Source organism: Trichomycterus rosablanca, chromosome 2 (genome assembly GCF_030014385.1).
Source record: "Trichomycterus rosablanca isolate fTriRos1 chromosome 2, fTriRos1.hap1, whole genome shotgun sequence".
NCBI classification, from domain to species: domain Eukaryota; kingdom Metazoa; phylum Chordata; class Actinopteri; order Siluriformes; family Trichomycteridae; genus Trichomycterus; species Trichomycterus rosablanca.
In genome coordinates, this window is record NC_085989.1 from 43257301 (window position 1) to 43401479 (window position 144179).

The 144179-nt window shown below is 37.9% G+C and overlaps 6 protein-coding genes across 7 annotated transcripts in view; 3 read left to right on the forward strand and 3 right to left on the reverse strand.

Moving 5' to 3' along the window:
- Positions 1-486: 486 nt before the first annotated feature.
- Positions 487-83830, reverse strand: arhgap27l (Rho GTPase activating protein 27, like). Of its 2 annotated transcripts, XM_063016056.1 has the most exons (19): positions 83673-83830; positions 51115-51971; positions 22728-23135; positions 20855-21064; positions 19595-19675; positions 19152-19226; positions 16160-16246; positions 14568-14624; positions 13272-13336; positions 12729-12816; positions 12048-12149; positions 11659-11757; positions 10273-10357; positions 8541-8663; positions 7942-8040; positions 7135-7212; positions 6890-7024; positions 5873-5978; positions 487-3073 (listed from the first exon to the last, which is right to left on the reverse strand). In XM_063016056.1, the coding sequence occupies exons 2-19, from the start codon at positions 51940-51942 to the stop codon at positions 2896-2898; spliced, it is 2904 nt and encodes a 967-aa protein (XP_062872126.1). In that variant the 5' UTR covers positions 51943-51971; positions 83673-83830; the 3' UTR covers positions 487-2895. The 2 variants fall into 2 exon arrangements, with proteins under 2 accessions (XP_062872126.1, XP_062872129.1); XM_063016059.1 differs by lacking the exon at positions 14568-14624.
- A 16864-nt stretch (positions 83831-100694) lies between these two features.
- On the forward strand, positions 100695-102498 carry LOC134301647 (interferon kappa-like). Its single transcript, XM_062986457.1, has 5 exons — positions 100695-100814; positions 101027-101101; positions 101896-102045; positions 102195-102284; positions 102394-102498. Exons 1-5 carry the CDS (start codon positions 100695-100697, stop codon positions 102496-102498), a joined length of 540 nt encoding a protein of 179 aa, XP_062842527.1.
- A 6660-nt stretch (positions 102499-109158) lies between these two features.
- Positions 109159-112571, forward strand: LOC134309219 (interferon a3-like). Its single transcript, XM_062990857.1, has 5 exons — positions 109159-109299; positions 109630-109707; positions 111965-112114; positions 112219-112311; positions 112470-112571. The coding sequence occupies exons 1-5, from the start codon at positions 109177-109179 to the stop codon at positions 112569-112571; spliced, it is 546 nt and encodes a 181-aa protein (XP_062846927.1). The 5' UTR covers positions 109159-109176.
- Positions 112572-122189: 9618 nt separating this feature from the next.
- On the forward strand, positions 122190-126408 carry LOC134301662 (interferon a3-like). Its single transcript, XM_062986481.1, has 5 exons — positions 122190-122327; positions 124583-124651; positions 124777-124935; positions 125158-125250; positions 126307-126408. The coding sequence occupies exons 1-5, from the start codon at positions 122190-122192 to the stop codon at positions 126406-126408; spliced, it is 561 nt and encodes a 186-aa protein (XP_062842551.1).
- A 5971-nt stretch (positions 126409-132379) lies between these two features.
- On the reverse strand, positions 132380-135993 carry LOC134301672 (interferon alpha-17-like). Its single transcript, XM_062986491.1, has 5 exons — positions 135859-135993; positions 134366-134440; positions 132824-132973; positions 132584-132679; positions 132380-132469 (listed from the first exon to the last, which is right to left on the reverse strand). Exons 1-5 carry the CDS (start codon positions 135991-135993, stop codon positions 132380-132382), a joined length of 546 nt encoding a protein of 181 aa, XP_062842561.1.
- A 7929-nt stretch (positions 135994-143922) lies between these two features.
- Positions 143923-144179, reverse strand: part of LOC134301682 (interferon beta-like) — a 2288-nt gene continuing 2031 nt past the window's right edge. Inside the window, exons 4-5 of the mRNA XM_062986503.1 lie at positions 144118-144179; positions 143923-144024 (exon numbers count right to left, since the gene is read on the reverse strand). The exon at positions 144118-144179 is cut by the window's right edge and continues 37 nt beyond it. Coding sequence (XP_062842573.1) covers positions 143923-144024; positions 144118-144179 — 164 coding nt within the window. The remainder of the gene's footprint in view (positions 144025-144117) is intronic.

Sequence of the window (144179 nt, forward strand, 5' to 3'; positions counted from 1 at the left end):
CATACAATTTGCTGTTCAGAGTAACGTTTCTCAGAAAGAATGATGAGACAGGCCGGGCATAATCACAGATCCGGATTCCTTTTGATTTAAGTTCAATTTAGGGTTAAATCAATTAGATCTTTAGTCAACAGCTTCTGGTTAAGCTGGAAAACATTTCAAATTTTTCCTCTTTTAAAACAGCATGATTGAATAAAGCCCTGTTCATCTCTGTCACATAACGGATGTTTTACAGCCACGTTCCTTCCTTTTGGCCTAGGTCTTGTCTCCCATTGTTTAAAGTTTAAAGTCAGTCAACCCACATTTTATATACATTTATTGTCAGCCCACTTACCTTCTCCAATCTCCAGTTGTTGTGAAAGAACTGTTGCACTCTGCCTACCCTGCCACACACACACAAACACACTCTCTCTCTCTTTTGTTGAAATAATAAAGCAATTTCTGGTGCAGTCAAAAGAAAATACAACCTTGAACTGGTGGTAAAAGTGGTTTGGTACAGGTTCATAGAAATTTATTAAAAGTACAGGGGTTTTCTAAGTAACAAACATAAAACAATAAGAAAAGCATATATTAATATTACAGCATTTTGAGTTCAGGTATAAATATATTAGGGATTAAAATATCTCTTGCAGTATAAAACATGGTCTGTTTGGGGATTGAGTATTTATATAGACTACTTAACAAAAAAATGACAATGTAAAGGTCACATTAGGGGCTGTGGCTGCCTAGCGGTTAAGGTATTGGACTAGTAAGTAGAAGGTCGCTGCTTTAAATCCCACCACTGCCAGGTTGCCACTGTTGGGCCCTTGAGCAAGGCCCCTAACCATCAATTGCTTAGACTGTATATTGTAAGTTGCTTTGGATAAAAGTGTCTGCTAAATGCTGTAAATGTAAATGCATTACAGCAGAAACTTGCTGTTTGTGTCACTAATTGAAGTAGGTGTAGGTAGGCTGTGGCTGACAGAATGGTAGATTGTTGGCAGAAGTTAACCAAACAGCTCAGCTATGCCTAGACTTTCTTTCAGATTTCTACTCTCACAGTAGTCTGGAGAAGCTGTGGAAGGTTTTGGTTTTTGGATGGGTGGTAACAGACTTATTAGGGTGAGGATAAAGTCAATTGAAAGTTTATAAGCGAATCCCATCTCATAAAAGTGGAGCTCAAATGAATGACAATAGTTGAAATGGGCTGTGTCCCCAACTGCACACAACTATACTTGATTTTATGTCTAATCAGAACACTGCATATGGTTTTTAAGTAGCCCACAAAATGTGGGATGCAAACAAGTCTTATCTTTAAACGTTTATTTTGACTTGGATTGTTTATTCAAGTTTTCGAAAGCATTTTGCGTGTGCTGCGGATTAAACTCTTCCAGTGTTGGGGTAGGTTTTAAAAAAAGTGGGAGCATGACCGCACTCTATTTCATAGCAACCTTCATCAATGACCTTCCTTAGACACAATATCTTGTAAAGAAAGTGGCAACCTCTCCTTGTAGGACAAAGCAACACTTTACTTGCGTTTTGAGGGTTAATTCTGCTTTCACTAGCTTCATACACCGATCAGCCATAACATTATGACCACTTACTTGTTTCTACACTCACTGTCCATTTTATCAGCTCCACTTACCATATAGAAGCACTTTGTAGTTCTACAATTATTGACTGTAGTCCATCTGTTTCTCTGCATGCTTTGTTAGCCCCCTTTCATGCTGTTCTTTAATGGTCAGTGTAGAAACAAGGAGGTGGTCATAATGTTATTCCTTATCGGTGTATATACAATGAAATGACTTGAAATAACAAAATCAAGACCATCATGTACAAGCTTTATGTATTTGTAGTTTGTTGGTAATCAATTTTAAATTATTAATAGAAACAAGGCAGTTAACTGTAGGTGTAGAGTAGGTGTAGTAAGCTTTCCAAGCCAACAACTACTATTTATATTAAAAATGATGAATAATTTTATTAAATTATTTTGTTGGGTAATAATGTATTAATTTTAAAGCACTTTAATTAAGCATTTTGAATCAACTATCAGTGTGAAGCACCTTCAGTTCAGAGGTGCATATAGCAGAGCAGTAGTTCTATCAATCATAGATACAAATTTTTGGGGTCAAAGTTCAACAAATTTGCTCGGTTTCTCTGTTGATTTTAATTTGCACCAAAAATGTTGGGTTTCAAAATCATTTATCTTCCATTTACACATGAAAATTTGCATTCAAAAACCTGTCATGACTAACCTTCAGGGCAACAACCTGCACTCATATTTGGCATTTCAATACAAAATCTGGCACCCATACTGACAAACGATTTGGTAAATACATCAAGGCTTTTCTGTCCTTTAATAATAAATCAGTTAAATCTGTTTAACTGTAAATTCTAATGAAGTTTTGATATTTACAGCACATTGGCTTTACTAGAATTTAAAGCCCCATTTATGACATTAACTGCTTCCCTAATACAAAGTTTTACATCTGGTTGCAGATCTGCAGCTTCATACTGCTTCCCTTATTTATTTATTTATTTACTTATTTTGGCCAGTATATGATAATAGAATTTGATCAGTGTTCAACTGTCCAAAGGTTTTGGTACATATTTTTCAACACAGAACTCATGTTTTCATGAGCTTCACTGAGTCTTTTGATAATCCATCCAAGATCATAATTAAGTCCATACAAAATGTATCGTTCATCCAGGTTTTTTAATTCCACAGGATAGACCACACAAAGGGTTCATGAGCTTTGGATCGAGTGTGCACATCTGAAAAGGTTTCTCAAATCCACTGAAGCTTGGTGTATCATTTAAAGTTCAAATCCAGCGTTTTTAGCACATCAGTGGTGTTCAGTGGTCAGATCTTAAAATGAGTGGTGGGAAACAGATGACGCGACACTCAGGCTAAGCAGCTCATCTGGGACAGAACACCTCATTGAACCTGCTGAGGATGAGCTCCACGATCTGGTTTTGGCAGACCATGTGGACAGGCATGTTACCCGTCTCCCTCTCAGGACGAAGCAGAGTGGGACCAAACACTATGCCCATACTCTGATAGGTCATACGGTTTGAATCGGTGTGTTCGACCACCCTAAAGGAAAAATAATGTGGATTAGTAAAGCAGCTCAAAAATCATTTATAAAGAATGTGAGTCATTTTGATAACTTTTGAAGAAGATCGAAAAACATATGGGCAGTTGTAGCCTAGTGGTTAAGGTACTGGACTAGTAATCAAAAGGTTGCTGGTTCAAGCCCCACCACTGCCAGGCTGCCACTGTTGGGCCCTTGAGCAAGGCCCTTAACCGTTAATTGCTTGGACAAAATACTGTCACAATACATTTTTTTAAATGCATTTTCTTCCCTTTTCATCCCGACCTTAGTCATATCCAATTACCCAATTGCATTATGCTTTCTCTGATGCCGATTCTCGCCCTGATTGAGGAGAGCGAAACTGACACACGCCCCCTCTGACACGTGCATTAGCCGACTGCATCTTTATATATCATATACGGATCAGCTTTGTGTACGGAGAGCCACACCCTGATCAACGCATTATTATTATTCCCCGACTCTGTGCGGGCACCATCAATCAGCCAGCAGAGGTCGTAATTGCCTCAGTTATGAGGTCCCTATCCGGCTTCCACCGTGTATGAACAACAGCCAATCGTTGTTCATGTAGGCGCCCAGCCCAGCCGGATGGCAGAGCTGAGTTTCGAACCGACGAGTTCAAAATGCACAAATATGTTTTTCAGCTCACTCAGGTAAAAAGAAAAATTGATCTAATGAGAAAAACAAATTGTTATAAAAAACTGTCTTGGCAGTGAGCAATGGAATTTGATAGAGTTACATTTAGAATTAACAGCATTTAGTGTGGAACACAGTGGCAGTTCAGCCTTGTTAGCATTTCTTTTATAATTGAATAATTGAGTTATTTATTTTGTGTTAGGCTGTAAAATTGTTCTTTGTGTGTGTGTGTGTGGGGGGGGGGGGGGGTGTAAAGGAAAGAGATGCAAGGTAAAGCACACACTCTCACACACACACACAAAGACAAGCTTCTCCCTAGTACCTTCCCCACCCCAAGAAAAAGTGTAGCTGGTTTAGTGGACTGTGGGGTGGATGGGGATATAAAAAGTCTACACACCCTTTTTAAAATACCAAGTTTTTCTGATGTAAAAATGCAATCAAGACAAATACTTTAAAAACTTTTTCCACCGTTAATGAGAACTATAATTTGTAAAATTTGTACGAGTCTTTTTGGGTAGGAGTCTGTCAGCATGGCATAGCTTGATTTGGCAATCTCTCCCCAATCGTCCTTGCACAAGCGCTGCACATCTGTCAGATTGCAGAGGGGTCTCCTGTGCACAGCCCTGTCCAGGTCACCCCACAGATTTGTAAATAAATTTAAGTCTGGGTACAGTCTGGTACAGTCATTCTTTTGTTGATATGGGGGTATGCTTTGGGTCATTGTATGCTGAAAGGTAAAAATTTCTTTTCATTTTTAGCTTTTTAGCAGAGACCTGAGTGTTTCAACTGATATTTGGAACTGTCCATAATTCTCTCCACCATAATCCTCAATTCCATCTGAGAAAAAAACAGCTCCAATATTGCTACCACCACATAATCTGGTGATTATTTGGTGATGCGCATACCTTTAGGAATGATGGCAAAAGTTTAAACTTGGTCTCATCAGACAATAACACATTCCCTGCATGCTTTTGGCAGACCTGATGTAGATTTTTGCAAAATGTAGCCGAGTTTGGATGTTTTTCCTGACATACGAAGAATCCGAGAGATGGTTGTCACATGTATTACATAGCAGCTCCTTTAATGTTGCTGTAGGCCTCTTGGCAGCCCTCTGGACCAGTTTTCTTTTTATCTTTTCCTCAATTTTGAACAGACGTCCAGTTCTTGTTAATGTCATTGTTGTTCTATATTTTATCCACTTATTGATGACCGTCTTTACTGTGTTTCATGCTATATGTAATGCCTTGGAATTTTTTTGCACCCTTTCCCTGACTGATAGAATTCAATAATGAGACTCCTGCTGCTCAGGTGGCACAGCGGTAAAGACACACGCTGGAACCAGAGCTGGGATCTCGAATACATCGTATCGAATCTCAGCTCTGCCTGCCAGCTAGGCTGAGCGGCCACATGAACAACGATTGGCCTGTTGTTCAGATATGGGTGTGATTAAGCCAGACATGGTCTCTCTCTCATAACTAATGCAATTACGACCTCCGCTGGCTAATTGATGGCACCTACACAGAGATGAGAAAAAAGTGCTGTCAGGGTGTGTCTCTCCATACACAGTGCTGAGCTGCACTGCACTTGTCAAAGTGTAGGTGACAAAATGCATACAGCTGCTGCCCACGTGTCGGAGGGGGTGTGGGTTAGCTTCATTCCTCTCAATCAGAGCTTTATATAGAGTTAATCAGAGTCACCTGGCATTGTAACGGGTGTGTAGACTTTTTTTTTATTAACTCTACCTGTTAGTTATGGGTGTAACTAAAACCCCTAAGGGAAAGGAGTTCACATACTTTTAGCTACATAGTGTACCTCACTGAAACAAACACGACTGATGTGGATACAAACACGATTCTGAATTTTAAGACTGTCACTTGTGTACTTAAAGTATAATAGACTTAGAAACACTTGGCTGATTCACATTTTTTCTGTTATTGTACTAAAACTCACAACACACCCAAACCGGCTACTCAGCCTGCCAATGTTTTTTGGTTTAGGTCTGTTGCATGCATTGTTTTGACACAATAAGAGCACAGGCTGAGGAATACACCTAACCTTAGATCTTCTCCTAAAGTAATGTTAGGTTAACAGTTAAATACAACACTGAAAGGAAAATACAAAATTGAATGATAATCAAAACGGCTTACTTGCGTAGGTGTTTGAAAAGCACATCCATGGTGTTATAGTTGGGCATAGGCAGATTTCTCACCAAATCCCGCATATACAGCACCCTCTGGCTTTGGTCAGGAATTTCTGCAAAATTATAATGATGTAAGCAATCATTTGCAATTCAGTATAAATGTACACTGATCAGCCATAACAGTAAAACCACCTCCTTGTTTCTACACTTACTGTCCATTTTATCAGCTCCACTTACCAAATAGAAGCACTTTGTAGTTCTACAATTACTGACTGTAGTCCATCTGTTTCTCTACATACTGTTTTAGCCTGCTTTCACCCTGTTCTTCAATGGTCAGGACCCCCACAGGACCACCACAGAGCAGGTATTATTTACGTGGTGGGTCATTCTCAGCACTGCAGTGACACTGATATGGTGGTGGTGTTAGTGTGTGTTGTGCTGGTATGAGTTGAGTGGATAAGACACAGCAGCACTGATGGACCTCACTGTCACTGCTGGATGGAAAATAGTCCACCAACCAAAAATATATCCAGCCAACAGTGCCCTGTGGGCAGCGTCCTGTGACCACTGATGAAGATCTAGAAGATGACCAACTCAAACAGCAGCAATAGATGAGCGATCGTCTCTGACTTTACATCTACAAGGTGGAACAACTAGGTAGGAGTGTATAATAGAGTGGACAGTGATTGGACACGGTATTTAAGAACTCCAGCAACGCTGCTGTGTCTGATCCACTCATACCAGCACAACACACACTAACACACCACCACCATGTCAGTGTCACTGCAGTGCTGAGAATGATCCACCACCTAAATAATACCTGCTATGGTGGTCCTGTGGGGGTCCTGACCATTGAAGAACAGCATGAAAAAGGGCTAACAAAGCATGTAGAGAAACAGATGGACTACAGTAAGTCATTGTAGAACTACAAAGTGCTTCTGTATGGTAAGTGGAGCTGATAAAATGGACAGTGTGTGTGGAAATTACTACTGTCTGTTTTCTAAATAAAGCCAGGTTCACTCACGGATGGCAGCGATGAACTTCTCGAAGGAGCTGTATGTAAACAGTGGCTCAGGAAGTTCTCTAAGGAAGAGCTTTAATGCTCCAGTGATCACATGAATCTCCTCCCACTGCCCGTCATCCAGATCCAGATTCTCCTCTAATACAAGCACAGAGCCAGCATGATGAATTAAATGTTTAATAGCAATACACAGTTAAAGTCTTCATTTAAAACTGTGTTATAAAACATGAATATTTGTGCATGTGTACCATGATCGGCTTTGTACCGGAGCTTCTGTATGACTGCAAGGTTCCCACTAACTCGATAGATGCCGTCAACGTTTAAACCTGCCCAGGATACAATAAATATAGATTGATGGTGGGTTTGTGTGTGCAGCAGCAGATTCACAATTGTGTGGAGTTTACATGCTCTCTTTGTATCCATGTGAGTTTCCTCTGGGTGTGCTGGTTTGCTCCCACAGGTCCAAAAGCAAGCAGTCAGGCCAACTGGAGTTTTAAATTGTGTGTGAAATTGAGTGTGACTGTGTGTGTAGGTGTTTGTGCTTATGCCTGCCTGTTATGTCTACCTGTTTAGGGTGTTTCCTGTCTTTCGCCCAATCAATAATACCCACCGCCACCCTGACCTGGATAAGGCGGTGGTTAAACAGACAATGAATAAATAAATTCAATATTGGGAGCAGTCCACCAATGAAACTTGAAATACGGAGAAAACTATATGGCAGGTATCAGAACCTGGGACAATTGGGAGCAGAAATGACTAGATTGGGAGATAAAGGAGAAGGAGAAAATTCCAGGGGAAAAAGTTTCTAGTCGTGTAGCCCCTGCACTCCTCTAAAATTCTCTTCAATAACATAATATCCAAAGGTTTGATCTAAAAAATGTCAGACAGTTTATAACTGAAGAATTGTAATAGTTAAAGACATGATATGGGAGACTTAGAACTTTGGTGTTGTTAACAATATTCTATTTGGGTCTATAGCCGGCACTTTACTTACTTTTTTAGCTATTTATTATTCTATTTATGCACAGATGCTGTACGGCAGCCTTGTTTCCTACCTCTTCGCTCCACTGATCGTATGCATTTCTCCAGAAATCTGGGGACATCAGCGTTCTCCCGATGACACAAGGTGTCCAAGTGACAACCAAACACATTATCTAAAAAAAATAGAAAAAGAGGATAAAAGTGAGACAAACTAGGAAGAGTACAAAAATAGTACAACATAGTACAAAAAAACTATGTAACGTACTAGTACACTGTTAAGCAACTAATGTTTTAATCACCACATGGAATAAGGTAAGAAATGTAATGTAAGTAACAGCTTATCACATCACACTTGTTATTTGTTTGACCTGTTGCCCTCGGGTAACTTCCACACATAGTTTTTGTGCAATAACCGCTAGTGCAATATTACATCTGGGCTAGTGTGGAATTATCTAGAATGGTTTGTCATGTCTGTTTTTATGTTAATTTTATCTGTTTATTTAAACTAAATGTTGGTTTGGTGTCTGTTTGTGAGCCCCCGGGTGTTTAGCTTCTACAATTTCATTATATGAATAACATAATGACAGAAAAGCCCATTCTGATTCATGAGCTAGTTACAAGATCTATTCCTAGACAAGTAAACAGAAGACAGGCAGATAAATCCGATGCTTACCCTTGATATAGCCTTTCTCCTTGACCGACTGCAGTGTGGGTCTCCTCTGAAGGAACTTGCGCAGTTTGTTGCGGACACGACCCTGCTCTATATCTGCACTGCCCGTAGAGCTCTGCCTTATAGCTGTAAGACAAAACATACATTTTATCACATGGCTACATCTCACTATCCGACTCGATCTTAATCAGATTTTAGTTGGCCTATATTTGTTGAGTCTCTGCTCAAGACACATCTCAAAGCCGAATGTACGACCAATCTGAACACCAGTAGACAGTTCTCAATCACTCAAACCACCACCACAGACCCACTGGACCCATAGACTGTTTAACACCACACGACAGCGGGGACATTAAATCATGCACACACTGACACTTATACCGCCATATCAAACATATAATTCTTTGACACTTTCATTTTCATATATATAATTATAGGTATATATTGGTTATAATCTATAATACATGTAATATAGACCTTGATTATTATAATGTATATGGATATATTGGTATATCTGTTAATAAAAATATATATACTACTGCTGCTATTATTATTTTTAGTTGTATTACATGCCATAGTGTCAGACGTACAAATTGCACATCTTTTGCATTTATTTGCGTATCATATATTGTATATACGAACATTGTATTTTTTATTATTTATTTGATTTTTCCTCATTTGTCTTTCCAATCTAATTGTTGCCAAGTCCCCAATTACAAATTGCTTGCACCACTGTGCTGGCTAAGGACACTATCACATTCCCCATTCAGCATGTGTACAGTCTCTGGCCATGTCTTTTCATGTGCTGGTAGCTGAGTCTTACAGAGAGCTGCATGGCACTGGAGGAACGGCCCTCAGGTTATGCCCTCTGCAACAATCCATCACTAGTGCAGGTGCTCTGATCACACAGCAGAGGTCGCAATTGCACAAAAATGATTACAACTCTTTTTTTCAGGTTTAATCTGTAGGAGCATGGCTGGATTACTGACCGGGCCAGGTCAAGGGGAGCATTCATTCTCCAAACTGGCTCGTATTAAGAATGAACTCAGGATTAGGATGCGCCAAAACCGCCTGAACTCACTGTCACTTCTGGCCATTGAATCAGATTTGGTCAGACAGCTTAATTTTGATGAATTAGTGGATGACTTTGCAAGAAAGCAGAGTAGAAAGAAACTTATATAAAATAGATTCTTGTGTTAGGGTTAGTTATTGACAGGTTGTTTAATGTATTAATTTATGTATGTTTTTGGAGGGGGTGGGGGGGTGGGGTGAGGTGGGTGGGGTGAGGTGGGGGGGTGGGGTGAGGTGGGTGGGTCCCTCGGCAACTCTTAATCCGTCCTTGTGTAGGAGGGGTGGTTTGCATGTTCTCCTGGTATCTGTGTGGGTTTCCTCTGGGTATGCTGGTCCAAAAGCAAGCAGTCAGGCCAACTGGAGATTCTAAACTGTCCTAAGTGTGAATGTGTGTGTGAGAGAGTATTTGTGCATATGTCTGCCATGTGATGGACTGGCCTGCCCTGTGATGAATGAATGAACAAATGAATGAATGAATGAATTAAATATTTAGGAGCATTCTACCACTGAAACTTGAAATACAGAGAAAAATATATGGCAGGTATCAAAACTACTGTTAGATCTATATGTGATTAAGCCTTTGCCTGCACGATATTTGAGAATGAGTAAGTGAATGAGTGAGATTAGAAATGATACATTATTAATGCATTTGTGTGTAACTTACCAGTGCTTTTCCTCTCTCTTTCCACGGGCTGGGGGGATTTCTCTATCACCTCATCCTCCTCTTCCTCTGAACAATGATCGTGATCCTATAGCACATACACACACAAAATCATTTCAATAATTTTGAGAACAGCCTAGGCAGCTGTAGCCTAGTGGTTAAGGTACTAGATTAGTAATCATAAGGTTGCTGGTTCAAAGGTCGTCACTGTTGGGCACTTGAGCAAGGCCCTTAAACCTCAATTACTTAGATTGTATACTGTCACAGTACTGTAAGTCGCTTTGAATAAAAGCGTCCGCTAAATGTCGCCAATCAATTTAAAAGCTTTTTTTAAAATCTAAATATTAAAAGCTACAGTATATACAGTCAGTTCCACGAATATTTGAAAGCTAGGTAAAGATGAGTAAAATAAATCATGAGAAAATATTCATGTGGTTAATTATTCTAATTTATTAATATTTACTATATTAATAAATTTACTATATTTAAACTCATCCAAGTCAACAAACCATTTGAAGGAATGCTAGAGGAAACCACAAATGTAAGTGTTGGTCAAAAAATGTTTCATGCCTATTTTAAAACCCCTTGCAAGACATGTGAGAAGAGTCTACAGGAGAGGAACTAGAAGCCTGGAGGATCTTTGAAGAATCCAGAGCATGGAACCTGACAGTGCTTCTATGTATAAGCATTCGATTATATGAGAGCCAGAGGAGAATAGCCTTACTGGTTCGAGATGACAGGCAGGCTCACCAGGACCCCTGCTGTGAAATTATCCATTTAGCAGTCATGTGTCACATCATATACAGGAAACAAAACCCTGCCCATTATAATGCACAGTTTATCTACTGATTATCTACTAAAATGTGGCTTGTGCAAAAATTGGAGAATTAGACTAGGGCTGTTGTAGCCTAGTGGTTAAGGTACTGGACTAGTAATAAAAAAAATTGCTGGTTTAAGCCCCACCACTGCCAGGTTGCCACTGTTGAGCCCTCGAGCAAGGCCCTTAACCGTTCATTGCTCAGACAATGCACCGTCACAGTTTTTTTAAGTCGCTTTGGATAAAAAAAAATGAGGAATGAAGTCAGGGCCCTGTGCAGGCCACTGGAGCTCATACTAACCTTGTTAAACCCTATCTATATGAACCCTTCTTTGTTCTTTTGGGCCGTCACAGAGAAACAGACAAAGGGCCTTCCACAAAGATTTAATTTATTTTTTATCATTTAGTTTATAAGCTTCTCAGCAATGGATGTGACTAAACAAGGGTAATCACATAATTTACATTTGGCCATGTTACAGCTCCAATAATTTTAACACTGGCTGCATGTAAAACTCTACTCTACTCTAGTTGTGCCACTAAATTTAATCGCATGAGGGCGCTGTTTCACTCACCAGATGTTTAATTGTGTCCTGAATGATCTTGTGCCAGTCGTAGATGATAGCGTCAGTGTCATACTGTATCAAATACTCTGAGCCATGGCGAGTCTTGAGCTGAAAAGTGATACCAACACCAAACCTTACAAACTCAAAATAGTATTCAAGGAATACAACAGATGAAACCAACCATAATGTAAAATATCAACAATAACATATAGTATTTTACGTGTGTATTGGCTGTCTTAAAAGAATTAGGTTTTTTCACAGGGCATTTCTTTTATGCCTTCTACATTTAAATACATAACAATGTACTAATCGGAAAAGCCTAGACCAAACACAGTCTGGCTATATGTGCTAGAAACTCTGGCCTGAAGTGAAATGCAAATAAAACATTGTTTTTCTACCTCTAGTACGTTCTTCTTGCTGGATTTCTCTTTAGTTGCCCAGCACACGTTCGCCCCCTTCAGCTCCACTGTGAATTCTGCGACGATCTGATTAGTCTTTGTCTATAAAAGAAAAGCAATGATTTATGTTACTCAATAAACTGATTCATGGTTTCCAAATCCGTCATACACTGTATGAACAGAAGTATTAGGACACCCCTTCTATTTTTTTTTTTTCAATTCATGTGTTTCAGCCACAACAGTTGACAACAGGTGTAATAAATCAATTATATAAAGGGAATCCTATGCTTCTGACTTTGCAGTAACCCTTCCAGCATGACGGTGCCCCTGTGCACAAAGCAAGCTCTATAAAGACATGAAGAAAATCCTGATTTAAAGAACGTCCAGTGTCCTGCACAGAGCCCTGACCTCAGCCCCACTGAACACCTTTAAAACAAACAAAAACATCAACTTAGGCTTTCCCTTTTGCTCTTTTGACTATATGGGTACAAATTCCCACAGACATACTTGTGAGTGACTGTTATGGCTGAAAAGATCACACAGAGGTCAATTTTAATACCATTTGGTTTTGAAATGGCATGTCCAACAAACTCAAGGTCAGGTATCAAATTACTTTTGGCCATATACTGTAGCTTTCTGGTGATCTTACATACAGTGTGTGTTAAACAGGGTTGATCTTACCACATTCCCACCCGGATAAGATTTCGGGTCTTTGTAGAAAGTTAGGATGCCTCCATGAAGTACTGACCATGACTGGGCCCAGTTTTTCCTATACATAAACAAACACACACACGCAAACACACACACGTTTAAAGAATAAATTCTTCTTTATCTTTAAGACACACACATAGGTCATTTTATAAAGCTCATCTGTCCTGGCCATTCACCCAATTTCAGGCTATAAACTTAATAGTTTTTATAAGACCTAGCCTAATGCAGTAATGAATGATAACAATAAGATTTTTTGACATCCTGACTCTCTTAAAAAAAATACAAAATTAATAAACAAAAGACACAAAAAGATAAAAAAGCACTTATTTTCTAGATGCACATCTAGTACTTCTCACCAGCCCCTAATCTACAGTATTGCAAAAGCTGATATTGAAAGAATAACTTAAACCATGTATTTCTTTCCTCACACATCACATGTAGAATTATCAGCATAACAGATCCCCCACTACACCACCCAGCAAATCAAGTCAGTTTAGAAAAGGTTTACTATACCTTAGTTTTTTTCCATTGTCTGATATTTTGGTCTTGTTGAGAATTCCAGCTTTCTCCAGATGTGTCTTAAACAAGGAGAAAAAAAAAACTTTAGAAACAGTCTTAAACAGTCTTAAACAAGGAGAAAAAAAAAAACTTTAGAATACAATACCAGAATACATACAAAACAAACATGCATCAATCCACCACATTTCAAAGCTAGCCATAATTCTGAGACCAGAGAACAATCAGATAACATACTTTTACTTGCTATGGAGTTTATTACACTGATATTACAATATCACTACAATCTCAACATGCCTGACGGATAAAAAAAAAAATCAAGAAAAATGACGTTATCTAGTAACACAACCAGCTCAATCAGGTTTACATGCAATTAATTTTACTAGGCAATTAAACTCAATAATTAGAGGTTGCTAAAGTGTTTAAATCTCAAAAAAGAACTATTAGGGCAATTTTAAAACAAGATGCTGCAGAATCTATTAAAACATGCAATTCCACTTTTCCCCCACCAGGCAGGACCAGACCAGTTTGGCAGTAAAGCTTTGGTATTGCATGTACTTCATGAGCTTCAGCTTACAATCTCAAGTTCTTACACTGTACGAATGCCATTAAATTGCTCAAAACAGATTTACCAGCCTGAAAAAAAAATGACTGGCGAAACAAACTGCTTACAAATAAAACCTAATAGGATAGTTGGACTTTTATTTAGAGTTCTTTTTTTGTGCATAATTATTAGTGGTTATTTGTAATTGTGTCAGAAAGTCAAAAGAAGACAAGGTGTTAGACCTTTTAGTCCCAAACCAAGAAAAAAACACCACCACAAACATCCACAATATCCTGCATTTAAGTACTGTTTCAACATGACAACGCTGACATCCCTTATAAAGTGAAAGTGTAAATTAGCTACATGAAATAAGTAGCTAGGCGGTGGGATTTGTCTGAATACATGGTGGGAAATCGAAAAATCTTATCTTGGCTGTTTATTAAACCGTTTTTTGCAGTGAACCTGATTTACAATAATATTTCAAATAATAAAGATGAATCTCTCTGTTTATAGTCACAGACAGCTTTATAAACATCTGGATATATTCTGCTCTGAACTCTCACAGCCATGCTAACTGGAAAAGTAATAAAATAACGTATAAGATGGGGACAGCAGTTCAGTTTAGTACAAGGGTGAAGTCAGCCAAGATGAGCTAAAACAGTACTGGAATGCGGTTCTAGGCCTACAGAATTACAATATGATCAAGCATGTCATATTATTATTTTTTCAGGCTGCGGAGCTGCACCCACATGGTGGTGATGTCCATCTGTGCTAGACAGATTCCTCCTCAGTCGCAGGTTCTCATCCTTTGTGGGAAAGCAAAAAATTTTTAGGAGAAAAAAAAACCCAGAACAAGTTTTGTTTAAGTTTGTGCAGGTAGAAACACAGACATAAATACACTGCCAGTTAAAAGCTTTGAATATAGAGTTTTTCTTTTTTTTTTTTTTTTAAATGCATTTTTCTCCCAAATTTTCCTCCCGATTTAGCGCATCCAATTTGTTTTACATTTACATTTACGGCATTTAGCAGACGCTTTTATCCAAAGCGACTTACAGTTATGACAGTATACAGTCGAAGCAATTGCCTTGCTCAAGGGCCCAACAGTGGCAACCTGGCAGTGGTGAGGCTTGAACCAGCAACCTTGTAATTACTGGACCAGTATCTTAACCACTAAGCTACAACTGTTTTCTGCTGCTGACAGACTCCAGATTTGCATCCAAGGACGCCGCTGCCCACGCCTTCTTTACACATGTACAGCCCTCCTCCCCTGTCTCTTCTGCCAATCAGGGTCCTTACACACCTTGAGTTTTTCTTCTTTTGGTTAAGTCAGTGTATTCACTGTTAGGGCTGCAAGGTAATCATACAATAAATACGTAATTAAGAACCTGCTTTGTCCTTAGAATGTATACATTGTTTAGCCAAAAAGTGTCATGGCTAACCCTAAGAAATGTGCATGGCAATTTGGTAACATCTGTACGTCATAAAAATAATAATAATGATAATAATAATAATAAGTTATACTAAGATAGTAAGGGGTGAGGCTATGAAGGGCTTTAAAAGTAAGCAGAATTATTTTTGATTTGATACGAGCAGCTACAGGAAGCCAATGCAGCTGGTGGAGGATGGGAGTGATGTGGGCGAACCGTTTAGTAGATTTAAGAACTCTGGCTGCTGAGTTTTGAATGAGCTGAAGCTGGTTTATCAGCTCAGCACGAAGACCGTTAAGAAGTGAACTGCAATAATCCAGGAGAAAGAAAATTTAAGCATTTACCAGAATTTTTGCATCATCATCGCTGAGCCCATGGTAGTAGAACTTTTAGTGATGGACTTAATGTGGGCCTCAGATAAAATTGACAGTGTCCATGGATGATTTATTAAAAGGATCAGTACTAAATGTATTTACTGCATGGTATGTATTAATTGCTGGGCTGATGGTAGTGACCATAGTTCACGTGTTTAATGAAGCAGATTAGCATAAAAACCTGAGTCACTTGGATCCAAATCATTATGACCAGGGTAGAAGAAGCATCAATAACACAGTAGCATAGAGGTTGTGTTCATCTGGCAGTGTAAGAAGATAATTCTTTAAGGATTAAGGTAATTTGCCCAAAAGCATATCCAATAAAACAACAACTGAAACAGTAACAATGATGGTTTACTAGCAGTAAATCAAGGCAAGTTGTAATTCCAAAATATTTAGTAGGAAACAACATTTTTTTGTCGCCTTGATTTCCTCCTACTAGACCAAAAAATAACTTGAATGATAAAAAGCTATTACAAAAATGTACAATTTTGTGCATGTCATGATAAACAAAAAAATTAAAGCATCTGCTGTGCATACCGAAGCTACGTCTGATAAGTTTCCTGTGCTTGATGTGTCGCTGGAATAATCTGAAGCAATCCTCCTGTGGGTTGGGAAAAACTTTTGCTGTAGAAAGAAGAAATGCAAAAACATCAGACCCTAAAGAATTACAGTAACACCTCACCTTACATCATCAATTTGTTCCAAGACTCATGACTTCAGTTGAATAAACCCTTTAAAAATCAACCTATGAGCCCCTATAAGCAACCCAATAACACAGCTAATACAATAAATCGTTCATCTTTTAGATAAATGTATCATTTCTTTACAATGATGCTAAAGTAAAGAAAAAACACATTTTTACTTGTACATGATGGGTGACGACAAATAATAAAGTCACAAATTCAGTGCAAATGAGATACATAAAACATACACAAACACAAGTTTGAACAAACTGCAGTAATCCAGAGCTGGAACTATGAATACTGCAAGTCATGTAAAAAGGACATATATATATACACTGTGTTCCAAATTATTATGCAAAAAGTGTTTAGGAGTGATAAGGTAAGAATTTTTTTGTTTGTCAGTTAAACTCATTGATGGTGATGTGTGTCAGGGCTCTTTATATCACTGAAAGCAATTGCAGACACCTGTGCTAATTAGTTTGGCAGGTGTGTCCAATTAAAGGCAAGACTACTTAAGAAGGCTGTTCCACATTATTAAGCAGCCTACATTTTCAGCCAAAATGGGAAAGAAAAAGGATGTGTCGGCTGCTGAGAAGCAACAAATTGTGGAGTGTTTAGGTCAAGGCATGACTACAATCAACATTGCCAAGACACTTCATCGTGATCATCGCACAATCAAGAAGTATGTAGCTGATTCAGAGCACACACGTGTGCGTGCTGATAAGGAAAAATTGAGGACTCTTTCCAACAGGCAATTATGTCAGGTTAAAAGAGCAGCTGCAAAAATGCCTTGTCATAGCAGCAGACAAGTTTTTGAAACTGCTGGTGCCTCCAACGTCCCCCGAACAACAAGATGCAGGGTCCTTCAGAGGTTTACAGCTGTGCGTAAGCCATCCTGTCGACCTCCTCTATCCACTGCACACAAGCAGAAACGGCTCCAGTGGGCCAAACAATACATGAAGACTGACTTCAAAACTGTTTTGTTCACCGATGAGTGCCGTGCAACGCTCGATGGTCCAGATGGATGGAGTGGAGGATGGCTGGTTGATGGACACCCCATGCAAACAAGGCTACGGCGCCAACAAGGAGGAGGTGGAGTAATGTTTTGGGCTGGAATCATGGGGAGAGAGATTGTCGGCCCCTTTAGGATCCCTGAAGGGGTAAAGATGACCTCCATAATGTATGTGGAGTTTCTCAAACAGCACTTCCTGCCATGGTTCAAGAAGAAGAACCGTGCATTCCGCAGCAAGATCATTTTCATGCATGATAATGCACCGTCTCATGCTGCAAAGAACACATCTGCATCTCTGGCTGCTATGGGCATAAAAGGGGACAAACTTATGGTGTGGCCCCCATGCTCCCCTGACCTCAACCCCACTGAGAACCTCTGGAGCATCATCAAAAGGAGTGTCTATGATGGCGGGAGGCAGTTCACATCTAAGCAACAGCTCTGGGAGGGTATTCTGTCCTCATGCAAAACAATTGAAGCAGATACCATCCAAAACCTGACAAATTCAATGGACGAGAGAGTTCAGAAGCTCCTTTCGAGCAAGGGGTCCTATGTGCAAATGTAACATCACCTAGAATAAAGTTTTGACTTGAAAACTGTTTGATTTCAGTTTGTAATAACCTGCTAATGCTTATAATTTCACAAATGACCATTTTTTTGTTCTTTATAAAAATGAAAAGGTTGAAAACTCTGCTGTGCATAATAATTTGGAACATGCATTTTGAGTGCATTTTGAGTGTTTTATTTTTTTTTAAATATACTGTTATCATTGGCAGTTTGTTCAAAAACCTTTCAATTGTACTCTAATAGTTGATGACTGGAAAATTACAATGACTGCAATTCATATAGGTAATTTTGGAAAATCTGAGAAAATATTATTTGCATAATAATTTGGAACAGTGTATATGTGTGTGTGTGTGTGTGTGTATATATATATATATATATATATATATATATATACTGTATATACATATGTGTGTATATATATATATATATATATATATGTGTGTGTATATATATATATACAGTGTATCACAAAAGTGAGTACACCCCTCACATTTCTGCAGATATTTAAGTATATCTTTTCATGGGACAACACTGACAAAATGACACTTTGACACAATGAAAAGTAGTCTGTGTGCAGCTTATATAACAGTGTAAATTTATTCTTCCCTCAAAATAACTCAATATACAGCCATTAATGTCTAAACCACCGGCAACAAAAGTGAGTACACCCCTTAGTGAAAGTTCCTGAAGTGTCAATATTTTGTGTGGCCACCATTATTTCCCAGAACTGCCTTAACTCTCCTGGGCATGGACTTTTGTGATACACTGTATATGTGTGTATATATATATATACATATATAATATCCTTTGCTGACCGACAAAAAAATTGCATAAACTTATATTAGTTAAAATTTAAATTTTTCCATTAACAAAAAATGCTGTAAAGTTAAAAAATGATGGAAGTCAGAAGATTTTAAACTTTGATGTTGATTTTAATATAGGTGATTATATTAAGTGATTATATTTTTATGGGTCTTTAAGATTTTTTGCTGACTGATTTGAAATTGTATACAATTACATTAAATGTTATTTTTTTTCTAAATATTTAAATTAACAAAAATCACTGTGAAGTCGAAAATGATGGTAGTCAAAACAACATAAGTGGCAGCATATTTGTACTTTATATGCCCAAGATTTGTAGAGCCAAATGTCTAAAAGTAGAAACTTTGTCAACATACTGTAAACCTCCTCCCAGACACGACCATAAACAGGCAACAAACAAGTTAATGTATTCAGTGTAGATGATAAAGATCCAGTGAATCCTGATTACCATAGAGTCCTGCCTGATGCCCACTTCTGTCTCGACGCCGTTGCCCACCACAGGCTGACCCGCTACAGCTAGAGTCTGAACAGAGTACATCCAGAAATCACACATTGGATTACAGGAATCATATTGATAAATAAAATATAAAAAAAGAGTTTAAAATGTATTAACAGTGAGGTGTTAGAAAAATCCTAATAACACTGCTGTACCTGATGCACTTAGGCCTATACAACACCAGCGCTCAGAGTGCTGAGAATGGTGAGTGTGAGGGCCAGTTGTAGCCTAGCGGTTAAAATACTGGACTAATAAGCAGAAAGCTGCTGGTTCAAACCCCACCACTGCCCTTTAGCAAGGCCCTTAACCCTCAGTTGCTTAGACTGTGTACTTTAAGTCGCTTTGGATAAAAGCGTAAAAACGTAAATGTAATATATCCTCAATGTCCTACTCACCTCAGGAAGAGACCACTGAGACTTTGAGCCATCTTTGGAGTAGTAATACAGCTTGCCCTTCTCATCCTTTAACTGAACCCACTTAAAAAAAAACAGTTCATTAGTTCTACATAGAGATGCATGAGTACCGATACTGTGTGCCTAGTGCACGTTGCTGCGTTATGCCTAGTTCACACTACACGACTTTTGCCCTGATTTTCGCTCGGCGACTGGTCGGCGCTAGATTTGCCGGCTCGGGAGCAACTCGGCGTTCGCTCGGCGATCAAAACTCGGCTCTCGATCGCTAAGTGTGAACTATCCAACAACTCGATCCGACCAGCTCGCCGAGTTTTCTAGCACGTCAGATCAGAGCGGTAGAGAGAATCTACGGCTCTGCGTCAGATATCTGATCTGAGATGTGCGACTGGGAATGAGTGACATGTCGAACAGCCAATGAGAACGCAGTATACGGTGTGAGGGGAAACGCAAGAGAGGAGTGTAAACAGGTGGGAGAGGGGGATAATATAGTTTATATCAGAATACACCGGCACACACACACACGTTTTACAGTATTTCTGACCTGATCGTTCTCTACAAAACATAACAACAAAACACCAACATTGCAAAAATATTTATTAACCTCCAACTCACTACAGAACAATCCATGCTATTCGTGTTGCCAAATCCACTCAGATTCATTTATTTTTCGTCCTTGATTCATCACATCAGCGCACAAACACTTTGATCACTCGCTACTTGATGACGTGCATTTTTGGACGTGGTATCATTAAACTTCTCGTCACTTCTCACGTGTGTTTTTGTTTAAAAAAAAAAACAGTATTCTAAATAGGTATTGGTATCGGTAAGTACAAAAATACATGTACTTCATAAATGGTATCGATGCATCCCTAGTTCTACATATATGAATTCACATAAACAAGGGTTGGCTATATAATTTTAAAACAGTAGATCAGTTGTAATTAATCAAAATAGAGAGTATATGTCATAAAAAGGTATAACATTTCCTCCCACAATCCAAAGACATGTAAGTTAGGTGAATTTTAAATAGAGAATTGCTCGTGACAGTGTTCGAGTGTCAGGAATTCAGAAATCTCAGCCCAACCTTCAGGACACTTTTACCATGTTGCCCCAGGTGTAACAAGCCTAATTTGATGAGGTGCAGGGAATGCTTTAAAGTGTAGTTCTAAAAGGACTCACTTTGTCAACCTGCTAAGCCCACCTGTTACGGTGTGTGTGTTTATCGAGGAATAGTTCGTTTACCTGCTGCTGTGTATGGTCGTTTGTAAACACAGTTTGGCCTCCTGTCTCAGTGGAGCAGGTCCAGCCTGGCGGTATAGAGGTCCCTGGATCTAAAGTCACCCGAGGAAGGACAAAGGGTTTGATATGGGACAGGTTTGTGTCTCTGAAAGCGTGAGGGCTTACAGGAACATCATGCTCATCTGAGGGGTAATCCTCCTCTGGTAAGGGGGGCTATAGAAAGAAATAGAAAAGCTACACAGTAAAAAAAGAAGGTTGTAGTTGGTAAAAGGTGGGAGGCAATAGTGACTCCCTGATTATCATTTGAATGTATTACAAATGGTTTTAGATCCCCATACAAAATGTAATATAAGACAAGAAGGACATGAAAAACACAATACATAGTTTTATTAATTTACTTTTATTATTTATTTATTACATACTACGAAAGAGATAGAGACTTTATTGATCAATAGAAGATTAGTCTTTAGTACTGCGGAGGAATTTTGGGCCACTCTATTTTGCAGAACTGCTCCACACTGGAGGGAGTTTAAACATAAACTATTAATTTAAAACCCTGCCGCAGCATCTCAATCAGGTAAGTCAGGACTTTAACTGTGCCACTTGAACCTGTTTAACGTCTGTTGGTATTATGTTCCTTCTGTGGAATAGTGCTTTCCAAATAGTTTCATTTTCAGACTCCGCAAATTCCACAAAACGTTTTTTTCAAGGAGCTAAAGCAAAATCAAGGTGTTTTTAATAAATGTGAGATAAGTCTATATGTGTTATTTTTTTACCTTGCTATCTTATAAATAGGGCCCTAATAAATTCAAGGAAAAATGTGCTTAATTTAACAGACCTCACAGATTTTACAGTTATTTAAAGAGAAGTTCCACATTTCACGGCAGTTATCAAATTACACTCATAAATTAAATGATAGAATAAATAGAAAATACAATACACAGCACAGCTACCTTAATGGTTGAATGTAAACCTGGAATGACCAGTGACGGTGCGAGGCGGTGTTCTGCATCGATCAGGCATAACATTACGACCACTTCCTTGTGTCTACACTCACTGTCCATTTTATCAGCTCCACTTACCATATAGAAGCACTTTGTAGTTCTACAATTGCTGACTGTAGTCCACCTGTTTCCCTACATACTTTTTAACCTGCTTTCACCGTTTACTATAATGGTGGTGGATCATTCGCAGGACTGCTGTGACAATGACATGGTGGTGGTGTGTTAGTGTGTGTTATGCTGGTATGAGTGGATCAGGCACAGCGGCGCTGCTGGAGTTTTAAATACCACTCACTGTCCACTCTATTAGACACTCCTACATAGTTGGTCCACCTTGTAGGTGTAAAGTCAGAGACGATCGCTCATCTATTGCTGCTGTTTGAGTTGGTCATCTTCTAGACCTTCATCAGTGGTCACAGGATGCTGCCCACGGGGCGCTGTTGGCTGTATATTTTTGGTTGGTGGACTATTCTCAGTCCAGCAGTGACAGTAAGGTGTTTAAAAAATCCATCAGCGCTTCTGTGTCTAATCCACTCATACCAGCACAACACACACTAACACACCACCACCATGTTATTGTTACTGCAGTGCTGAGAATGATCCACCACCTAAATAATACCTGCTCTGTGGTTCCATTGAGGAACAGGGTGATAGCAGGCTAAAACAGTATGTAGAGAAACAGATGGACTACAGTCAGTAATTGTACTACAAAGTGCTTCTATATGGTAAGTGGAGCTGATGAAATGGACAGTGAGTGTAGAAACAAGGAGGTGGTTTTAATGTTATGCCTGATCGGTGTATATATAATTGTATAATATACTGTTACCCATTCACAACTGCATTTCCACACCAAACACCAAAAATCTGTTTCTTACCGGCACTTCTGTCTCTTTGTCCTCTGTGTTAGGGCTAACTGGCTCAGTCCAGGATGACCGATTCAGTGAGGCACTGTAGTAGAAGTGCCTCCCTGTGGCCTCGTCCAGATGCAGCTGCCAGTCTGAGCCCAACGATACGGTCGGAGGTAGAGACGAGGGAGCGGGCACGGATGGCGAGGGCATGGCTGGGAATGACAGGGCAGAGGCATCCATGCCAGTGGTGGGAGGAGGTTGTCTGCCGCTGTCCTGTTCAGTCCGTGGTTCCCATTCAGGAGAATCTGGAGCCGGGCTGAGGTTGAGGTCAGGGGACGAGCAGGTGGATGTGGTGGCAAAAGTTAATCTAGGTGTAAGCTTCTTCAGGTCAATGACATTAGCATACACTGCTGTGGTGGGGTTCTCAGGCTCTGGCTGGGGGAAAAACAGAAAGGAGCAAAGTTAGAATAGAAGTTAGATTAAGGTAAACAACACCATAGTAGTGGTTTTATTGCTTCAGCTAGGAAAAAAAATCAAGCTTAGCAAATTAATTGACAAGTAACTTTTATTTACTTCATACATATACTATGTGGCTGAGAGTATGTGGACACCTGACTATAAGCTTGCTAGACATTGTAAAGCATGAGCAATAATATGAATTGGCCCACTCCGATATACATTTGCAACATTTTATACCCGATAGCAAGAGGTGTGTTTTAAAATTAGGGGGGTGTCCACATACTTTGGATGATATAGTGTATGTTTGTTAATGAAGGACTGAATCTGATTAATCTACAGGTATAGAATAACTTGTAGTTATGCTTTACTAATATACTTATGTGGGTTTGATTGTTCCATCTAAATGAAACATGTTCTAATAAAGCTAAAAAACCTTTCCTACAGTGTCAAGTGGTATAAAGCACATCTGACTGCTTACCATAAAACCTGTAGAGGCACTAAAACCACCGTCAATGACAGTCAAGAAACACTGACGTTTTAGATGAATGAAAATAAACTTTGGTGGATGGTTTTCCAGAGTCAGCTAGGAGGGGTGTCCACATACTTTGGGCCATATAGCAGTTATTTAGGTGTTATTTATGCACCGTGTCAAACAAAACTATTCTAAAAAGAACGTCATGCTTGAACTTGTTTAGACTTCATGCCAAATCTACATTTACTATCCAGATTGCCAAAATGAATGTAACATTTTAGTAAAACATCAGCCCTTGTGGACTTAACACCATTTAAAGCCCAGAAATCAAGACGCACAGTGAGAACAAAACAAACAACCTTTACCACGACGCTTTTGTAATCCCAAACACTGCGCTGGATTCATGAGCTGTGTATGGGATTATTATACCAGTGCTAGCATTCCCATCATCAGCTCTAACAAAAGCCTTTGGAAAACGAGAAAGGGCAAAAAAAATAATAATAAAGTGTCCAGATCTAGGTTTGGGCCTTTCCCTTTATTCATCAACAACAAAAGAGGCAGAGAGAAAGAATCAGATATACCTCCTGGGTTCAGTCTCACACACAGACTTGTACACTGTTCAGCTCGATCTCCCAGATCGTTACATGCACACCCTTCACACACAGTCCCAACTGTACCGGGGGAGCCGGACCACGTTACAAAACTGTCTTTTCACTTCATAGATGGATTGATTTTAGAACTGGAAATGGATCAACATGTTTTATACAATGAACAAACTTGTGCCCAACATATTCTTGAAAAATACACTCAGCACTGTGTTCCAGTCAAGGCGCTGTGTTCCTCTCAAGTGTTGAAGCTCTCTGTAGGATTTTACCATTTCGGCCAGCATGGTGTAGTTCGCGACCCAGCAAAAATGGGTCACAGGAAAAAATATTAATCAATAAATACACACATTTTAACAGGCATATAAACACGAAATAACTTGTACACGAACGCCCCCATGTGGAGGTTTTACGTTACCAGAGTACACCACGGTCTAAACCAGAGCTTCCCAAACTTTTTTGCACCACGGACCGGTTTCATATAAAATATAATTCCATGGACTGGCGGGGATGGAGGGACTTAAAATAGAATAACTATACTGCTCACAAATGAGCTTTTTAACTGCAACGAGACGCTGCTTCCACCTGGGGGTGATATGAGACAATAAACACCCTTGTTTTGGAATTAAAAGCAGTGTTTTCATGGCTGATGTAGCGATCTCTAATTATTTATTCTTTTTGTGTGGCCCAGTAATAAATGACCCACAGACCAGTACCGGTCCGTGGCCCAGTGGATGGGGACCTCTGGTGTAAACCACAGAGGGACCAGATTGCCAGCATTTTTATTAATGAAGTATTTTTTCTTTTATGTTGTTTTTATATATTGTTTGTGTTAAATTATTATATGTTGTTTGTGGTAAAAATCATGGACAAAATGGAAAAAAATGCAAAGGAAACTGGACATTGAAAAAAGCAAATAAATAAATACATATAGAAAGCTGTGTGTGGGGAAAGTAGCAAATCTAATATTTTAGATTTATTTAAGGTTGTTTTTCCCCAAATAAATAGAATTCAGCAAATAAATAGAATTCAGCAAATAAATAGAATTCAGCAAATAAATAGAATTTTTTCGATCAAACAAGCAGAAAATTCATAGTTGCATTCCCTTTGCACAATCTGTTACCTTATTTTGAAATCAATAAAACAACATTTTGCTAAAGACTGTAGCTACAAGCAAGTACAATGAGCCTTTTTTTTTTTTTAAAGGACAACAGCTGTACAGATTAACAAATTAAAAACACATTTATTCAGGTTCTCAAGGAATATGGCAGATAGATAGAGCTCGAAAAAGGGTCTATCTGACTGCTGATTTAATTTTCACTGTATATTATCTGCTCCTCTCCAGGGAGAGGAAGTTCAGAGCCAAACAGTCCAGATTCAAAAAATGATCTTGGGTGGAACGCAGCCTTGCTGTCCAGAACGAAGCTTTTTTTGCACTTGTGTAGAGAAATCACATGAGACATGCATGTGATGTGAACATCATTCATCCTTTTATTTATCCTAAGTAACTGCTTTTATTCGATTCAGGTTTGTGTTTGGTCAGAAACAACCTAAACAGAATATCAGGGCTTCACACAATTAATTAATCATTTAAACTCCCCCACACCATAAGCCTATTAAAAGAAGCCAATCAACCTGCTGGTTTAGTGTAAATATTATTATTGCAGCATTTAGCAGACGCTTTTATCCAAAGCGACTTACAATTATGATTGAACACAGTTTGAGAAATTTAGGGTTAAGGGCCTTGCCCAGGGGCCCAACAGTGGATTGAACCTGCAACCTCCTGACTACTAGTCCAGTACCTTAACCACTGAGCCACCACTGTTATTATTATTAGTGCACAACCTAACTTTTACATTATTCCACCAAGGTGCTGGGGTGGCACTGCAGTAAATTACGCTAGCTCACTACTGCTGGGATGCAGAGTTAGAATCCCCAACTGTGTGCTATCTGTCAGTCAGGAGTCTACATACAGACTGGCTATGAGCATAGTGTGGCTCTCCGTATGCAATACGGCTCTGTCTAAGAACCCAACAGTGTGATAAGATGCAGCCGCAGACTGGACATCGAGCTGGTGATCCGGCTCTCCTTGATCACATCAAGGCTTGTGCAGGCGGGAACTGGAAAAATCCAGAAAAAACTCCCCGTTTTAAAAACGTACCTGTTCGCGTCATATGACTAAGGATCGGATAATATGGCTATTTTTTTAAATAGGTTTGGATTTAGTGCCCTGTATTGCCACTGCATACCAAGGTGAAGTCCCACACCTGCAAAAATGAAAAAGGAACCAAAGTGCAAATGCTTTAACCAAGGTAAAACCACACTGTGGCTAAAAAGGCACAAAATAAATTGGGACTCAATTTTAGAAAATGCTATTTTGTTTGCCTTTAGATGATGTGCTAACCTCCATTTATCAGCCATCTGAAAAAGTTATTGCCCCCTAAACCTAATAACTGCGTTAAAATTGTAATAAGTCTTTATATTTCTGTGGCATCATGTGCTGCCTTCTGAGACCAACTAGCCTACTCTACATTGCCAGACAGGTTCTATTTAGGTGATGTTTACATTGAACAGGTTTGGCAGTAATCATGCCTGGGTGTGGAAATAAACCCAACTGTCAATTGAATTTAGGTAACTGGTTGATTTAGTAGCTTAGGGGCAGACAGGCAGGGCTGAACAGTGTTTTTCCTGCAATAAATATTATAATATTAAATACAAATATTTTTAAAAGCATTTTGTGTTTACTTGGGTTATTTGTGTCAAATATTAAAAGCAGTTCATTAATCTGAATCATATAACTGACATCATTAATAGACCTTTAATGGTTTGTTTAACACTTATGCTAAAGGTTTACCCAGTTGCTGTGAAGACATTAGTGTCACGAGTATCAGATGTTGCCTAATACCAGTTTTTAAATGTATTTATTTATGTATTTATTTAATAACCCCACCCTAAACAGGGGTTTTTGAACATTTTTAATACTTGACCCCGATTTAAGGGCACAGAATTTTAAAACCATATTTCATGTTTTGTTGTTTTTGTGACTGTTATCACATCCATTACAGCAACAAATGTACCGTGTCCAAACATTTGCATAGAACTGTAAATAACTGGAGTATACACCTTAGATGGGTTTTAAACAGGGCTGCCGCGATTGGTCAACCTAGTCGATGATGTCGACGCATTTCAATATTTTAAGTCGATGCATCGTTTTTAAAACTATGTTTATAAATGATCCTTTTTAATTTCTACGTTTCCATTCATATAACCGTTCATATGATTTCCCTCAGCACTGCTTGCTGCGTGCGTGACCTAAGTCGTATTTGGTCCAGTCACTGGTTGGCGGCATTAAGCGCAGTCTTAATAAATGCCGTCTGCAGCAGTCAGAGGACAACTTAGCAAGTTCAGTAAGGGCGCATCCACACGCGCAGCGCACTTTGCTGCGTTGGGCTCGTGATTTTTGTGGTTGCCGCGGCGATCAAAGCGCAAAAAGCTTCTCATGTGAAACACTTACCACAGTGTTTACATCACTTAGAATTTGAAGTAAGTTTTGAGTGAATGTGGAGGTTAGAATCAGGGCTCATCCTGCCTTTACTGTACGTTGGACTGAATGAGACGTGTTGACCTCTAACTATTTTATCTCTGCTATAAGTTGAAGCACTTTGCTTTGTGTACAGAATGACAAACACTTGCTGCACTTTGTTTAATATGGAGCACTTGAGAATTTGATAATATGGACATAAACTCTGTTTACATTTAGTTTTGTGCCATATTATTATGCCGTACAGTTTGTTGTTAAAATAAAAGAAGCTTAAATGAGATTCTGAATTAAATTTTTTGAAGAAAAATTAATCGCTAAATGAATCGATACAATAGTCTATAGATTAATTGATAGAAAAATAGTCATTAGTGGCAGCCCTAGTTTTAAATGCTTTACCTAGGAGTGCAGACATCAGGGTTTTATTTAAAAATGCATCACATTTTGTGTTATTACATCCTTTACAGCTAAAAGAAAGGTACCCCATGTGTCCAAACTTGTGCACAAAACTGTAAATAATTGGACATAACAAACCTTAGATGGGTTTTAAATAGAGATGGGACGATCGATCGGCTATGAATCGGTATCGGCCGATTTTTAATCAAAATATGCTATCGGCGATCGGCCGATATCTCCTAAAAGTAGCCGATCCGATCGTGTGATATATAAAGATCATGTTAAGTTAACAGCTCAGTGGATTGATCCAGACGCCAACCATCACATCACCATTCATCAACCATTGTACAGAAACCACAGTGAAAGCTCTTCATGACCTAAAATAACATCATTAACTTTGTGCATCATACATACGATGTAATTTTGCTGATTGTAATATTTACTTTAAAAAGATAATTCAACCCGGTCACATCTGAGTCGATTCTATCAGCACGTTATATAAACTCCTGGTTCACTTTGGTAAATCGTAAGCGGTTCTTACTTGTGATGTAGATGAGAACAGAAAATGTTACAGAGCCAATCAGAGGCAAAAGTTTATTCATTAGCAAATTCGTTAGTTCAGGATCATCTGCTGAACTTTTAGCTCCTTAGACGGAACGAGTCTGACGGTCGGTTACAGATCTGTGGTAATAGCAGTTTAATTAAGCTTTTTAATGAAGCTTTTTAATGTAAGAGAGTCACACAGAATGTTCTGTAGTAGCTGGTGTTTATTTAAAACCACAACATTTAATTAATAACAGTAAACACGGAGAGATAACTGAGAAGAGAAACTTACGCTTGGCGAAAAATGAATCGACTCATGAATCAATGAATCACTTATAGCGATACTGTGAACAAAGCGTATCTTCTAAGGGCACACACACACACAAACACACACACACAAACACACACACACAAACACAAACACACAAACACAAACACACACACACGCGCGCTGCTCCGGTTTATCTTCACTGTGAGGCTCTTTTTAAGTTTATTTATTTTATTTACTGCTAAACCCCCCCCAAAACCCCCTCCCCCCGATCGCAATCGGCTATCGGCCGATGTCCCTGAAAGGAGATCGCAGATCGGAATCGGTGCCAAAAACCCCGATCGGCACATCTCTAGTTTTAAATGCTTTTCCTGAGAGCGCAGACATTAGTATTTTATTTAAAAATACTAAAAATGGTTTTAAACATAGCAGGAGCATAACTTACACTAAAAACTCAAATGCACATAAATCACACTAGTACAAGTTGTGTGAGAAAATCATAAAAATGCGTGTAAAAACCCAACACAATGCAATATTACATGCAGGTTCTACTACACTTACAACAAACAGCCCAAGTCTCAGAAAATAGACTTGAATCTTTGACACTCGTCTCTATCTACCTGTGTGTAACACCGTTCTCACGGTCTCAACAGGTTTTCATTACATCCTTGTGCCTGTAGCTTACCTTGGGAAACCTCAGGAAGGTCACCAGCCTGGGCGGGCAGCTACGACAAGCACTAAGAATCTTTTTGTCCACTGGCATGGCAGCCAAAATTCCAAAATTGTCTTACATGAGAACACAGGCAAGAAACACAAAACCAAACAAGGTTAAAAGTTTCAATCATGCGTTCTCTGCTGAGGGATAACAGGGAGTAAAAAGCAGAAGTTCAGGTCCTTTTTCACTTTTCATTTCCAACTAACACCAGGTACAGTAACTCTAAACGACATCCGTGCTGCGAAAGTGCAAGTCTGTATGTGAGCTTCTGTTTAAAAAGCTTGCTGTCACTACTAGAGAAAATTGAAAATCTTCCACTTAGGATTGTACACACACACACACACACACACTCAGATGATTGTGCAACATAGAGGCTATTAGTGGGTGGAGGGCACCGTGAATGAACAACCGTAATTTCCTCAGTACAAGAAATAATGAGGAATGAAGCATAAACACTGAGCTTAAGAATGCGTGCTCGTCCTAAAACAAGGAAGAAACCAGAGAAAAATATAAAAAAATGTTTTACATGTTTTTGAATGTTTTGCTGTAAGATCTTTAACATATAATCTTTGATTGGCACAGTTGTTGTTCAGGCATGTTGTTTACTCCTTTTTGCCATTTATGCAAGTGTAGGTTACAGATTTAGCAATGTCACTTGATGTAAAAGCAGAAAGTAGAGCACATTGGCTTTGCTATTCAAATGACACCAGAGTAACAATGGCAGACACACCCTCAGTTTTATCCGATTCATCCTCAAGTCAAGTAGGATTGAAGAGTAGTGCAAGATTTCCTAATTTAAAACCTATATGATCCTATAACTACTCCACAGTTGAGTATTATAAGTAAGGCTTTACCTAATTCACGGTCATGAAAATTGCATCCTTTTTACATGTACATTTTTGGCATTTAGCAGACGCATTTATCCAAAGCGACTTACAATTGTGACAGTATACAGTCTAAGCAATTGAGGGTTAAGGGTCTTGCTCAGGGGCCCAACAGTGGCAACCTGGCAGTAGTGAGGCTTGAACCAGCAACCTTTTGATTACTAGTCCAGTACCCTAATTGCTAGGCTACAACTGCTGTATCAGAATTGGTTGAGTTTTCCGAACTGAGTTGTGTTTTTAGATGCTTTACACTTCGACATCTTGGACGTTTTGACTAAGCGATTACTAACTGAACTGATGTAGGATTGCTAGGACTGCCCCTTTTCAGAGTAATAGGCAATTTGCTGTGAAATTCATACTTTACGGTTTGTGTTTTGCACTATGAGGTGGTTCTAGCAATCCTATGGCAATTCAGTTAGCAATCGGTTAGTCAAAACGTCCAAGATGTCAAAGTGTAAAGCAGCTAAAAACACAATGAGTTTGCAAAAGTCCCAAACAATTCTGTGGATGCAAAGGGGGATGTGTGTCAAAACATGGATGAGAATTTTCATCTTTTGTCTCGCACCGTCGCTGAATGTTCTAGGTTTACATTCAACCGTTACATTCAACATTCAAGGTATGGTGTGCTTTGTATTGTAGCTTTCATTTATTCTATCATTCAATTTATAAGTGTAATTTAATGACTGTCATTAAATGTGGAACTTTTGTTTAAAAATCCTCTATAAATTAAAAAATTTTCTGGTGAATTTAGTAGGGCCCTAAATATAACACCTGATTATAACAACTCAACAAGTATGGAACCCTTCAGGAGGTAAATGAACCACAGTAATGGGAAAAGCGTAAAAGTATGCAGCACATAAGACTGAAAATGTCTGATATACAAATACTGCTTTTTATTACCCAACATTACTTTATATGTAGAAATGTGCTCAAACAACGGCCTGACTTAAACATTTTGACACCAACACTGACCATGAACTAAAAATGTAATAACAGGTAGTTTAAGTTTAAGTTCAATGATCACAAATAAAACATACACCAGTAATTTACCTAAAGCAGCAGAGCAGAATCTGTTGGGATTTTGGAATGCTAGTTAATATATGACTACAAGAAACCTACATTTACATTTGCAGCATTTACCAGACGCTTTTATCCAAAACGACTTACAATTGTGACCATATACAATGCAAGCAATCAAAGGTTAAGGGCCTTGCTCAGCGGCCCAACAGCGGCAATCTGGCAGATGTGGGGCTTGAACCTGCAACTTTCTGATTACTAGTCCTGTCCCTTAACCACTGAGCTACCGCTATCTCTACAAAAGCATTAATTATTTACATTTTACATTGACAGCATTTTTATCCAAAGTGACTTACATTTATAACCGAATACAATCTGAGCAACCAAGGGTTAAGGGCCTTGCTTAGTGGCTCAACAGTGGTGGGACCTGAACTTGCAACATTCTGATTACTACACCAGTATCTTAACGGCTGAGCTACCACTGCCTTGAAGGTCGTCTTGTAATGTTAGTGTTTGATACATCATACATACATCTTTGCCACCATACAAGTTAATCTAACAGTGGTTATTAGCAAGTAAACAATCCTTCAATGACTATTTTAGCCATCCACTACTCAGAGTAGCACAAGAACATCATGTTTTAAACTACTGGTCTCTTTACCGCCTTAAATAATAATAATAATTCATTTTATATTAGGATTTGAAATCGTTTAACGTGAAACATGAAATATAGAAGGTGGCAAATCAGAAGTGATATTCAGGTGTTTTAGCCACACCCATTGCTAACAAATGTATACAACTGATACCATGAGATGAATCATAAGCTTCAAACTTTGATGCAGCAGTCTGAGAAAGCACAAAGTCCACAAAGACATGGTTTGATGAGTTTGTTTGGTGTGGAGGAACTCCTGCACAGAGCCCTAACCTCAACCTCATCAAACATCTTTGGAAAGCAATTTATACAGACACACATAATTTGTGGAAAGCCTTTCCAATGGAGTGCAGGATGTTATGCCTGGGTCTGGATGTCCAACAACTTATAGTCAGATGTCCACATACTTCTGGCAAGATAATGCATAGAACATTTGTAAATCTGCTTAATCACTGAAGGCAGGTAGGATGAAAGAGTTGTTGTACTGGCGAATGCAAAATGTATAGACAGTCAATTGAAATCAGCCCACACAGGCTTTAATAATATTTATGTACATAGCTGTGCTGGATCACTGCAGAGTTGTGCAACAAGTTTCCTCTTAAGGACACACACTGCATGTACAATACACTTTGTCTACAAAGACATATTCACTTTTTGAAGTTTCGGTTGGACTTTGTATACTGTACACAAAGACGATGAGTCACGTTTATTTTAAGTTCATACCCAGCCAAACCTTTGAGTAAATAAAGTGATGTAAGATGCGCTGCTACATGTGAACACACCATCGTTCTGACATCATCATACAAAGACTTCAGCAGAATGTGCTAGCTCTTTAAAACAAACTACTTCCTGTTTACTGACAATGTTTTGATACCAACTGCTTTGGTTTATAAATGGATTAGCATCCAGTACAAAGGGTATTACCGCTTTGGACCCAGGGCTTACTGGGTGGCATCCCTGACTAGAATAAAACTGTTAGTAAAATTGAATTAAGAACTAATACAGTTAGCTTTAATGCACCTGTACATTGCTTCATCAGGACTGATTCCTGGATTGATAGATGGATGGATGGATGGATGGATGGATGGATGGATGGATGGATGGATGGATGGATGGATGGATGGATGGATGGATGGATGGATGGATGGATGGATTGATTGATTGATTGATTGATAGATAGATAGATTGATAGATAGATTGATAGATAGATAGATAGATAGATAGATAGATTTGATAGATAGATTGATAGATAGATAGATAGATGATAGATAGATAGATAGATAGACAGGCAGGCAGACAGATAGATTAGACAGACAGACAGGCAGGCAGGCAGACAGACAGATAGATGGATGGACGGACGAATGGATGGAACAGGTTCCTCTCTCTTCCGTCCTTCATTTGTGTTCTTGGGTTAAAGATCAAATTTTTCATACTCATCAATCCATTTATTGATCAGTTGTTCCTTGTGGATGGTGGAATCATCATCAGGCCATATTCCATTATTCCATTATAAGTATGAGCTGATCAGGTAGTATGGCTAAGTACTAAAATGCACCCATCTGCATATTATTTCGTCACTCTGCATGACCAGTAAAGGAAATGAGGCTACATGGTTCCTTGAGTCTATTCACATCAGATCATTGCATGTGTGATTAGGAACTGAGAAAACTATACTTTATAAATCAATTAATGTTAATGATCTGTGTTTCCACATCGTAAAAAACATCTTGTGACTGGACATTCATCTGGCCTGTTTTTTGGCCTGGGATTTGATTTTCGGGGTTCTCTTTAACCTGAGACATACAAAAAGCAGAGCCTACCTAATTATGCCATATTAATGAAATGTAATGAAAAGACATGTGTAACCCAATATGACCTTTTGCACTGAATTATTAACTTCTGAGATCAAAACTGCTTTATTTTCACTTTAACACATTTCATTTTAATCAACCAGTTTGTCCTGGTCGCAGCAGGCACTGTTTTCCCTGGCAATCAATGGTTGCAAGGCAGGAATGCCCACTGACAAGGCGCCAATCCATCACAGACATGAACAGCCATCCGACCGGTAGCAGCACTCAGATATGAACTCATATCTTATCGATAGTGGGCTAGTGTAATAGACCACTGCACCATTGTTTTGAGGCTCTAAACACAATGTAAAAAAAAAAAAAAGGCTAATGTTAAAATATTCACAAGACAGTTGTAGCCTAGTAGGTAAAGCTTTGGGCTATCAACTGAAATGGTTGAGAGTTTAAATCCCAGCTCTGCCATGTAGCCACTGTAAGGTCTTTAACCCTCTCGGCTCCAGGAGCGCTGTGCCATTGTTTACTCTGCGCTCTGACCCCTGGGGTATGTGGAGAAAGAATTTTGATGTACTGTACATGTGTATGTCTATATATGACAAATAAAGGCAATCGATTCTATTTTTACTGTTACATGGCTAGCTTTGTAAAGATTAAGGTATTGTACTTCGGTCTTGTTCGCCCAGCTATATTACAGCACCTTATGGTGTAGTCTGTGTTGTGAGGGTGCTTTGCATCAATTAGACTGCATATCCTTATTTGTGTTGGTGAATCACATATGGTGTTCTATTAGGCACACGGTGCACTAAATAAAGAGTAGGACACGACATATTATATACCCTATGCAGTAACCACATAGTAAACAGGAAGCAGTTTGAGAATTACTGATAAGGAATCAGGCCTGGAATATCCTGGAGTGAAATCTTTGATATGATTTAAATAAAGCAGTTGCCGCATCAGATTTCAATGAGTTGGAAGCTTTTGTTTCACAAGAATGGGTACAGATTTACAAGAGGTTGTTAGAATTTAGTGGAATCACTTATTAGAGGTTCTCATAGCAAAAGAACGTTCCACCAAGTACTAAAGCTGGGGTTTAAATTGTATTTATCAATAAAAATTTTCCTTTGGTTACCGAGACTTATTGCTGTTTTTTTATTTAATCACCATTACATCTATTAAGGTGAGGGGGATTGAATATTCCAATTGTCCAAGAGTCAACTGTAGCTGACTCTTCCAAGGCAGGGTGGCGGCGCGATTAAGCATAAAACCGTTCACAGGGATGCACTGTGTAAATAAATCAAATCTGATCCTATACTGCTACAGTATTTTACTGTACCCTATACTAATATTCAGTATTTGGTCACAGCATCTTTAGTCTGTATGTTTATGCATCATATATGAATGCTACAATGGATATAAGGACTTTGTTGTTGGACAAAGTGGATAGAGCTTTGAGCTATCATTTGGATGGTTGTGGGTTTGAATCCAGGCTCTGTCATGCAGCCATTGTTGGGCCGTTGAGCATGGCCTTTAACTCCCTCAGCTTTAGGGGCACCGTACATTGGGTGATCCAGCGCTCTGACCCCAGCTTCCAAACAAGCAGGGAAATGCAGATCATTTAATTGTATTGTACACCTTTATATGTACATTGTATCACAAAAGTGAGTACACCCCTCACATTTCTGCAAATATTTTATTATATCTTTTCATGGGACAACACTATAGACATGAAACTTGGATATAACTTAGAGTAGTCAGTGTACAACTTGTATAGCAGTGTAGATTTACTGTCTTCTGAAAATAACTCAACACACAGCCATTAATGTCTAAATAGCTGGCAACATAAGTGAGTACACCCCACAGTGAACATGTCCAAATTGTGCCCAAATGTGTCGTTGTCCCTCCCTGGTGTCATGTGTCAAGGTCCCAGGTGTAAATGGGGAGCAGGGCTGTTAAATTTGGTGTTTTGGGTACAATTCTCTCATACTGGCCACTGGATATTCAACATGGCACCTCATGGCAAAGAACTCTCTGAGAAATAGAATTGTTGCTCTCCACAAAGATGGCCTGGGCTATAAGAAGATTGCTAACATCCTGAAACTGAGCTACAGCATGGTGGCCAAGGTCATACAGCGGTTTTCCAGGACAGGTTCCACTCGGAACAGGCTTCGCCAGGGTCGACCAAAGAAGTTGAGTCCACGTGTTCGGCGTCATATCCAGAGGTTGGCTTTAAAAAATAGACACATGAGTGCTGCCAGCATTGCTGCAGAGGTTGAAGACGTGGGAGGTCAGCCTGTCAGTGCTCAGACCATACGCCGCACACTGCATCAACTCGGTCTGCATGGTCGTCATCCCAGAAGGAAGCTGACGCACAAGAAAGCCCGCAAACAGTTTGCTGAAGACAAGCAGTCCAAGAACATGGATTACTGGAATGCCCTGTGGTCTGACGAGACCAAGATAAACTTGTTTGGCTCAGATGGTGTCCAGCATGTGTGGCGGCGCCCTGGTGAGAAGTACCAAGACAACTGTATCTTGCCTACAGTCAAGCATGGTGGTGGTAGCATCATGGTCTTGGGCTGCATGAGTGTTGCTGGCACTGGGGAGCTGCAGTTCATTGAGGGAAACATGAATTCCAACATGTACTGTGACATTCTGAAACAGAGCATGATCCCCTCCCTTCGAAAACTGGGCCTCATGGCAGTTTTCCAACAGGATAACGACCCCAAACACAACCTCCAAGATGACAACTGCCTTGCTGAGGAAGCTGAAGGTAAAGGTGATGGACTAAACCCAATTGAGCACCTGTGGCGCATCCTCAAGTGGAAGGTGGAGGAGTTCAAGGTGTCTAACATCCACCAGCTCCGTGATGTCATCATGGAGGAGTGGAAGAGGATTCCAGTAGCAACCTGTGCAGCTCTGGTGAATTCCATGCCCAGGAGGGTTAAGGCAGTGCTGGATAATAATGGTGGTCACACAAAATATTGACACTTTGGGCACAATTTGGACATGTTCACTGTGGGGTGTACTCACTTATGTTGCCAGCTATTTAGACATTAATGGCTGTGTGTTGAGTTATTTTCAGAAGACAGTAAATCTACACTGCTATACAAGCTGTACACTGACTACTCTAAGTTACGTATATCCAAGTTTTAGTTCTATAGTGTTGTCCCATGAAAAGATATAATAAAATATTTGCAGAAATGTGAGGGGTGTACTCACTTTTGTGATACACTGTATATATGACAAATAAGGAACTTCCATCTGCTCCTAGATTATTAATTATTGATTATAGGGAACGACACAGGCCACCTCTAATCTTTCTAACTGGTTGCTTACGATTTTTTATGTGCTTTTATGACAGTATGCACTTTATGCAACTGTTGAAATGACAACATTAAAACAATAAAGTACAAAGATGGAATAAAAAGCAACCTGGACCTCTATATATAATACAAGTCAATATGGTTTGATAAGTTTACTTTTGGCCATCTTGCCAAGTTTATCTTGGACAGAAGCCGTACGGTTACTTAAACCCACAACCTCTTCTGCCAGCTCTTCCATACAGTAGAGAATCTACACTATATTGCAAAACGATGTGCTCAGGGGTATAGTCATGAGGGGTATTTTCATAGTTTTTTGCCACAAGTCACCAGCAAGCCACTTTAACTTAAAAAAACAACCGCAACCCATGCTATTTTGTCCAATATCAATGTTCCAGACACCATACCCTGACCAGGAATGGCCGTACCTAACACAGCCCCCTCCGACATGTGTACAGTTGCCAACCACTTCAGGTTCATACAGAGAGCAGTATCATATACGAGATATATGCAAGAGCCTTCAACAGACCAGCAGAGGTTGGAATTGCAACAGTAATGAGGAATCGCTTTGACCATTTCTCCTGACAAACATAACCAGTCATGTCTGTTTAGCCGCCCGGCCGGTTGATAGCAGCGGTGTTCTAGTTAAACATACCCACCATATACATACCCATCTAATTACAATTATTTTAGCCCCACTCCTGTAAGGCAAGTGTATCAAATTAAATGCCTTAAGATGATGGGTTCTTTAAAGAAGTTGAACTTTTATAGAAACTTGTTTTGGGAAGTATTTTTCAAGTAGAATAGTATCCTGTTTGATTTACCAGCTAATAACCTTAAAGGAATCTTTTTTTTTTTCCTTTTTCGTATAACCATGGAAATACACATTGCAAATATAAGAAAAAACAACAACTAAAAACTGTTTATAGATATAAATAAATGACAGAATGAAAACAATATTCAACGTTTTACTGAAGCGTTCTTGTTAATATTCTAAGTCTGGAGGAGTCGCATACTACACATCGCATACTTCCGTACTACGTAGTGTGTTTGTATGTAATATTATAATACTATGCAGTACAGAAGTGTGTGATTAGGACGGTGCCTAAACATTAAAACTACTACATTTAAATATGAACATAAATGTAAAAATGTACCTTCGTTTGAAGCCTCTCAGCGCTGGACTTTGATAATAGAATTTGAACTGTAATTTGAGGTGAATTTGCTCCGAGTAAGAGTTCCTGGACTGGACGGGTTACCTGAGCCGTGAGGCAGCCACACACAGGCTGATCTCCCCCTTAACCGCCACTCCCATCAGGGTTGCCAGATTGGATTTACTCACTCTAAACACTAACCAGTCACTTATGACTAATCAAGACTTTTTTTGTTCGTTTGTTTCATTTATTTAACTTTATTTATATCTCCTATTGGTACCTAAAATTATTATAAAATGATTCATTATTGTATAAGTTTTAGTTACTGCTTCATCCTGGTTAAGGTGAAAACTGGAATACACCCTGACAGAGTTCCAGTCTATGGCGGGCCATTTATTCACTGACTCACCTAGTGGTATTTTATCTATTTATTTATTAGGAATTTAATATCATATTTTACCAACTTTGGTTACATTCATGACAGAACAGGTAGTTACTCGTTACACAAGATTCATCAGTTCACAAGATCAAGGCAAACACGGTCATGGGCAATTTTGTATCTCCAATTCACCTCACTTGTATGTCTTTGGACTGTGGGAGGAAACCGGAGCTCCCGCAGGAAACCCACACAGACACGGAGAGAACATGCAAACTCCACACAGAAAGGACCCGGACCGGCCCACCTGGGGATCGGACCCAGGACCTTCTTCCTGCGAGGCGACAGTGCCACCCACTGAGTCACCGTGCCGCCCTGTGGTAATTCAAGCAGCCAGTCTAACTTTTGCACGTTTTTGTGAGATGGGATGAAACTCGAGTACCTTCAGGAAAATTCTAAGGACACAATGCAAACATGGCTGATACTGCCCACTGTAAAGCAAGCTTTATATTCTGATGTGATTAACACCTGTTATGCTAGAAAGAAACCTTTTTTGCATGGCTAAGTGAAGCATGCTTGACTGTGGAAAGACCAGGGTTCCAAGGATTTTTCAAAGAATAACATCGAATTAGCCCTATTTAGCACTTTGCAGACACTTTTATCTGAAACGACTTGCAATGTTTACTGAGTACAATCCAAGCAATTGAGGCCCAGCAATGAAAGTGGTGAGGCTTGAACCGGTAGTCTTTTGATTACTAGTCTAGTACCGCTGAGATACAACAGTCTGAGTAATATTTCATCATAAATACTAAGAAGGAAATGGCAGACCATGCCAAAAATAAAATTATACTTTATGACTATATAATTTTAATTGTTGTATGACCCATAATAATTCTCGATAACCCACAATGAAATGATGAAGGTATTCCAATCCATCTGTACAGCAATTATGGGATTAAACCCATAAATCAGCCATGGAAAAGGACAGTACCAGAAATGCTTAAAGTCTGAAGTCTGTCATGGCATTCATGTTGCTTACAAGCTTTATATAAATGCAACTGTGTGTGTGTGTGTGTGTGTGTGTGTGTGTGTGTGTGTGAACAGGACAACCTGCATGTTGGTTTGTGTAGTTAATGCAGATGTTAAGGTGGGTTATGGAAAGAGATACTGCCTGTGTTTGGTCAACACAGTCAACACATACACTCTATTCTCTCCATTCCATTTAACAACTTTACTCTCTACACCAGCTAGTTTGACATTCCATGAACTGTATTTGATTTAAAAAAATAAGAGGATGAGTTCTCACCAAACTTATCAACCCATGTCTTTATGGACCTCACTTTGTGCACACGGACTCTATGAACTCTATGGAAAGGAAAAAGCCATTCTTAAACTGTTGCCACAAATCTTGAACCTTATCATTCATTTTATATTATTTGGCACAGTTTTTACACTGGATCCCTATTTATCCAGGCTTGGGGCCGGCACTACAATGTACTGGTTTATGCATCCTAGCAGCTAGGTAACTATAGGACAATTTAGTGTCTCCAATTAGCCTGGCTGCATGTTTTTGGACTGTTGGAGGAAACCGTAGCTCCCGGAGGAAACCCACGCGGACATGGGGAGAACATCTCCACACAGAAAGGACCCAGGACCTTCTTGCTGTGAGGCGACAGTGCTACCCACTTAGTCACCGTAGCACCCTATCTTGTAAGAGGACAATATTCTCAAAAAATAGTTTAACAAGCAAAGATTTAGTGTCCTGACCTAAACCCTATGGTGGTGAGAGCTGAAGATGAAAGTCAACTAAGAAGGACTTAAGAGCCTAAAGGATCTAGAGAGATACTGATGAAGAAGTGTCTCAGATTTACTTCTCTGGGATTTCTGATCCCATTAGGCATTATAGAATACCTTTATTTGTCATATATACATATACAGACGTACATATAGGAGAAGATCCAGTGCTGCTTTGTTGGCAAAGAGAGCTTACAAAAGAGTTTTGCTTTCTTGAAATGTACCTAGTCATATTAAAAGCTACTTTAAACCTGAGTGTAAGTTATTATCACACCATTCTAGGTGACTGTCATAACAGCTAGCAGATGTCATAGCAGTTAGCAGCAAGAGAAATGTGACTTCTAGATTAGTGCACATTAGATTATCACAAATCATTACAGCACCTGACAAGGTTTCATTATTTTAGTCTCATAATGCAGGCTCAATATGTGTGTTAACATAAAATCATTGCCCATCTCCTTTCATTTTTATATGTATTAAATAACAGGCAGCTTCTGTAGCTGCAAGGTTTGGTGGGCATTTCAAGCTTAAAGGCGGTGCACTCTCAGTTACTGTGTTACAGTGGGGAAAATAAGTATTTGATCCCCTGCTGATTTTGTAAGTTTATCCCCTTACAAAGACTTGAACAGTCTATAATTTTTATGGAAGGTTTATTTTAACAGAGAGAGACAGCATATCAACAAAAAATCCAGAAAAAAAACATTAAATAAAGGTTATAAATTAATTTGTATTTAATTAAGGGAAATAAGTATTTGATCCCCTACCAACCAGCAAGAATTCTGACCCCCACAGACCGGTTATGTGCACAAAAGGCACACAAATTATTCCTGTCCCTGTATAAAAGACACCTGTCACAGAATCAGTTTCTTCCATTCAAATCTCTCGACCACCATGGGCAAGACCAAAGAGCTATCAAAGGTTGACAAGATTGTAGACCTGCACAAGGCTGGAATGGGCTACAAGACCATCAGCAAGAAGCTTGGTGAGAAAGAGACCACTGTTGGCGCGATCATTCGAAAATGGAAGAAATACAAGATCACAGTCAATCACCCTCACTCTGGAGCTCCATGCAAGATCTCACCTGGTGGGGTATGAATGATTCTGAGAAAGATGAGGTCAGTTCAGAATTACACGGGAGGAGCTTGTCAATGATCTCAAGGAAGCTGGGAGCAGAGAAATGCTGGATATGACCCCAAGAACACCATCCCCACTGGGCCATATCACATTCTCCCAAGCTTTCTCTGAATCATTCAGGTGTTCATTGGCAAACTTCAGATGGGCCTGTACATGAGCCTTCTTGAGCAAAGGGACTTTGCGGGCACTGCAGGATCTCAATCCATTACGGCGAAGTGTGTTACTAATGGTTTTCTTGGTGACTGTGCTCCCAGCTCCCTTGAGATCATTGACAAGCTCCTCCCGTGTAATTCTGGACTGACCTCACCTTTCTCATGTATAATTCCATGTATTTCATACCATTATTCAGAGTCTCAAATGATTTATCCGTACTTTACATTAACTGCAAATAATACCTTCACAACATCTTACTAAGCACTTAAGCTGACTTGTACTTATTTACTAACATTTCTTTTTCAATTTTTTCCATTTCCAAAAAAAACCAAAAAAAACACTTTGGTTCTAACAGTTCTAACAGTTTCAGCAGATTTGTGTTCTTCGACTGTTGTTTACTAAAACTTGAGAAATTAAATGTTTACTATGGAAGCACTTCTGTAAGTCGCTCTGGATAAGAGCATCTGCTAAATGCAGAAAATGTAAATGTAACATCTTAAATTGCCACTGGTCCACATATTTTGGAATCAGTTGTAGGTAAAGCATTAAGCAGTTCAGTTTTTTTCAGGTCAAATGAATGTACAAATGACTGCTTCCTGGTTTTATTGTTATATTAGTTGCTGCCCCAACTGTAACACAGTGCTAAACATGCCTCTGTCCCAACTTTTTTGAGTGTGTTGCAGGCATCAAATTCTAAATGTGTTTATATATTTACAAAATACAATATTATTCATTTATTTATTAGGATTTCATAGTCATGTTTTACACATTTTGGTTACACTTATTACAGAAGAGATAGTTACTCATTACACAAGATTCATCAGTTCACAAGTTTAATGTCAAACACAGTCACGGACCATTTTGTATCTCCAATTTACCTAATTTTCATGTCTTTGGACTGTGGGAGGATACCGGAGCTCCCGGAGGAAACCCACACAGACATGGAGAGAACATGCACACAGAAAAAACCTGGACCGCCCCACCTGGGAATTAAACCCAGGACCTTCTTGCTATAGAAGTCAGGACAGTGCTACCCACTGAGCCACCATACTGCCCCAAAATACAATAAAGTTAATCAGTGAAAACATTGGATATCGTTTTCTTCTGTAACTTCTGTTTTCTTTTATCAGTTAAATAACAAATCACAGATTCTTCTTTTTTTGAAGTTTTACAAAATGTCCACATTTTTCTGAAAATGGGGTTTCTATATAGCCATAGACACAACACTGGACAACTTGGACTAAAGAAATGAGGATTTAGAGGGTTGTACAGCGGCAAAGCAGGGTGTCTGTGCCACCCAACCACAGGATCCTGAAGACCTCAAGTATTGCCTCTGGTCACTGACTGTAAGGGGTTTTGCATGTTCCTACTCTTAAAACCACCAAAAACATGAACTGTCTACTATACAGTCCACTTAAAGTAAGTGACTAAGTGAGATAGTAAGTTTGTAGCACTCTGTATTATTAAATGAATTAATATATAAATGAATTAATTATTTAATAGAAAGTTTTGAAATGTAGCTATAATCCCTGCACTCCGTCGCTTGGTTCCTCAGGCTTTTCTTATCTCAGTGTTGCACAAACTTGAGCTTTAGGAGATTTAGCTAAAGCTTGAGTTTCCAAAGCAGAATAGAAGCTAACAGAGCAGAAAAGGACAAGGTGCTAATGGTTACCACACTTCCACAATCAAACTTCTCAAATGGACTAACTCAAATTTAGACGTTATTCACACCACACAGATTATATTTTCCCACGGTTCATAGTTTTTGCCATTTTATAAGGTTGTTTTTAACTTGTTAAAATGTCTATAAAAATAGTGGATGGCTTTTACTGCTAAAGCAAAGAAAAAAGAGTCACAATGTTTTTAAACAGGTCTTTTGCAGCCCTGCTACGACTTGCCCTTTAGCCTCAAGCTGTCTTTAGTAAAGTATTTTTAGCTTTCGGTATATTTCAACATATAGGCTTACTAAAACCCTAATATGCCACAATGTGTTAACTCATTACAGCCTAAAATGTTCATAAAACATATTTCCAAACTGTAAAATCCATTTACCATGGTACAAATTCTTGGTCATACCGTCCAGCCCTACTTGTTAGCATATACATGTGTACAGTACAACAAAGAGCATTTCTTCAGAAATATGCATAGATCTGAAAAGAGGAACGGCACGGGGACATGTCCACAACAATGATTTTGGAGGAGAAAAGCTTCACCACTCTATTACATCTGCTTATGGCATTCACTTTTCAACATGTGTTCTTACAGGCTACTATGTATTTAGCAATAATACAATCTAAGAAGCCTACTGTTTATGTTTCAAGCTAAAAAATATTAACCTTTTCCTATCTTTACTGGCCCGGACCGAAATGTCATTGCAATCTTTTGGCCAGCACGGCCGGCGTGTTGAGGAAACTCTCTACATATTGATCCACAGTCCATTGCTGCTGGGCCATTCTGTTCAATAATCAGGAAGTAGGTCATTCCTGTAGCTATTTATAGACCTTTCGGTAATTTATTAGGATTTATTAGTGTATAACATTTTTATTGGATAGATAAAGGTTGAAATTGCAAAACAAAATTATTTAATACTGATGCAAACATGGTTGGTAAACAAATAGAACATTCTCTTTGTGCTTATTGGTTGAATTGTGCCTGCCATATTTTTGCTTTTTACATGCTCTTCTGGGATGTTCTGTGACATCTTGGATGAGTTACTTCCAAAAAACATCACTTTGCTTTTGATTATGACAAAGTGTTTCTGTGGAGACTTTACAGTGAGTGCCATTGATAGTAAGGTTCAACTTAAATAAGAGATTCTACAAGTCTTATCTAAATTAAGTTAAACTGGCTTACCAACATACAGTAACAAAAGCATTCAAAAACAGGATGATTAATATGCCACAATGTGTTAATTCATTAAGCAATATTAAAGCCTAAAATGTTTGTAGAAGATATTTCCAAACTGTAAAATCCTTATTAAGGATGAATATATCAAACATATCATGGATAAATGACATTTGGACCGACAGCTCATTGTATCAAGGTTCAAATACAAAAGATGACATTTATTGTATTGTTAGCATATACATGTGTACAGTACGACAAAGTGCTTTTCTTCAAACAAATGGAAGGAAAAGGGGCACAGGGACATGTCCACAACAATGATTTTGAAGAAAAGCTTTACCACTCTATTACATCTGCTTATGGCATCCACTTTTTAATGTTCCTCCAGGCTACTATGCATTTTGCAATAATACAAATTAAAAATGCATATGCTTAAAAAGAGCATCAGTAGCTTTTAGGAAGCTTACTGTTTATGTCTCAAGCTAAAAAATATTAACCTTTTCATATCTTTACTGGCCCGGAATGAAATGTCATTGCAATCTTTTGGCCAGCATGGCCAGCGTGTTGGGTAAACTCCCTACATATTGATTCACAGTCCATTGCTGCAGGGCCATACTGTTCAATAATCAGGAAGTAGGTCATTCCTGTAGCTATTTATAGACTGCCTTTCGATAATTTAAAAGGATTTAGAAGTGTATAACATTTTTATTGGATAGATAAAGGTTGAAATTGCAAAACAACACCCTAAATTCTTTAATGCTGACGCTAACATGATTGGTAAACAAATAGAACATTCTCTTTGTGCTTACTGGTTAAATTGTGCCTGCCATCAACTTTTGAATACTGATTCACCAATCTCAAAGTGATTACTGAACCATGGTTTGTGCATAGAATATCAGACAATGATATTAGCAGTGGTTTCTGTTTTCACTTTTTACATGCTTTTCTGGGATGATCTGTGACATCTTGGATGAGCTGCTTCCAAAAAAAACCCATTATTTTAATGGAGCCTTAAATACAGCTTTATTATCCTTCTATTTTGTCCTCAGATTATGACAAAGTGTTTCTGTAGAGACTTTACAATAAATGGCTTTGATAGTAAAGTTCATCATGAATAAGAGATTCTACAAGTCTGGCTGAATTAAGTTAAACTGCATACAGAAACAAAAGCAGTCAGAAACAGGATGATTACTTTGTCATCCTAGGATTGGAGAAGTTTAGTAAACTGGATAAAACCTAAGCCAGTATCTTTGTATATCCCATCTTGGAATAAAGTTAAAGTCAAAGGCAGGGTCAGCACCCCTGAAGCTGGACCTTACTCAAGCTTTTTATCATATCCTGTCTTCTCTGGGAAAAACACAGTAATAATGCTCTGCAGTTACAGTCAGAACACATACTCAGTTCCTTTTTCCTCTTCCTCTGTTCCTCGTGTTACAGTTTTATTTCTGTTCCAAAACTAAGAAGGTTCTGTGTCCAGCTTTAGCTTTATGACTAAGTTGAATCAACAAGTTAAAATAGCCAATGACATGTAATGATTTACGCTTATTTGCCAATTTACTAGGTTTACCTCTGTATGTACACTCTATGCATAAAGTCAAGTCAAGTCAAACGTATTTGTATGACACTTTTTGCAATACTTTTTGGGGTTGTAAATTGTAAACATACAGTCAGCAAATGTATACCCAATTTCACACATTCCAGGTGCAAAAACCCTAATGAGCAAGCTAAATAGAAATTAACCAGACAAAACCAGACTTATTATGGACCCATTCAGCTTGAGAGCACCATTGGCCATTCTAACCCAAGAAGAACACACATCAAGGCTCTTTTCTGTACTAGCACCTAAGTGGTGGAACGAACTTCCTCTGTCCATTTGAACATCTGAGTCTCTCACTGTTTTACAGACGATTAAAGACCCTCCTCATTACTAAGCACTTAGGCTGACAATAACATGCACCTACTACCCTTCTATAGCATCGTATTAAATAATTAGTAATACTTTAAAACAGGGTTTTAGCAGATTTGTATCCTTGAATGTTTACTGTGGAAGCTCTTCTGTAAGTCACTCTGGATAATAGCGTCTGCTAAATGCCGAAAATGTCAATGTAAATTTTATGAGCTGCACCATTGACTATATGAATAAATGCATGGTAGAGTATTCCTAGCACTGCAATGGTGATACATGATGATAACATAGTTGTGTGTGTTCTACTAGTATTACAGCAGGAAATCTAGTGCTTTTAAGTTATGATTTACATGTATTAGCCCCCTAGTAGCACATAATGGAGGCATAAAATGCTGTTGGGTTTGTATTTTAGTCTGAGCATTATTCTTCTCTTATATCAACATTAAGGTGTTTAATAATACCAATAACACTGTTGCATCTAATACTCTCATTAGACGTTCTTTGTGGGTCCCTATTTTGGGTAGAGGGAAGTAACTTAGTGTACAGAGCAACAAATGGGCTATCAGGGCAGTGGTGGCTTAGTGGTTAAGGTACTGGCCTAGTGATTGGAAGATCAATGGTTCAAGCCTCACCAAACCATCAGCCAAACCATCACCCTACTGTTGGACCCCTGAGCAAGGCCATTAACGCTCAATTTCTTGCATTAAATCAGTCACAACTTTGGATAAAAGCCTCAGCTAATTATAGTAAATGTACAGTCAGTAAGTGTATACCCACAAAGTTCATTTATGGTGGACACGTGTACGTTCAAGAAATGTAAACTTACTATAGCAGCTGGTATGTGTAAATCTATATAGTACTGTGCAAAATTGCCTAGAGCAAAGATTAACCAGTCCTTCAACTCCTGAACCTTATATATGGGACCCACACTGATCTGCTTCCCACTCTGACTGGCAGCTAAACCTCCTTACTCTTCAAAGAGGTACTCAGTGCCCCCTGTGTTTCACCCCACCCTCCAAATATTCTGAATTCCTCTCACTATTTGCTCTCTATCTGCTGCATATAGTGCAAAATTTAGTAGAAATGTTAGAAAAAAGGGAACTGCACACCATATAGTAATAATACTAGTATTTTTCTGACACATTTAGAATGAACTAAGACCCCACTGAAGCAAACCCAGGTGAGGGAGCACCCACCACCAGTTTACCAGAAGTAAACCCACATCACCAACCAAAATCAGAAAATACGAAACACAATAAAATACAGTCATTATTGAGTCATGGAATTTCCCATGAGCTAGAACACAAAACCACACACATATCAAAACATATCTACAAGACTCAAGATTCCAGAGAAAACTAATTCAAGGACCTAGTGCATTCTCAAATTAAAAAAATAAATAAAATAAAAGTAATGTGTAAATCTAGACATAACAGTACTGTACTTCAATCATTAAGAGTGGACTTCCTTTAGTGTAGGCATGTGAAAGCACATGAGATTAATGCACTAATAGCACCGCCCAGTGGATTAAGTAATCAAATACACTGTATATTACTTTAGCATCATGGTATACTTTATTAAAAAAATTATTGGACACCTAGGTAATGTTTAAAGAGATTTAGAAACTTGTCAGAGCCAGAGTAAAGTATGAGGGTAAAATTTGCATGATGTGGGACTGTTTCTCTGCAAATTGTACTGGAATTGTAAAAATTGTACTGGGTATTTCACCTCAAACATGAAACATGAATCGCACAATGTACTGAACACATTAAAGAATTTTAAATAGAAAAATGAATGTTTTACCAAGACAACAGCAAGACAACTGCTTTGAATAAATAATTTAGAAGACAGAAACCTAGTACTTTTGTAAGTAAGATGAAGTCTCAGAATTGGTGCTGGGTAAAGAGCAGTCTAGGCAGTGGTAGGCAGCTGCCTAGGACTCCAGCAGGGCCAAGCACTCTATGAAAATACAGAATAAGAATTGACCTGCGAATTTGCTCTGGCAACCAACAGCACAACTGCATTGCTGAGTTAACTTTTTATAGTTTGGACTTACACTGATCAGCCATAACATTAAAACCACCTGCTTGTTTCTACACTTACTGTCCATTTTATCAGCTCCACTTACCATATAGAAGCACTTTGTAGTTCTACAGAGCAGGTATTATTTGGATGGTGGATCATTCTCAGCACTGCAGTGACACTGACATGGTGGTGGTGTGTTAGTGTGTGTTGTGCTGGTATGAGTGAAGACACAGCAGCGCTGCTGGAGTTTTTAAACATCTCACTGTCACTGCTTGACTGAGAATAGTCCACCAACCAAAAATATATCCAGTCAACAGCACCCAGTGGGGAGTGTCCTGTGACCACTGATGAAGGTGTAGAAGATGACCAACTCAAACAGCAGCAATAGATGAGCTATCTGTATTTAAAAAACTCCAGCAGTGCTGTGTCTGATCCACTCATACCAGCAAAACACACACTAACACACCACCATCATATCATTGTCACGAAGTGCTGAGAATGATCCACCACCTAAATAATACCTACTCTGTGGTAGTTCTGACTATTGAAGAACAGGGTGAAAGCAGGCTAAAACAGTATGTAGAGAAACAGATGGACTACAGTCAGTAATTGTAGAACTACAAAGTGCTTCTATTTGGTAAGTGGAGCTGATAAAATGGACAGTAAGTGTAGAAACAAGGAGGTGGTTTTACTGTTATGGCTGATCAGTGTATATGCATCTAATATACAGTGAAGGGAAACAACTGTATAGTTCCAGTGCATATAAAAATCCATTATTGAAAAAGGTATTTCTTCAGGTCAGTTCTAAGGCACCACAAATGCATGTATATAAACAGGCACCCACATGGCAAAATATTCATTGTTATGACAGGACTTGTGGAAGAAGATGAGGAAGACCAAGAATAAGTTGAACTGACATCATGACGTGGACTGCATTATCAGGTGCTAGACTGCTACAAGCAACAGGAGACAGAGTGCATTGGAGAAAGCTGACCCATCTGTGCAGCCAACCATCACAAAGTACTGATGGTGTAGTTGGAAAGTATTAGGTCCAATAACTGTTTAAAATGTTTGTAGACAGTGAATAAATATAAGGTAATTTTTAAGGACCAGTTGCACTCAAGGGTGCAAACATGTTATCCTGATGATGTCCCCAAATTCCAAGACAATAACACCTCTATTCATACTGCTACAATTATTTAAAACAGGTTCGGTGTCTTGTACGGCCTTCTCAAGTAGAAAATTCAAAGACGATTAAACCTTATAGGAGTGGCACAGTGACATAATAAGTAGTGTGGATGCCACACAGCTCCAGGGCCCTAGAGAGCTGGGCTTATATCTAGTACATATATAAAAACAGTCTGCCATTTTCTCATTGTGCATGTATGTGCTTTTTTCTAAATAATTCTGGTTTCCTCTCACCTGCTAAAAATATACTGTTAGGGAGATTGGCTATTGTATTTTTTTTCTGGTGGTGCATAAGTAAATAGGTCAGTATAGGTATAATGCCCTGCAAGAAAATAAACCCATATTTAGGATGAATATTTTTGAATATGTATTGGATCAACATTTATATCCATTAACACACCAAACATTGACATCAGTATTTTGGATACAGTATCAGTAAAAATGGAAAAAGTAAAATGTAAAGTAAGAGCCACGCTGCTGGAAACAGTAGTGCCTAAGATCTGGTGGTTCAAATCCTGGGCTGGGCTCACACATACAAAAGGCACATGGTGTTACATGATGGTGACACTAGCTGTTAAGGGGGGCACATTAGTGCACCCATAATGTCGGTCCTATTGCAGATAAATTAGAGGGTTTAGGAGCATCAAGAAGGGCATACGGTGTAAAAACTGTGCCAAATCAAATATATGGATGAATGATCCTCTATAATGACCCCTAACGGTAGCAGCCAAAATAAATTGATTATTGAAAATGGGAAAATCAAATGGTGCCATCATGTGTCTCATATACGAGGGATCTTTGAAAAGTTTCCGCACTTTTACATTTTGGCTGGAAACAGTGAGCGTGGGAGGAGTAGTAACTGGTCATATCTGAGAGACTGAGAGAGCTTATAGTCCGGATTTAGTGACATTTGATGTCCACCTTTTTGGTCGCCCAAAGCAGCTTTAAGGGGAAGAAGATTTTCATGTGATGATGATGTGAAAGCAGCAATGAATCAGTGGCTACGCGCTCAACCAAAAACATTTTTTGCTGATGGCATTAACAAGTTGGTTCGTCGCTGGGGAAAATGCATCGGAAGGTGACTGTGTTTGAAATTCTTTAAAAAATAGAGTTAAAAAAAGTGTGGAAACATTTTGAAGAACACTCGTATGTGTGTGTTTTTTAGGTCCTACCTTTTCCTGAGAGACAGATGAGGTACGACTGGCTGTAGCCTCATGTGGAACAGGAGGACTTGGGCCTGTATTTATCAAATGCTCCAAATGTAGATCCGATATGGATTCATAAATATTCTCAGATCTGGCTGTTGGCTCTGGACTGGACTCTGTATTTGGTTCAGTAAGAGACTCTGTCCTGGGAGGTAATCCCTGAAGTATGGTCTCAATCGGGTTCTTGATCACTGGAGGCTCGACAGGTTTCGCCTGTCGAGAGAGAACGTCAGCAGGACTGATGTTGCGTGCACGGGGCTTCTGCTTTGTCTCGCTGGTGCTGAGTATTAAGCTGGGAGTGAGTTTAGTCTTTTGCTGCGCTGCGTCCGAGTTTGAGGATAGAGATAAGAGGGAGTCTGTTAGACCTCCATACTTGTACGGCGGAGGATCTTGGATGTCTAAAGGAACGCCAAATGTGGACATGCGGTTCTCTGTCTTGCGTGGGTTTTTTGGAGAGCGCACCCTAATGGTCACCTCATTCGGCTTGGCCTTTTCTGCAAGATCAGGCACTGTGGAAGGCCTCGTTTCAGGCACTGGGGGATCAGCAAAGTCTAAGGGTGAAGGGAAAGTGGATGGTAATTCCTTGACGTATTTGGCAGGGATGTAGAAGGGCTTGGTGCTCTCATCTTTACAGACGTGCCACCAGTGGTCATTGGTCTTGGACAGGAGTGTGTAGCGTTCATTGGGTTTGATGGACACCGTGGAGCCATCTTCTTCATTTAAGTACTCGTACCCAAATTCAACCAGGACCAGCCCCATACTGCACACAGTTGTCATCTTAGTCACCTCGCCCATCACATGCAGAGGTCACTCTGAGGTCATTCCTAAAAAGTAAAAATAAAAAACAAAATCATGAGACCTTCATAGGTCTGATCAAACAAGAGAAATTCACATACTGTCTTATATTGGGTCCTCAATTGACCTTATGCTCTCCTTACTCTCAGAAAACAATTTCCTATCAGGATTAAAAGATAAACCAGTAAATGTAAGCTGGTTTCAGGTGGTCAGTAATATTTTTTATTGTCAACAAACAATATCCTGATTCAGGATTAAAAAGACCTAAGGGTGAACTAGTATATATTAGGGAACAATCACACTAAATTAAATTCTGTTAATTCCCACTGCCCACAAGTTATTAACTAAGATTACTGAAGATACTGGAAGGTTGTTGGTTTAACCCCCTCCACCACCAGTTTGCCAATATTGGGCCCTTGACAAGGCCCTTAACCCTGAATAGCTTTAATTGTTTGTATTCAGCCACAACATAGTCGCTTTGGCTAAAAGCAGGGGTGCCCAAAACGTCAATCGAGATTCACCAGTCGATTGCAATTCACCAGTCGATCGCGCAGTGCACGTTGGTAGATCGCGCCTCAAACAGGTCAACGTGATTGACAGGAAATGTGGCCACTGTTCCGTTAATTCGCGTTTTTTTTTTACAATAACTACGCCTCAGACCTAAGAAAATAATTCCAATAACAATTCTCAAAGTCTTAATAAAGGACCACCCTTACTGATGAACACATGGAAGCCTGCTTGAGAATTGGCATCCGCAGCTATTATCCAGGCTACATAAACCTGGCTGACACCATTCAGGACAAATCATCAGAATATGGTTAGTGTGATAAGGTTAGTCGTTTGCCCTGTAAAGCTGAATATCAATATAGGCAAATGCAGCGCATTTAAAAAAGCTACAAAGCTTTTAAAAAGTAGATCGAGATGACCTGTTGATTGAAATAGTAGATCTCAAGCCACGAAAGTATGGGCATCCCTGGCTAAAAACATCCGCTAAATGCTGTTAATTTTAAATCTTACATTTTTTGGCCAGGTTGCACATTATGTAAGATGTATCTGTGTTAATAACAGACACTTCAATTTCACCCAGAACCACAAAGAATTATTTTCTTCTGCTACCCAGGGAGTTCACCAGGGCTCAGTCCTTGGACCCATTCTAATCACTGTGCTGCTCTTTTGTGGTCAGACAGTCTGTCATCATGGCTTTGGTTTTTATTTATACATCGACTTCACACTCAAACGACAACAGTCGTATGCCAACTAAGTTATAGCCTGCATGTGACATAAAATACATTTATAAAATCAATGGCTATTTTCTTAACATTTATAAAACAAAAATCTCATATAACTTAGACATGCACAACCTAGATGTAGTTTCTCAAACCATAATCTCATTCAATGCCCATTATTACACAACAGTTCACTTTGGGTTTGCTCCAGAGCTACAAATCCTCTACACAGGGTGCTCCACAAGGCTCAGTGTTTAATCATTTATAAACTCTATTTGGTCAGATTTGTTATTGCAACCTTATTTTTTTGCTACACTGATGACACAAAGACTTAAACTATATGGCAAAAGTATGTACAGACATGACCATGAGCATGTTAAACATCCTATTCAAAAACCATGCCATTAATATAGAGCTGCACCATTTTTGCAGCTATAACAGCTTCTATTCTTCTGGAAAGGCTTCCACAAGATTTTAGAGTGTGTCTTGTAGCTTAGTTGTAGATTAGTGGTTAAGGTACTAGACTAGTAATCAGAGGGTTGCCAGTTCAAGGCCCACCACCACCAGGTTGCCACTGTTGGGCCCTTGAGCAAGACCCTTAACCCTTAATTGCTTAGATTGTATACTGTCACAACTGTAAGTCACTTTGGATAAAAGCGTCTGCTAAATGCCGAAAATGTAAATGTAAATGTCTTTGGGAATTTGTGTGGTTAGACACTGTATTTAGACAAAAAGGTCTGGCTTGCAATCAACTTTCCTTTCATCACAATGGTGCTTGGTGTGGCAGAGGTCAGTGCTGTTCTGGCCACTGGAGTTCATCCACACCATGCTCATGAAAACACCCCTTTATGAACTTTGCTTTGTGCACAGTGGCATAGCCACATTCCTTTTCCACCTGTTTCCACAAAGTTGGATGCACATAGCTTTATAGTTTACACCGGTTTTGGGTGGGGCTAAAACAACTCAACTTAATAATTAGGAGGACTGTCCGCATACTTTTGGTCAATTAGTAAATGACATTACATTTAAATTTTCAGCATTTAGCAGATGCTCTTATCCAATTCATAGTACTATATAATAGCCATACAGTCAACTTCACCGACACAAAATTATAGCCAAAATAATGTCCATAATTAGACAGTGTTTGCAGCTTTCTTATTTAATTATATACAGTTACAGGTAAAAGTTTGTGTACTTATAAGAGTCAAGTACATCATGCCAGCCTAGAAACAAATACATCTTTGCCCAAAAAACAAAAACAAATGTTAAAAAACCTGAAACATTTGTTGTGCCTTTTCTAAAAGAAACATGACAAAATCCACTAGTCCAAAAACATTTACCCAGTAGGCAGTGCCGCTGGTCTTTTAAAGAGGGGAAGCTCATTGTCGGTTTACATCATAAAATTTGTCAATTTATTTATATATAAATTCTACCCTCTGTTCCTTTTCAAGAAAATGGCCTGAAATGGGTTGCAGTTTGTCTTCTGACTTCACTCGCAAAATCCGCGATGGGACTGAAGCTCTCAGTGATAGCTGTCAATCAAAACGGGATTCAGCCTTTTGACTGATCCTCCAATCATCTTGCAGAAGCTCAGCGTCCAGACCCGCCCACAGCTCCATTCACCCCCAGAGACGCTCAGCGTCTGGGGGCGGGACAAAATCGTAGCATTTATCCAATGAGCGGCGATGAAAAAAAAGCTCAGCTTCCAGACCCGCCCACAGCTCCATTCACCCCCAGAGACGCTCAGCTTCTGCGGGCAAATGCATTGACGCTCCGGGAATGTATGAGAAGTTCGAGTCAGTCGATTTGTGATAAGTAGCTGATTCTGAACGAACTCGTCTTCGAGATGAACGTGTTCTAACGCATTTGTAGTCAATAAAATGTTACACAACTGTACATATTTGACCATTTAATTTTTGACATTTTAGGGGAAGCTGAGCTTCCCTTGCAGTCTTAGAGAAATCGCCACTGCCAGTAGGAATGTAACGATGCCCCACAAGACGTGTAACGATTCAAATCGGTTTACATGTATAATGAATCAATATTCACTTTAAACAGCAGAGGACACTGGCGCTATTCACCTCGCCTGGTTGACGTTACTACAGGGTTGCCAGGTTCGGAATTTTCCAGCCAAATTTATTTATGCAAGGATACTTTCTTTATTTGTATTATTCATTTATTTATTTAATGTGGGATTTATTTCATATTAGTTTTTTATGTTTTTACTCAAAAAGGGAAATGTGCAGCCTTGTTTTGCATAGTTTGTACCTACCACAAAAATAAAATGGCATTCATTATTTAGATGAATAAAAGATAAGCACAAATACAGTATTTTGTTTTATTTAATTTTTTTATTATTATTTTTATTTATGCATTTTCTCCCCTTTTTCTCCCTTTTTAGTGCGTCCAATTGCCCGATTGCATCATGCTTCCACTCCACCAATGCCGATCCCTGCTCTGATTGAGGAGAACGAAGCTAACCCAACATGTGGGCAACATGCCGTATGGATCTCATCACCTGCACTTTGACGAGTGCAGTGCAGCTCAGCGTTGTGTACGGAGAGACACACCCTGAGAGCACTCTTTTCTCATCTCTTGCAGGCGCCATCAATCAGCCAGCAGAGGTCATGAGAGAGAGACCCCATCCGGCTTAGTCCCGCTCATTTCTGAGCAACAGGCCAATCGTTGTTCATGTGGCCGCTCAGCCTTAGCCGGAAGGCAGAGCTGGGATTCGATACGATGTATTCAAGATCCCAGCTCTGGTTCCAGTGTGTGTTTTTACCACTGCGCCACCTGAGCAGCCAATTAATATTTTTTTAAAGAGAAATAATAAAAGGAAACTTTGTCATAATTTGTCTTCAATTTCATTTTGATTAAAAAAATCGGGAAAAACACGTATCGTGAACCCAGTATCATGAATCGCATCGTGGGTACAGTGTATCGTTACATCTTTTATAATGTTACTTAGCTTTGGGACATGGCTTCCTACATGGCTTCATACTTTGCAATGAGACTGGCAGGAACTAAAAAATAAGTAGTAAAATTAAAATCTTATGTTGACAGGAACGTTTTTATGAACATTGTTTTTCTTCACAGTTGTGCAACAGCTGTTTCTAACAGCAATGTGTGATGAAAATCCCAAATTTTTATATTCCTAATGTATAAATTTTTACCCAATATTTTATATTTCTACCCATATTATTAGTACACAAAAGTAAAATCTGACGTTTTGTGTAGAGATATATATATATATATATATATATATATATATACACGTATATACTGTATATGTGTGTATATATGTACATGTATATATACTGTATATACAGTGTATCACAAAAGTGAGTACACCCCTCACATTTCTGCAGATATTTAAGTATATCTTTTCATGGGACAACACTGACAAAATGACACTTTGACACAATGAAAAGTAGTCTGTGTGCAGCTTATATAACAGTGTAAATTTATTCTTCCCTCAAAATAACTCAATATACAGCCATAAATGTCTAAACCACCGGCAACAAAAGTGAGTACACCCCTAAGAGACTACACCCCTAAATGTCCAAATTGAGCACTGCTTGTCATTTTCCCTCCAAAATGTCATGTGACTCATTAGTGTTACTAGGTCTCAGGTGTGCATAGGGAGCAGGTGTGTTCAATTTAGTAGTACAGCTCTCACACTCTCTCATACTGGTCACTGAAAGTTCCAACATGGCACCTCATGGCAAAGAACTCTCTGAGGATCTTAAAAGACGAATTGTTGCGCTACATGAAGATGGCCAAGGCTACAAGAAGATTGCCAACACCCTGAAACTGAGCTGCAGCACAGTGGCCAAGATCATCCAGCGTTTTAAAAGAGCAGGGTCCACTCAGAACAGACCTCGTGTTGGTCGTCCAAAAAAGCTGAGTGCACGTGCTCAGCATCACATCCAACTGCTGTCTTTGAAAGATAGGCGCAGGAGTGCTGTCAGCATTGCTGCAGAGATTGAAAAGGTGGGGGGTCAGCCTGTCAGTGCTCAGACCATACACCGCACACTACATCAAATTGGTCTGCATGGCTGTCACCCCAGAAGGAAGCCTCTTCTGAAGTCTCTACACAAGAAAGCCTGCAAACAGTTTGCTGAAAACATGTCAACAAAGGACATGGATTACTGGAACCATGTCCTATGGTCTGATGAGACCAAGATTAATTTGTTTGGTTCAGATGGTCTCAAGCATGTGTGGCGGCAATCAGGTGAGGAGTACAAAGATAAGTGTGTCATGCCTACAGTCAAGCATGGTGGTGGGAATGCCATTGTCTGGGGCTGCATGAGTGCAGCAGGTGTTGGGGAGTTACATTTCATTGAGGGACACATGAACTCCAATATGTACTGTGAAATACTGAAGCAGAGCATGATCCCCTCCCTCCAGAAACTGGGTCGCAGGGCAGTGTTCCAGCATGATAATGACCCCAAACACACCTCTAAGACGACCACTGCTTTATTGAAGAGGCTGAGGGTAAAGGTGATGGACTGGCCAAGCATGTCTCCAGACCTAAACCCAATAGAACATCTTTGGGGCATCCTCAAGCGGAAGGTGGAGGAGCGCAAAGTCTCGAATATCCGCCAGCTCCGTGATGTCGTCATGGAGGAGTGTAAAAGCATTCCAGTGGCAACCTGTGAAGCTCTGGTAAACTCCATGCCCAGGAGAGTTAAGGCAGTTCTGGGAAATAATGGTGGCCACACAAAATATTGACACTTCAGGAACTTTCACTAAGGGGTTTACTCACTTTTGTTGCCGGTGGTTTAGACATTAATGGCTGTATATTGAGTTATTTTGAGGGAAGAATAAATTTACACTGTTATATAAGCTGCACACAGACTACTTTTCATTGTGTCAAAGTGTCATTTTGTCAGTGTTGTCCCATGAAAAGATATACTTAAATATCTGCAGAAATGTGAGGGGTGTACTCACTTTTGTGATACATTTACATTTACATTTTCAGCATTAAGCAGACGCTCTTATCCAGAGCGACTTACAGAAGTGCTTCTATAGTGAACATTTCATTTCTCAAGTTTAGGAAAACAACAGTCAAAGAACACAAATCTGGTAAAACCTGTTAGAACCAAAGTGCTTTTTTTTTTTTTTTTTTTTTTTTTTAGAAATGGAAAAGAATGGAACAAAATGTTAGTAAATAAGTACAAGTCAGCCTAAGTGTTTAGTAAAAAGGTGGGTTTTTAATCGTTTTTTAAGGACAGCAAGAGATTCAGATGTTCGGACAGACAGAGGAAGTTCATTCCACCACTTCGGCGCTAGAACAGAGAACAGCCTCGATGCTTGTCTTCCTTTAGTCCTGGATGGAGGCTCAAGTCGAGCGAGACTAGAGGCTCGGAGGTTGCGTGATACACTGTATATATATACAGTATATATATATATATATATATATATATATATATATATATATACTGTATATACTGTATATTGTGTACATTCAGCAAGTATTCAGACCCCTCCGACTCTGCACACTCCGTGTTGTGGATTTGTAATGAGGCAGGCTCAGAAAAAGCCGCATTTCTACAAGAGCTGAAAATAAACTCAATTTGCAGGATGCTTAACCAAGGTAGAGCAACACTGCAGCTAAAAGCCACAAATAAAAATAGCAATGTTAAAATAAGGAAGTGACCAAAATAAGAGTAACAAACAAGAAAGGAACAAAACATCTGCAGCCAAGTGGAAAGAAAATGAAAAGCATAAAAATAAACAACAAAAAGGTTCAACACACAAGCCTGCAACAACCAGGTTCTCAGGCAAAACAAGTATAGAGGGCAAACCCAGAACAAGCCGGGGATGACATTAAACTGAGTGGGACCACCATTCCACCGACTTGCACCCAGCGTATATCTACATATGGGGCCAGCTCTAAAAAAAGCCTGTCACATCACATCCAGATGCAATTTCCCTGACCTGGGCGGTACTGTCATGACAACCAAAAGGTGCCACGATGCAGGCTGGGTTCTCAGAAAAAGATTGCACCAGCTGAAAACCAGACAAGATTGACCCTGCATTACAGTTTCAGAGAAGAACAAGTGCTAACAGAGGAGCCAGCAGCACTGTGATAAAGACATTAAATTATACATCCCTCCATATATATATAGGTTTAGGTCAAAAACGGCATGACAGATGGACATGATTCTGTAAATCGTTACTCCCACCAATCTCCACAGTGGGTGGGCCTGTTACTGGATTTGAATTTAAATAGATATAATTGCTATTTTGAACCAATCCATCTACACTTTTACACAACTCAAATGTAAACATTTTAAATGGTAATCAGACATTTTGCTGTATTACTTTAGATGCTCTTTTTATTATAACTGGAATATGTTTGGATATCAATTGCATTTGACCTGTTGCATTTTTAATAAATTGGACATAGCTTGGAAAGCCAAAAACCAAGCCAAGAAACTGTTGCCGAGTCTCCTTGAACAAATCACGGCAATGCATAGATATAAACAATATCTCAGGCTTTGAGTGTTCACAGAAGCACAGTGGTGTCAATTATTTTGAAACAAATAAAGCTTGGCATGACTGTGAACCTTACAAAAGAAATGCCAGGAAAGAAGGGCATTTGCCATGCAGGTAAGAAAACACCAAAAGTAGCACTTTTATGACAGAGTGGCAGGACGGAAGCCACTGTTGAGTAAAAGGTATGTAAGGGCCCGCTAGCAATTTGCTAGAAGGCATGTTAAGTATTCTCTGGTGACTGGTCTGATGAGATTCAAAAATGAAGTCTTGGGGCAGAACAGCAACCACTATGCCTGACAAAAAAACAGGCACTGCACTTCACCTGCATAATACCATTCGGACAGTTAAACATGGTCGTAGGAGCATCATTGCAGTGGGGGTGTCTTACTGGGGCCAGAAGAGGTGAGACTAGTAGTAACTGAGGAAAGGAGAAATGCAAACTCGGAGTGGAGCAAAGGTGCAATTTTTACATGATATTGAGCCAATTTGTTCAGCCAAATCAACATCAGAGTGGCATCAGGGCAAGTCTTAACCCAGTCAGAGCCCAGACATAAACCTGACTAAACATCTGAGAAACCTGAACCAGAAGATATATACAGTATATATATATATATATATAAATTTGAAAACAATAAAAAAAAAAAATACTGAGGCTGAGACGCAACGCTGCAACTAAAAAAAAATCCCCAAAACAACCACATTTCCAAAGAAGTTTTAATATCATTTCCATGGATCCCTTAATATATCAGACACTTACACTATAAAGCCAAAAGTTTGGACACCTGAGCATGAGCTTGTTGGACATCCCATTTAAAAAACTAATGCTTTTAAAATAGAGTGACCTCTAGATGTGATCTATTCAGCTACTGAATAACATCAGCCACTTTTCTAAAAGGGCTTCTCACAAGAAATCTGTGCCTATTTGGTAGTACAAAAGTGCATTTGTAAGGTTGTTCAAGAAAGCCTGGATTGGCGCCCAGGTGGCGCAGCGGGATATTCCGCTAGCACAACAGCGCCGAGATTCTGAACACCTCGGTTCGAAACTCGACGTTTCCACCAGTCGGCTGGGCGCCATCTAGCGGGCATAATTGGCAGTGCCTGCAGCAGACACGTTTCTGCTGGGGGGGATGACCGAAGGACCTTGATTAGCAGATAGAGAGGCACCTGTGCAGAATGCATAGGTAAAAAAGGTTCCACTAAGGGCTGGACGCGGGTCGAAGGAGGCGTGAGCAGCAATATACTCTCCTTGACTGCAATCAGGGATCACCCAGCAGCGGAGGACAAATTGACTAGGCGGAATCGGGAGAAAATGGGAGAAAATGCATAAATAAAATAGAAAAAAAAAAGAAAGCCACAATTGTTATTCCAGTTTATTTGCAAAGCTGTCTAGTGGGACTGAGGTCAAGACTCTGCGCAGGCCACTGGAGTTTCTTTAAAGCAAGATTTTCTTCATGTCTTTATAGATCTCTTTGTGCACAGTGCCACAGTCATGCTAGAAAAGGAAAGGGCCTTCCATAAACTGTTGCTAAAAAGTAAAAAAAAGAAGCATTTAATTTCCTTTATGTATTTGATTTATTACACCTGTTGGCAACTGTTGTGGCTGAAACACATACATTGAAAAAAGGAGGTGTCAATACTTCATAACAGTGTCACAAGTCTCACACTGTGGGTTATGGGTTATAATGATGCTGCAGTATGATTCACCTGCACAAACAAATTACAATAGATCTCATACCACCACTTGCACTATGCAAATTTAAGAACAGTTGTCATGCCTGCATTCTGTTTTAGGTACACAGTCTAAAAGAAAAACGCTGTTGCTGAAATGGTAAGACTGCCAGCAAAGTGATTAGCCTGTCAGCTGCTTAATTAATAGTTAACCACATTAGCATCATAGTGTGGTCTTACTTAGCTGACTTATGTTAGCGCATTTCCCATTTACCATGAGTGCATTTTAAAGTAAACATTGGCAACCTCGTGTGTGCTCACGTCCACACCCTGAGTCCACAGCTAATATTTAACTTTAAGGAATGCATACAAAGAAGGTGTGTAAAAATGGTTCTCTCATGGGTATATAGTTAATGTACGACTGTACTACAGAGCATACGGCCTGGAAACTACAAGTATTACTGTTGGACCTTTTCTTATAAATGATTATTTTGGCTCAGTGACATTTACAACATTTAGCAGAAGGTTTTTATCCCATTTAATACAAGCAGTTAAGGGCCATTCTCAAGGGCCCAGGGTGTAACGGTCTCTTTAAGTGATATAAGCATGTGCATTATTGTGTGAGAGAGCGTTCAGACATCGATAGACAAGCACACATGGTGATTAGCTCGGGTTGTAGCCTGACTGTTCTATTCTACTGCTACTATCCTGGATTGTGATGAGTGGAAGTGTGGGTGCTCCTATGCCTTATAAATACTTCCATTACCCTGCACTGGTCGTCTCCTGTGTGTGTTTTCTTCGGAAGACAGGGCAAGTAGCTAAGTGCCATTAGTCTCTCTCCAAGGGGGCTTCCCCACGCTAACCAGTCATTACAGAGACTTGACCCAACAAGCATCTAATCACTACTTCATTACCTTAAACACAGATTTACCACTGCCCCAAATATGGTGACCTGACATTAACATTATCCAAAGTTACTTACAATTGTGACTGAATACAATTCAGGCAGTTGAGCAACTGAGGGTTAAAGGCCTTTTTCAAGGGCCCAACAGTGGAAACCTGGCAGTGAGGGGCCCTGAACCAGCTACCTTCTGATTACTAGTCCAAAACCTTAATCACTGAGCTACCACTGACACTGGTTTACTGTGTAGATATTTTTGAGTGGCGTGTTACTATTTTATTCATAATCAGTGCATGCTAAAGTGCACCAGTACACACATTACTGAGTGTCTGCGTGAGTTTCCTCCAAGAGCTCCAGTTTCCTCCCACAGCAGCAACATGCAGGTAGGGAAATTGGAGATACTAAATTGTCCATGACTGTGTTTGACATTAAACTTGTGAACTGATAAATCTTGCATAAAGAGTAGCTGCCATCTCTGTCATGGATGTAACCAAAGTGTGTAAAACATGATGTTAAGATCCTAATAAATAAGTAAATAAATAAACAATTTGTTTGACTCAAGGAATTTTCTCACTTGTTCTGTGTAATGTGATAAATAATGATGGGTGTGTCTGAAAAGTATCGTGTTGGGTGTGCAGTAGAAGCCTATTAATTATAAGTTACTAAAGACGAGCCCATTGTTAAAAATTTAAATTTTTACTCTTTTGATGAACAGTAGCACCAAAAAAATCACATTGAGGAGTCTCATTTGTGACATTTATTTCTTCTTCTTCGTTTTTTATTTTTTATTATTATTTTACCCCTTTTTCTCCCACTTTAGCACATCCAGCTTCTCAATTTCTATCATCCTCTCACTAATGCTGGTCCCCGCTCCTGATTGGGGAGGACAGGGCTGCTCCACGCCCCCTCTGAAACGTGCACAGCAATCAAACATCTTATCACCTACACTTGACGAGCGCAGTGCGGTACAGCGCTGTGTACGGAGAGCCACACCCTCTACCGCACTCCTTCCCCATCTCCATGCAGGCACCACCAACCAGCCAGCAAAGGTCGTAATCGCACTAGTCTGAGAGAGAGACCCCATCCGGCTTTAGTCCCACCCATTATCTGAACAACAGACCAATCGTTGTTCATGTAGCAACTCAGCCTTAGCCGGCAAGGCAGAGCCGAGATTCGATACGATGTATTCGAGATCTCAGCTCTGGTGAACAGAGTGTGTTTTTACCGCTGCACCATCTGAGCGGCTCCCCCATTTATTCATTTTCATAAACTGCTTTATTCTGGTCAGGGCACCAATCCATTGACACCAGCCAGTCTAAATGCTTTATATTTTCTGGCAGTGGAAAAAAACAGCACTGGTCTACCAGATGCACAAATGTGCCATTCTCATAAAACAGTACTTACATCACATATAGAGAGAAATTTAAATGTATGTATTTTTTGTTGTTGCTTTATTAGCTTGGAGCAAAACTACAAAAGCAAACTTTAGACACCAGTGACATCTGTTTTACTTAATAAATGAAGTAATTATCAATGGCTCTGTTGAATAAATGTGGATCATTGTCAAAAAAATTGTTATTTTCGCCAGTGATGTTATGTTAACGTAGCCCTACCCTATGTATGTTGTCCAGAGAAACGTCCAGCCATGTGGGCCGTTCTGAATAGCCAGCATAGAGATTGGTTACTTACAGTATAGTTATCATAAGACAGTACCTTTATGAGTTCAGAGTTTCAAGTACTCGGATATGTATTTTACAATTGCAGGCCACGCCTTAAACTGTAGTGAATGAGAAGCAACTTTGACATTAAAAGGGAATGCAGGGGTCGTCGCTCAGGTGGTGCAGCGGTAAAAACACACGCTGGATCCAGAGCTGATATCTGGAATACATCGTATCGAATCTCAGCTCTGCCTTGCCGGCTGAGGCTGAGCGGCCACATGAACAACGATTGGCCTGTTGTTCATATGGGCAGGACTAAGCCGGATAGAGGTCTCTCTCTCATGACTAATGCAATTACGACCTCTGCTGGCTGATTGATGGTGTCTGCACAGAGATGAGAAAAGAGTGCCGTCAGGGTGTGTCTCTCCGTACACACAACGCTGAGCTGCACTGCACTCGTCAAAGTGTAGGTGATAAGATGCATACGGCATGCTGCCCACGTGTCGGAGGGGGCGTGGGTTAGCTTTGTTCTCCTCAATCAGAGCAGAGATCGGCATTGGTGGAGAGGAAGCATGATGCAGTCGGGCAATTGGACGAGCTAAAAGGGAGAAAAAGGGGAGAAAATGCATAAACAAAATATACAGTATATACTGTATATAAAAAGGGAATGCAGGGGAACTCTGACAATGTTGGGCTGGAGCTCAGGGTGGCTCCTATTTCGTGCTGTGCAGCCGAACCCCATATTATTGATTTAATTATGTATAAAAACAAAATCGAGGCACCCAGGTGGTGCAACAAGATACTGCACACCAGCGCTGGGAATCTGGAACCCCCCCCCCGAGTTCGAACCTCAGCTCTGCTACCATTCGGCTGGGCGCCCTCTAGTGGGTATAATTCACCATTAAAGTCTGCCGGGTAGTAAAAGAACGGACTGTAATGTGGGTGGGGTCTTCAAAGACCCTAATTAGTATCCCGAGTATGCACACTGGCTCTGTCATACTTTTCAACTCAAATAATCAACACTATGTTTTATTGTTTCAGCATTTGTAGTGCCTTAATGTCCCCCAGCACATTTTTAGCTCATTAATGCAGTAGTGTAATTGCTAGGGACGTAACGATGCACCGCAAGACAGTTTTTCGATTAAAAAATTCTATTCCAAATTTGACATGTAAAATGAATCGATATTCACTTTAAACAGCAGAGGGCACTGGCGCTATTCACCTCACCTTGTTGACGTCACTGGCGCTACACAGCTGGTTGCCAGATTCGGGTTTTTAATTCAAAATTGTTTTGCATAGTTTGTACCTACCTCAGAAATAAAAGGGCATTCATTATTTAGATTAATAAAAGATAATCACAAATACAGTATTTTATTTTATTTTTTTAAAGAGAAATAATAAAAGAAAACTGTCATAATTTGTCTTCAATTTCAGTTTTTAAAAAAATTTTGAAAATATCGTATCGTGAACCCAGTATTATGAATCGCATCACATCGTGAGTGCATGATGATTAGGCTTATGGGTAGACTTGTGTTTTTGCACTGGGGCTCATACAATCCCAGTTACACCACTGTCTGAATGGATTACATTGTTCAATAATCTGTTGGAACTCTCAGAGATAACACATTTTGCTTTTGTGGAGAAATGCTTTGTTAGTCCTTGTTTATCTTCTCATCATCCTGTTGCATTTATTTGCCACTGGCTCACTGATCTTATCATCAGAAAGCTGAGCATGGTGATAAACAACTTTATTTTTTGGTTGTAGCTTGAAGTCTGATACAAAATTGTTTTGCATAGTTTGTACCTACCTCAGAAATAAAAGGGCATTCATTATTTAGATAAATACAAGATAGGCACAAATACAATATTTCATTTTTTATTTTTTTTTATTGGGAACAAAATCGTATCGTGAACCCAGTATCGTGAATCGCACTGCGTCGTGGGTAGAGTGTATCGTTACATCATTAATGGATACAATAAGAGAAACAATGAGAAACCTATTAAGAAGCCTGAAGACCTAAACAGAGAGCAGGATGTTCTGGAAAACACAATATGGTCACCAGGAGTCTGAACCAGATAATAATATCAAAGACATGAAATACCATGCTAAAAGGTTAGAAGAATAGGAAACCTCACGCAACAACAAATTAGTCTCAACTGCTGTTATGTATTTTTATTCAATATATTTCCAGATAACCAACTAGCAGTTTGCTAGCAAATGACTTGATGTTAATCTATCTGGGGGTTTTTTTTCTTTAAAAGCATTTTTTCTAGGGCTGTCAAACGATTAAAATTTTTAATCGTGATTAATCTCAGAATTTCATATAGTTAATCGCGATTAATCGCATTAAATAAAATCTGTGTAAATGTTATAGAAAACAAGGATTTTTAAGTGAAATGTTACCATTAAAATGGTGAACACATTTTATGCTAAATGTACTTATGTTAAAAACTGCTGGGACAAGAGAAAACTGTAAGGGAGTTTTATTCACTCACATACTAGGCAGTAATACTATCCAGCAGAGACCCTTGACTTCGTATATATGTCAGATTGTAGGTTAGAATTTCTCCATCAGCAAACATTGTAGATCAGCGGGGCTTTAGGTGGGATAAGGCGTAGTTATTGTAACAGACTTTTCTGTGCTTGTATCGTGACAATGGTTTGATGGACGTTTCTACACGAAGTGAGTGTGTTTTGACCCTTTGGGGCTTCCATAGTTCATGGACTAGCGTGCTTGACTCCGGTATTCAGTGCCGTAACAGATTAAGTTAATAAAGTGTTTTGCTCCCGACAACTTGTGAATATACCGTGTATTTATTTCTTTATTATGCAAGTGCATCCCTACGACGCTCAGTTATATTATTTTAACAAACCGCAAATGAAAAACGGTGGCAAGTCCGACATTAAAACGTTTGTTCTACCAGTCAAGTCTCAACATGAACTAGAATTTGCGTTAACGGCACTATTTTTTTAAATCGCGTTAAATTGAGATCGCGTTAATGCGTTATTATCGCGTTAACTTCGACAGCCCTAATTTTTTCATAATCATTGGTATGGTAGGTTCAAAGCTTATTCTAAAAACAATAGTGGCATGGTGGAATGCTGCCCTAACCTGCCATGAACTAGACAGGATGTCAGTTGCCAGATGTCAGTTGTCAGATGCACTCACCCTCATCTGTTTAAATTACCCAACTGGGTTTAAATTTATTAATTTTTGAGGTAGTCAGTCAGATGTGACAGGTAGCATTGCCATCCTGTCTAATTTTCAATCAAGTTATAATAATAATAATAGTAATGATTGTTGTTGTTGTTGTGTTCAATCAGTTTCACAGTGATCTATGGGTCTAGACCCAATTTTTGTTTTTGTTTTTATTAGGGTTTTTAATGTCATGTTTCTACACCTTGGCTACACCCATGACAGGAAACGGCAGTCACCCATTACACAAGGCCCATCAGGTCACATCGAGCACAGTCATGAACAATTTAGCATATCCAATTCACCTCACTTGCATGTGTTTGTACTGTGGGATGAAACCGGAGCATCCAGAGTAAACCCACGCAGACACGGGGAGAACATGCAAACTCCACACAGAAAGGACCCAGACCGCCCCACCTGGGGATCAAACCCAGGACCTTCTTGCTGTGAGGTGACAGTGCTACCCACTTAGCCACCGTGCCACCCTCTAGACCCAATAAAAGCAAACCAAACCTGGCGCTCAGGTGGCGCAGCGGTAAAACACCCAAGCACACCAGAGCTGACATTTCAAACTTATCATTTTGAATCTCAGCTCTGCCATCCGGCAGGCTGGGCGCCTACATGTACAACGATTGGCTGTTGTTCATACAGGGTGGGAGTCGAAGGGGATCTCATAACTGGTGCAATTAGGACCTCTGCTGGCTCATTGATGGCGCCTGCACAAAGACAAGGTATATTGCGTTAATCAGGGTGTGGGTCTCCGTACACAAAGCTGATCCGCATATGAACTCGCCTCGTGTGGGTGAAAAGAAGGTCGGCTACTTCACACGTGTGTCAGTCTAGGCTCTCCTCAACCAGGGTGGAGATCAACATCAGTAGAGAGGAAGCGTAATGCAATGGGGTAAAAAAAGAAAAAAGGGAGAAAATGCATAAACAATAGGGATGTAATGATACACTCTACCCACGATGCGATGCGATTCACGATACTGGGTTCACGATACGTTTTTTCCCGATTTTTTGACAAAGTTTCCTTTTTTCTATTTCTCTTAAGAAAATTAAATACTGTATTTGTGCTTATCTTTTATTTATCTAAATAATGAATGCCCTTTTATTTCTGAGGTAGGTACAAACTATGCAAAACAATTTTGAGTTAAGCCCAATTTGGCTGAAAAAACCCAAATCCGGCAACCAGGTGTATAGCACCAGTGACGTCAACCAGGCGAGGTGTATAGCGCCAGTGCCCTCGGCTGTTTAAAGTGAATATCGATTTATTTTACATGTCAAATCGATTTGAATCGTGGAATTTTTTTAACCTTTTTGAAACCTCACAGCTGCAATAAAAAATTAAGATAGACTAAAGAAAAAAAAATAGAAAAAAACCTTAAAAGCAAACATTCCAATCTTCTGCTAATATTTATTATTTATAATATTAATAAATATAAGTAATACTGTCATGCTGGTTATACTGTACTTGCATACTTGCAATTGTCCACTTGGTCCAGTATAACAAAATGTGATATTAATAGTTACATTCATGTAACAGAATAGCAATTTATCACTTAAATTACCAAACATGGTTATGAACAACAATTGTAACAGCAACACTAAACCCAACAGCGGGGATGAACACAATGGGACCTTGGCAAAGTTTCCTTCCCCCTTTCCTCCAGCTGAGCATTTCTGCAAGCTCTATTTTTCTGTATCTGAACACCATCTGTGTCATTTGATTTTTGGTTTTGTGGTGACATGCTAAAGCAGACTTCTCCAACCTGTTTCGTCTAACATGTAAAAAGTTGTACCGGAAACCACTGTTACCCTCAGCAACAATAAAACATGGCAAAAATAAAAAGCTTTTCTACATATGGCAGTTATGAATACCATTTAGAGTAAGACATTTTGTACATGTTTTATAATGGAAAAAGAGGAAACGCAGCACTAAAAGGAAGTACTATTCAGAATTCATTGTAAACAGACACAAAGGGTGTTTATTTCAGAGCACCTTCAAAAAAACTAGAACTGGCCCAAACAGGAATCAGTGAAACAAAAGGTTCCTAGACAAAGTGCCTATACATACTGTATTATCATCAAAAACAAACAAAAATAAATAACTAAATAATCACCCCAAAATAAAACTAAATAAAACAAAATAAAAAAGAGTTTAAACAAGATATATTGTTAAATAGCATGCACGTCTGCAAACTGACAATGGCTAAACATTCCTTTTGGGTGGCAACATCAGATGAACTGACATAAACCATTGTTTTTATTTACACAACAAAATATTTTAGCAACAATAATAAGCAACAAGTTCACCAACTAGCAGAACTGCATTGCGTTTGGCAAACTCGTTCACTTGACCTCTATAGCAGTAGCTAATTGACATTTAGTCGTCAGTCAAGTTCACTAATACATGGATTAATGTAATTCTTACTATTGTATAATTAAAATAAGTATCTAGGTTGCATGCCAAGCTAGTCGATACTTGGCTATTTTAACGTGTAATTAAAGCCAGTACTTAATTTGCTAGCAAGTTGAGTTATATTTGAATAAAAATCTTGTATGAAGTAGCATCAAGGTTTGATAGCATGGAAAGAATATTTCAGAGAGAGAATAAGCAGGGAAGTAGTGTCGGTCAGCCAAGAGCTGGGAATTAGGTACAACTTAAATTAACTCTTAATGAGCTGGCACAATCAGTTATTTGCAGACCCATATTGGCATGGCAGTTGGGGATGATACTGTAATCTTTGACCCCTGCTAAGCTATGTTTATTAATTAATGAATTTATTAGAATTTTAACGTCATGTTTTACACTCTTTGGTTGCATTCATGACAGTTCACAAACACAGTCATGGACAATATTGTATCTCCAATTTACCTCACTACATGTCTTTAGACTGTGGGAGGGAACCAGAGCTCCTGGAGGAAACCCACACAGACAAGGGGAGAACATGCAAATTCCACACAGAAAGAACCCAGACCATCCCACCTGGGGATCGAACCCAGGACCTTCTTGCTGTGAGGTGACAGTGCTACCCACTGAGCCACCGTGCCATTCAGCTATTGTAATGCCTAACATAAACCATTGTTTTTATTTACACAACAAAATATTTTAGCAACAATAATAAGCAACAAGTTCACCAACTAGCAGAACTGCATTGCATTTGGCAAACTCGTTCACTTGACCTCTATAGCAGTAGCTAATTGACATTTAGTCGTCAGTCAAGTTCACTAATACATGGATTAATGTAATTCTTACTATTGTATAATTAAAATCAGTATCTAGGTTGTATGCCAAGCCAGTAGATGCTTGATTATTTAATGTGTAATTAAAGCCAGTACTTAATTTGCTAGCAAGTTGAGTTATATTTGAATAAAATCTTGTATCAAGTAGCATCAAGGTTTGATAGCATGTTAGTTAATATTTATAAGAATATTTCAGACAAGAAAAGAGCACGTAAGCAGTGCCGGCCAGCCAAGAGCTGGGAATTACACCAACCAGGCATAACATTATGACCACTGACAGGTGAATAACACTGATTATCTCTTCATCACGACACCTGTTAGTGGGTGGGATATATTAGGCAGCAAGTGAACATTTTATCCTTAAAGTGGATATGGGCAAATGGGCAAGTATAAGGATTTGAGCAAGTTTGACAAGGGCCAAACTGTGATGGCTAGACGACTGGGCCAGACTGGGTATCTCCAAAACTGCAGCTCTTGTGGGGTGTTCCCGGTCTGCAGTGGTCAGTATCTATCAAAAGTGGTCCAAGGAAGGAACAGTAGTAAACCGGCGACAGGGTCATGGGCGGCCAAGGCTCATTGATGCACGTGGGGAGCAAGGGCTGGCCTGTGTGGTCCGATCCAACACACGAGTTAATGCTGGTTCTGATATAAAGGTGTCAGAATACACAGTGCATCACAGTTGCAGGGCTGTTTTGGCAGCAAAAGGGGGACCAACACAATATTAGGAAAGAGGTCATAATGTTATGCCTCATTAATTTAAAGAAATGAACTCTTAATGAGCACAATCAGTTGTCTGCGCCCCATATTGGCATTGCAGTTGGGCATGATACTGTAATCTGTGCCCCCTGCTAAGCTATATTTATTTATGTATTTGTTATTACGATTTTAACGTCATGTTTTACACTTTGGTTACATTCATGACAGAAACGGTAGTTACTCATTACACAAGGTTCATCAGTTCACAAGTTTAAGGTCATGGACGATTTTGTATCTCCAATTCACCTCACTTGCACGTCTTTGGACTGTGGGAGGAAAACCCACACAGACACGGGGAGAACATGCAAACTCCACACAGAAAGGACCCGGATCGCCCCTAACACTCTTTGCTAAAAAAACAAACAGAAAAAAAACACAGACCAGCATGTGACTGTGTGGTGACCAGCGTTTGTTTTATTTTGACCATGTATGACAATTGTTGGTTACTGACCAGCGTTTGCTGCATTTTAAACATGTTTTTATAACTAAATGTAGCACTGAGTGGCTCAAATCATTATTTCAATAATTTGTTATTACTGATGAGGGTGGGTGAGAGTAAAACCTAGTTGCAGTAGTAGATGGGACTAAGTCAGTGTAAATAGTAAACATTTCTATATGAGCACAAATATAATTAGCCTTTCATTCAGTTTGTCAGTATGTGATATAATATGCATAAGCTCTTAGCTTTAAACAATGCAAAAAATACCCTTGTACCCATGAACTTGTGGTCAGTGGAAAAGCCCTGTTTCTGTTTACTATGAATATATGAAAAGCAGTAAAATATGAGCAAAGGTGCCACAGGAAGTTCATTCGCCCCCAGTTGTCAGCCTGGAGCTCATTAAACGCATGTGCACACCTCTGCGTTTCCTTCAGCCAACCTTCACCATAAGCGCAGTACCAGGTTCCTCTAAAGTCTGTTATAAGCTGAGGGACATTAAACTGAAGCTCTGCTGCAGCCCCCAGTTCTCCAGGGAGCCTTTCCATAGCTTTTATCTTCTATCTCAGCACTAATCTATACAACAGACCCATGCACACCAACAGTGATGGAATAATCATGTTTCTAACTGCTTTAACAGATCAGAAGATGCACCCGGTTTTTCAAAACACTCGTGTATGAACTTTCCAGGTCTAGATTTTATATTTTACAATACTCAAAAAGGGCAGAGGTCAGGACAGATGTGATAAATACACAGAATGGCCAAAATCTTACTTGAGTACATATGCTGGTAGTTTAAAATACTTAAGCAAATAAAATGCTTACTTCTTAAGAGTAGGTATGTTTTCAGCAAAAATACACTATATGGACAAAAGTACTGGGACTAACAAGAAATTATATGCTTCTAACTTTGCAGCAACAGTTTAGAGAAGGTCCTTTCCTGTTCCAGCATGATTGTATCCCTAGGCACAAAGCAAGTTCTATAAAGACATGAAGAAAAGCTCGTTTAAAAAGAATCTGCAGTGACAGAGCCCTGATCTCATTCCCACTGAACAGCTTTGGAATAAACTGGAACATCAGTACACCGTCATACAATTGCTCTTTTTGGCACAAATCCCCACAGACATACTTTAAAATGTATTATTTTCCAACATACCAACATACATACACTTATTTTCAATAGCCACTTCACATTCTCAGGGTCAGTCCAAAAACATTGTGTGTAGGAAGGAATTTTTTCTGAACAAAGCACTAATCCATCACTGGGTAACACACACTCCTACTCCACATATCTGTGGACAGTTTGGAGTAACCAATGCACCTTTTGCATGATTTTGGGAGGAGACCCATGGAGACGACTGGACAGTGGTCTGGCAAGGAGATTCAAACCTGGGTTGGTTAGATAGATAAATAAATGGATGGATGGAAGGACGGATAGACAGACAGATAGACAGACAGTTACTTTATTTATCCCGAAGGAAATTATTGGGTTGCCACAACCTATGTTTCTGTGCGGGATCTAACACACAGTAGGCCAAGGTCAAGTGGTCTTTTTCACATCTGATAACTTTATAGCATACAACATAAAACAAAGAGCATGGCTTGATTTAAGCTTTTAAATTTACTTTATTTAAAATAAAATACTGTAAATGAAGCACAGAACAGATTTTACATTTTACCGACGTTTTTGTTTATTGTTAAATGTTGTTTACCTCTAACCTCTTTACTGTAATTAATAATTACAATACTTTATTTAATTTCTCTTGGGATAAATAAAGAATCTATCTATCAATCTCTAATAAATAGTACAACTTTCATGCTTGGCTGGTTTAGACAGGCAGCACTTGCCCCAAGCTTTTATAACAAGACAAAACCTTTAGCTTAGTCAAATTTAGCTTTGGGCCTTATTAAAGCTTTGAGTTGCAACACTTGAGGTTATAATTCTGAAGGATTAGTTAAAAGATTTAACAAACTTTATTTGTTGTAAAATAAAAGACAGTTTATTACAGTGGGGTCAAAAAGTATTTAGTCAGCCACTGATTGTGCAGGTTCTCCTACTTAGAAAGATGAGAGAGGTCTGTAATTTTCATCATAGGTACACTTCAACTATCAGAGGCAAAATGAGAAAAAAAAATCCAGGAAATCACATTGTAGGATTTTTAAAGAATTTATTTGTAAATTATGGTGGAAAATAAGTATTTGGTCAATAACAAACAAGCAAGATTTCTGGCTCTCACAGACCTGTAACTTCTTCTTTAAGAAGCTCTTCTGTCCTCCACTCGTTACCTGTATTAATGGCACCTGTTTGACCTCGTTATCTGTGTAAAAGACACCTGTCCACAGGCTCAAACAGTCAGAATCCAAACTCAACCATGGCCAAGACCAAAGAGCTGTCGAAGGACACCAGGAAGAAAATTGTAGACCTGCACCAGGCTGGGAAGAGTCAATCTACAATAGGCAAGCAGGTTGGTGTGAATAAATCAACTGTGGGAGCAATTGTAAGAAAATGGAAGACATACAAGACCATTGATAATCTCCCTTGGGGTCAAGATCTCATCCCGTGGGGTCAAAATGATCATGAGAACGGTGAGCAAAAATCCCAGAACTACACGGAGGGACCTGATGAATGACCTGCAGAAAGCTGGGACCAAAGTACAAAGGCTACCATCAGTAACACACTACGCCGAGAGGGACTCAAATCCTGCAGTGCCAGGTGTGTCCCCCTGCTTAAGCCAGTACATGTCCAGGCTCGTCTGAAGTTTGCCAGAGAGCATATGGATGATCCAGAAGAGGATTGGGAGAATATCATGTGGTCAGATGAAACCAAAATGGAACTTTTTGCTAAAAACTCAACTCGTCGTGTTTGGAGGAAGAAGAAGAACCCAAGAACACCATATCTACTGTGAAGCATGGGGGTGGAAACATCATGCTTTGGGGCTGTTTTTCTGCAAAGGGGACAGGACGACTGATCCGTGTTAAGGGAAGAATGAACGGGGCCATGTATCGTAAGATTTTAAGCCAAAACCTCCTTCCATCAGTGAGAGCATTGAAGATGGAACGTGGCTGGGTCTTCCAGCATGACAATGATCCCAAACACACCGCTCGGGCAACGAAGGAGTGGCTCCGTAAAAAGCATTTCAAGGTCCTGGAGTGGCCTAGCCAGTCTCCAGACCTCAACCCCATAGAAAATTTGTGGAGTCCGTGTTGCCCAGCGACAGCCCCAAAACATCACTGCTCTAGAGGAGATCTGCATGGAGGAATGGGCCAAAATACCAGCTACAGTGTGTGCAAACCTGGTGAAGACTTACAGGAAACGTTTGACCTCTGTCATTGCCAACAAAGGTTATGTTACAAAGTATTGAGTTGAACTTTTGTTATTGACCAAATACTTATTTTCCACCATAATTTACAAATAAATTCTTTAAAAATCCTACAATGTGATTTCCTGGATTTTTTTTTCTCATTTTGTCTCTCATAGTTGAAGTGTACCTATGATGAAAATTACAGACCTCTCTCATTAGCAGAAGCTTTCATCCAAAGCTTCCAGTACTGTGGCAGTATACAGTCTAAGCAATTGAGGGTTAAGGGCCTTGCACAGAATACATCTCAGAAATGTTTAGAGAATATAAACCCAGTAGATCTCTTAGATCGATGGACTCAGGTCAGCTAGTTGAGCCCAGAGTCCAAACTAAACACGGTGAAGCAGCATTTAGCTGTTGGGCTGCATATAACTGCAACAGACTGCCAGGAGATATTAGATGTTCCTCAAATGTAGAAATCTTTTAATCCAGGTTAAAAACTTTTCTTTTTTCTTGTGCCTATGATTGAGCTCGAAATTTTTGCTATTAGCCTCATTTTACCATATTTCTTTTAGTTTTTCATGCTCTTAATAATTTTTTATAGAGTAGTGTATGAGTGTTGCTTGTTTTAATTTTATATTCTCTAAACTGTAGGGTATATTTTACAATATTTTCTTTTAATTTTTCATGTTCTTAATTTTTATCTCTCTTGTTTGAATTTCATGTTCTTAATTGTAACTAAATGTTTGCAAGAAGTCTTTCTGAGGTTCTAGATCTCAGGAATGTTTTACTGCTTTTAATTTTTCCTTATGTAAAGCACTTTGAATTGCCACAGTGTATGAAAGGTGCTATACAAATAAACTTGCCTTGCCTTGCCTTGCCCAGAGGCCCAACAGTGGCAACCTGGCAGTAGTAGGGTTTGAGCCAGCAACCTTTGGATTACTAGTCCAGTACCTTAACCACTAGGCCACAACAGTCCTATTCTAAATTGGTAATAGTTATATTTGTGTTAAACAACTGCCAACATAAAGGTTGAACGTTTGCTATTTAAGCTTAGCCTTAATTAGTGCTTGTGCAAGCTGAATCAGTTTCTGTGCAAAGAGTTGAGTCACCTAGGCTTGACTCTTAGTACTTAGGGCTTGTATACAGGAAAGTGATTCTTTTTGGGACATTTATTTTATATTAATAATAATAATAATAATAATCTTTATTTATATATAGCACCTTTCATACAATGATAGTTTAATGTGAAATTCAAGTAAAAGAATAAAAAGAAAGATTTACTATAGCAGACGGATTCCATGAAGATGAACTTCTTATAGATGGGGCTGGTTTCACATGCTCCTAAGCCTATTTAAAAAGTACACTATAGGGCCACCACTATTGTGGACACCAATCAGAAGATGCATTGGAAAAGGGTATGTAAACTTTATCCTAACTTAAAATTAATTTATATTTTAAATCAAACAAATCATCATACTGTAAAAGTACAAATGTTTAACTTCAGATCGAAACATGTAACATCTAAATGTAAAATAAATACAAACCAGGAAGAAAGTGCATAACGAGTTGCTAGTTTGTCAATGGAACAAAAGAGTTTCATAAAGAGTCATGGAGAAAATGACATGGGTGTGTAATGAAAAGAGAAAACAACCATGATTAAATTTTTTTGAGGACTAGATTCCACAGTAAGACCATGAGATCACTCAAAATAGGCACATCTGATTTATTCTGTGGCTTCACCCTGGAAAATACCAAGCTTTTAGAGAGGTGAACAAGTTGCTGGTTAGAGTAATACAGTAGGTGGTGACAAATAAATGCGTGACTCGTTAAGGAATCGTAATACTGGTCTTTCAGTTATTTAAATGGTGTCTAATTTTGGAATAAAAAAAGTTCCGGTTGACACCTACTGTCAAAACTTCACCTTTGGCAGCCTTTGAAGAAGATATACAGTTCTTTATTTGTCATATACATATACAGGTGTACAGTACAATGAAATTCTTTCTTCACATATCCCAGCTTGTTTGGAAGCTGGGGTCAGAGCGCAGGGTCAGCCACCTTACGGCACCCCTGAAGCAGACAGGGTTAAGGGCCTTGCTCAAGGACCCAAAAGTGGATGCTTAGCAGAGCCGGGATTTGAACCGCCAATCTTCCGGTTGATAGCCCAAAGCTCTACCCGCTAGGCTACCACTGTCCCATCAATCACTTTGTGAGGTAATGGTTTCTGCAATGATTCTTTTTCTGTACCTACAATATTAAAACAAATAGGGCAGTTGTAGCCTAGTGGTTAAGTTACTGGACTAGTAATGAGAAGGTTGCTGGTTCAAGCCCCATCTCTGCCAGGTTGCAACTGTTGGGCCCTTGAGCAAGGCCCTTAACCCTCAATTGCTTAGATTGTATACTGTCACAGTACTGTTAGTCGCTTTGGATAAAGGCGTCTGCTAAATGCCAAAAGTGTAAAACACTCCTCAAACAGTCTTTTGCAAACTGAGTGGACAAGTGTCATTGTTCACTTTCAAGTGAGATTTATGTTGCCAATGGCTTGAATAATACCCTTCTCACTTTCTTTTTGTCATCTTTACTCTAAGCAGAATATTATTTTATCCAACAGACAAAAAAACAAAAATAGCCACCAGTCTCAATCCCACAACCTGTTCCAACAAGTCTTTGAAGATGCAAATATGCAAGGCACCACCCCTGAGCTCAGCAAAAAAAAAGCTCACTGAAATCTGTTTTTATCTCCAGAGGAAGGTAATCGAGTGTAAAAGACGGCCCAACCATGAAACAAGAGGGGTGAGAAATGAATTAAGTAGAACAGCAGCCCTGAAACCTACCACAGTAAAATGTGTCACCAGAAAAGGAGTGGCAAACAAGATCTGCATCTATCACTTAGAGTAACCAACAAACAATGAAACAATATTGTGTCTCAATACACATGGTTGTGTCGGTATTTGTTTGTGTCCCACGCAAAATTCAATAGAGACAAAACCTGTCGGACAACTCGCGGAACCTGCAGGTGATTCTCCCCGCTGGGGTTGAGCAGCCAGGCAGGAATGTCAGCCATGCCTTCCCTGGCTATGATTCATCAAGTCAGAGCAGGCTGAGTAAAAGAGTACAAACTAAAAATTAAGAGTCTGTGTGTGCCGCAGGCGGAGGTGGTGGAGGGGAGCGAGGGAACACCCTCCAACAGAAAAGAGCCACAGTTGGAGAACAATTGGAGGAGGCTGTTTCCATTAAGCTGCAGTTTAAACACGGAAATCTCTTCTTTTCCTCTCAGTGACCTTGCCATGCTGTGTATGCAGGATGTCCACTCTGGAAGGGAAAAAATGGGACTCCAAGCTTTAGCTTAGCTTAGAAAATCAGAGCTGCATTGGCATGACATACGACTTCCAAGTTCAACCCTGGCCAAGGCTGCAGCCTGTTTGTATGGTTACAAGCAGCTTAGTGAAGCAGTAAGTGAGCCTTGACACTGAACATTGAACTGGTTCCTGTTAGATTAAAGGCTCAGTGTTTCTAGAACAAAAGTTTTATACAAATCCTTTTTAGAAAGATTTTAAGATTGTATACTGTTTTCTCTCAATTTAGTCACACAGTTTTTACCCAGTGATTGTTCACTATTTCTAAACAGCTACTATTTTGACCTGCAGACTTTAGACTACAGTGCACTGAAAATGCTTATTTAGCTTAATCTATGGATTTTTAAAAGGAGTATTATTCTAGGTTTGCTAAAAGTGCTAAAAAGAAATCGGATATCTCAACACAACAGTGTTCAAACTGTAAGAGTCAGTATTAAACTATTTGTATAAGTGTACTGGTCTTGGACATTAGTTTTTCCAAACTAGTCACCACTTCCAGGCACCTTTCACAAGATCAGTAGAAAACAACCCCAGGACCGCTCAGGTGGCGCAGCGGTAAAAACACACGCTGGAACCAGAGCTGGGATCTCAAATACATCGTATCGAATCTCAGCTCTGCCTGCCGGCTAAGGCTGAGTGGCCACATGAACATCGATTGGCCTGTTGTTCAGATATGGCAGGGACTAAACCAGATGGGGTCTCTCTCCCATGACTGGTGCAATTATGACCTCTGCTAATTGATGGCGCCTGCACAGAGATGAGAAAAGAGTGCTCTCAGAGTTTGTCTCTCCGTACACAACGCTGAGCTGCACTGCACTCGTCAAAGTGTAGGTGATAAGATGCATACGGCATGCTGCCCACGTGTCGGAGGGGGCATGGGTTAGCTTCGTTCTCCTCAATCAGAGCAGGGATCGGCATTGGTGGAGAGGAAGCATGATGCAATCGGGCAATTGGATGCGCTAAAAGGGAGAAAAAGGGGAGAAAATGCATAAAGAAAAATATATATATAAAAAAACACCCCCAGGAGACAAATGTATACATAGCACAAGTAAATTCAGCTGTTCCTTTGACATCTAATCAAAGCAATGATTATATGTGTGGAAGATGACTAGACTAAAAGTCCATACAGCACCCAAGATCATTATTTCAATGGTGTGATCATTAAACTTTGTGGGATGGCCTCTGATTTCTTTGTTAATAAGAAAACTTCTCTCTGCTCTTAAAAATGGGGCTAGTTTGACTGCACCGGCATTTGAGAAAAAAGTCAACTATAGGGCAAAATGTGTGTGAGACATGTGTGAGACACTGTCCACAGTCAAGCTTTACATTGCTTTACATGGATTAAAAGTTGCAGTACAAAAAAAGAAGCCCCTTCTCCAGAATTTGCATTTACAAGGGACACTCTGGATGGTATTCATTACTCTGGTATGCTCTATAATAATCATTAATAACCCAGATTTCAAAACATGTGCAAGTTCACTATGATTTCTCTTAAATGCAGTCTGTAGCCATGATATTTTACAGTAATAAATCATTAAAATAAAATTGTATTTGTTTCTGACCAGCATGACCTAGTACTTTAACTGGTATAGCATATCTAAGGAAGATTACATTACTGTATCAAATTAATTAATGGTAGTCATTAATAATTAGGCCATGCATGGACAGGATGCAGGTGTATATATTGTGAATTCAAAATGTTTTAAGACGGCTTGTCCTCTTGTGCAGTTTTTTTTTTGTTTCGTAAATTTAAATGAAAGGAATTTATACCCTTAATTCCTAATCAGCAAAAATTATGAACTGAAAACATGTATTTAATTTTTTTAAGTCATTAAAATAAAATAAAACTTAAATCTGTTATTCATAAAGAAATGTTTTGTTTGTTTATTAGGATTTTAACATCATGTTTTACACTTTGGTTACATTCATGACAGAAACAATAGTTACTCATTACACAAGGTTCATCACTTTACACAAGGTTATATCAAACACAGTCATGGACAATTTTGTATCTCCAATTCACCTCACTTGCATGTCTTTGGACTATGGGAGGAAACCGGAGCACCCAGAGTAAACCCACGCAGACACGGGGAGAACATGCAAACTCCACACAGAAAGGACCCGGACCGGCCCACCTGGGGATCGAACCCAGGACCTTCTTGCTGTGAGGCGACAGTGCCACCCACTTAGCCACCGTGCCGCCCTCATAAAGATATGTAGACCTGTTGTTGTGCAGCCTGTTTGCTTTAATATCCTTGAGACATGTCTAATTTGCTATGTATGATTTACTATGGCACACACCTAGGCCTGCAATGGCCCACAATTGTGACACCAAAATGCAAAAAAAGTCAAAAGTATTTTTGAATATGTTTCTACAAGCTTTGCACACCTGGATTTCGGCAGTTTTTCCCATTCCACATTCTAGAGGGCCCTGACAGTTTCCCTCGGACAGTAAAATTAATTAAATGGGAAGAACGTACTGTCTTAACTATGAGCACAACGAAAACAACCCAACAAGTAGCAAAAAAAAATCAAACTAAATGTAAAAATGTGAATGTAAATGTACATGAGCATGTACAATGAAACACAAAATTGTTCTCTTTTAGCTGTTTTACAAAGCTGTTTGGTCTATTGTTTAAACTGCTATACAAGTAAAACCCAACTAAATTGTAAAACAAGGATCTACAGACATGCAACAGACGTTAAAATTTCCTAAATAAATTGAAAATATCCCTTAGGCCCTGAACCCTAAAGATAAAACTAACTTTTTAACTTCTTGTTAGACTGGAGACCAGCAAATCACCCAAGTGCTTTTATTTTTTCGCAAATGTCAGGGGAGCATGAATATTCTCTTGGTCTCTCTAGACGCCTTTGTATTGTGGAGTCGTCAAAACTGACCTACGCCGAGACTTCTGATGTCTGTAGTTCTTTAGATGTAGATATTTTTTTAAGTGCTTTCGTGACTTACTAAATAAATTGTTGCTGAGCAGACAGGCCATATTTGCAGTATACAAATAAAAGGGATTAAAATTAAACTAAATTGGTAACCATAATAGCTTGGATTAAAAGCGTACTGCAAATACATTATAGATACCTACTGTTAGTAACAAGAACCCAATATTGGTCCCTGTTGATCAACTATAACCCAATCACCTATAATATCTGGCTCTATCTTTTTTCTAGCTTTTCATTCTAGCTGTTTGCCCTTGTTTTTTATAAATGTTATACTTTACTTTCCTGCATGCTTTATATCAAAATTATACTCTGTAATGTCATGTCACCCAGAAGATATTATTTTCTCTTATCTGCCTGGCTCCTCTTAAGGTGTTTTCCTTGTTTTATTCGGGTCTTTAGTTTGCTTGGTACGGATTTCTGTAAAGCTGCTTTGAAATAATATTTACTATCAACATAGCACTACAGATAAAGTGTACTTAATCTGTTTTGGCTGTATGCTTTCACAAAGTAAAATAACATTATGAAACTTTGTATACTACCAAATTAATAATCTTAATTGGCTTCATGAATATTTTTGAGAAAGTGACAAAAAAGACTGAGTTTTATGGATTGTTTAAAGCAGTGTCAATAAAAATAGTTGTAAAAGAAGTCCTAAAACCGCCATGACGTGCATGCTTCTCATTCATGTGTATGAGGAACATAATTGTAAAGAAGCTTTATTATGCCATAACTGTGCCCACTGACATTATTTAAAGCTACATTTATATTTCTGGTACCTTAAGGAATAGAATATACCTATACAGTACCATTTATTTGAAAAATATGATTGACTGTACATGCATGTTCAGGTTTTATTAGCTCAAATGTTAAAGAAGTTTCATTAATCTTAACAATGATTTCTGCACATGCTGGGGTCCTGATTGCATGAATATAGCAGCCTGAAGGACTATATGGCAAATACAGACAGAGTGAGTGGAATGTGTTTTGCTTTTACAGGCCTGTGGTGTTTCATCCTTGGTCCACACCCACCATGATTCCACAAACTCAGGAATGCGATGCAAGCAATCACAGGCAAAGTTTCAACCCACGTACCGCCACATTTCATGGAGAGCACACCAAAACATACTGCAAATCAATCCCAGTGAACTACTAACATCAAAACTATACCAGCGGCCGCACCAAACAAGACCAAGAGGAATGTTTTATTTCATGTACAATTACAAATGGCATGGTAGTATTGGGTTTTACAATGATTTCTGCAACTATGATTCTTTATCTGTGAACAACTGATTGAAACCCATACCCCCAAAAATCTTTCTAAAATTCAGTATATTACTTATTTATTTATAGCGCAAGAGTACCAGTAAACCCTCTGATTAAAAAAGTTTTCTAACTTTTCTAAGGTTTACATTTCCATCTAGGAGTTTGTTTGGAACTAACCATCTTTTTTTACTGCACTCCTAATTCAAATACCAGTGTAAGATCATGTTGTATCATTATATTTATATCGTATCAAATCTGAAAATTCCACCCTGATATTTGCACAGTTTGGGATTCATTTATCCATAGTGTTAAACAATATTCTTTGCATTGAGTGCACAGGTAATAAATCAGAACTATTGGTGTCTACTAGGTCAAATTTTGTTCCAGGGGGTGAGATTAAGCCCTCATAAATTTTGGGCACTTCAATAACTCCCACTTTTGCCAACTTATGGTATGGTAACACTGATTCAGAAGACAATGTGACAATTATATTAATTATATTCTTTTAACACTGACAAATCCCATCCCATAAAAATTTCACTTGCAGTTTATAAGACGGACTTTGGGTTTTAAACAACATTTCATTTTGTTTTACAAGTAGATGAGACCAATTCTTCAAAGTCTTTACAAATATTTAAGGTCAGGTTAGAGTTAGTGTGTGTTGGATATCTGCTCCAACCTGTCATGTGAAGCTCCAGAGTTCAAACATCTAAAAATGTTGGTTTTTTTAAAGAATTAAAACACCAGTGCTGGAGGAAAGACACTCATTAGCTTATAAACTTTTTAAAGGAGAAAAGAGGAACTTTACCTTTACTATATTTTCTTTTAGTTTTCATGTTCTTAATTGCTTATCTCTCTTGTTTTAATTTCATATTCCCTAAATTGTAGGGTATATTTTACTATATTTTCTTTTAGTTTTTCATGTTCTTAATTTTTGATCTCTCTTGTTTGAATTTCATGTTCTCTTAATTGTAACTAGGTTCTAGATCTCAGGAATGTTTTAATGCTTTTAATTAATTTTTTTTTCCTTATGTAAAGCACTTTGAATTGCCAATGTGTATGAAAGGTGCCATACAAATAAACTTGCCTTGCGTTTAGTGTTTATCTCATGTCAAATAGTTGTGTAGACTAATCTTTAAAAAACAAAACTTCTCTCAGGGATACAAAGCAGCTGGAGGTAGAAATAAATAACACAAGCTGACAGTACAGAAACAGAAAAGTGAGGTCAGGAGCAGATTAAACAATAAGAAGTAGTAATACAAGTTTACCTGGTGAAAGAGGAGTGCAGCACCATTCTAACCATACATTTTCACTATTCGGTTTTCAGCAACTCCAGCTTGTACCCACAGGTATCTGTATTCCTTTTATGTTTTTCTGTTAAAGTCCTTTTGCTGTAGATGTTTTCTCCCTGTCCCTTTTGTTTTTCTGTGATCTGGTCCACAGCTACGTTTGTCCACCTGAGGTTTAAAGTTCCTGCCCTGCTACTCCCGGTACTGAGTCACTGGTGAGAGATTGTGCAGGAGTACATGTGTGCGCGTGCGCGCTCATGTGGAGGTGTGTGTGCGTGCGTGTGCATGCACTAGAACTTTGTGCCGGTTTCAGCTTGCCTGCCTCCTCTGTCTGCACTCATTTCCTGTTCCAGAACACAAAACATACATCACAGCTTCAGAGAGAGAGACAGGAAGAGAAAGAAAAAGAAACAGGGGCCACACAAGATTGAGCGATAGTGAAAAACCTTCTCCTGTATTTAATTGTGCGTTTAATTGTGCTTTAGGGTGGCTGCTTATACCAAGTGTATTCATTTTGCAATTAATGTTGAGGTCAAAAGTTTACATGCAGTCGCAATGGACACATTTTACAACTTTTAACTTCTTGCTGGGTGGCACGGTGGGTGTCGCCTCACAGCAAGAAGGTCCTGGGTTCGATCCCCAGGTGGGGCGGTCCTGGTCCTTTCTGTGTGGAGTTTGCATGTTCTCCCTGTGTCTGCGTGGGTTTCCTCCGGGAGATCCGGTGTCCTCCCACAGTCCTAAGACGTGCAAGTAAAGTGAATTGGAGATACTAAATTGTCCATGACTGTGTTTGACATTAAACTTGTGAGCTGATGAATCTTGTGTAATATGTAACTACAGTTTCTGTCATGAATGTTACCAAAGTGTGCAAAAGACATTCAAATCATAATAAATACATTTTAACTTCTTGTTAGACTGGAGACCTGTTTTTTATTTCTGTAAACTGAATGTCAGAGGAGCACTGATACTCTCTTGGTTTCTCTACAGGATCTTATTTTTCCTACACGCCTTTGTATTGTGGAGTCGTCAAAACTGACCTACGGTGAGACTTCTGATGCCGTGCCAACAATGCTTCTCCTGCCGGATGTGATGGAAACCTGGCGTGTTTGCACCAAGAATGTCAACTCACAACAGACTTTATTATAGACTGGACTGAATAATAACTCTATCTACCCAAGAAGGATGGGCCCTGCTGAGTCTGGTTCTTCTCAAGGTTTCTTCCTGTAATTTTAGGGGAGTTTTTCCTTGCCACTGTCGCCCTCGGCTTGCTCAACAGGGGTTTTTGTATCTGTTGGTCCTGGATTTTGTAAAGTTGCTTTAAACAATGTCTATTGTAAAAAGCACTATATAAATAAAATTGACTTGACTTGATGTCTGTAGTTCTTTAGATGTTCTTTTAAGTGCTTTTGTGACTTCATGAATGAATTATTGTTGAGCAGACAGGCCACTCATGGCACTCATCTCTGTTTTAATTGCAATATACAAATAAATGGAATAAATTGAACTGAATCAGTAAACATAGTGGCTTGGACTATATAAGCATGCTGCAAATGAATTATAGCTACATACTGTAAAAAAAAGTTACAAGAACCTAATATTGGTGCCTGTTGATGAACTATAACCCAATCACATCTGGCTCTATGTATTTTCTAGCTTTTCATTCTAGCTGTTTGCCTTTGCTTTTTATAAATGTTTATAAATGTTATACTTTCCTGCATGCTTCATATCAAAATTATACTCTCTAATGTCATGTCACCCAGAATATATTAGTTTTCTCTTATCTGCCTGGCTCCTTTTAAGGTGTTTTCCTTGTTTCATGCTGGTCCTTGGCTTGCTTAGTACGAATCGAGATCCAAATTTCTGTACAGCTGCTTTGAAATAATATTTACTATCAACATTGCTGCATAGATAAAGTGTAATTAACCCCCCAAAAAAGGGGAAAAGAGTCAAAAGTTACATACACTTGTAAAATATTTAGACCTCTTGACTGTAGTATTAATTTAAAAGTATGTAGTAGCCCAATTAGCAGCCGTTACAGTTGCAAGTTTTTTTTAAATATGTAGCAAGAGTATTTATTTTGCAATTAATGTTGAGGTCAAAAATTTACATGCAGTTGCAATGGACACATTTTCCACCATGGGCTTAAAGCGACTGTTCAAAATCATCACCCTAAAGCTCCACTGGTTTGCTGCTGATCACATAGACAATGAAAAAGCCTGGTATTATCTGTGTTCATGGCAATTTGATGCTTGCTTGACTGTGTTCCAGCACATTTTAATTTATGGCAGGTCTAATTTTGTGGTTCTTGGATTACAGTTTGACCATGTCTATGACCATGTCTAAATACCACTCTTTGTATACTTTTGTACTCATGGACAATTGTTTATACAGGAGAGTCTGGGACCTAAATGGTTTCAAAAAGCTATGAATCTATTTATTCATCTATTTATTCATTCATTGATTGTTTTACCACCGCTTTATCCTATTCAGGGTCACGGTGGGTAAAAGGTAGGAAACACTGTGGGAGGAAACCTAAGCACCGGGAGAAAACCCATGCAGACACGGGGAGAGCATGCAAATTTTACACAGAAAGGACCTGGACCACTCCACCTGAGAATCAAACCCAGGACCTTTTTGCTGTGAGGCAACAGTGCTACCCACCAGGCCACCATGCTGGCCAAGTAATTTGTACATAGCTGTCTATATTTACACATTGTAGTGCTTGAGGCTAAGTTAACTGGTATGGTAAAACTAGAATATATATGGGCACAAAGAAGTTACCAGCTGTAATCAGTCAATATCAATTGCTTATAAATTAGGAAGCCAGGCCACAAAGCTAAATTACATTAAAGAATGTTCTACACCACCAAATTAATATTTATATATTAATAAGTTACTGTACGTTTTTTATATTAAAAGCAGTAAACTCTTTTGATTGGCTATGTCTAAAAGAACATATTTGAACAGAGAGGTGTGTGTTTAAAGCATTTAGACACAGAAACACAACAGTCCAAGCCCAAGAATGTCCCACAGAAGTACTTATATTTAAACCTTTAAATGCAATTATTTCTTTAAGTGACTATTTTAGAAATGTTTGTTAACAAAGTGGCCTCAAATACTAAAATTGGTGCTGAGCAACACTTACTTTTGCCAGTATATCATTACTCATAATGAGAAATCCAGCCATGTTAGAGGGAATGCCATGATCACATGTTTTTAATGGCAATTGTGATGCATTAGCTTTTGTCAAAACATGTGACTGTTGTCAAACATGGATTAAAGGTACATGTGGTATATTCGTTTTATTGGTTATAAAGAGCTTACTTTAGGTTATAAAGCGGTATTAAGACGTTTCCTCATCTTGGGAGAGTCATTTCCATATTCTCGCATAATGTTTGGTATCCCAGCGCTTGTTTTGCAGCTAATTGTGTGTATGTTTTTTACATCCTACCAATACATCTAGCAATGTGACAACTGTACCTGCTTGCAGTTGTCAACAGTAAAGACAGAGGTGTAGATAAAGCCTCGTTTTTTGTGCCAAAGTTCACACACACATTTTGATCACATTGTTTTCACAACTGTGTTTGACCATGGTCACCTGATATTCCTTTAATAATCAGAACAATGGAATATTTGACCAGTGCATGTTTAAATTAGCATTTAACTAGAGTCCAGGAGATAACTGAGTAAAAGCAGAGTACTGAGAGGCCCTAAATGTATGGCCTATGCTAATGTGTGGGTGTTATCTTTGCTAGTGCATGAAAAATATATTCTAGAATTATGTTGTCATGTTGAAGCACACACATCCAAGTCCTGCCTTTCGACCAGCCCCTTGCTTCTTTCAGCTAATAGCTATAAACATCCTGCTGCTGTCAAGACTTATAGCTTTATACAATTACTATAGCTCATATGGTGTGCACAGTGTGTTAGTTCCCTTAGGTATTATAGGACAAATGTTGTGTGAACAGTTATCGCCCCAACATAACTGTTCACACAACCATTCTACTTCTGTATTCATCCATTCTACTTCTGTAAGTCGCTCTGGATAAGAGCGTCTGCTAGATGCCAAAAATGTAAATGTAAATGTAATGTAAATGAACAAGCCACCCAAAGCCATGCACCTTTAAATTTTCCTTTACTGTAACCTGTAAACAGCTATTCTCCTACCACATCATAACTGCCAGATTGTGAATTTCAAGAAGCATGAACACCACAGAACAAAATTTCACTGCTTCAGAGTCCACTGGCAGTGTGCTTTACACAACTGTAATTAATGTTTATTCATTTAATAGCATTTTAATGTCATGTTTTACACTGTGGTTACATTCATGACAGAAGAGAACATGCAAACTCCACTCAGAAAGGACCCAGACCGGCCCACCTGTGGATCAAACCCAGGACCTTCTTGCTGTGAGGCAATAGTGCAACCCACTGAGCCACCGTGCCGCCCCTGTAGTCAATGCTGATCTCCATGAACATGACCATATAATGTGTTACTTGGGTGCTGGACCATTTTAAGCACAGCATAGCACAGCTTAGCATGTTAATTATTAACAGAGACCGGTGTAATAGCCAGTTTTATTACAGCTTTTGATGTTGTAAAGGGAGCACACCCATCAGCCACGGAACTAAAATCTATCACATTTACTAACTGACCCCATGTGTGGTTTCTAAAAATAAGCTCTGAATCACAGCTCTGGTGGCTTTTCTTCTCCCTGCAGCTGGCAAAACTTTACAAAAACTGCCCCACTGTCGTCCAATGGCAGTTTTTCTTGACCACAGACAGAGGGGCACGCTTTCACCACTAAGTCTGTAGGAATACAAACCCCACCTCAGCTGCAAAACTTATGAGGTGTGTTGACCAAGCAAAGTGAATGAAAACACAGTAAATGAAAACACATGGACTCTGCACTCTGTGGTTAATTATTCTTTGGCATTTACACAAAGCGTTTTGACAAAGAGGAAAAGAGGAATTAACAGTTTTTTAAAGAATAACACTGGAAAATTACCTTGCTGATTCAGTATGCCAGTAAAAGTGACGGTGTTAGAAACACTGCAGTTCAATCTGCATGTATTTAACCACTTTAGTTTTGTTATACTTTCAGTGCTTTAGTATATCTACAGTATACACCAATCAGCCATAACATTAAAACCACCTCCTTGTTTCTACACACACTGTCCATGTTATGCTATCTGTTTTTCTGCATGCTTTGTTAACCCCCTTTCATGCTGTTCTTCAATGGACAGGACTCTCCCAGGACCACTACAGAGCAGGTATTATTTGGGTGGTGGATCATTCTCAGCACTGCAGTAACAGTGACATGGTGGTGGTGTGTTAGTGTGTGTTGTGCTGGTATGAGTGGATAAGACACAGCAGCGCTGATGGAGTTTTTAAACACCTCACTGTCACTGCTGGACTGAGAATAGTCCACCAACCAAAAATATCCAGCCAACAGCGCCCTGTAGGCAGCATCCTGTGACCACTGATGAAGGTCTAGAACCAACTCAAACAGCATTTAGTCCATGTGGGTTTCCTTTGGGTGCTCCACTTTCCTCCGACAAGTAAAAAGGCAAAGTCTAAAGTCAGGCCACTTGGAATTACTACAAATTGCCTACAAATTGTGAGCGTGTGTGTGTACCCTGTGACGGACTGGCAGGGTGTTTCCTGCCTTTCAGCCAATGAATCAGACCCACGACAACCCTAACCAGGATAAAGCGGTGGTAAAACAATGAGTTAATGAGAGAATTAATGAATATTAATATTGTATAGAGTATTTTAAGTACAATATACAGTATAATCTTTATAAAACTTAACTGCTTTAGGCTTGTCAAACATTATTAATTGGAGATTATTTTATACATTTCAATAAACGTTGCTGACTAAAATGGTACCCTCCTCATGACTCATAAGGGTGATTCCATGGGTGTGAGATGTCGGTTGTCATAATTACATTGTTAATGTGGGAACTACAGCTGGAATATATGATGTTACACTTCATCTTATTATAGAACAGTGTCTAGAGACACTGAACAGTGTCTACCGATTACACCATAACACAGAGAGAACATTAAAGTCCTGTAAACTGTTACAAAACATGGTGCTGCCAATCCTAAACTGACTGAGCAGAACACGTTATATAATTGCTGTGGGAGCTAGTTAAGGATTCTCGATTGGGGGTTGGGGGTAAATTTATACATGACTCAGACTAAACATGAGTTATTAATGATAATTAGCTTTTTTTCAAACCTGACATGTAAATATAGTTTGACTTTTTATCGAACACCCAGCATAACAATATAACACAAACAACCTATTTTACCACAGTGATGAATATGAATAATTATTGTGTTTTAAAAGCAACATTAAAAAACTTTTTAACATTTCAATTGGCAGTTGTCTTTATTTCCCCAATGTCCATCTAAAGGATTTGCAATGTCAAAATAATCTATAAATGTACAAATGTATTTTTAGGGCAGTAGACTGGCTAGGCTCTACAAGCACCCCTTTTTCTTTTTTTAAACCATGAGTTATTTATGTGTTCAAATTTAATAACTTGGCTGACAAGATTAAACTCTTTTCAAAAACCCATATTGATTATATTAAGTATATTGATGGGTATAAATAACACAATTTAAATGGTACAGTAGATGAGTAAAAGATGTAGACGAGTAAAAGATCACTTCGCAGCTAAGAAGGCACCAATCCAATTCTGAAATTCAGCATCAGGGTGAATACAGGCCTAAAATGCTGGACTGAAGCCACTGAAGGAAAAGGTGTGTGTTTTGTTTTAATTTTCTGGATCCTCATATGGATAGAACCAAAATATAATTAGGATAGTTTATAGTATAACTAGCATATTATAGCATAGGGCAGTTGGTCACTGGTTCAAGCCCCACCACTGCCAGGTTGCCACTGTTGGGCAATTGATCAACGCCCTTAACTCTTGATTGCGTACACAATATACTGTCACAGTACTGTAAGTCGCTTTGGATAAAAGCGTCTGCTAAATGCCAAAAATGTAAATGTATAAACTGGAAGTGGGTGCGTATTACAGTATCATGCACACCTGCCATTCCTTCATGGGCCAGCAGGGGTCGGACTGACAGTGGCAGTTCCTTTAATCTGCATTATTTTTGACTGGGTCTACTAATGCCCGTGGTTTTGAAATGTGATATTGTCACCATTCTTTACACTTCAATGTAGCTGCCTGAAATGAAGGCGTAGTGTGTTTAACACCCAGCCCAGATTGGGAAAGAAGCTCAGACTGGCTTATAAAGACTTACACATAACATGCCTGGGCAAATACAGTTTTTCTCAGTCGCTTTGGTGCATTTCTCACATCACTATTAACATTTGCACAACAGTAAGTGCATTTCTCAAAACAATTAGTACAAACTGCAAAACCTAGTTGATAACCTGCAAAAGCGTGTCACTTGCTCAAAATGGAGAGTCAATGAAGTCAATGAAAGTGTCAGTGTCATCAAAATAAAAAGTCCTGACACCATTGTTTATGAACAAGATAGTCAAATGGCTTTGTCATGTTTTCATTATGACAGTTCACTCTGTAAGTGTTTTCCGATGCAAAAAAGTCAGATCATGGTGACACTACCTGAAAATGCTCAAGACAGCACTATACACTATTATACTATACACTATTATACTATACACTATTATACTATACACTATTAGCACACCCATCTGAAATCTACAGTTACAGTTTTTCTCGATTGTTTACACACAAATACTGGTACTTGAGACACAATGACCACAACATGTAACTCATGCGCCAACCCCCTGAACCAATTCTGCTAAACTACAAGCACAATTCCTGCTTTACACTCAAATTGCAGTTCTAAAACACACTTTTTTCAAAACACTACACACAATTATCTGCATTTGGCACAATTTTCATGAAGAAAATGTTTTCACAAGGAACACACTGTTATTCAAAACTCAATTAGTTTACAATTAGCAATCAGAGCTTTAGCATGAAAGGGCAACAGGTGGGCTCTTCTGTTTTGGAGCAATGGATGCCAACATTGGAAACAGAGGTAGAGCCAGAGGAGTGAGAGTAAGAGGAGGACAGGGAGGACGAGGAAGGCCAAGGACCATAATCTCTAATGAGATCCGAGCCACCTTGGTTGACCATGTGGTCAACCATGGTCTAACAATGGGGGAGACTGGGCAAAGAGTACTGCCAAATTTGAGCAGGTACACTGTAGCATCCATCATCCGAACTTTCCGAAATGAGAATAAGTAAGAAATCTACTCTCACTACAAAACTGCAGTACTGCATATCAATACAGTACTCAATGAGTACAGTAGTACAGTATTGCCTGTGGACTGTTCTGTAGGACTGTAAAAATAAAGTATGTTTCAAGTATTTGGGAATTGTATTCCTACTTTGTAGTCCTACACAGTATTTACAGTATTTTACTATTTTTATTGCAGAACGGATGCATTGGATGGAAACGTCTTCTGTCTCCTGAACAGGAAACTGAAATCATGAACATGGTCCTAGAAAATAACGCCATAACATTACGGCAAATACAAAGAAAAATAATAGAAAACAATAAGATATTTCAAAATATTGATAGGGTAAGCTTATCAACGCTGGACCGTGTCTTAGCAGAAATAATCTGAGGATGAAGCAGGTCTACAGGGTGCCATTTGAACGCAATTCAGAAAGAGTCAAAGAATTGCGATATAACTATGATATAACCACTCCATGTCTATTTCTGATATTGTCATGTGCGTTTCAGAGAGTCCTTGAGCTAGAGGTGGCTGCAGTGGAGCACCAGTTCATCTTCATTGATGAGGTTGGATTCAACCTCACAAAAAGACGAAGGAGGGGAAGGAATATCATCAACCAGCATGCCATTGTTGAAGTCCCTGGCCAGCGTGGAGGGAACATCACAATGGGTTGCAGCAATTACCCACCATGGCGTCATCCATCACCATGCAACCCTTGGCCACTAGAACACTGCCCATCTGATCACATTCCTGGACACCCTACACAACACACTCATTCCACCAGATCAGATAGACGGTCGAGAGCAGCTCAGGTACGTTGTCATTTGGGACAACGTAAGTTTCCACCATGCTGCTCTGGTTCGTAACTGGTTCACTGCCCACCCACGCTTTTCAGTTGTTTATCTCCCTCCATATTCTCCATTCCTCAATTTTTTCTGCCTGGAGATGGAAAGTGTATGACCTGAATTCACAAACGCGTATACCCCTTCTCCAAGCTATGGAAGACGCATGTGGAGATATAGCAGTTGATGCTGTTCATGGCTGGATTTGCCATGCTAGGCGATATTTCCCCCGCTGCTTGGCCAGGGAAAACATTGCTTGTGATGTGGATGAGGTGCTGTGGCCAGCCCGAAACAGAAGAGAGGATACAGCATAGTTTTTTGTTTTACTGTATACAGTAAATTCTTCTGTTGTTTTGTATGTAGACCACTGTATGTGCAACTTTGTGTTGGTTGGGATGAACACTGTGTACATTGTTTTTGTGGGAAAAATTAAATATATTTGTTACCGTGTATTTGTGTGTTCTGTGTATAAAAACAATATTCCAAAATATTTTACAACACACTTATGTATGTACTGTCTGTAGTAAGTGTAACACTGAACAAAAAAAGGCCTAAGTCATTATGATGAATGGAGAAGAAGTGTTTTCCATTCATCATAGTGTTTTACATTGAGCACATCAGTGTTCAACTGGTTCTTATAAATGTCTGTTCATATGATGGTTTGTGTGTGTCATTTGAAAACAAAATATCATTTTGAGAAGAGATAACATTGTTTTGAATGTAAAGTTTCATTTTGCAGGAGAACTGAGGGGTTTTGCCCATTGTGTGTGTGTTTTTTTATTTGTGTGTAGAGTTCTGAGAGTATGAGGCATGCTTTCAGAAAGTGTGTGTAAACAATCGAGAAAAACTGTAAGTTACACATTACTGTATTTAGTGAGGTAAATGAGTACAAGACACTCAATACGTATGTTTCACATTTTTACTACATATGCTCTTTGCAATTCTAATTTGTTCACAGCATTGTGCTAAAGCAAAGTGCAAACTTATTTACAACAAACATAAGAAACACCCTTTGGGTAGAGCTGTGCACAACTGTAAACAATATTGCAGTACATATTGGAACTGAATTGGAACATACAACATACTGATTTTGACAACTAGTTCAACAATTTTGTATGTAATGATTAAAGCAATGAAATGAGGACTATTAGTTTCATAGAGAATGACTATTCAGCATTCATAAGTATAGTTAATTTTGACTGACTGCAAATGTTAATGTTATAAAACAGCAGAGAATTTTATGGAAGCAATTGATGAATGTCCAAAAGCATTTGCAATTTGTTGGAAGGAATGAGAAACTGCTACTATGAAGTGCACAAACAGTTATGAGAATTTTAATTCTGATCAGAGAAATGCACCAAAGTAATTGAGAAAAACTGTAAAAAAAATGTTCAACACCTGAGTACAACAGACACCCTCTGCCTCTTATATTTGCTCTTTCTCCATTTTTTGTAAAGAAACAACCTCCTTCCTGTCCAATAAGAGCAGCTTTACAGCTTTTCCGCTGCTTTCGACTATCTCATTTCCTGGTCAAAGAGTCACACATCCTCATGCTAAACTCACTTAACAGCAAAGGCCAGTTGGTGTGTGTGTTTACTCTTGAAAGAGATTTTACTAGGATGCACTATAGACCTGTTCCACCTTGTACAGAGATTAAAGAACCTGTTTGGACTTCTTCAGAACATTTTACTTTTTAAATCCCATGTTGTTGGTGATTTGTTAACTTAAACAAATTAACAAAACATGTAACTTAAACAGAGGTGTCCACTACCTTGCACAAGACTAAATGCTTTCACAAAAATGATTCGGCCTGCAGTTTCTGTAATGCAATGACTTCATTGTATCCTTTCATCTTATAAGTGCTGCTGCTGCCCTCTATTGGTGACGCTGTTAAATACTTCAATTTAAAACGGCATTGTGGGTGCGTGAATATCCAAACGGTTTACAATTTTAAGATAAAGCACCAATCGTCAATAAAACCACAGATCTCGTATTCCCAAAGGTATTCAGACTTTTTACTCAAAACCTTGTAGAATCCCCATTGGCAGCTTATAGCTGGAAGTCTTATTGGATGAATCAGTACGTAAGTATTGCACAATTGGTTACACAATTACACAGTTTCAGAAACATCTGTCATTTGTCAGGTTTTATATAGAGTTGCCCAGGGAAATTCAGTGAATGTGCTGCACAGGGGACATAACAAATCAAAGGGTTTCTTTGTTTAAGATGAGCTTGGACTCCATTGTACTTTCCCGACATGTTACTTGCATTATCATATGACTGGCCCCTACCGTTGGATAAGTCTAGGCCCAGATTCTCCACCATAGCAACGACACACTCTGCCAAACTGTCCCCACTATGGTTTTCAATAGGCTCAAAAGCTAGAAAACGCTCAACTACATGTCCGTCATTATTAACAAACCTGAAAATAAAAGTAAGTTGGTCCACATGAGCACGGTCTGGAGTGGAGTCAACTATAACAGAGAAGTATTTTGATTCTTTGATCTCATTAACAATTGCCTGCTTTGTTCTCTGTCCCATCAAATGGATAAATTCTTCACACACTGTCGATGATAAGTAGGACACAGAACATTTTCCCTTACCTCCAAACCTTTGGAGGTGCTCAGCTAGGAATGGGTCAAGAGGTCTATGATGCCCAAAAAATTACCATTGTGGGCTGATCCTAATAGCTCATCATCTCCCCTGAAAGCAAGTCCCCTCTCCCCCAAAAACTGGATGACTGCAACAACTCTTTTCAAAACTTCCCGCCAGTATTGTCTTTCTGCATCAATTTGTTTGACAATATCAGAATCAATTGTTGCTGTGCCTCTGGAGCGATTATATAATGCTAGCATGCAAGCCCTATGCTCCACACTCCCCTCATGCTCACCAATCCGCTCTGAATGTTTCCAGTCAGAAAATCCATGAACAAAAGTATTGTGCTTACTGGAAAACAGTTTGCAAGCAAAATAATACACACAGCCAGTTGAAGGAGAGTAAAGTAGCCACTGCCTAGTCACAGTTTGCCCGTTGGGTAGAGAGCAACTGAGTAGAGCATTTGTAAAGCTCCTACTGGTACCCCCAATGCCTCTATCCCTGACTGAGGCTGGGTACTTAGCACTTCTGTTTTGAAATGCAGCTTCTCCTCTACTAACAAGAATCGACTTGGCTTGGTTGGTAATGGTACTGGGCCATAAAACAGGGTCATTGACCGTTTCACACCAGGAGTTGGGGTCCTTGCCCTCCTCATTTGAAAAACGACACTCACACGATGCAGCTGGCTGGTCTGATTGTGGGTCTGACACACCTGCAACTTTCCTTTCATGGTCTTTCTGCTGCTGGTCTGTGGTAGCCTGGCAGGGCTGGCATTCCTGCTCTGCACCTGACTGGGTCTGCAAAGGTACATAGTCACTGATTCAAGATTCAAGATTCAAGAGATTCAAGAGTTTTATTGTCATGTGCACAGAAGAACCGGCAGTTACACTGTACAGTGAAATTCTTACTTTGTTCGTCCTCCAAACATCAATAAGTATTATACATAAAAAAACAATATTAAACTAACAGAATAAAAACACTTAGTATAAAAAACTTTTTAAAGGATACATAAATTTAAACTATAAAAAAGAGTCACACTGACAGGTGACACTAAGCTAGTGGTGATCACATCTTCATTGCTAGAACTCTGATCACTGCTAACATTAGCAATACTTGTCTCACTCATATCCAGCGGTTTCTCAAAGAAGTTTGAGATCAAAGGAACGCTTTTCAGGAAATCTGCCTGATTTGCTTCCTTAATCTTTTTTGCTTTTCTTTTTGAGGCACCACTTTTTTGTTTGGGATCCATGTTATTAGTGGCAAGTGTTTCTTAAGATGCAAATATAGAAGCTTGTCTTGCAAATTCCTATTCCTATCCAATACTTACTATGTTGTTTCTATGTTGTATGTTCAGGAAAAAAATACAATCACAAAATTGTAGAACCAGATACAATATGTAATAAAAAAAGGCTGACCTATAACTATTTAGCTATAAATTGTTGTTATTGTAAATGTATTGTATGTATGTACTAATATTATAAAGCTTACACTTCTACTATTATCAATATTGTAATATGCAAATAACAATAAGCTTTTAAAAAAGCTGTGAGTTGCTAGTTAGCAACGTTACACTAGCCTTGAAAAAGGCTGTGAACCTTTCAAAGTTTAATATATTATATATAGTAATATAATATATCATGTAATATAATATTGTTAAGAGCTCCTCCTGAGCTGCTGTTCTCTGTGGCCTCTCCTCTGGTGGTTTTGGTGACATCTAGCGGTGGCTGAAGGTACTTCTCCTCCCATTCCAGCCAATAGATCTCTCCCCTGCCTAATTTGACTCACCTGGCCCTAATTACCTTCTCATCAGCCTCCTTGTTATAAGCCCCTGCCTTCCTCTCTGTCACCACCAGATTGTCAGTTGCTGTTTGCTATTCACACTGACTGGTTCCCTTTTAGTCTGCTCTTTGCTCCAGTGTTCCTGCCTAGTCTGCCTGGTACCTGGATCCCTGCCTGCTCTCGGCTCCTGTGTTCCTGCCTTCTCCGCCTGGTTCCTGGATCTCTCATCACCCTTCCTCCTGTGGTTACTGTCAGCCTCCAAGCCCCAAGCGCCGCATCTAGTACCCTTGCTTTCGCCCTCATTCCCTGGTTCTCTGTCTGGACTGTGGTTCTAAATAAACCGTTTAAACTCTGCTTCTGTGTCTGTGGTTGTGTTCGCATTGTGGTTCCTAATCCAAACTTATTTAACAAATATAATATAATATATAAGCCTTTGAAAAGACTATGAAAAGAATGTAACAGAATATATGCAATATAGTACAATATAATGTAAAAATATTTATATATATTATAAAATAATATAATGCAGTATAAAGGGCAATGAGCCTTTAAAAAGGCTGTTGGTTGCTGATCTGGTAATAGCAAGGTAAAAGTTGTAGTAAAAGCACAGAGCAAGTTCGCAAGCTGAACTGTCTGAATGTGAGGAGTTTTATATAGATCTTGCATATTCACTTGGAAGTTCTCGCAACACCTGATTGGCTCAGCCCCCGTGGGAATTTAGGGCAATGTAACAATTTTTCACCACTGAGTGAGAGAGTGGGGGAGGGGCAGCCACTATCTACTACAAAAAATGCTGTTTTGTGTGTGTGTGTGTGTGTGTGAGAGAGAGAGAGAGAGGCATGGAGAGGGAGACAGGGGGAAGGTTTTGAGTATATTAAAAATGCTGTGTTAATGATATTAAATAAAGTTTAATTATTGTCGAGACCCCTTCACACTGCCTTGAAACATGTCAAGTCATGTCAAACTGTCATTGAATAGTCATTGAATAACAAGCTGAATAAAATATGTTTTCCAATAAATAATCCTCAAACAAAATATCAGGGTTACACACATACGCAGCCACAGCTACTACAACAAAACCACTTGCTGTTTCATCATCTGTCACCAAACCAAAATTGTGCTACTCAGTAAAATTAGCTTGCAGTTCTGTTGTATGAAAAGGCACTTTTCCTTTCATGCATTCCTTTAGAGCTAGAGTGACCACTGGTCTCTTTACTGTTGTTTATTAAAGGGGAAACATGAAACTAGTCAAATGGCTTGTTGTTTTCACATAAGTGAAATCACACCCTTGGCCAAATTCACTCAATTTAATCGGTGTCAAAGATAGCGTTCATCAGACAAATTGCTTGTCTTAAATTTAAATAATTGCAAAATTGCTACATTAATTTGTGTCTCTGCGCTTAAGAGAAACTGAACATAATAATTTTGAAACAATACAAATTCAGAAACATTAAGTAAGGGCCTGAATCGCATATTTGCAACAAAACGTCTGTTATGAAATATGGTAGCTTGCCTGGCAATTTGTAGGTCCCTAGAAAGTCAAGGAGCCATGGTAAACGACTTCTATGGAAGTCAAAGGCCCCATAGCAGGGGCCCTTGTGATCAAGGGCCCTCTAATGGTTTGCCCTGCTCTTCTCTAGGGCCCCCTGGTAGGGGCTCTCATAACCAGGGCCCTCTAAAAATATGTCCCCCTCTTTCCTAGGACCCCTAATAGCCAGAAGTCGAAGTCAGAGCAGTGCCACAACGCCTCATCCATTTTCATAAGGGGCCCAAAAGCATGGCTAGGGCCCCCAAAAGCATGGCTAGGGCCCAAAAGCATGGCTAGGGGCCCCAAAAGCATGGCTAGGGCCCCCAAGAGGCCCTGGGGTCAAAGTCCCTAATAGTCAGAGGATCCTTAAAATGGAGGGCCCTCGGAAATAAAAATATATTGTATCATAAATGTTGATAGGCATCGCAAAATGTTTTGGGCCAGGGCCCCCCCGGGGCCCCCTGACCTCAAGGGCCCCTGGGCGCTGGCCCCACTGGCCCGGTCAGTAATCCAGCCATGTATATATATATATATATATACACACACACACACACATTATATATATATATATATATATATATATATATATATATATATATATATATATATACATATTATATATATATATATATACATATTATATATACAGTATATATATCAGGGCCGGCGCTAGGGGGGGGCTGAGGGGGGCATTGCCCCCCCAAATTGTGTCTTTGCCCCCCCAAGCACAATGCAAGCAACGGCTATTTTTTAAATTATCTCTGAACCAATCACAAAAATGCATTTTGTTTTACAGTGTGAAGATATTTCCTTGCTTATTCCTGATTGGCTCTTTGAGTCATATAAAAATCGGCAGACTGCCCCAAACAGTTCAGTTCGGCAGTATATGTTCTGTTAGTGTGAGCGAGAGGCAGGTATACTGGTAAACACTTTTTTTTTACAGAATTAGTATTCTTTTGTTTTCTTTATATTTTAATTTCCCAATAATATAAATATTCTCACTCATTCCTATTTCTACGTTTGAATATTCTCAGTCTGTGTGTAGGTACATTTGTCAGCTTTGACTTAAATTTGTATTAAAGCCTTTCAAGAAATAGAGTTGTTCTATTAGTAATGGCAATTTAATTAAGGGGGCGTATTAAAATGAAATACAATGATAATCTTTTTTCTCCATTTACATAATCAACATGTATTTTTTAATCATTGGGTTTTAAGTTTAAGTTCGAAAACATGCATTTTTATGCCACAGTGCAAATATAAGAAAATGTGCAGATTAATGTACAAAAGGTGCGGATATGCCTGTCTGTCACAATTCTGTTACATTCAGTCTTCACCCCCCCCCCCCCCCCCCGCAGGTTTGTCCTGTTAGATAGATAGATAGATAGATAGATAGATAGATAGATAGATAGATAGATAGATAGATAGATAGATAGATAGATAGATGGACACTTTATTAATCCCGAAGGAAATTAAGGAGGTGTTATTTCGGTTAACATTGTAAGGCATAGATAAGGTATAGATTGTATAAGTAACAGCTGTAAATATATACATTATAAAGTGAATTATAAAGTGAATTATAAAGTGAATTATAAAGTGAATTATAAAGTGAATTATAAAGTGAATTATAAAGTGAATTATAAAGTGAACCACAGTGCAAATATAAGAAAATGTAAAAAAAATGTGCAGATTAATGTACAAATGATGCGTATATGCCCCCCCCCCCCCCCCCCAGTCTGTTTCTGGCATTTACAAAAAGCAGGAAAGGGCATTTCAAAGTTACTAGTTTACAATTTAAAAATATTTTATAAACAAAACTGAATTGTGCACTTATTGTAAATCATGAATCATGACTGCTTCACCAAACCACAGAGGTGTTTCACTGTTGCTCCAGTGGCATGCAAACCACACTTTTTTCGGACACTTCTTTCACTTCTTTTGTAACCCGAGTCATCCTTGACTGACTTTTGTCAAACGTTTAGTGACGCACCATCAGACCAGACAGGATGATCTTTACTGTGCGATTTTTTCTTTGGCTGGTTATATGTTCGACTGTGTTAGCAAGATGCAACAGCAATGAGGGGCACAAAAGAACGAGTCAAATAATTCAGAAACTCTGTAACCTGGTAAGACTGAATAAAAACGGAATTCTTAACAAAATTCTTAAACTGTGTGAAATAACAGCAAACCAGTAAACTGTCACCAGCATTATTATCTTTATTACTTATTATTTTTGCAAAAAAATTGTAAATCTGTATTTTGTCTCGACTGCTATAAAATAAAACAAACAAACAAAAAAAGAAAAGTAATCAATAATGCCACCCTTCTCTTTTTCCAGGGGGAAATTAGACCTGTGAGATGCAGTAGTGTAGCGGAGAGCATGATTGTCCAGTTTCCCAAGCTCCCGAAAAAGGTGTGTAGTGAGACAGAGCCATTTTTAATGCATGGTTTTCAAGAGCGGTTGAAGTCATGTTTTCTCATGCAATGAAATGTGATATCTATTGGCTTACAAATTAAGGGAAGAAACAAAATGACTATTAGCAGTAAAATAGTAGAGCTACGTTCTAACACTGTGTTAAAGTTATTTTTTTTAAACTTCCTGACGAAGACCCTTCTTAGCTGAATGCCCCAAAGACATGAATGCTATGGTGTATGATATGGAGCAACAGAAACGGGCTATGAGCTACGTTGTAACACTATATGTTAAAGATTTTTTATCCCAGTTATACGTATAAAAAAATGGTATTTTAGTGAACTGGGTTGCCTAACATTAATGTCAGCATTTGGGCTTATACAGTATATATATATATATATATATATATATATATATATATATATATATACAGTATATATATGTATATGTGTGTGTGTATGTGTGTGTGTGTGTGTGTGGAAGCCAAATTTTTTTCTTCACCTTTTCCTCGCATTTGTACATTTGACTTTACACTACATACTACAAATAAATGTGTGTGTATTTATATGTAGTGTCTTCCTGTATTTGTAATTGTCACTATACACACACACACACACACACACACACACACACACACACACACACATACAGTATATACTGTATATATATATATATATATATATATACAGTATATATATATATATATATATACACACATATATATACATATATGTATATATATAATTTTTTGTATAGATTTTATATGTAGTTTGTTTGTTTATTTATTTGAACAGGAGAGCAAAAGACTTTTAGTGCTGGGAGTGTCATTTCGACTTGCCTTCAACTTCTTTATGAGGAACTCGACTGCTCCCGAATGGAACTCGATGCAGCTGAGACAGTTACGAGAGCTTCTCTTCCAGCAAAGCCAATTTTACAAATCTTGTGTGAGCTTTAAACTTATAATGTAGTTATTACCTATAAGCAACATGTCCATTTCTAACGTATCACTTTTAGCCATTACCCTGTCGTGCAATATGCCATAATACTGACCTAACATATCTTGTAGAACTGACGGCATTTTTCTTTTCATTAGATCAAGTTTGCGATCAGAACCTCAGCTCATGACGAAGTGAAAAAGTGGAAGGCTTTCTGGACCAATCTAGATCATTTTCTTTCAGAAGAGGTGCACGTCTCACTGTGGCTGTGTTACCCCAGAGAAATGTCTGATATTTCTATTATCATCCTCGTTTTCATTGTGCTGGTTTGAATTTGTGCTTTCTTTCTGCCCGCAGAGTTTCAGCTCGTGCGCGTGGGAGAGCGCGCGTCCTGTTATTCAACATGTGATGTTCACTTCATCCAAACCTACATCCAGATCACAAAGGATCAGAAGATGTTGATGAAGAAGTGATGCTGTGTTTCTCTGTGGGACTGATGTGATTTTTTTGGAACCCATGAGCTCCTAGTTACGCCACTGCCTTTTATCATTAAACTCCGCCTCTCCCTCTCTAGAGGACATGTCTGTTCTCTCTCGTTCTCTTCGTGAGTACATCCTCCCATCAGTCTTTTCTCTCTTCACTAGCACTGGGTCAAAGTTGGACATATGGGAGTGTCACATGTTTGACGTTCTTTAAACATCGGTTAACAAACTGGTGTGCGTTCCCCAACACGTTCGTAACGCTAAGTACTTCGTAACAATAACTTACGATAACAATAACTTCGTAACAATAACTTACGTAACTCGTACTTACGAACATTCGTAAATTTACGAGTGTTTCCCGAAACCCTTCATAACTAACGTAGTACTTAAAATCGTTCGTAAATTAAGAGTAGTCTGACCCATTCGTAACTCACTAAGTACTTCTTAACTTGAACTTTGCGTGCACAAAAACCGATTCATTAAGCCAATTTGCCTTTAATTAAAAAAGCTCACAGACGCACTGGTTTTCTCACACACACACACACACACACACACACACACACACACACACACACACACACACACCAACACAAACACACACACACACACACACACACACACACTGTTCAGCCATAACATTAAAACCACCTTATGGTTTTTACACTTACTATCCATTTCATCACCTCCACTTACCATATATAGAAGCTCTTTGTAGTTCTACAATTACTGACTGTAGTCCATCTGTTTCTTTGCATGCTTTGTTAGCCCCCTTTCATGCTGTTCTTCAATGGTCAGGACCACTACAGAGCAGGTATTAGGTGGTGGATCATTCTCAGCACTGCAGTGACACTGACATGGTGGTGGTGTGTTAGTGTGTGTTGTGCTGGTATGAGTGGATCAGACACAGCAGCGCTGCTGGAGTTTGTACCGTGTCCACTCACTGTCCACTCTATTAGACACTCCTACCTAGTTGGTCCACCTTGTAGATGTAAAATCTGAGACGGTCGCTCATCTATTGCTGCTGTTTGAGTCGGTCATCTTCTAGACCATCATCAGTGGTCACAGGACGGTGCCCACAGGGCGCTGTTGGCTGGATATTTTTGGTTGGTGGACTTCTCAGTCCAGAAGTGACAGTGAGGTGTTAAAAAACCCCATTAGCACTACTGTGCCTGATCCACTTATACCAGCACAATACACACTAACTGGTTTTAATGTTATGGCTGCTCAGTATATATAATATATATACAGTATATATATACTGTATATATACCATGTGAGCTATGCACATAATTACTCTAAAACATGTCCTGAACAACTGCATTTTCCGTTCTGTATTATAGAGGACAAGATAGTGTTTACTTTTTCTGAGGAGCAGAGACTTATGGTACCATCTCAAATTATATCCACCGCCCTGTGTAGTGCACTATGTTGGACACGACATAATAGAACTTTCACAAAAATAGTCCTTAACACAGCTGGTTTAAAGCCCCTGGTATCCAACAGTAGCTTAGATAACTACTTATTAATCATTCAGTGACTGTTAAAAGAAATGTTTTGTACTGTTAGGAAGTACCCTAAGTAGGGCATAGGCGACATTTGCGATGGGCTCACAGTCTCTTCTTAAACGGCGTTACTAACGAAGCAGAGGCGCTGGACTTTAACTTTTCCTTTTCTGCTCTTTGGCTATACTGTAGTTCCTCACTGCCAAACAGGCTGTCCAGTTTCCTGAACTTCTCTGCATCTGCTTGCAGCTCTCTGAAGTTAGGGTGCCAGTAGGCTACGACTGCAGTGAAGATTCACTTCGGTGGCCAGTTACAGCCATAATTTCCCTGCATCAGAAAGTTTCTGCACTGACGGAGCAAACTGACAGTGGCGTATTAATATGGAATGATGTGAGGTGGTCAAAGGTGCGCGTATATTATGTATTTTTGATTACGGTTTATCCTGGGGCAGGGACATTCCTGTGATTGGCCAATGGACATGCATTAAGGATACTGTGGTGGGCCAATGCACACTTCAGGATTATTATTCAGGAATATTTCAAGCAAAATTTATTTTTCACTCTCAACGGCCCACCGGGAAAACTCCCGACCCTCCCGATGGCCAGTCCATCCCTGGTCTTGGGTCATCTCCTGGGCCTTCCTCTGCACAGTCCAGTCAAATAGTTTTACCTGATCAACAGGACTTCATGGCCAAGCAGTTTTCAATGGCAGAATTATAGCTAACTAGTGCCATCTATTGATGTAGTTATAAAAAAAAGATTTAAACATTGAAATACATCAGTAAACACAGATATACAGTATATATATACTGTATATATATATATATATATATATATATATATATATATATATATGCATATATATATATATATATATATATATATATATATATATATATATATATATATATATATATATATACATATGTATATATATATATATATATATATATATATATATATATATATATATATATACAGTATATATACCAGTTAGTGTGTGAGTGGATGAGTATGAGTGGATCAGACAAAGCAGTGCTAATGGGGTTTTTTAAACACCTTACTGTCACTTCTGGACTGAGATTCGTCCACCAACCAAAAATATCCAGCCAACAGCGCCCCGTGGGCAGCGTCCAGTGACCACTGATGAAGGTCTAGAAGATGAGCAACTCAAACAGCAGCAATAGATGAGCGATCATCTCTGACTTTTCATCTACAAGATGGACCAACTAAGTAGAAGTGTCTAATAGAGTGGACAGTGAGTGGACACGGTACCTAAAAACTCCAGCAGCGCTACTGTGTCTGATCCCCTCATACCAGCACAACACACACTAACACACCACCACCATGTCAGTGTCACTGCAGTGCTGAGAATCATCCACCACCTAAATAATACCTGCTCTGTGGTCAAATCAAGTATAAAGTATGATTTTATATACAGTATATATATATATATATATATATATATATATATATACACAATATATATATATATATATATATATATAAATATATATACAGTATATATATGTTTCATTTTCTCCGAATTCGCTCTCAAAACAATTTAATTGACCGTTTCTGTTAAATACTGTTGAAAAATGCTGAGCCAGGAATTATCTTTCTCTAATTCACTAATTTTCCTTTGTATGATCGATTGGGTTTTAATATACAAATTCATGGGTGTAATAAATGCTACGTTAACTCTAATGTTAACTTTAAAATCTCATCAGTGCTAAATATGTGCTAAACTAAATTCACCAAGGTTCAGTGGTGTAACTAGGAGCCCCAGTGAAAAAAAAAATATTTGGGCTCCCTCAACAAATTTCACATATATATGGTGACGAGATCGAGACACCAGGTTACGTGTGACGCAAGCACGTAAATGCGAGCCCTCCTGGAACCCATTCAGAATCTATTGCAGCGCCTGCAGTTCGAAAAAAAGAGCCTTAATATGAGATTTTCAAAATCGTCCCAAAAGGGGCGGTACTGTACGAAAGACAGCTCGACACTGATTGGACGATATTCAGAGTTGTCCAGAACAGTCACAGATGTGATAAAAAAATTTCTTACCTTTTGCCCTTTGGTGGTGCATCGCCTGAGCGAAGGAACGAGCCGCCCCTGTATATATATATATATATGGTCTAACGTTAAGCAGGTTACACAAAATCCCTTGCTGTGCACTCACTGTTTTCATGTACTCTGATATTGTCTTTTAGTTATTTTAATATTTTATTTATTATTAGAAATTATTGTCGTGTTTTTACTTTCGTTATCGCCGCACTTTATCGCTAGCATTAGCCACTTGCTACTATACAAAACTTACTGCAGAACGTCCGAACACACATGTATAAACCGGATGCTGCATTCTGATTGGCTGAGCTGAATGTCACTCACATAACGCAGCTATAATATTGAAATATAATACTCACGACCTGTCGAGTGCAGCCAATGAGTGCGGTGGGGGTTGAGTTCAGGTCGTGGAGGGCACAGCGGGCACAGTGGCACAGCTCCAGGCCCACCTCAGAGCTTGCTTTCTCACTAGTTTATTTAGTGTGCTGGTTTTTCCAGCCTTGATGGCACATTTCCAGTTTATTTTCAACCACCGCTTTTATTCTGGTCAGGGTCGTTGTGGGTCCGGGTTATCTGAAATAACTCACCCACTCCGTACAGAACGCCAATCCATGGCACCGCAAACCCTCGGGCAGCGCAATTTACCGCTGCGCAACCCGAGCATCCAATAAAAAATAACATTAAATAAAATAAACAACAATAATAATGACATTTGTAAGATACATTAAAACTCATGTTAGCCCAACCCTCTAATGGAAAAACGACGTCTTATCCAGTGTAAATAAAATGTTAACACTACTATAATATTAATTATTTTACATGAAAAAAACATTAAATTCCCAGCATTCGCTATTAATTCAAAATAAACGAGTGCACTCTCTTTTGTTTCACCACAAACTTTCGTCTACGAGTTATTTCACTTTCTGTTCAGTTCCACTGGTACTTGTGGTGAATAACGAATTATTTAATTTAAAGCAAACGAAAAACATACCAAAATGCTAATTGCAACCGATAGTTAAGCAGTTTAACAAACGTTTTTTGCAAAAAAAAAAAAAAAAAAAAAAAAAAATCTTTTTTTATACAGTTAAAATGTGATTTATTCAGGCTTACAAATTAGGTGAAGAAACAAAATGACAATTAGCAGTGAAACTCTATGTTAGTTTTTTGTGCTTTTTACTAAATAATATTGTAGTGAATTGGGTTGCCTAATCTATTCTTAACGTCAAAGTAAAAAAAAAAACTACGTACATCAATTGTCAGCATTTGGGTTTGAGCCGTCTTATTAATTAATACCCAAAATAAGTAAAAACAAGAGTGTTGAGGTCGTTAGCTAAACTATAGGAGCTAATGTTAAAAAAAGATTTTTTAGAACCACTTTTTCATGATTTTTTTGTTTTGTGAAGTTTTTGAAATTGATATAATTGTCAGCACGTTTGTGTCAAGTGTTAGACACGCTCAAGAGTAGTTGTTTTTCATCCTTGCATTGTGTTGTAATGCTGTGTTATGATTCATTTCTAAATAATAAAATGTGACTAAAATCTTCCTACTGTTTGATAATTTCTCAGGATAACTGACTTTCCATTAATGTACAGGATGTGTGTAGGCTTTCAAGTAAGGTTTTTTCTTAGTTAGAATATTGGTTCTACTTTGTCTTTAAGTAAAAAGTGTAAATATCTGTCTTTGCAATTTCAGGAGTGAAAAATAACAATAAAACAACAAAGACTCAATGATTTAAGAAGTTACTCAGGTTGAGTGTAAGGTTAAAATAATTTTAACTCGCTAAAGAGTCAAAATAGAGGAAGCGTTACTTTTATCGTGGTCGAGAGAAACATGTCTATATTTCTCGGTCTGAACCACAGATTAGCTCGGCATGTCTTCCAAAGAAGTGTTGATAGTGGGAAAATGATTAGTCCTTTGTAACAGTACTAAAAATAAGGCACACGTAAAACACACATAACTAACTGAATTTATCCACGTTATTATACAACATCTGATTAGGGTGACAAATGTTTATTTATTAGGATTTTAACATCATCATGTTTTACACACTTTGGCTACATTCATGACAGGACAGTTACTTGTTACAAGATTCAACAGTTAACAAGATTAATGGCAAACACAGTCATGGACAATTTAGTATCTTCAATTCACCTCACTTGCATGTCTTTGTACTGTGGAAGGAAACCCACGGAGAGAACATGCAAACTCCTAACAGAAAGAACCCAGCCACAAATCAAGGCCGTCACGTAAACAATAAAACAATAGCTGGACTATTATTTTTATTGGACCCGCTTTTCTTTTCTTTGTGTACAATATTCACCGAGGCCAGTAAAACCTGGTGCTCTAATTATATTACATAAATAAAAATTACATATATAATCTATTATATAATATTAATTTAACTGGGCACACTGATTTAACACGGTAATTAAACTATGTTGTTATTTATGGCCGAAGGTTTTTCTGCCTTGCGCCCATGTGTATTTGTATTTAATTAGTAAAGCACAACGAATGACTTTATAGACGTTATCAAACAAATTGTTGTTTGTGGGGCAGCTGTAGCCATAGCGGTTAAGGTTCTGGACTAGTAATCAAAAGGTCACTGTTGGACCCCTGAGCAAGGCCCTTAATATTCAATTGCCCAGACAATATACTGTCACATTTCTGTAAGTCGCTTTGGATAAAGGCGTCTGCTAAATGCCGAAAATGTACATTTAAATGTTTTTCACTTTTAATTGTTAAGTATGTTTGATTGCGTTGTGTGTAATGTGCTCACTCATTGCCCTTACAGTGGATGTAGCCTGTGTACAAAAGTCCCCAAAAGTTGACATGTCCAGTTATTCAGATTTACAAAGAAGGCAAAAGGTGTTTAACCTTTTGGTGACCGAAAGAGAAGTACTTCACATTTTCACTTTTCAGTGTGAATACATAAAAGCAAACAGAACATGTCACATATTTATTGCAAATCGAGCGTCTTGTGCATCGAACACACTAGATATCTTTTCATTTGTCTTTTTTTATTAAATTAGTCGCTTCGACTCATATGTTATTGGAAGAACAATGGTGCTAAATACATTGGTGTTCGTAATGATTTCTCTTAGCTGTTGGAACGGCGCGGGTGGATGCACATGGATGAAATCACAGAATAAAGCTTCACTCAGTAATTTCCAGGTTTTAAGCAACAGCTCGATTTGGCATCTTCAGCAGGCGGTAAGAAAAGACAGATAATTAAACCGAACATCGGTTTATGCATGTTATATTAATAATTGAATAATAAAATAAATAACATAAATAAATGAATAAGTAAATTAAAAAAAAAAATTTCAGAAAGCTTAACTTGCAAACACATTATAATTAATATTATAACACATTCATTATAAAACTTTTAATTCGCCATAACCAAGCTAAACAACTCCTAAAGTGGGGAAGTGGAAAAGGGTGCGGTGACATGCAGTGAGAAAATACAGCTGGACAGGCAGTTTATAACAAGCCTTTATTAAAGACTAAATTGTAAGTAATTATTTCACATCGTCGTTTCAGTGTAGGCATGCTGTGCATGATGGCAGTTTAAGCTTGGCGTTCCCCAACAAACTGTACAACGTTGTATCTCAACAACAGGTAAGAATAAACTCTTTATCAACCCCTAATGTCATTAATATAAGTAAAGAATCTGGGAGGACACAAATTGTAGTATCGTGTAAAGGAAACATAAAAATACTTACCTGTAATGGGGAGCTGATCCTACGGGAGGCACTGTTACCTTTTGTTATTGTAGTGGTGCTGTAAATCAAGAGTCAGAAGAAAGTGACCGTTCTAAACGTTATCGCATGGCTTCACTGCTTCTCTTATAATTCGGGAGTTATAATAAAGACTTTGAGCTATATTATTTCTGGATGTGTCAATGAAGATACCACACAAATCAACATTGGTTTGTTTATCGGTATATTAAATCATTTGTTTATTTAAGAGTAAATACATTTAGGTAAGTCTAAATGAAAAGCACAAAATAAGAGCAGTTGTAGCTTAGGTGTCTATATGCGTAAGAGACATTCCCTCCATTGGATTACGCAAGAACCTTAAATTAACCTTCAGTTCAGTCTTTATTGTCCCCGAAGGGAAATTTGTTTTGCAGCATGGCATACAACACAAAAATTTAAAACGACAAAACACATAATACAGCTCAAATATATATATATATACAATCCTAAATGTAAATATGAGAGAAATTCATATTACAAAAACCCTATCGTTTTAGGTATGAAATATTTTTTTCCATATACAGACCCTTGGGTTACGAACGGTTTACCATACGAACATTTCGGGTTACAAACGATCTTTTTCAACTTAATGTACGAACAAATTTCAGATTACGAACAGAAATTCGCGAAACACGTGACGTCACGAACAAGTTGACTCCAACCGTCTCTCTCTCTCTATATATATACAGTGAGCGAACATTTGGACAGCGGACGGTGTTTTTCCGGTAATTTCTTTATATTTTGTAAAATTCTATATTAAAATGTCCCAAAGAAACTGCAGAGGAAGCGTAGTGGTGAGAAAATGAAAAAAAAAAATCACTATTTGTTGTGTTGTATAATTACTCCTGCCAGTAGCTGTCACTGTGTATCAGACAGAGTGAGAGTGAGACAGTGAGTGAGAGAGAAGAAGGAAAGTATTCTTTCTTTCGTGCAATTACACCTACAAAATACAACACTGTTGAAATAAAGAATCAAATAATAGAGAAATATGAGAGTTATTGCTGTTTCTGGTAGATAAATTTTATTAAAAAAAAGAAGGAAATTTATTATGGTGTATAGTACAGCACACGTACTGTACTGAAATGTGATGTGTGTTTTTTAATGTACAGTACTACTGTGTATTGTTGTGTATTATTATTTATTACAGTAATGTATATTCTATAATTTAAACAAAAAAGACCATTTAAGACATTATAAAGGTTAGGTAAGGGGGTGGTTTGGGAGGTCTGGCACAGATTAATTCTATTTACATTATTTCTTATGGGAAAAATAGGTTTATTTAACGAACATTTTGACTTAAGAACAGCCCTTTGGAACCAATTAAAGTCGTAAGTCAAGGGTCTACTGTATTATGTTTTATCATCGTGCATAGATCAGTCCATAAAAACGCCACCCAAAGCTTCGGTGTACAGTAAAATGACAATAAAGTAAATCTTGAATCTTGAATCTTGAATCTACAAATCCCTAAAACAAACAAACTTTAAACAAACAAGACAACACACATTCACATACACCTGCGCACACCTACTCGTGCAACGCCCCCTAGAACTAAATTGTATTGCAGACGAACATATATATCTATATGGCATTAAGCTTACGCTTTTATCCAAAGCAACTCATTTAAGGGCCCAACAGTAGAAACTTGGCGCTATGGGGAAGTGACAATATGACAAGTAATGTCAACAGCCCCAGTACCTTACCCACTGATCTACCACTGCCCCACAACTGAAAATACTACTCAAATCTAGAATTAAACAGCAAGCAAAATAAAAAAAATGAAATAAAAAAGTTGTTGTCTAAATTGTAACTGTCGTTATGATTTTTATAATAAACCATTTAATGGCAGCCTATTGGGTATAGGTTAATCGGAGGGTTGTGCCATGCAGCCACTGCTGGGCCCTTGAGCCAGGCCCTTAACCCCTCAGCGCCATACAATGGCTGACCCTGTGCTCTGACCCCAGCTTCATAACAAGCTGAAAAACGCATATTTTACTGTATATGTATATTTAACAAATAAAGAATAAAGAATGCTCCAATGTGGCATATGAAACAGAAAAAATATCTACAAACGTGATCTTAGATAACTTATATTTATAATAATATAATATTTTTTACAGGCAAATGATCACATACTGTTTATTTTGAAAACTCTAAAAAGTGTAATGAAGATCTATAGAAGGAAATATGAGGAGGTGGGATGTGACCAACATAAACTGCAGATTTTCCTCCTTGATGTTGACCGTCAAATCGTGGAGTTGGAGCAATGCGTAAGTTTTTAGCATTATTTATTACCATGATGTGTAAACTGCAGTGAAACTGAAAAACAATCATTGACATGGTTTATTTTTACCCTTTTAAACTCTCAATAAAGGCAAAAAACGTTGTAGCCAATAAAGCACAAAAAAGAATATTTAAGAAGATGGAAACGCACTTTAAACGTCTGATTTCTCACCTAAAAAAGCAGGTGAGCATTTAATATACTATCTGATTCTCTGTTGAAATGTAATATAACGTGATTAACAATAGTTAAGTAGTAACTCAAACGTATTTGGACTTTAAGTTAATAAACACAGTTTCAATCTACTGTATATACTGATGCATTCTTAAATATGTACCTTACAGGATTACAGTGCCGATGGCTGGAACGACATTGCAGGTGCGCTGCTGAAACATCTCAGACGACTCGATTTACTGGCCACCAAAACTAAAGCCAGCCTTCATTAAACACCGGAGACCATTTAAAATCCTGATCAAAATAATTTACTGAAAGCCTTCTTTGTAAAATAAAAATAAATTTATACGCAATATCTGTTAATTTATTTTATGCACACGGTCTGTTTATTATCGATATATGACTCGAAATGTACTCCTTTATTTAATCTTTAACAGCAACAACTGAGTTTTCAGCAGTTTCAGAACCTGATGTGTCGAAAATGTGCAATGATGTCAACCCTGCTCCAATTAATAAAGGAATTTTAATATATATTGTGCTTTTGTTTGTGTTTTTCTACACTACTAAGTTTAGGCTGACCTTATTTATAAATTATACAAAGAATAACGAACTTTTTTCAATTATCTGTTTGAAAATACTTACTGATCTGTGATTTTCATCAGATTGTTCATACTTTTGTATATGTTTTTATATTTATATTAAGACAACACAATTATACACAAAATACAGATTCGAAAGATCATTCCAATATATTAAAATAGAGATGTATTCAAAATCACCCATGCCAAAAAGTGACTGCCCCCTAAATCTGAAAACGAATACCATCCTTGACAGTAACAACTGCAAACGTGTGATACATCACTGTGAAGGAAAGTTGGATCACTCCTGTTTGTATAATCGTGTTGATTCTTTTACATTGGTTTTCCCAATATTTATACTAGGGCTGTCAAACGATACAAATTTTTTATCGCGATTAATCTCAGAATTTCATATAGTTAATCACGATTAATCGCATTAAAAAAAATCTGTGTAAATGTTATAGAAAACAAGGATTTTTAAGTGAAATGTTACAATTAAAATGGTGAACACATTTTATGCTAAATGTACTGATGTTAAAAACTGCTGGGACAAGAGAAAACTGTAAGGGAGTTTTATTCACTCACATACTAGGCAGTAATACTATCCAGCAGAGACCCTTGACTTCGTATATATGTCAGATTGTAGGTTAGAATTTCTCCATCAGCAAACATTGTAGATCAGCGGTGCTTTAGGTGGGATAAGGCGTAGTTATTGTAACAGACTTTTCTGTGGTTGTATCGTGACAATGGTTTGATGTTTCTACACGAAGTGAGTATGTTTTGACCCTTTGGGGCTTCCATAGTGCATGGACTAACGTGCTTGACTCAGCTGTCCGGTATTCGGTACCGTAACAGAATAAATTAATAAAGTGTTTTGCTCCCGACAACTTGTGAGTATAGCGTGTATTTATTTATTTATTATGCAAGTGCATCACTACGACGCTCGGTTACATTATGTTAACAAACCGCAAATGAAAAACGGTGGCAAGTCCGACATTAAAACGTTTGTTCTACCAGTCAAGTCTCAACATGAACTAGAATTTGCGTTAACGGCACTATTTTTTTTAATCGCGTTAAATTGAAATCGCGTTAATGCGTTATTATCGCGTTAACTTCGACAGCCCTAATTTATACGCAATATTTGTTAACTTATTTAATGCACACTGTTCAGTGGTCTATTTATTATCGATATATAGATTCGAAATTTACTCCATTATTTAACCATTAACAGCAACAACTGAGCTTTCAGCAGTTTTAAAACCTGATGTGTCGGAAATGTCCAACGATGTCAACACTGCTCCAAATACAATTAATAAAAGAATTTTAATATATGATTTGCTTTTGTGTGTGTGTTTTCCTACACTACTAGGTTTAGGCTGACATTATTTATAAATTACGAAACGAATAAAAAACTTTTATTAGTTCCCTGTTGAAAATACTATTATTTATATTTTTGTATTTTACTGTATATTTATATTAAGACAACACACGTATACACAGAATGCAGATTCGAAAGATCATTCTATATATACTAAATTAGAGAGTTATTTAAAATCACCCATGCCAAAATAGTTGCCCCCTAAATATAATAACGGATCGTGCCATCCTTGGCAGTAACAACTGCAAACGTTTATGGTACATCATGGAGAAAATTTGGACCACTCCTCTTTGTATATTTGTGTTAATTTGTGTTACATTGGTTTTCAAACATGAACTGCCGGTTTATGGTCTTACCACAGCATCTCAATGGGATTCAAGTCAGGACTTTGACTCGGTCACTTAAAACACTTATAGTTCTATATTAGTTATAACAAGTGGTCCAGGTTCTGTGGAAGCAAAGCAACCCCAAACCAACACACTACTAATAGAATGCCTTTATTTGGCATGCATACAGACACGAGTACAGTACAATGACATTATTTGTCCGCATCTCCCAGCTTGATTGGAAGCTGGGGTAAAGGCACAAGGCAAGCTCAAACACCCAACAGTGCTGCTGAGCAAAGCAGATATGTAAACCCACAACCTTTTGACTGATAGCTCAGACCTCTACCCACAGAGCTACCTGTCCCTTTTTTGCATATAATTTAGGGATGAACATTATTGTTCATGCAATAACTTAAACCATTATTTTAAAAACCATTTTGTGTTTAAGGTTCTTTGTCCCAGGTTTTTCTAAGAACGGCATCGTTACTTTTAATACTGGTATCTTTAGACAATGCAGTTGAAACCTTTTAAGACAATGCAGCATAGTTAAATCGTCAAGCTAAGTCTACGTTATATAAGGAAATGCAAAATGAAAGTTAGTCACGTATTGTTGGGCTTCCCTAACTAAACCTTTTCATTACATCATCAGTTGTTCGACAGCAGAGAGGTTGGTGCATTTCAAAATGGAAATGCTGTGCATATATTTTCACGTAAACTAGAAAGTGTAGATCTGACAAGCATCTAATAATGCAATTTTGCAGGGAATTATTGGTAAAAGTGTGATGTTTGGTCTGTTTTGGTCAGATGTTTAACAAATAAAGTTTCCTTAGCAGACAATTGGGGTTAAGGCAGCACTGTTACCATTGTAAGTTCTCAGCTTACACTTCAAATTCGTTATAAGATAGAGTGTTTTGTCCTCTCCAAAATAACTCCAAAAGTCATTTCCATGGGGCTATGTACTTTTTATTAATCTGTGGTTTTTGTCTTGCAATTTGTTTTTCCATCTCGGCACAGGACTTTTGAAGCTATTTTAAAAGTACTTCCCTTTTTGCCTGAAAACCCCTTTTGGCTAGGTTGCCAACTCTATGTCCCATTTTAAAGTTATTGAAGCCACTGTGGTTGTAGGAACACTCATGGCATGTAATATTTTTTATATCCCTGCCCTGATCTATGCTTTAACTTACAGTACTGTCTACGTTTTACATAAAGTAGTATAACTTCAGCATAATAGGTTCTTTATACAACACAAACAATTGTAGACAAAAATACCTTTTCACTGCATCATTAATGGTTCGACTGCAGAGTTTGGTGCAGTTTAAAGCGGAAATACCGCGCAAAAGATACTTTCACTTGCATTGGAAACTGAAAAGCTGACAAGCATCTGATGATGCAGTTTCTGTGAGGGAGGTTTTTTTGTAGTTTATCCAATCACAACCAATAAAAATTTCTAAATGGAAAACAAACATCGAACAATCTGCGTAAATAATAAAATAAACGCAACAAACAGAAACTGTATGTTAGTAATTCAAATCTATAAAGCAGTTTTCATTTTAAAAAGTATAATGGCTGCAGTGTTGGATTCCACTTATAGGAACAAAAAAATTAAATGCATCAATTTGTTAGTTATTCATAATGAATAATTCGTGTACTTTAGATTAATATTTAAGCATTTTTAATTGCTTTTTTATAATTAAACATAATTTACTTGTAAATTATTTATTTTATTTTCTATACCAAACAACAATGATGATACAACAACGAATTCGTTTTTACAGCATGGTCTAACTAATAAAAGTTCAGATTTGGCACTGACATGATTTAAAGTTACATCACCCATCAATGCGAAAATGAAAGTGAGTCACATGTTTACTACTGCAAGTACTTTTTATTACATCACTTATCATAGTAAACAAACAAGTTTATCAAACAAATCCTGTATTACAATAGTTATCAGTCATTAATTCAATAGAATAACACTGTTAAAACACAACATTCGAGACAGTGATACCTAAAAGTATCCATAAAAATTCCAATTTCCCACATGCACGGGCTTCCCAAGCACCGACTGCATGCAAATCACTTTTCTTTGGGGCTATATAGCCACCGACCATTGGTCCCAGTCTTTATTCTCAAATGCTTGGTGACAGGACCAGATCAGACACCATGAATACAGCTGTGCAATATCTTCTGTGGCTCTTAATTAGCCCGACTGTTTTTGCAGGATGCCTTAGGAGTCATGAGCAAAAAAGAACACAATTTATCATTCAGAAACTCTCCAAACTGGTAAGAGGCAACAAAAATGTGCTTTGACAAAATTTTCTGGTTTATTTATTACAAAGGGCAAATTGGTTAATTTTATTCATGTTATAATTTATCGTTTTGTATGTTGTTTTTAAAGTACCATAAATACTTTACACAGAATGACAAAAAAAGTTGCTCTAATGTCATAGACATAATTAACTACTTTAAGTATTTGTTTTATTTGTTTAAGGGGGAAAGTCTACCAGAGAGATGCAGAAGCGAGGCTGAAGCGATGACTATACAGTGTCCTCGAAATCTACCAAAAGAGGTGCGCAATAAAGCTACATGTATAGAACATGCATGCCGTGAGCCGTCTAGGATTTATAATTATACCAATAATGCACCAAGTTAAGGCACAATTTTATATGCTACCACATTAATAGTATAATTTGCTGTGTATGGTTTTGACCCAGCAAATAAAAAAAAATTGCAATATGGCAGAAATCAAATTGTTTAAACTTTGTGAACAAGGAGGTTGCTGTTCCAATCATTTAACAAAAGGGAAAAAACAATTGAAGAAATAATTTAAATCACAATACTGCCATTATATGGCTTTCACAAGCTTATGTAAGTTTTTTGGACTCTACAGTATTTAAAAAATGTACTTGTTTGGGCAATATAGCATATCTTTTTCAATAATCATGCAAGTTGTGATGATGTGGGCTTAATTATTTAATCCGTGTTCTAAACCTTATTCTGTTTGACAGTATACGAGCAGACTGTTAGTGCTGGAAACGTCATTTCGACTTGCCTCTGACCTCTTAATGAAAAACACGATGCACACCAGCTGGGACTTAGTGGAGCTGCGACAGTTAAGGGAACTGCTAGGGCAGCAAAGTCAAATCTACACATCATGTGTAAGCTTTTAACCATACTGTATTTAACTACACCGTAATCAATGACGTTTAAGTATTAACGCAAACTAAGTCAGTGATTCTGCTTCTTTGGTGAAACCAGAACATGAACAGAACATCACAATGAGCTTCTAAGCCATATTTTGGGTTGTTTTGGATCTTAAACAAGGCACTGTAAAAGTTTTCTAAAACGTTTAGTGAAGATACATACTTGCTGCACAAGAAGCAAACATATTGACAGATCATGCAGGCAGAACATGGTCTTCATCGGTTTTGAATGTGAGTTAGTGTTTGCCAAGCAAGATTTCGTGCAACTCGACCTCTACAAAGGTCGTGATGAACATTTAGCCACTCATCAATCGACCAGCTTTATTATCAGTATGTAGTACAGTATTAACACAGCATTAGAAATTATAACAGCAAGTTGAAACAATACATTTAAATAACATTTAAAAAACTAATGAATGATAACATTTGTGATGGGGTGCAAAAAAATGGTTACCCACTGCTTTCAGGTGGTGACGTTCTACATCTTAAACTTTTGCTGCCCCCTTTTTTTGGATTAAATTTGGGAATTGAGACTCGAATTTGCAGGTGAAAGTTTCACGTTTATTTGAATGTGCATCACTTTCTCAACCTTACCTGTCATGCAATTGATACAAAGTCTCTCCTCACTGGGCAGCCAGGTGTTTCTGTGTCTGCTCTTGTTGATGGCTAATCTGTGGGTACTGAGCCTGTACTTGGTTGGTAGCTGTGATTCTCTGCCAGTCAGTATTTTCTAGTTAAGGCCTGATGCAACTCTATATAACAGACAAATACTTAAAATAAAATCTTTTAATGTAGACAATACGAAATTAAACTTGGTCATCATTTTGGTCATCACTGTTGCCTTACTCGGTGTGTTTTTCTTGTAATATTAAGAAATATCAACGTATTTCTTTCCAGCTGACCAGGTTTCCGGGTGTGAACTCTGCTAAGAATGAGGGGGTTGAAAAGTGGACTGCTTGCTGGACAGGTCTGGGTGATTTTCTGACAAAAAAAGTGAGTCATTGATAGCTAATATCTGTTTACATTTTTATATAGCACATAAACAGTATACATTTACAGAGAGACAGAGACAAAGAGAAAAGTTTAAAAAAATTGTGTTTGTTTCTGATTACAGCATTTCAGCTCATGTGCCTGGGAGAGTGCACGTCCTATTATTCAACAGGCAATGAACACTATGAACAGATGCAGAGCTAAATTAATGTGTAACAAATAAACTGAAATTACAAATTTACACACTGAATATTGAATATATAATAGAATTGTAGAACCTAATGTACCTAATGTAGCTACCAAAGGCTACTTTTCTTTTTCCGCTTCCCCTATACTTAAATCAAAGAGCATGACTCACTATTGACTTATTTTAGTAGTATTTGCATTATTCACAAGGAAAAATACGTTTTGCTAGAATGTAGACAAAAAAGCATTAAAATAAAGCAAGCAGACATCATTTTGTTATTGTTTACAGGAAATACATCTAGTAACAACAACCTTAAGAAAGATAAGTGGCCACAAAGTGTAATGGCTTATAATATGGTTTAATATGAATATGTTTATCTTCTTTTAGCCCATAGGTGTATTCACATTTTGATTGTTAGTGTATGTAAATTTTGTTAAGTCATGTTAAGTTTTATTTATTTATTTATATTGTAATTAGTTAATAATGTGATTACTAAAAATTTTTTATTGTGTAATATTGTGTAACGTGGAATACGTTATAAATTGTTATAAATTAACATTGCATGTTTTGTTGTATTACAAAAGTCAATGTAGTCTAAGTTAGACAGCTGCAAGATGTAAAGTACCATCAATTATGTGATTATAAATAAATGATTGAAGTAAAACTGTGTGGCAATTTTGTTCCCTGGTCAGAGCTCAGAGAACAGGCTGTGATTAATGTGTGGCTTTTTACACATTGAGATTTCAGCAGATTTCAGCTCCCTACAAATATTTTCAGGATTGAGACCAGGACTTATTGCTTGCCAGTTTAAAAAAGTCCATCTTTCCTTCTTAACCATTCTTGTGCTTTGGGTCATTATCCAACATTTTACTGCTGAAATTTTGTTTGATTCAAATATGGTTTTCTTACTATTAGGAGCACATTATGCTTAAAAATGCTCTGGTAATCATCTGGTTTTATTCCTGTAACACTCAGTCCCCAGAGGCAGCAAAGCAGCCCCACAACATTATGTATCCTCCACCACGTTCCACTTTTCTTTATAAGCTTCATTTCCTCATCTATACACATAATGCGGTTATGCATTGCCAAAGAGAAATGCATTTTTTCCAGAGAAATTGTGGTCTGTGTATTTAAGGCAGAGTACACTCGCTGTTTTTATGCATTTCTTCATGCACTGGGGGCCTCCTTTGCCCTCACGCATAGAAACCTGTTTTGTTTAGTGTTTGGCATATGGTACAGGCATATGGTATCATCACTTCAGAAGTCTCCAGCTCAGCCTGAAGTTCTTAGGGTGTTGCATTGTTTCTTTGTTACATTTTAAACCACCTTTTATAGAGTTCTCTCATCAATTTTCCTTTCTCCACCACGCCCTGGAAGATTTTTAACTGTTGCATGAGTAACACACTTTTGAATCTGGGTACAACCCTTCAGACTACTTGTGCTTGATAATAATTGCCTTACCGGTATGCTCAGACAGCTTTCTCTTTGCCAGTGTAAACAAAAAACATAAAATAAAACTGGCCATTTTAAGCATCAAAACAACCAATGATAGGGTAATTAACCTCATGTGAGACTAATTTCTAATTAATCACAGCTTGGTTAGATTTTGTACTTTGTTTTTGACTGAACAATGGAGGCCATTATTTGTGTCCTGGCATTGGTTTTAATTTTGCATTATAGAGTTCTGCCTAAAGTAGCAGTAGTAGTAGTATTTATTTGGATTTTAACATCATGTTTTACACACTTTGGTTACATTCATGACAGAAACGGTAGTTACTCGTAACACAAGATTTAGATTAATAGATAGATAGATAGATAGATAAATAGATAGATAGATAGATAGATAGATAGATAGATAGATAGATAGATAGATAGATAGATAGATAGATAGATAACTTTATTAATCCCATAGGGAAAGTCAGTTATTACAGCAGCTCCAGTACATTAAAGCAAAAAGTATTAAAGTACAAAAGTACATAAGTACAAAAGTATAAAAGTACAAAGAATTAAGTACACAAGTAATGTTGTACACACTATGTAATTGAATAAATACTGTAGAATAAAAAAGAGTAGTATGTCATATAAAAAAACCTAAGAAGTATCCTGGCATTAAATATTTTAAGATGAGATATGTAATGTGATATACTAAGCTGTAGTAGTGTTAAATAACAACAGATATGTAGTACAGTTTTTAGTCTTTATGAACAGAGTGCTAAAAAATGCTCCATGGGTCTGTCCTGATAGTGGTTTAGTTAGGTAAGATGTCCCGAACTAGTGAACTGTTAGCAGTTCATTAGTTAATGTCAAATACAGTTATGGACGATTATGTATCTCCAGTTCACCTTACTTGCACGTCTTTGTACTGCAGACACGGGGAGAATATGCAACCCCCACACAGAAAGGACCCTGACCACCCCACCTAAAGATGAATAACAAAAAAAGTCTACATTACATCATCTACAGTGAATGAATGTATTGTTATTATTTATAGATGATGCAAGAAACCGGTGATGACTAAAGGTTACTTTACAGTAGTGTGCGCTTTTGTTACGTAGCGAGTATAGCGCCAGCTTTCATCATCAGGTTACGTCAGCTGGATGGCAGACTGGGATGACGTCGACGACCAAACCGAAAGCACAATAGCTGAAAGAGAAAGAAGCAAAGTTCCCCATTTCTTTCAGTTCGTAACTGACTGAGAAAGCTGGTGCAACGTGATCCTTCTTTCTACATCTTACAATATCTATTTATACAAAAAAAGCACAAAAAGGTAAGACAGTCATTTTATTAGCTTTTAAGCTTAGTCCTATTTGTTATGAGTATGCTGCTGTTTACCAGTTATTCTTTGTTAATTATAGGATACGTTAGAGTAGTAGTTTACCAAGGCTACACTTCAATACTATATACAATATTAACATAAAGTATTTAATAGTTTATTTTGTCAGCTATTGTAATAATGTACTATGTTGCATCTGTGGAAGTGATGTCCACAACTGAACCAAATAAATTCATTTAATTTCTTTAAACTGGAGCGATAGGCTATGGCTAACCAATATACAATATTTTCAAACTGCAAGTTGAAAGCGAAAGTGGGCGGGGCCTGGGAATTTCTCTCTGTATACCGGTCTTTCTGTATGCCGGCCTTCCATCGTTTTCCCTTTCCATATTTTCAAATAAATTGCGAGCACGGCAGCATGTCGCCGGTAAACTCACCTAGAGAACAGTGCAACAATGAACATGAAACAAACGTGGACGTGTATTGTTATTCTGCTGTTTTTCAGCGAGCAGAGCCAGTGCAGAGCCTGCGACTGGATCATCAGCCAATACAAAGTGAAAAACGCCTACTGTCTTTTACTTCTGAAGGAAATGGTCAAAACGGTGAGTCTGCAAAAGAATTTTTCTTCAGCTTTATTATTATTATTTAAAGTAGTAGTAGCAGCAGGAATAGTAGTATTGCAATATTCCAAACACTAAAGACAACAATAATTATTACATTTTTTAATATTACAATTATTAATTTTACATTTCAAACAGTTATATTACTACTGCCACCACTTCTACTACAACTATAATAATTAATTTTACAAAAATGTCATTATTCTTACATTTGAACTACAATTAATTAAATAAAAAAAGTTTATGGTAATGGTATATTTTGTAAGATGCATTAAATTGTGATTTCTTAATTATCTTACATTTTTATTTAACTGACAAAAGTACAAAGATTTCCAATGTTTTCTATGATCAATATTGCATATAAGCACATTTACAAATTTGATGCCTGCAACAAACTCAAAAGTCTGAAGTCTGGACAGGGGCATGTTTCTCACCGTGTTACATCACATTACCTTTTAATAAGATTTTCAGTGGTTTGGACTGAGAAAACTAATCATTGCAGTTTTGCAAGTGAAATTTCAGCCCATTCTTGCTTGATACAAGACTTTATCCTCAGCCGCTTTCCGATTCACCGCTTCATAATGCGCAAAACATTTCAATAGGAGATATTTCGACTGCAGTAAGGCCAGTCAAGCACATGCATTCTGTGTCTGTGAAGTCACACTGTTGTAGTGCATGACTGGCATTGTTTTAATAAAATAACCATGGACCATGAGATCGCCCTAAGCCAGATTCTAACCTAGGGTGGAAAAATATGCGAGATGCGCTCTGTCTACTGCGCTACTTAAACAGCGGTGTATTAAACACATTGTAATGCTGATATAACCTGCACACACACGGCGTTACTAAGACTAAAAGTGAACACTACTTAAAATAATAACCAAACGCTTTCTAATTCCCATGGTAGCGGCAGAAGCCGTTCGCCCTGCAGGTTCAGAGATAATTAAAAAAATAGCCTTTGCTTGCGTTGCACTCGCCGGCCCTGCAGTAAGCACTGATGCTCCCTTATATTATGACAGATGTTGACTTATGCACTTTCACTGATAACAGTCTGGATGGTCCTTTGAATCTGACCACAATGCATGTTTCCACTGTCTTTTGGCCCATCTGAGCTAAATAAGTAATATTTTGTAAATTTTAAGTTGGTCAGCCAAGACATTAAAACTCACTTCTTGTACTTTTATCAGTTAAATAAAAATACAAACCAATGAACAAATCACAGATTCTTGGATTCTTGTTTGATGCCTAGCAACAGACTTGTTTATTTCCTTGTGAATCGATTTCTGGATGGTGCCAAAACCACCATCAACCCTGATCAGCAGTTAATAAAAAAAAGTCAATAAAATGTAATAAATACATCAAAATACAAGAATGAATTATTAAACCTTTCTTTATTGATATAAAAATAATAATAATAAGGATGTAGTATAGAAACACTATAGGAGTAGGAACTGAAAATATCTGCTCATTTTAAAAAGGTAGGACTAGGAAGGTTGTGGGTCATTTAAAAAAGGGTTTCACTCATGCAAGTACACAGCCAGGAAAAGGCATAGTTCTTAAAAACCAAGGATTAGTAAAAATTCACCAATTTGCTTCAGGAAGTATAATAATGCCACAGTATAAGAACAACCTTTCCCAATAAGCCATTGTACAGTGCAAAATACCAGCAAAAGATTATTGGGAAAAACACTGCTGAATGGCTATAATTTTTGATCCTCAGATGGCCTGCATTAAGAAAGAGCTTGCTTCTGTTATACCTTCATGGGCAAGGTGCCCAATACAAACCGTTGTTAATAAACAATGTTTATTGATGAATGCACAAATGCAAGTTAACACTGTACTGTACAGAGCAGAAACCATGTGTAAACAATAGCAGCACTGCCAGTTTCACTTAAAGCGGTCTGATGCACAGTGGAAAAATGTGTTGTTGTCTGACATGCTTTGAGACTGTACAGAAAAACAGATGATGTGTTGTACAGGTCATGAAAACATTTATACGCATTTTGAAGCAACATCCACATAACAACACCAAGCCACTGCATGTGTGCATGTGTAATAATATCATGGCTAAAGATGCTAGACTAACAGGCAAAAAAATTTAAATGAATGATTATTTAAAAAGTAACAAAACTCAAAGTTGTGTTAGTAGCAATCCATTTTTTAAATTAAGGTCAGTACCTCATGTGGCAATCCTATACTGAACTGTTGTTTTAAATATTGTCTTTTAGGGTGAAAAGGTATCACCACTGAATGAGCCATTTCCACACCTGGCATACAGAGCTGCTGAAAAGGAACAGGTAAAAGGAATGCTTAATATAAAAACTATAACAATTACACAATCATTATAATATAGAATATAGTGCTTTTGAAAAAAAAACTCTTATTTTAAATTTGCTAATTTTTTTAAATTTTATTTGTGCAGGTAGCAGACCAGGTGAGGTTCCTGGCTGTGGCTACAGAGCAGATTGCTAATCTCTTCAGTGCTATATCTTATCAAAATGAACTTAAATGGGATACCAAGGTCCTTGATGACTTCCTAAGTATACTGTATACCCGGCAACTGAACGAGCTGAATAATTGTGTAAGTACTAATTAAGAAAAATGACCACTACCAAGTAGTACACCACTCACTACTACTAATACTACTAATAATACAAATACTACAAATATTAATACAAATCAATAACACAAATAGTAGTGGAACAATGTGGGTGCTGCATGTGGGTGCTCCTGTGTGAGTGGATAAGGAGTTGACGTTCATTGAAAACTCTCTGAGCTAACTTTGACTCTTTTTTTGTAACAGAGTGCAGCACATGCAGAGAGATCATCACACTCATCCAGTGAGAGAAGACTGAGGCGACACTTTAAGAAATTGAAAAAGATTCTTCAAAAAACTGTAAGTGTCCAGCTTTTTTGTTAGCAAGAAAAAAAATAAGCAAGAAAAAATTGAGAAAAAACACGGTGGCTAAGTGGGTAGCACTGCCGCCTCACAGCAAGAAGGTCCTGGGTTCGATCCCCAGGTGGGGCGGTCCGGGTCCTTTCTTTGTGGAGTCATTTGTGTCTGTCATGAATGTAACCAAAGAGTGTAAAACATGACGTTAAAAATCGAAATAAATAAACAAAGTTGTGTAGCTTTAACACAATTTACCTCTTTTGGCATAATATGACACAAAATGAGTTACATAATTGTTAACTACAGTGTCCCTGAAGTACAAAACAAATGAACACTTCAGAAAATAAATCAACAAATCAACAAACTAAATACATTATCAACAATATAAACTATGAAATTATAAGTAATGACAATAAGTTATTAATTTAGGGAAAAAAATACCAAAACAAACACACAAAAATAATCAAACAAAATACAAAACACTCTAACAAATAATAATGCAAAAGGAAGTAAATCTGTGGGACTGATTGCTGTTGAGTGGTTAGATGCCCTGTCAGTTAAGACTTAAATGCTTGAGGGAGAAATACAGATATTGTAAATGCACTTTGTACGTCACTGCAGTAACCTTATCAAAATGTTAACATTGAAAGAAAACCAAACCCCAAATCTACACCAAACACAATCAACCAAAATATCAGGCTCCCAGAGTTTTTAATTGTACAGGTACAATTAAGCCACTTAACAAATCCACCCACACCTGACCATTAATCTTTTCTCAAGTAAGATCAAATGTGGTTCATTATAATTCAGTAAAATAAGAGTAGGTTGCCTAACGCTGGATTACTCAGCTCTGTGACTGGATTGCATCCAACTTCAGGTTACTCAATTTAAATAAAAACATCTGCCAAATTAATGAATGTAAATGTGGTAAAATATGACAGGGCCTTTTTCAGCACATGTGCACAATTGTCCCTTAAGTATTAATCCATGATTATGATGATTGTTATGATATTTACTGTCACATTAAATTAACATGTGTTTTATATGTTTTGTCTACAGAACTACAGCTCTGACGCTTTGGAGAAGATCAGGGCAGTAGTGGAGATTCACCTTCGGAGAATGGACATAATTGCTGGCAATATGAAAAAGAAGTTAAACTAAACCAGGACAATTAAATAACTGAGCAAAGACCAAATATGGAGTAATGCATGAATAATAACAAATTTTTAAGAAACACAGTGTAATTGACTATTTGTCAGTTATTATTTTATGTATTGTTGAAAGTATTTATGTATTATTATATTCCATTATTTATTTATTTATTTTATTTATTTATTTATTATTGTTAAATCATTGCAATGATTTGTGTATTATATTTATACTTGACATGTTTTACAATTTTTAAATTAAATATTTAATTCTGAAACCTTTTTCTACAACCATTTTGTAATGTGAGAGCAAAAATGAAAATTATCATATTGATAAATGAATAAAAAAGTGAATTAATTATTGATTCTTTTTATTACAAGTGGCTACTGTGGGGTGAATATTTTTTAAAATATTTCATAAATAATAAATATAAAAATAGTAATAATTTTCATTTTATTTCCATTAACTGCTTTTTCCTGGTCAGGATTGCAGCAGGTACAATTTTACCATGAAACAGAAATACCCTGCAGGATGACAGGGCTTTGACCAACCTACTCCTCCTCAGACATAGCCAACACATTTGCTGACAGATTACCAACTCAGTGCCTTAGTTTACCATTTACACCTAAAAAAGTACATCAGTAGTTTTAGCAGTTTCTCCTTAACAAGCAATGTATTTCAAACATTTTCTAAAACTTTCAAACATTTGCAAATGTCCAGAATGAACATTATTTAATCAGTAAAACAACAAAAATATGAACAAAACAGTTTCTGACTTACTGCATACAGGACTGACAAATGGACACTAAAATCCTCAAAGCAAACCTGGTATGTACAACACCACTTCAATTAGTAGTGTTATCCCTTTACATTTAGTACCTCATTACAGCCAGTACCTCAGTAGAGCCAAACAGTTTGACTGTTTTGTTAGTTTCCTGGAATGGGGTGAATCACGCCGCGCCACTGAGGCGCCAAGTTTAGCCCTGCACTTGCAAGAACTGAGAATAAACCCAATCTGCAGGATGCTTTAACCAAGGTAGAACAAAACTGTGGCTAAAGCCAAAAACAAAGAGGGTAATAAAAAAATAAAAGAGGTGAGGTGGCCAAAAACAGAGTGGGTCCAAACACCCAGAGTGGGTCCAACTGTGGGGTCCAATCCAGAAAAGTGTGTCACGCCATCTTTGCAGCAACTCGCTCATCCAGGTGTGCATATGTCAGAAGAAAACTGGACCAGACTGAGCCTGTTATCATGATTTCAGGTAAAAACAGATTTTACAAAAGAGGAGCTGGCAAATCTGTGAGGAAGAAACTGTGATATTCAGTTAAAGGGAACTGACATGTCAATTATCTTTGCCAAGGCAGAAGAACATGCTTCTGTAACTGAGCTATGCCACCTATCTCTACGGCAGGTGGGCTTGTTACGATTTTCACTGTCTTTAAGTCAATTTAAAATTGGGCCCAGAACTGCCTTTTTTCAAAGAACTCCTGAGCCCATCTGGTTTAATTTATTGCAGTAACATGATTGTGTCTCATTTAGTGCAATTTGAGAACTCAAAACTCATGCACATTCAACAGCGGTTTCTGACCTTGCCCTACACATTTTCTCTGGATTCTCTGAATTTTTTTACAATATTATGTATGACAGACCACAAAGGACCAGAATGACACAAAGTAGTAAGTATCTCTACTGGCAAAGACTGAATCATTGAATATAAAAGTTGGATTCACCAATCATGATACTCTCATCTGTTATTAACTCACCTGCTTGTGGAATGTTTTAAAATGCTGTAACTCAAATATTGTATAAACTGGGGGACCACCCTGTTGTTAATATAAACCACAACTGCACTTAACATGACTAAAGTTAGATTTATTGTTTGTCTTTGCTTTAATACAATTATTCAAACTCACCTACCTGCAGAAGGTATCAGGGTACACTAAAGACGCACTACTACTGTTAAGCGTTTCAAACATTTTCCAGTATATATACGTACCAGCAGCGCCCCCTGTAGGCTGGATTAATGCACCACGTCTGTGTGAATGGATCTTCAGGTATTTGCAGAGAATTCTCTACAGCTTGTTAAACTTCTGGTTAACCATTTCCGTTTTATGTGTGGAGTTCAGTTTTAGCAGTGTTAATATAAAAGTTAATCATGGATTCATTAAAAAGTGGAGTGGTTAATGCTGTAAGGGGCACAATATATGGTGCAGGCAAAAGCTGTTATTATAAACCACACAAACACAGGCTGAATGTGAAAGGCGCCTCCTTAAGTTGAAGAACCTCTTCACTTTTGGATAAAAGAAGAAACCCCAGAACGACCGTATGTGTGCTCTGTTCACTTTGTGGACCAAAGACCTAAAGTACTGTGACCAAGTATTTGCCATTTGCTACTTTGTCACATTTAAATGTTTCAGATATTTAAAACCTTAATCACCCATGTGAAAGTAAGCCTGTTTAATTGCAGACACAGCCTCTCAATAGATTTTGATGGCAATAAGTATGGTGAGCCAGTAAGAACCGACACCAGTTCAGAGGACAGGTCAAGAAAGCCGACTGGAACTGGAGACAGTTTAGGTCAGGGGTGTCAAACTCATTTTCACAGAGGGCCACATCTGCATTATGGTGGCCCCCCAAGCGCAGATTGTAACGTATCCTGCTGTGATTGCAGTTTGCCTTTTAAGTCTTGGACAATTTGTTGTTTTTCTTGGAGGCTAAATTCTGTGTTTGGTGTCAGAATGCCTAATTTATACTGTATATTTATAATGTATATCTATATTTAATCACCAATGTGCTAAATAAGAATTTGTGTTATCTACGCAGCCTTAAACATGGATATGTGCTAATTACTAATGTTCAAATGACTAATGTTATGTGGATACCTGTCCTAATTACTGCACTTGGATGGTTCAGCCTAACAACAGGAATATAAAACCAATACACTGAATTGTGAAAATCACATGCACATAATATATCAGCTTGAAACTCGCTGTATAACAGGCTATATCTCCTCCATGCACTTTTTTAACTGATGTCACACAGCTCTGCATGTTCTCCCTGTGTCTGCGTGGGTTTCCTCCGGGAGCTCCGGTTTCCTCCCACAGTCCAAAGACATGCAAGTGAGGTGAATTGGAGACACTAAATTGTCCATGACTGTGTTCGATAAAACCTTGTAAACTGATTAACCTTGTGTAATGAGAAACTACTAACCAAAGTGTAAAACATGACGTTAAAATCCTAATAAACAAACAAACAACATGTCCCACAGCTCTGTATTTGTCCTCTTCTGTTCTCCATACACCTGCTCACTTGGTAAGGTCATAGCTCCCACAGCTTCTCTTACTGAAATGCAGGTGATACTTAGCTCATTCTGTCATTTCCTCCTTCAGACACACAAATCTCAGGCAGCATCTTGGCATGTCTGGCAGATCTCATTATGGATGTCAGCTCATCATCTAAAACTTAAGTGGTATATATTCCTGAAAATCAGTCTTTAACCCAAGACCTAGTCATCTCTGTTAATAACTCTCAGATTAAACCATCCGATTATGAATGAAACCCTTACATTGTCCTGGATAGCCAGCTGTCCTTCTCTGCTCATATAGCAAACATGACAAGATAATGCTGGTTACTACTTTACAACATCAAAACAATTCGACCTTTTCCCTCTATGGAAGCCACTCAAATTCTTATTCAATCACTTGTCATCTTTAGGCTCGACCTCTGCATATCCCCCCTGGCAGGTGCTTGGACTCGACTGTTGTCTGCTTGTACTAGGGTAAGGAAATGTTTACTGTGGAAGCTCTTCTTATCCTCTGGATAAGAGCGTTTGCTAAATGCCGAAAATGTAATTGTAAATGTAATATAAATAAGGTGTTTCTAATAGTGTGACCAGTGAGTAAATACATTATCCTATACATTACATAATAACATTTTATTGTTGAAGGCAGTGTATTTTATTGATATAATGCGAAATACTTATGACATCATAACTTTCCATTTTTTTCTCCAAAAACCCCCTGTGGCTCTTAAGAAGGGCGGTTTGGTTGAACTTGTACGTTTATACTGGAAACCGAAATTTCTTAAAAGATACTGAAGGCTAAATGAAATTAGAGCTGTGGCATCTTTAAATAATTGCATTTTAGATTAAGGTTCTGGGCTGGGTTTTTTTTTATTTTTATTCAATTTGTAATTGTTTCTATTTAATATAGAAAGGAAAGGAGTTATAGAAAATGCCACAGTCTTGAGTGTTTTATCATGAATGGGTACCTTTTATTGCCTTCATTCAGTGTCCGTAATAGGTTTTACAAGTTCCCCTCTTTAGAGTTTTCTCTCACTTCATAAATTCATACAGGAGGTCAATTGGCTGCTATTTTGACCCTTGGTGTATAAGTGGCTGTCAATGCAACAGTGTATATGTATCCCCAACAGTGTATGTATAAATTATGTTTCTTCACACGTCACTCAGATACATATTTTTTAGGATAAACATGTTATATCACAAGCTCTATTTTAAAGGTCCTATGCCTTATTCTCAAAAACACAGTCAAATTGACTTTTTGGCTAGAGTGCATTTCAAGTAATCACATTCCACAGTTGTAATAATAATAATAATAATAATAATAATAATAATAATAATAATAATAATAATAATAATAATAATAATGGTAATGGCGGATTTATTAGCGGGTTTTATTAAGAATGTAAGCAAAAAACAAAGAATATATTTTTTACCTATGCATTATATTATACATCTCATTCCATATGTTAATTGCGCCTTACTTATTGTGATTTTGTCAAATGACAGTTTTGCTGACTTGGAAAACAAACAAAAACAGTGATTGCATCTGTCTTGTTTGCCCAAGTTTCCTAACTTCATTTTTTTTAATCAGATCTAATTTATTTCGTCAATTTTCATTTTTTTAATCTTGAAATGTATTTAAAACACAACATGGATCTTCCAGACATACACATTACCTCAATCCTAGAAAACACTCCTGGTTTATTAAGCTAAAAATGCAACGACATTCTTTTATGGTCAATGTAATACTAACCATATTTATGCAGCGCATGCCAAACAAACTGCAGATTTAAATGAACTAGCTGACTAGAATATCAACAATGAATTAAAAGCAAAATAAAATAATATGTATAAAAATAACATGAGATAATATATGTTTAGACCTGCCTTGAAGGATAGCAACGTTTCACGTTTTGTTTTTAATGTTTTTTTAACATAGCTTATTTATGATGTTAATTTGGAGTATATTGCTTAATGAGTTTTGCTTATAATTAGTGATATATTGAAGTGGACTGACACATTTTGAGGAATGTGTTTTTTCTATTCTGTATTAGGTTCTTAGTATTGTTAAATAGGCACACTTCAGTACAGAACCCCATATTTCAAGATTTTATCTACTGTAAGCATTTTTAATCGTAGTTGCACAGCTAAAACAATAACATTTATTTCATCTAAACGACCATTGCAAATAAATGTGTGAACAGTAATTTGGGTGTTTACTGATTAACTGTTTATGGAAACATATATACAAATACTGTACATACGTGTATAAACGACTATTTCTTTCAACCAATTAAGAAACTCTAACCCTTTAACCGAATAAGATCTTCTCTCAAAAGCACCTGGATAACAAACAAAGCAGAAATACATGTATTTTCTGTAATGTTTCACTGTGTCTAACACAACAGCAACATAAATCTTTAACCTATTTCTGAAGAAACACCTGTTTAATGTTAATATATAGGTTTAAATGAAATAAATATACAAGTATTCAACATTCAAGATTTTTTATTCAAGAACAAATGTTAATAAATAAAATAAATAAATACAAAAATAAATAACACATAGGTAAAAATACATAAAAATACATAAATATATAAATAAATAAACTCTTTTTAGCCTAGGTCTAAATCTGAACTGTTCAGATATATTAAGGAAGACTTTGGCTTTGGTCTTCTTCCCTCTTATTTTTTGCTTTGTAGAAAACTGTGAAGCTTCCTCAGACCATAATGAACTTCATTTCTCACTATCTCCCAAGCGCACTCACTGAGCTCCTGCACAAAAACATGTACACATACATGTTAAACTGATTAATTACACCACATTATTAAGATTATACACCGTGATTAAGATTATTCATTATTTATTATTCATTTCCAGTCACTGACCTTCATCCTCAGTCGATCCTCCAGCTCTTCAAAATAAGACTTCAGTTTAGCAGAGCTCCTGTTGGTCAGATCAGTCTGGGACGCTTCTTTTCCAACCTTAAAAGAATAACATATGTTTTAACAGACTTAATAATTTAATAGTACATTTAATTTGCTCACATCTCATTCTAAATAATCAAACTGCAAACAAATAATTACATTTCTGTCATTGAAATTCCAGTTTAAGCATCTCTGACTTACACATTCCTGCAGTTTTTCGACTTGTCTAAAAACGATGTTCTTGAAAAGTCCCAGTTTCTCTGGATTCCATGAGACGGGTTTTTGGTCATTTTTAAAGATTTTGTCAACCCCTTTCAGCATTTCAAGAGCCAGCACAGCCAGGTCTTCGCTCTGCAAGGCAAGAAGAAACTGTCATTGTTCTGTTACTATTAGCATTACTATTAAATTTGAAATTTGAAGTGTTACCTTTACTTAAGGAACTAAATGTCTGACTCTCAATACATCTTATTATAAAAAATCCTACTGCATTAATTTACGATGCTGAGATTTGCAGCAGTACACCAGCACTAGACATCCAACGAACAACTTCAAATCCACAGGTATTTGAAATAAAAATCCACCTAAAAGTATTTATAATGCAAATCCAAAAGAGCCTTAAACGGTAATGAATTTGGGTGTTGGTCATGAGAAACGCCGTCCACAGGCTCTGTTGATTTCTCCCACTACTACCCTCCTAACAGTGCTTTCATTTGCACACTTTTTTTTTTTCTAAAAACAGCAACACACACTATAGCTACATAAGGAATTATCCATATAAAAAGAACTACGATGAGATTTTGACCCTTAAAGTCAAGTTTTAATTTAAAGATAACCAACCACTAAGCTGCCCAGTGTGGCTTTACCAAAATGAAATTGTTTTAAAGTGGACTTATATACATATCAGGATATAGTCTAAACAGTTATTGGAAAGAAACAATGGTATGAGTACATGTCTACTGTCATTGTTCTGTTACTATAAGCATTACTATTAGCAATATTGGTTCTTTAATTTTTAGTCAATAAGTAAGTAAATAGTTCAGAAAAATATCAGTTTAGTACTAAATACATTAGGCTTTAAGTAAATGAAGCTTATAACTAAGAATAAGCATCACGCAAATTTTAAACCAAGTAAATTTGAGTTCAAATTGAAGGGTTACCTTTACCTAAGGAAATAAATGCTCTCAGTACACAAAAGAAGAAGGTCATGCCTCCGAATTTTTAATTCAGGTGTTTCAGCCACACCCAATGGTAAAGTGTTTATTGCAGAATGGCATATGGCCAAATGTTAACCAACTGCAGAGAGGTGTAAAAAATCAATTCTGTACAAAAATAAATATATACTGTCAGGTTTGTGACAACAGTTTGGGGAAGGTCTCTGTTTAAAAAAAATTCATTACGACACGAGTAGCTGTCACACAGTCCAGTTCTCAAACTCACTGGGAATGAATTGGGATTCACTGGGAATTTAAATGAAAATTGATGCATGGACTTCTTGTGGTTGGAGCTGATGCAAAGTTCCATGGTAAAAAAGAACTTTATGGAGCATTGTAAGATGTAAGATGGAGTAAACAGATTAATCTTACTGTACTTAACCAAACTGAGGTAAGTTTATTTGTATATAAACTTTTTTGTTTTAAAGTTTTTTTTATTGTGTTTAATCAGTAGATTTTCTAGTGGACTCTATTTAAAATGACTTAGCATTTGTGCTCATTTTACTCCCCCCAAAAATGTCATCTTTCTTACCTGTGCTTTTGTGAACACGTCATCAGGGAAGGAGCGTCCTCCCTTACCCAAACACTTCAGCGGCATCAGATCACCCTGTAAAATAAAATGAACACACATATTTCACATATGTGTACATGCATTCTTCCTCTGAGCTACCACTTCTAACACTTATATTATAAACAATCCTACTGCATTCATTTACGATGCTGAGATTTGCTGTTTTTACTGGTCAGCAGTATACCAACACCAGACATCCAACAAACAGCTTCAAACCCACAAGTATTTAGAATATACATCCTGTTAAAAGTATTTATAATGCAAAGGTGCCTTAAACGGTAATAAATTTGGGTATTTTTCATAAAAAGCACACCGTCCACAGGCTCTGTTGATTTCTCCCACTACTATTTTGCTAACAGTGCTTCCATTTACACACTTTTTAAATAAAAAAACAGCAACACACACTATAGCTACATAAGGAATTATCTATATAGAAAAGGCTACGATGAGATTTTGACACGTAAAGTCAAGTTATAATGTAAAGATAACCAACTAGGACCTGAAAGGAAATAGATAGAATGAGCCTACTTTTACAGAACATCTATGTAGAGTAAATATGTACAATTTCTGGAAAAATATTGCAAATGTTATACAGTCGACCCTTGAATTATGAATGGTTTACCATACAAACATTTCGGATTACGAACGATCTTTTTAGACTGAACGTACGAACCGAAATTTGCGAAACACGTGACGTCACGAACAAGTTGACTCCAGCGGACAGTGTTTTTCAATATTATACAATCAATATTAAAATGTCCCCAAATAAGGTGCAGAGAGAGCGCAGCATTTGTTGTTGTATAATTACTCCTGCCAGTAGCAGTCACTATGTATCAGACAGTGAGTGAGAGAGAAGAAGGAAATCGCTGAGTAAAGTATTCTTTCTTTCTTGCAATTACACCTACAAAATACAACACTGTTGAAATAAAGAAGGAAATAATAGAGAAATATGAGAGTTATTGTTGTTTCTGGTAAATATATTTTATAAAAAAAGAATGAAATGTATTATAAGGTATGTGATGGTGTATTATGGTGTATGAAATGTGATGTTTGTTTTCTTTGTACAGTACAGTACTACTGTGTATTTTTGTTTATTATTGTTTATTACAGGAATGTCTATTCTATAATTTAAGATTTATGGAAAATATACTTGTATTTATAACAAAAAAGAGCATTTGAGACATCAGAAGGGTTAGGTAAGCGGTGGTTTGGGATGTCTGGCACAGATTAATTCTATGTACATTATTTCTTATGGGAAAAATAGGTTTATCATAACATTTTGACTTAAGAACAGCCCTTTGGAAGCAATTAAGTTACTGTAGGGTCTACTGTATTGTAAAAATGCATTAAAAAGCCTACTTTTACCACTACTACTTTATACTGCGGTTGCTGTTAATAATAATAATAATAATAATAATAATAATAATAATAATAATAAGGTTGTTGTTTCATACCATACTCTCCAGCAGTGTGATGCTCTCTTCGTTTAATTCTGGTAGTCTGAACTGCGTCCAGCGGCAAACTGGCAGCACTGCAGCATTATAAGCGCTCATAACCATCATCAGCAGCAAGCACTTTAAAGTATGCATGGTTAACAACTCACAGGATTTAGCGAGGAATAAATAGATCTGTTCTGTTCGGCGTTCAGACGACGAGTACAAAGACAAGATAATTCTGTTCTATTTATTTGGAAGATAGTTACTTGTGGTTTAAAAACGAAAAGGATTCCACCGTCAGTGACAGAGGTGCTTTTCGCGTCCGTCTTTCAGGCATGCCCACATTGCCTAACTTCGAATTGAGTGAATAGCGGTTATAGAATACAGACTTCAATCTTACAAATATGAAAAAAACCTTTAGTTTAAAATAATTCGCATAAAAATATATACATCAGAACTATACCGGTTTGTTTCTCCGTTTCCTAATGACAGTTTTAAGGGCGTTGACTTGATCTGGCCAAGTATATTTACCCGACCAGCAAAATGATGTTCAATATAATAACAGTGTTAAAATATTGTAGTTACTGAAGGCTATGTATTAAATTCATAACCACTTGTCTATATAAGCTTGCAAAGCGTCAAATTGCAACAAAGCTTTTGACTAAAGCTCAAAATGCCGTTTTTCAGCAACATTAACGGGATGAATGCAAATAATCGTGTGTTGTTCATTAATTTGCAAGGATGCACGGTTTAGGGTAAGATTAAGGTGCAAGGATTCATATTTATACTTCCAATGACATCGTACTCTCAGTCACAGTTTAACAGTGCTATATCTTAATCATTTGTTTTGCTTAAAGAGTCATCTCGCAATGTACTAGTTTACTCCCGAATTTAAATAGTTTGTAATTCTTCATTTAATTTAATTTTCACGTTTTATCCCCGCTTCAGCTTGGTCAGGGTCGCAGTGGGTCCAGTGTTGTGCCGAATTCCCACTCCCCGGCAGAATCCGACTCCCATTCGCGTCCAACAGCCAAACAGACTTGCACTGCTTTTATAGCTATGACCAATCTAATTAATTAATTAATTAATTCTCTTGGCTTATCTTTGTTTGTGCATTACACTATAGCATATGTCTCTAACATATTGGGGGAAGGGGTATTTGGGGAGTATGGTTTCGGCAGTGTTATTATGACGCCTGCCGAAATCATACTTCTCCCAATAAAATATACCCCCTGTGGAACGTAGGGCAAAATGCTTTTCAGGACACAAAATACACACCAAGACATGCTAGAAAAATAAATGAGATGTGATTCAGACTCTGCTTTGCTGAGATCACGGGGAGAGTATGATTTCGGCAGGCGAATTTGAGTCGGATTCTGCCGGGGAGTGGGAATTCGGCACAACACCTGTTTTCTTGGAATCACCTGGAGCAATGCAGTAACACACCCCTAACATGACGCCATTCATTGCGGGGCCTTGGCCACCCTCATCCTCCCAGACATTGCCAGTCATGTCTGTATGTTGACTCCCGACCTGCCAATTGGAACCCTGGCTTTCTGCGGTAGTGGCTAGACTAATTTAGCATAATCTATAATCTAGCACCTTAAACTTATTATTAATAAACATAATTTATCCATTAAGTGGGTTGCTGTAGATTTTTTTAATGTTGAAATTTCAAAGCGAGATATAATAGGGTGACCATACGTCCTCTTTTCCCCGGACATGTCCTCTTTTTAAACCCTAAAAAATGCGTCCGGCCGGGATTTTTAAATCACCAAAAATGTCCGGGATTCGGCTTTTCTAGTCTGCACTCGCTATTCTGTGTGTATGTTTTTGCATTGGTTTGTTTTTAGATCTTTTTAGGAGTGCATCTGTTTAGTTAAAATAAGTCTGACTTTCACGTGCACGTACTAACACAGAGGCCCTTGTCAATGTCAACACCGTGATGGCCCTGCATTCTGTGGAAATTGCTCAACAAGCACTAGAAGACACATCTTACTGCTGGGTTTCTACTGATGGGAGCAAGTAATTAAAGTGAATCAAATTAAAGTTAAAAACACTCCTAATAAGTCGGCTGATACGATTGTACAATACATCAAAGAAACTAAAAAATAGGTGACAACTGTTTTTTAATTTGTTGTTATTATTGTTTAGGGCTTAACGCTAAATGTGAAGGAATAAGATTATCTGACCATAAAGGCTCTTGTTAAAGAGCAGCTGTACATTTATTAAAGTTCAGTAAGACAGCTGGATGGTTATTGACTCATTTGTCAACTATTTAATCCCCATACACATTGCCATGGTGTCACCAATGACATTAAATACCCCCCCTTCCTTCCCCGAACCAGGCGTCCTCTTTTTTAAAAACCAAAATATGGTCACCCTAGATATAACCACATTCATAAAAAATATGGTTGTATCTCGCTTTGACTAAAATGCAATAGTCATAGTAAAACCGCGATTAAAACTCTACATGATATAATACCATGGGTATTAAATGGAGTCCCACTCCCATGTGGGACCATACAGTTTGTACTCTTCTTAGATGGACATCCACAAGAATATGAAGTGTATCTTTGAGGATTTGTGCTCATTCAGCCGAAAGAGCATTTGCACAGACAGGCACTTGTTGGATGTGGAGTGTTAAGGTTACTCACACCAAACCCATCCAACCATGTCTTTATGGAGATATAAATATGTCATGTCATTAATTTACCCTTCAAACTAGCTCAGACTGAAATGGCTCAAATGGTCATTAGGGTTATATACCCATGTTGACGTTGCTAACAATGCAAAAAAGCCATTTATTTAAATAGGCAGGACGTATAAAATACCTGGGATCTGTTAAAAAAAAGGGCAGTAGTGGCTCAGTGGTTAAGGTAATGGACTTGTTGTCAGAAGGTCCGACTTGTTGTCAGAAGGTTCATACCTGCATATATATATATATATACAGGTATGAACACTCACAACTAGTCGCTTTGAATATAAGCAGCTGCTAAATGCATAAATCTGAATGCAAATACTGTAGCAACATACAGAACACGTGCGTCTACTGATTATTAAGTTATACCAAGATTATAGATAATAAGCTGCTGTAATAACTCACTTTCCCTATGGAATTAATATAGTGATCTATCTGTCTATCTCTTTGTTTGTCTGTCTATCCATCCATCCATTAATCTATCCATCCATCCAGCCATCCATCTAAAAATCAGGAGAATACGATTAAGCAAAATATTGCCACATGAACAATGCTATTTTTGTGAATTATTACTGGCTTCAATATGGGGGTACGGTTCAACAGAAAAATGTCATACAGGGTCCAAGGCTTTAACTTTTCGTGAAATTCAAAATTTCCACGGGTGCACCTGCAGCTGCTTATTACAGAAATGATGCTCTAATAGTGCAGTAGTGTCAGTTTTTGTGCGGCTGGTATATGACGAGCTGCAACAGTAAGCTTGCGGTCAGTTTTTTTTAGTGAATGGCATCAATGAATGTGTTTCGGTTCCCCATCACGCTTCTTTTCGATTCAGATTTAACCACAAGTCATTCTTAAGAGTCTAAGGGAAATGCCTTTAGATTAAAAAAGTAATGATGTAATTCTCATTTACTACGTGATGCAACTCATAAAGTCTGATTTAGTATTTTTTTTAACCCAAGACTATATTTAATATTTGTTAATGTTCATTTAATTCAAACGTTTATTTCTTTCTGGTCTTGTTCGTGGTAGAAGCTAAATAATCATCCTAATAAAAATATAACTTAATAAACAAGCCGTTTTTATTCAGTATAACAACGACCAATAATTTATTTGCGCTAGACGTGATAATTGCGAAATAAAATCATTATTTTTTTATTACTGTTTTATTTTCACTACACTAAATCCGGTTTTACAACAGATAAGTATTAATAATTACATTTTGGTTACATTTTTTGTTCTATTCTATTACGTTTATTAAAATTAAGTGTAGTTCAAAAAACATATTTTTCTCATTTTTGCCGTTAATTTATAAATGATTCCAGGTGACCATTTAAGAGGTAGGTGAAATTTAAGGTGACTTGACAAGTAATGTATTTATCAGAGACTGAGAAAAAAACTATTAATATTATATGGACATTTAAAGCAAATGCAGAGCAAGTGTTCTTAAACTTTCACGTCAAGGCTCATTTGTGTTTAAAATGCTTGAAATGACATCCCTCCTTTATTCCTTAAATACTTACACTTGCTCACCATGATATAGTATGAAATAAGGTCACATATTTATAAAAAAAAATACAAACGTAACAGTTAAATAAATAAAAAAACTGAATTAAAGTGTGATATCGTAAATCTTCATTGTTGGTTATAAACATCTGTTCTCAAATTAATAGGCACTAATTAAAATCTAATGAAACAGTGGTCTGTTTGCAAAGGTTAGAGAGCACACACACACACACACACACACACACACACACACACACACACACACACACACACACACAGATATTTCATTAATAAGAAGTTACTTTGTAATTAGCATAAAGCAAAAAGTAAAGCTTTGTGGGAAGCAGCAACTTCATTCGAGCTTTACGTGCAGATTTTGGAGAAGGGCTTTTTTTCTTGGACAGTGGATTTTAACTCAATAGTGAATTAAATGGCTTGACTGCGGACTGTGTCACAACATACTTGTTTTAAATTGCAAATATGCACATATACATCTGACCATTAAAAAAAATTCCTCTTGGCATATACAGTAGATGATAGCTTGGGTTCTTTTTCTGTCGTTGTCAAGAAAAAACACTATTCTAGTACTATTCTAGTCAAACAAGCCCCATTTACATGGACACCGAGAAGTCACCAGTCAATCATGATTTAGGAATAATAAGGCCAAGTCACTACAACAACAAAAATAATAATCTTAGTTTCTGTGTTTATATTTTGGTCTTGCAGGTTTTCAGAAATCCCGTAGTTTTTTTTTACCCTGTAATGGTCTTACCAAGAAAATAATGTTTGATGTTTAAAAATTACAGTCTTTATTTGCATTTCTTAGTTTATTGGGACTATATTAACAACAAACCGTTATTATTTTTACTAGTGCACACAGTATTTTTTATGAGCCTTTACCAAACAGTTGAGATGATCACAAAAATGATGCAACTTTTCATGGATGATTTTTCAGCTGCTATAGCTTCAAGTTAACATATAGGTTAGAAAGGCTGTTTTCTCGACACCACAGAGACATCTACCAAGATTTTTGAGTTTAACACATGTCAACCAAGAAGTAGATACGTACGACGGCGTATTAGTACACTAGTATTAGTAGATACGGCCCATATTTAAGTACAGCAGAAATGATTTTACTGTAAAACTGTGTTTTATTATAGTCCATTAAATAATTTTGATTAGGGATGTAACGATACACTCTACCCACGATGCGATGCGATTCACGATATTGGGTTCACGACATTTTTTCCCTGATTTTTTTAAAGACAAATTATGACAGTTTCCTTTTATTATTTCTCTTCCTGTATTTTTGATTATCTTTTATTTATCTAAATAACAAATGTCCTTTTATTTCTGAGGTAGCTACAAACTATGCAAAACAATTTTGAATTAAGCCCAATTTGGCTGAAAAACCCCGAATTTATCAACAAGGCGAGGTGTATAGCGCCAGTGCCCTCTGCTGTTTAAAGTTAATATCGATTCATTTTACATGTCAAATCGATTTGAATTGTGGAATTTTTGAATCGGTTATTAACTGTATTGTGGTAAATCGTTACATCCCTAATTTGGATAGTTTTAGCAAACTGATTGTAATATTAACACGTTAATTACATTTAAATTAAAATGTTACCTTGTCAAATATTGACTATTGTTTGTTACAAACACTGCGTAAACAACTATTAAGCATTAACTGTATAAAATCAGTTGTATACTTAGCAAATAAACAATTTAAATTAATATAACATTTTTGGCCATTCATACTGAGCCGACACGCTGTTACCACCCAATCTGCAAGTCTTTGTTCATGACTGTAGCTGACGCAAATAACACTTGTCAATTAAATCTAAAAATCACATTAAATTTAAGACAGTCTACAATCTAAACAAAGAAGGGTTAAGGCAATGTTTAAGGGCATAACGGTGGCAGCCTGGCAACTCTCCAATTAATAGTTTACTATCTCTACAGCTCATTTCTGACTTTATTGCTCTCTCTTACTATATGTCTTTTTTATTTAAGCCACACTTTTCCTACCAAGCCGTTATATCCTATTAAGGTATACACCTGGGGTGCGTTTCCCTAAACGTTCGTAACGCTAAGAACTTCGTAACCTTGAACATTATTACATTTGTTTCCAGACACCCTTCGTAACTAACGTAGTACTTAAAATCGTTCGTAAATTACGAGTAGTCTGACCTATTCGTAACTTACTAAGTACTTCTTAACTTGAAGTTTGTGTGCCCAGGTCAATATAAGCAATGTTGTATTTCAATGTTGAAATTATTTTATTTACTCTAAAAATCATTTAATTGTATTGAAGAACGTGAGCTCATTTGTTGATGTCAAGGACGGATTAAGGATAGTCTGGGCCCCTGGGCAAAGAGTTGCAGTCAGAGCAGTGCCACAACGCCTCATCCATTTTCATAAGGGGCCCAAAAGCATGGCTAGGGCCCAAAAGCATGGCTAGGGCCCCCAAAAGCATGGCTAGGGGCCCCAAAAGCATGGCTAGGGCCCCCAAGAGGCCCTGGGGTCAAAATCCCTAATAGTCAGAGGATCCTTAAAATGGAGGGCCCTTGGAAATAAAAATATATTGTATCATAAATGTTGATAGGCATCACAAAATGTTTTGGGCCAGGGCCCCCCCGGGGCCCCCTGACCTCAAGGGCCCCTGGGCGCTGGCCCCACTGGCCCGGTCAGTAATCCAGCCATGGTTGATGTACACATAAATAAATTAAATGCTTGTTCAGATGGCAGTATAAGTGGCAATGAAATAGATGCCATTGGTTAGCTATAACTGCCATTGGCCATGATGCAAGCTGCTTGGCCATGATGTCCTGTTGATCAGGTGGAGCCATTTGATTGGACTGTGCAAAAGGAAGGCCCAGGAGATGACCCAGGACAGCTGCAAAGTGAAGGTTGCACAGGGGGTGTAGAGTGGGTATGACTTTAAATACATCTACTCCCCCAGATATCTCTTTGTTGTTGGGCCTAGTATTCTCAGTGTTGCTTCCTCTTCTACAGTAAGGCCTGTCGCAGATAACTGACCTCCACCTGTCTTAGCCCTCTCTTTCCTGACTTGTGTCCCCGTTTGCGCTGTAGGCTCGCAATGCTTCTGGATTGATGCGTGAATGGTTAATTGTGCGCCAATTTATAGGCTTGATATGCAATAGATAGCGATTGCAAATGTAATGTTTTATAGCACTAATTTGAAGATCTATTGGTTATTAGTGTAAAAAATGTTTTCTTAATGAATTATTTATTTTTTTGTGATATAATAATGACAAATTGTATAATCGGTGATTCAGTTTTCGACTGACTTTCCAGAGGCGGAGTCAACAAAGAACTATGCGCACCCAATAACCATGCGCACACTGATGTAAGAATTATGGTGTCTCAGAATTATAGATTTGTTAATATATACTACTGCACATAAACAAGTGCTGTAACTTTAAAAGCATCTTTTAATCATATTTGATGAACTTGCATATATGCAAAAGAAACAGTACTCCCTACATTCTACGCACCACTGCATAGTAGACAAAAGTGAGTAGCCTATATGTGACTACAAACGTGAAACCTTGGCACAGTACAGAGCTTTACTTGCCCGGTCATGTTAAAGTTATTTTTACAGCAGTGTTTTAATTTTGTGGGAAACCAGTATGCACAATGCAGTTTTAAAGTACAAACAAGGAAGAAACAATTATAGATACTGAAATGAATTTTTAATCAAGTATAACAAAGTGTATCAAATATTAATTTGCAAACACATGTAAACACATATAAATAAATAAATTAAAATATAAATAACCAAGCATTTCAAACAAACAAGATGTAAAATACTGCAGTTCTTCAGTAACGCACAATAGCTCGTTGCATTGTCTTCATCTGGACCAGACTGTGCCATCCAAGTTTTTCTGCAGTATGAACTGTAATGTTTTTAAAACTTCTTTTCTCACAAATTCCCATCCGCAATATTGAAAATCCTAAAAAAAGAGAAGAAAACATAGTTTAAATTCAGGTTCTAAGTAGGTTACAGTGCCAACATGGCTGCAAGTTGTTTATAGAGTTAACATTACCTTGTCTTTTAAAATCGTCTGTATTTTGCCAAAGTACTCCTTGAGGGCATTATCTCTCATAA

Excerpts from the sequence above, each read along its gene's own strand:
- arhgap27l (XM_063016056.1), bottom strand. The coding sequence starts at position 51,942 with ATGGGCGAGGTGACTAAGATGACAACTGTGTGCAGTATGGGGCTGGTC. Across the intron at positions 12,817-13,271 it reads GACAATGGAAAAAAACTAAG|GAAAAACTGGGCCCAGTCAT; the intron begins GTATAGTAAACC and ends GTTTATGTATAG. Across the intron at positions 8,041-8,540 it reads GGAGAAAGGCTATATCAAGG|ATAATGTGTTTGGTTGTCAC; the intron begins GTAAGCATCGGA and ends TATTTTTTTTAG.
- LOC134309219 (XM_062990857.1), top strand. The coding sequence starts at position 109,177 with ATGATTTCTCTTAGCTGTTGGAACGGCGCGGGTGGATGCACATGGATG. Across the intron at positions 112,115-112,218 it reads TCGTGGAGTTGGAGCAATGC|GCAAAAAACGTTGTAGCCAA; the intron begins GTAAGTTTTTAG and ends CTCTCAATAAAG. Across the intron at positions 112,312-112,469 it reads TTTCTCACCTAAAAAAGCAG|GATTACAGTGCCGATGGCTG; the intron begins GTGAGCATTTAA and ends TGTACCTTACAG.
- LOC134301672 (XM_062986491.1), bottom strand. The coding sequence starts at position 135,993 with ATGCATACTTTAAAGTGCTTGCTGCTGATGATGGTTATGAGCGCTTAT. Across the intron at positions 132,974-134,365 it reads ACGTGTTCACAAAAGCACAG|AGCGAAGACCTGGCTGTGCT; the intron begins GTAAGAAAGATG and ends CTTGCCTTGCAG. Across the intron at positions 132,680-132,823 it reads TCGAAAAACTGCAGGAATGT|GTTGGAAAAGAAGCGTCCCA; the intron begins GTAAGTCAGAGA and ends TATTCTTTTAAG.
- LOC134301662 (XM_062986481.1), top strand. The coding sequence starts at position 122,190 with ATGAACATGAAACAAACGTGGACGTGTATTGTTATTCTGCTGTTTTTC. Across the intron at positions 124,652-124,776 it reads GAGCTGCTGAAAAGGAACAG|GTAGCAGACCAGGTGAGGTT; the intron begins GTAAAAGGAATG and ends TTATTTGTGCAG. Across the intron at positions 124,936-125,157 it reads TGAACGAGCTGAATAATTGT|AGTGCAGCACATGCAGAGAG; the intron begins GTAAGTACTAAT and ends TTTTTGTAACAG.
- LOC134301647 (XM_062986457.1), top strand. The coding sequence starts at position 100,695 with ATGATCTTTACTGTGCGATTTTTTCTTTGGCTGGTTATATGTTCGACT. Across the intron at positions 100,815-101,026 it reads TTCAGAAACTCTGTAACCTG|GGGGAAATTAGACCTGTGAG; the intron begins GTAAGACTGAAT and ends CTCTTTTTCCAG. Across the intron at positions 101,102-101,895 it reads TTCCCAAGCTCCCGAAAAAG|GAGAGCAAAAGACTTTTAGT; the intron begins GTGTGTAGTGAG and ends TTATTTGAACAG.